Source organism: Fistularia commersonii, chromosome 8 (genome assembly GCF_037954325.1).
Source record: "Fistularia commersonii isolate RoL2024-O1a breed Wild chromosome 8, RoL_Fcom_v1.0, whole genome shotgun sequence".
NCBI classification, from domain to species: Eukaryota; Metazoa; Chordata; class Actinopteri; order Syngnathiformes; family Fistulariidae; genus Fistularia; species Fistularia commersonii.
In genome coordinates this window covers 4,063,792-4,185,107 of record NC_141291.1, presented here as the reverse complement: position 1 = coordinate 4,185,107, position 121,316 = coordinate 4,063,792, and the positions used below count along the sequence as shown (strand labels likewise).

The 121,316-nt window shown below is 46.7% G+C and overlaps 4 protein-coding genes and 2 long non-coding RNA genes across 8 annotated transcripts; 3 read left to right on the top strand and 3 right to left on the bottom strand.

Moving 5' to 3' along the window:
- Positions 1–8,339: 8,339 nt before the first annotated feature.
- On the bottom strand, positions 8,340–19,900 carry eif4eb (eukaryotic translation initiation factor 4eb). Of its 2 annotated transcripts, none has more exons than XM_086150551.1 (7): positions 19,847–19,900; positions 18,739–18,851; positions 12,326–12,421; positions 12,123–12,186; positions 10,406–10,519; positions 9,171–9,310; positions 8,340–9,081 (listed from the first exon to the last, which is right to left on the bottom strand). In XM_086150551.1, the coding sequence occupies exons 1-7, from the start codon at positions 19,862–19,864 to the stop codon at positions 8,967–8,969; spliced, it is 660 nt and encodes a 219-aa protein (XP_086006677.1). In that variant the 5' UTR covers positions 19,865–19,900; the 3' UTR covers positions 8,340–8,966. The 2 variants fall into 2 exon arrangements, with proteins under 2 accessions (XP_086006677.1, XP_086006676.1); XM_086150550.1 differs by lacking the exon at positions 19,847–19,900 and adding an exon at positions 19,052–19,200.
- A 63-nt stretch (positions 19,901–19,963) lies between these two features.
- metap1 (methionyl aminopeptidase 1) lies at positions 19,964–37,033 on the top strand. The gene is made up of 11 exons (XM_086150549.1): positions 19,964–20,120; positions 21,214–21,265; positions 21,476–21,585; positions 23,506–23,566; positions 27,145–27,236; positions 28,715–28,798; positions 29,259–29,397; positions 32,627–32,758; positions 33,802–33,945; positions 34,032–34,097; positions 34,831–37,033. Exons 1-11 carry the CDS (start codon positions 20,004–20,006, stop codon positions 34,995–34,997), a joined length of 1,164 nt encoding a protein of 387 aa, XP_086006675.1. The 5' UTR covers positions 19,964–20,003; the 3' UTR covers positions 34,998–37,033.
- Positions 37,034–40,807: 3,774 nt separating this feature from the next.
- Positions 40,808–47,020, bottom strand: LOC147231638 (alcohol dehydrogenase 1-like). Of its 2 annotated transcripts, none has more exons than XM_086150546.1 (9): positions 46,885–47,020; positions 45,297–45,398; positions 44,739–44,880; positions 44,515–44,602; positions 44,213–44,432; positions 42,564–42,824; positions 42,353–42,485; positions 41,122–41,260; positions 40,808–41,053 (listed from the first exon to the last, which is right to left on the bottom strand). In XM_086150546.1, the coding sequence occupies exons 1-9, from the start codon at positions 46,900–46,902 to the stop codon at positions 41,020–41,022; spliced, it is 1,137 nt and encodes a 378-aa protein (XP_086006672.1). In that variant the 5' UTR covers positions 46,903–47,020; the 3' UTR covers positions 40,808–41,019. The 2 variants fall into 2 exon arrangements, with proteins under 2 accessions (XP_086006672.1, XP_086006674.1); XM_086150548.1 differs by lacking the exon at positions 46,885–47,020 and adding an exon at positions 45,778–45,864.
- Positions 47,021–48,643: 1,623 nt separating this feature from the next.
- LOC147231637 (serine palmitoyltransferase 2-like) lies at positions 48,644–68,065 on the bottom strand. The gene is made up of 12 exons (XM_086150545.1): positions 67,646–68,065; positions 63,217–63,411; positions 62,056–62,210; positions 60,639–60,787; positions 58,721–58,845; positions 58,386–58,479; positions 57,234–57,339; positions 56,329–56,548; positions 55,604–55,730; positions 54,505–54,640; positions 53,931–54,060; positions 48,644–51,170 (listed from the first exon to the last, which is right to left on the bottom strand). Exons 1-12 carry the CDS (start codon positions 67,805–67,807, stop codon positions 51,051–51,053), a joined length of 1,719 nt encoding a protein of 572 aa, XP_086006671.1. The 5' UTR covers positions 67,808–68,065; the 3' UTR covers positions 48,644–51,050.
- A 51-nt stretch (positions 68,066–68,116) lies between these two features.
- Positions 68,117–73,597, top strand: LOC147231636 (uncharacterized). Its single transcript, XR_015106479.1, has 4 exons — positions 68,117–68,340; positions 71,836–71,899; positions 72,886–73,007; positions 73,114–73,597. It is a non-coding gene; the product is annotated as an uncharacterized LOC147231636 (long non-coding RNA).
- A 5,693-nt stretch (positions 73,598–79,290) lies between these two features.
- Positions 79,291–80,311, top strand: LOC147231635 (uncharacterized). The gene is made up of 3 exons (XR_015106446.1): positions 79,291–79,319; positions 79,618–79,736; positions 79,986–80,311. It is a non-coding gene; the product is annotated as an uncharacterized LOC147231635 (long non-coding RNA).
- Positions 80,312–121,316: the final 41,005 nt, after the last annotated feature.

Genomic DNA, 121,316 nt, shown 5'->3' with positions numbered 1-121,316 from the left:
TGTCTTGCTGTGGGGAGGACGGCAGGAATATCGATTCCTCTCTCTTCATTAGCATGTACCTGTGGGCCTGCCGTCTCCACGGGGTTCTGACTAGACAAGCCAACACTGTCTCCGGCCCTGTGGGGGGAGACTGGCTCACCCCATCCCCCCCCCACCCGCCACCGCCGCCGCCGCCGCCGCCCCAACACCCTCATCCACCCGACACTTCGAAGTGATAGGGGAAAAAAAAAAAAAAAAAAAGGACCAAAATAGAACCAGGCTCCGATTCTGGCGTCGATGTGAGCCAGGCTGAGAGCACCTGGAGCTCTTTGGGCTTTTTACTGCTGCAATTTATGCTACCCCCCCCCCCCCCCCCCCACACACACACACACACACACACTTTGAAGCATCAAATGAATCAAGTACAAGCGACATCATTGTACTCCTCTCAGGGTCTTGGCTGTAAAACTGCAGTATTTGTAGAAGTTGTAAGGCCTGTATTGAAAGATATTTATTGGACTCACCGCCGCTGACCGACGGCGGCGCAGCTTCAGACAGAACGCTGATCTTTTTCTCCTTGAAGGACTTCTCGGCTTCATCCAAGAGTCCTCCTCGCCCCCGGCTGGATGGCGACGGTTGAACGGGCTTCATCTGCTCGTCTACGGTTTTATCCGATCCCGTCTGGAACGACCGACGGGTTCGAAATCCTCCGGTCCTTCGAACGCGTCGCTCCTGTTGCAGGAACTGTAAATAAGCCGTCAATCGAAAAGACGTCACGTCGTTCATTCATTCATTATCTATCGCTTGCTCACGGGGTCACGGGTGGCCAATCACAGCAGACCCTAGAGCGGGAGGCGGGGTTTGACCCCGGACAGGTGAGCTGTCAATCACAGCTGTTATCCTTGTTTGTCTCAGCCCAGCCCGCACACATCCTGCCTATTTTTATTATTTTATTCATTCCTATTTATTTTGTCACTGTATTATATTATTGTTTAATTCTAGTTGTGTATTTTTCACGCTCGCTGTTCCTTGATGTGGATTTTTTTTTTTTTCTTCTGCTCTTCTATTTATATTCAAATTCTTTTTTTTTTTTGGACCAGATTATAATTCCTAATATCATAGATTACAGTGACATCGACACACCACACTGAGGTTTAGCACACTTTTCATCCACCCAAAATATCAAAGAACACACTCCAGGTGAACATTTAGCAGCCGCAAAGAACGCTTGACCCTTCTTTTTTTTCCTGTCTTTTTGACATTTTGCTGGCAGGAGGATTCGTCAAGAAGAAGAAGAAGAAGAAGAAGAAGAAGGAAAGGCCTTTCTGCTCACAACGCCGTTTCCTAACAAACTGTAATGAGCCGCCGGTTATTCTCTTCACGATGACACAAGTTCAGACTCTGGCCAAAATGTTGAATATTCTCCTGACTGATTGCCGATGCAGATGGGCCGGGCGGGGTTCTGGCGTGGGCGTAAATCCAAGCCAGGGGTATTTTGACATTTCAGATTGATAAACACAAAGTGTGGTTTCTCTGCGGTGTTTCCCCGCAGGCGTGTGGCATTTCTGTATTTCCTCGCCGGGGAGGTCAGGTGAGGCGACGACGGCAGCGGTAATTTGAGAGCGAAGGCTCTTCCGCCGATTCAGGGAGGGGGTGTCTATCATGGAGCACCATCACCGTTTAATTTATCCTGATGCAGAGATAAATCTACTTCGCTCCCGTTTGAGAGAACAGGGAAAAGCTGCACTACTGAAATAGGTAATCTTTGCCTGGAGACGGAGGGGGGGGGACCTGTGACCCCCCCCCTCCGTCCCCGTCACGACCAGCTGATGGATGCGGCGCCCCGGGGGGGTCTCGGGCATCTGGCCCCGATCATGTTGGCCGTAATCGCACTGAGGTTGTGCAGAGAGGTGGAAACGGCAAGGACGGGGGGTTGTGTGTGTGGGGTGGGGAGGCAAAACAATCACACTGCTGCAGTTTCACGATGCCAGAGGCGTTGCCATAGCGAGTGGAAGCGTTTGTACAGTGCTGACGTCACAGGCTTTTAGCATGAAGGAGGCACGCCTGAGCGGCTCCGCCCCGCCTCTGGCGATCCCCTGACCTCCAGCGGGGTCGGACGAGGCCGGAGACCGCGGTCGGGTGGTGTCGTGTCACTCCACCCAGGGATGGATGTGATCTTCTCAGCGGGGGAGGAGGGGGGGTGTTCAGCCGAGACCTTTGGAGAGGTTGCGGGTTTGAATCCTGCTATTTACAAGGTAAAGAGCTGCAGGAGTTTCTGCAGGGGATCCTCAAAGCTTGATGCCCTGCTGGGCCTCAGCTGCCGGCACTGCATGACACACCGTGTGTGTGTGTGTGTGAGTGAGTGCTACATCAGCAAGTGCGCCGACAGCTGTTGTTGCAGCATGTGGCGGCATTGCTAGCAGCCTTTAAATAACTGACCAATCTCAAATCCAGAAGCCGGTGAGCTGCAGGTGCAGCACAATGAGCTGTGTTCCACTAGAATATTAGCTTTATCACCCTTTGCAAGCTAGCATTGTTGCGCTAGCAGCTTATTGGTCTCCAAATAACTGACCAATCTCACATCCAGAAGCTGGCGAGCTGCAGGTGCAGCACAATGAGCTGCGTTCGACTAGCATAATAGCTTTATCTTCCTTTTTTTAGCTAGCTGTTGAGCATAAATATATAGCTGCAGTAGCAGTATAAGACCTAGCGGTGGCGGTGCTAGCAGCTTTTAAATAACTGACCAATCTCAAATCCAGTAGCCGGCAAGCTGCAGGTGTAACACGATGAGCTGCGTTCCATTAGCAGATTAGCTTTACCATGCTTCGCTTTGGCTAACCAGCAAGCATAAATATAAAGCTGTAGTTACATGTGCGGCCTAGTGACGGTGCGCTAGCGGCTTTTAGGTTTCTAAATAACTGACTAATCTCACATCCAGAAGCCGGTGAGCTGCAGGTGCAGCACAATGAGCTGTGCTCCACTAGCATAATAGCTTTATCATCCTTTTTTTTAGCTAGCTGTTGAGCATAAATATATAGCTGCAGTAACAGTATTCGACCTAGCGGTGGCGGTGCTAGCAGCTTTTAAATAACTGACCAATCTCACATCCAGAAGCCGGGCCAGCTGCAGTTGTAGCACAATGAGCTGCGTATCATTAGCATATTATCTTTACTTTTTGCTTTGGCTAGCCGGTCAGCATAAATATAATATAAGCATCCGGGGAGTGAAACTAAGCTGAGGTGATGATGAGGAGCTACAAACGGCAGAACTGGAGTCAGTGATGGAACTGGAATTATTCCGATAAGTGATCTTTCCAGAAGAAGTTAGAAGAGTTCGGGGTTTTTTTTTTTTTTTTTTGGCGACAAAAGCGAAATCCTGCAGGCAGGCAGGCAGGCAGGAGCGAGGCGAGGGGGGGGGGGAGAATCCCACATCCTTTGTTTAGCTGTCACTCCCTCCTGCAAACCTGCATCGCAGAGCCGACAATTAATTCATCTGTTCCCGATCCCGACACCCGCTTTGAAGGCGGTGTGATGAATTTCGGCATCGGCCCCGTGCAACTCGGGCGGAAATTGTACGTCGCGCAGGCCCCGCAGGGCCGAAAACGAGCGGGAGACAAAGACGGCACACTTAATCACACGTCCCCGGCCCCTTTACGCTGTCTTGCACTGATGCGGCTGTTTGTGTATCGCTGCCAGATAACGGCCGCCGGAGGGTGACGAGTGGCTCTGAGGTGGGCGGTGAAGAGTCGCCCTGTAAACACACACAGGCAAGGTTTAAATATTAGAGTCCTCAGAAATATCAGGTGTTTTTAAGAGGATTTCCGCATTTTATCGAGACTTTTACCGTTAAGAAGACGAGGTTGCGAGTTCTCCGCGACCATCAGAAGCTTCCGGGTTAAGCTCCGCCTCTCTTCCGGGTTAAGCTCCGCCTCTCAAACCAACATCAACTGGAATTGGCTGCGGGTTGCAAATTCATAAACGTGACGATTGCTAACGGATGTAGCTTAGCCATGCCGACGTCTCGGCGTGTTCTGTATAAATCGACATCAGAAAAAACTGTAAATCCATGAAAGATAAACAAAAAGTGAGCAAAAAATGACCTGATTGGCAACTGGAACTCTTCGCCACGCAAGCCTTCCCTGTCAGAATCGAACCGGGGACCTTCTCGCTGTCGGGCAGGAGCGAAGTCTATCATCCCCAGCCAGTTTTAGTAACACAATTGCGAGGCTGCGCTCTGCTTTGAAATGATGGTCGGGGATCCAGCGGCGTCCCCTGGAGCGGACATAGCGTTCCTCCGTTTGCTTTCGAGGTTTCACTTTCCCCCCGGCAGGTGTGACGGGTTCATGGTGACAGGCTGTCGATACCAACGCTGAGGTGTGAGGATTAATGTCATATCAACGGGAAGGCTGGTAGCATCCATCACGTTCACAACAAGGATCTCGGGGTCGCCCTCCTCCTCCTCCTCCAGAAGATTCTTCAGAGGGTCCCTGGATCTCAAAGGCGGACGAAGGTCAGGACTAACAACCGGGCGTGGGTCCGACCCTGTCGATAATGTGTTGAAGTCGGCACTGCGGAGCCAAGGCCGGTCTGACCCGCGGGGGTTTCTCCTCCAGGAGGGTTCTGTGGACGGGGGTGGGGAGAGAGATGGGGTCGATACCTCAGCTTCTGCTTCAAAATGCAAGACCCAGGGTTTCTTAAATTCTATTTTCTACGTACATATTCAAACCCCTCGCGCTTTAACCCCCCCCGGCGTGCTCCATCGGGGGGACGGAACGGGATAACTACCCGTCTGATTACCCTCCTTGTTCATTTAATCTGGGTTTACAAATCTAGCCATTGATCCTCGGTCCTCTGGGAGGAGGAATGAGGGCCAGAGTGGCCCGTGGGGAAATCGATTGGCCGGCTACTCAACGGCAAACTGACATTGCCTTAAGCTGCACAAACGGCTGTATCCTGTACCTTTAATGCATCCTAGTTTTAGCACAAACACACGATGGGTTGCAAGCTTTTCATAAAAAAAATCTCCTGTGTTTTCCACCCCGAGCCCCCAGGAACCCAGTGGCGGACGGAGGCGTTCCAGGCCACCGACTCCCGATGTGGAGACGAGAGCTCGAGTCCAGCGGTCGGACTCGCGGCTCCTTCAAATCGGGTGAATATCCACCCCGCTCAAGTATGAAGGCGCTATCACGTGTCAGACGGGGTTGTGCAAAACAGAAAGTATGGGCAGGACTCTCAGCTCCATCTGAGAAGGTTCCTGGTTCCATGTTCTCTGTCTTCTTCACACTGTTTAAAAGCAGCTTCACTGGAGACCCTTAATGTTTGTATATCGTCACCCTCTAAAAATAATCACCTAAGTCATTTTTTTCCCAAAAAGTTTTTTTTTTGCCTAAATCATCTCCTCATGATGCTGACCACCTCTGGCAAGAAACAGATTGTGCCATTCTACCCCTTTAGTAGAAATTGCCTGTCAAGAGTGTGTAAAATGGTTCAGTTTTTTGTGTTTCCTGAAAAATCTGACAAAATGACTTAGGCGATTATTTTAAGAGGGTTCGGATATGGCTTGTGATTGACAGCTGGCCAGGCAGGATTAAACCCCGCCTCCCGTCTCAGGCACAGCCTGCATCGTCTCCATCTGCGTCTCTGTGAGCGTTACAGATCGATGCAGATGATGAATAAATGAATGAATGATTGAAATGATTAATTACGCGTGGAACTCCAGCTCTGCAGACAGCTGGCTTCGTTGCGTGACGTCACAGAGTTGCGTTCCTGAACTCTGACCTTCTTTGCACTCCGATAGCATCGACGCTTTGACCTGTGAATGTGACAAACAGCCCTCTGGTGATAACACACACACACACACACAATCAACATATTCCACTTTATCCTTTATAAATTCTTCAGAGTTGTCCATGTCGCGTTGGGACTCACCAAGATAAACCCGAAGGTACCACATTTCCGTGGTAACGGGTCGTCCAAGACCTTTGACCCAGATTCCACTGGTGACACCGCAGCCCCGGCGGGAAGGTGGACCCGCTGCCGTGGAAACTGTTTGCAAAGTCATTACTGCCATCATTTCCCCACATGTTATTCAATTCCTGTCTTTTTTTTTTCAAAAAAATTCAAGATATGCCTATCTTTTTCATCCCCCCAGCAGGGTGTCTGGACCCGAAGCCCCCGCTGACCCCTCTGTGATGTCACATAGGGGAATCCGCTGAGTTCTGTGATGTATAAGGGGGGACTCGGGAGACCATCGATGTTTTCGAGCTTGTTTTGGTGAAAAGAAGCCACAACAGCTGGCGGTCGAGATTTACAGCGGCACCGCGGGGAACCTCTTAAATCCCTCCACGTCAGCAGTTTACGGCTTGCGGAGTGTGAATGTCTGAGGAGAAGCGGGAAATCTCAGACTTCCGTTCCGTGACGGTTGATTTACAGGCGTCCTGACTTGTTTATAACGTCGACGTTTATTGTGATTGGTGTTTTCTCTCCGCGGTAACGACACGGCGCTCCGTCTGAGCGAGTGGGCGTCGGGAAGTCCCGTGAGTCATCCCCGAGGCCGGCGCTGCCGGGTGACCCGTCGGGGGGCCAGGCACCGAAGGTTCACTGAACCGTCTCGCCGCAGAAAAGGGGCTGCGGTGAAGCTCTGAAAAACATCCAAACGATAACATTTTCAACGTTTCTGCAGGACTCACACATGGATTTCTATAAATCTATTTTTTAAATTTCCTTCTCAAGCTGTCCCGTGGCTTTCAGTGGCACATGACAGATGGCGACCAGAGGGTTCACTTAAATCACAAACTCCTGATGAATAAAACAAGCTGACAGATTCATTGGATTTTGTTTTTGCCAACAATTTCCACTCGCTCCTTTTGCTGACAGATCCCACGGCGCACGCTGGGCTCGGACCGTCCTTCACTTGCATCCACCTGGCTGAGGGAAATGCTAAGTCAGCGGCTGCAGGTGAATCCGAGGTTTTTTTTTTTGCGCGCGGCATCCGCTTTCGCAAATGGCAGGCGAGGGATAGCTGGGATGTCGGCGGCAGGGCTGCGGACGAATTGGTGGCTCAAGGAAAAGCTCCAGGAGTCCAGAGGCTCCTTGGAGCTCGCCGTCGGGTCTGGTATCGATCAAAAGAGGAGGGGTTGAGTAAATCCACACTGGATGTTGAATATTTCCCATTGATAGTGAGCCATTTTGGAGGTGAAAAGTAGCATCTAAGTAGCAACAAATCCCAAAGTTCAATGCAAAACTCCTTTTGGTCGGATGAGGAAACGTACTGGAGTGACAGTTGTGAGAGGAGAGTAAGATTCCCGGCGGGGGAACGGACCAACCGTCTGTTTCTGATGCTCGCCCTCCATCGTGACGTCCAAGGTCGAGAGACTGTATGTTCGAACAACCCCGGGCCATCGCTGTTCTCGCCCTGAGCAAAAACTGCTGCTGTTCAAAGCTTCGGCCCTGAAAACTGTGTGAAAATTGGCGAAAAATCCAGCGGGTTGGAAAAGCAGTCATTTCATGGTTTGGGGATTTGAAACAAGCGTTCTCCTGTAGCGGCAGAACCTACGACTCCTTAGAACATGGAGAACATTTGCTCAAAACTGCCAAAGCTGTAAGGTTGCCTCAGGGAATGCTAATTATCCGCTGCTGAGTAGGACAGCCTCACACACCACACACACACACACACACACACACACACACGCAAACTGGTTGGGTTCTCGGACAACATGGTTCTCACGTGCTTGCCAGGTACGTGCTCAAAAGGTGTTTAACGCAAGATCAGCTGACATTTAAAAGGTCGCCGTCTCAGTCCCCGCCCCCTGTCCGCCTCTACAAAAAGCCGCTGGAGCGGCGTCCGGTCGCTTGGTGCCGGAGGCGGGAAATCCTGCTGAGGACGCTCACGCCCGGCAGCTTAAAGAACCTTTGGTTCCGGAGCCTGCGATGACATTTGTCACATCGGAGTGACATTTTTAGGGCCCGTCCAGCGGCGGCGGGAAGCCGCGTTCCACCCAAGTAACCTTTCCTTTCCCGGTTCTTCTTACACTGACATTTGAAAGCATCAAGGATGACGGAGCGGCGAGCGCCATTCCGCCATGATCCATCCCAAAGAGGCCGCGGGCACCAGAAAGGACCGGGGGGCGTTTCAAGTATTCCATTTCTGAAGGAACATGGACCGTTTGGCAGAAACCAACTGGATGATCGATAAAATGTATATTTTAACGCGAGCGGAGTGAACCGGTTTCGGTGAGCAGTCATCGAAAGCGGATCGTCTCATCTCAAACGGGGGCGGCTGCAGAGAAGGAGTAAAAAAAAAAAAAAAGGAGCGAATATCGTACCACAAAACAAAACAAAGTGCCAGGAGGAAATCCCCGTTTGTCTGGTAATAATTGCAAAACCAATGTTTAATTATATTAACACTCAAATGAATGTGAGTCATGAAATACTTTTTTTTTTTCTTTTAAAAGGGGTTGATTACGTGCAACAGTTCAGGGCAAAACAGAAAAAAAAAAAAAGGAAAAAATAAAAGCATAAAACAAGATCTAAGAATCTATTAATATGCAGGCAAATTAAAATAATAAATTAAAAGGGCTGAACGTCAAAGGGTTACAGCAAAACCACTGGTGCTGTAGGAAATGAAGGATATATATGCATTTGTATTTGCAATTCAGGATTCCCTGCCATTTAAAAAAAAAAAAGAAAATCAACGACAAATTTTCTGTCTAAGAGCTTACAGCACTCTACATGTCAGCTGTTAATACCTCTCATGGCTCGAGTTTTGGAAGATGCTGATTCGTCCGTCGGTGGGCGCCATCCTGTGGTCCGAGCTCCCGGCAGGCTACGGTAACGTTTGGCGAGTCGTCTTGGATTGGATGTTTGCTGTTTGTTTGTTTGTTTGTTTGTTTGTTTTCAGATTGCAGTCCGCAGAGTCTTTGCCGCAAAAGTAAACATACACACCAACAACAAATAAGACAAGAAGATAAGAGGCACAGAAGGCATTTCTCAGACGACAAATTTGTTCTTGGTGGTCGATCCGCTTTTGGTAGCCGTGTCTGCGTGGGACTGGTAGCCAATGGTCATCTTCATGGGGAGGCCCAGACGCTCCTTGTAGACTCTCCTGTTGACAAACACAGGGGGACGATGAGCGGCGAGGAGGGCGGCATCGACGCCGACGGGTTCTTCGCCCGAGGGGAACGTCTGACTCACCCTATGTGAGTTACGGCGTCCCGGTTCTCATAGTCCGATGTCCAGACGGCGATTTTATCTCCTTTCGTGCGGATGTTGACCACGGCGCCGCAGACGTCGTCGCTGTAGTCGTCAAAGGCCTCGCCGACTAAACACAGGAGCTGCGGAGGCGACGGAGACGGACGACCGGCGTTACCGCTGCGTTTAGGCGAAGGATGTCAACATGTACCAGAGAAAATCTGAAATTAGGAAGGATGTGAAGAAGCCACTGCCCGCCAAAGACTAATCACTTCTTCCTGTCAAGTGAGCCAGATATAAACAACTTCCCCCAAAGCACAAGTGGGGTGTGCGGCTACTGTTGTGATATTATCACAATACTGCTGAGGCTGAGAGCCATGTCCAAAGACACAAAAAGGCGGGTTTCCGGTCTGAGTCGGACATACAAACAGACGCAGAAGTCTAGGAAGGTTCATCTAACTCCAAATGCCCTCTAGAGGCGTGGAGGTTAATCTGCCACTCGCCAGTTTAGAAGGCATAAACCCTTTTATAGAGTATAAAAAGGTGAATTAGAAGAATCGTCCAACACAGTGGCCACTTAATGGAAATCATAATGATGAGGAGACACTAAACGGCAAAAGATATAGGGCATCAATCTAATTTGACGAGCATCACGTTGCCAGCCATTAGCACGAATGGGCGGGATTAATAATTTGCAGCCGGCGAACACCGTGGCGTCCGCTGTTGGAGTTTACCCTGTTTACCCTGGAGTTTACCCTTGTTCTCACGCAGGGAATGTTAGGCAATACCAAGTTAATGCAAAGCCCTCACTGGGACGTATCAGCGGATAGTGTGTCTGTACACACCTTACAGGCAGTGTTCACTGATATGAACATTGTGGGAAAATGTGGGATTGTGCTTAAGTTGAGAAACAAGCAGAGAGACCCCTGACTTTCTACAGTTCAGTTCATTTTGTAATAAAGTTATGGCTCTTGAACAATTCCGCAGATTGTCATACCCGCCGTTATAATTATTTTCGGCACGAGTCCGACCGCAAGATTGAGTTACACTTCATCAGTGTTTGCTAGCAGCTCATCGCTCAACTTCGGGGAAGCTCAAGAAGCTCCAGCGCCGCCTAGGTGGGTAACTGCAGCCTGGACTTACAGTCTCCAGCCGCCTAGGTGGGTAACTGCAGCCTGGACTTACAGTCTCCAGCCGCCTAGGTGGGTAACTGCAGCCTGCGGCGTCCTTGGACTTACAGTCTCCAGCCAGAAGCGGTCCAGGTCTAATCTCCTCTGCTGCTTGGTGAGTGTGATCAGCCACCGGCCGCCGCGCTTGTTCCTCTCATCCTCCCACATGGGTTCGATGCCATCCTGCGCCGAAAAAACAAACAAGAAAAAAAACAACTTTTAGGGATGATCTTAATCTTGTCATCTTCGAGAAAAAATAATGACAGCTCTTAATCCAGCTGCTGTTGTTTAAATCATTTTGGGATGCTAGACGTGTACGGAGAGCTCCGCATCAGTTGCGGGGCCGGTTAAATCCCTTTAATCCGACTTTCTGTTTCTGTGCACATACTTGACATCCAACTTTTTCTTTCTTTCTTATTTTCTTGGATTTTTATTGTTGAGACTCTAAACGGGCAGGGGCGGAGGATCCACTTGTTCAGATAATCTGTAAAGTTGGCCCTGGGCGGAGAGGATCCAGCTAATGATTGGCACTAGAAAACAGCCTGACCTCAGACAGGGTGTAATTAGAGGCTGCTTGATGCCGCTCAAGTTGCTCAACTTCTTTCTGCGTGTCTCATTGTTGTTCATAACAGCTCATTATCGTGGCTCTTTTGCTGATGGGCTCTGAGTTAGTATGAAGATTTTAGGGGGAAAAAAAAACAACAAAAAAACCCGTCTCCAGTCCGAATTAGTCTGGAGCATTGATGCATCAATGATTCTGTGTGTTTTTGACTGATTGATTGAATTAATTTATAAAAATCTGGCGTTTTTTTCTGCCGCTTTGTTAGTTATATTCGAAATCCGAAAGAAGGTCAAGACAACGTCTTCATTTTATAAAACACCCTTTGTGTTTCACAGAGAATCAGCATGGCAGCTTCTCCCCCCCCCCCCCCCCCCCAAAAAAAAAACCCAAATGGTGAAAATGCTCCTGATTCAGTCCTCCGGTTTTCATCCAACATCAGGGAACGCACAATATTTATAACTGATCTGTCCCATCAGGATTCCGCAGAAACGCGCGCCGTATGCTTGAAGAATCGACCATGTGAAACCAAACACCAGCTAAGAAGCTAAAGACAAGAACAACAAATCTTGCAAAGTCAGATGCGCTTCTCTAACAGTTTATAGAAGATTAGCACTGGAACAACCGGTCGACCAAGAGCCAAACAACTCGTCGACTATTATAGCAGTGAACGGGTCGTGAGTGAAGTCCGTGTTTCACCGCAGCAAATTTCCGAGATGTCACTTTTCCCCAATCTTTGATGCTCTAACTGGGAACAGGAGGGGAAACAGCAGCGTGGAGGCAGCTGAAGACCGGCTAACGCCAAAGAAAGGCACTAAAGTTTGACAAAGAAATGTTTATTTTATCGCTAATTAAAACCTCTTGAGTATCAAGGGTATTAAGTATTAATCATTTGTTAAACAAACTTTGCTTGGCACTGTAGGTGTTGTGCACAAAATGCCTTTTTGTTTGAGGGAAAGAAAAACATTTATTAGTACCACTTGCAATAGTTGCTGAATAATTAAGTAAACATTTGTTTAACAGATTTTGTTATGAAAAGAATGATGACAAGAAAGTGTACTTTATTGCTGCAATAAATATGAATAAGAGTGATTGTTTTTTGTACACCTCCTACTCTGACCTGTCGACTAGTCGCAACAGTGGTCGACGCCTAGTCGGCGACTGAAATTGTGATTAGTTACAGCCCTAAAGAAGATGTGACTATGAAGATGAATGAATCAAACTTACCTTGAAAAGGGAGTAATCGCAGCCTGACATGAGATTGCTCGACAGCTGGATGTGATTGTAGAGGCTGAAATAAAATGATCAAAAAGTGGGTAAAAGTACACGGTGAGGGGGGAAGGGGGGGGGAGGGGGGTCATGATGCTTCTACAGGTACTGCAGTTACTGCAGGAAAATACACAGACTGTAACAGAGTCGCTGCTTCTTACGCCCAGAAATCTTCAACCGTGTCGAACTTGGAGATGAGCCGCAGGTTGGCCTGCCATGTTTTGCTCTTGTCGTTCTTGAAGAACCAGAGGGACCATCTGTTGGGGTTAAGCACACGCGGGGAATTTGCATGAGTGCAGTGAGGCCCCCAATTAAACACCGGGTAAACAAAAGTCAAGGACGGCCGCCGAGCTTTGGGCCGCGCCGACGCGTGCAGGTGCTGCCGACACGGACCGCTCACCAAATCACGCCCTCACTTCTGCCGTCCAATTAATTGTGATGGCGCGTCAAGACTTCTTTTATGCGGGATCCTCCCAGTGGCTCGGCAGCTACCTGACGCTCTTTCAAGTTCGAGAAAAAGAGCGTGACTTCGGGGGAGGTCGTTTAATGTGTCACTGGGTGTTGGGGGTGTATTCAAAGGAGCGCGCAGCCCTCCCAGGACACTGCTGTTCTTAATGACAGTCTGCAAGGAAAACACGGTAGCCCTGTGGCGCAGAGGCTCATGCTAACACACTGCAGCTGCCTTAAAAAAAAACAAAAAGCCATGACGTGAATCAGCACCCCGAGCAGGCTCTGACCGACCGACGAGCCCTGGGGACCTCCAGCAGAACTGCCCGTTTGTCTCCGAGGCCTCTCTCCATTATCACCTCGATATACGAAACAGCGCGGCGGGGCTAAAAAGCTCAAAGAAGTTACAATTTCGACAACCGTTTCTTTTGGTTATAATTGTTTCGACGGCAGCAACTGTGTTGTTGTTAATATAAGTGTTGGAAAAGGCCTTCTATGATATTAACATCCGTAAAATTGAAACATAAGTGGAATCCTCCTTGAACACCTGGAGCTGCTTTCTGGACTGAGAGTTGTTTTGTATTTTTGGCCATTTTTCTTTTTTTTTTTTTTTTCCCCAAATGATTGTTATTTGTTCTTTAATCAGCGCGCTGAACACAGCCATGCATTGTAGTCAGACAGCGGTCGACCCCTGTCACCGTTTCCCTTCAATAGGATTCCATTCATTTGTGCGGGGGATGCGTGGGTCGATGGGTTGCCGAGCCGCGTTGAGAGCTCAAACAAACGGCGCCAAGCTGAGGTCACTAATCTTTTTCTGTGACGTGGATGATGGATGCAATTGGCATTTATAGTTCCCCGTGTACCCATCTGGAGGCAGAGCTTGAATTCTAAACCGAAACCCCCCGACTCTGAAGGTCCAACCGCTTTCGCAACAGTTTTAATTAGTTACTGATGTTTCTGTGTAGTAAAGTTGTCCGTAAATGTCGGACTACACGGTTTCTCGGGGCTGGTGTCGGATCCCCAGCAGCCACCTGGTTAGATTCCTGCAATTTAGAGCAAAACCGTTTTTTGCAGGTGGGCCGGGAAAGCCGCTGTTTACATTTTGCAACTTCAGCCAGTTTAAAAAACAAGCGTCAAAATCCTTTTAGGGTTCACGGCTGATAGTGGTGCGCGGTGGAGGCGTGGGGAGCCGAGCTGCATTGTGCGCGCCGGCGCAGGTACGGTGACGTGAGAATGCAGAGAGGGAAGACAGCTGCTGCGTGAGGAGCTTATAAGGTAACCGGGCAGCTGATTTGCTGCGGGTGCCGAAATAAAAGGGGAGGAAGTTTTGATGATGTTTTGCTCGAGCTAATATGAGCCGAGCTAAGCCCGGCGAGTAGCCCGACGCGGGGACAGTCTAGATATGGTTTAAACTAGAAAAAAGCTGGGAAAAAAGCAGCAGGTTAACAGCAAAGCTGGACGGAGGTAGCGCTCTACTATAGTGATCCATATTTTACAAAGAAATACAAGCTAGAGTATGTAGATTATGCATGGGTTAGGCATCAAAACTGCATTAAATTGCAGCTACGTGAGCTCGCTGTTAGCTGACACAGTTCTCGGCTCAGTGCAGCGCAATCTGACATCACCTGCCACGCTTGTTTCTCTCACGAGAGAGACATTTAATTACTTTCCAGCATTACATTTCACCGACTAATTAACAGTGTGGCGTGAAATCAACACTTGGATCCGTTGCCATCTGCCAAGGTGCATGGTAACCATTTATGCAAAACGTCCAGAGGAGGTTAGCGCCGGAGTCCAAACACTGGGCTGGATGAACTCGGTTCCAAAGCATCATTATCTTTATTACAATGCCTTTTAAAATTCATTTTGTCAATGGTGCTAAAACGTGAGGTAGGCTTATATCAGCTGATTATACCAGCAAACTGTGTCTGACTCCACATCCCTCATCTCCGTATCCTTGACGGGCCTGTAATCTGCCGATGAACAAACTGGCGGGGAGCAAAGATCAGTGTCACGTTTGCTCTCAGCTCATGTATTAAATGTTTAGAGGCAGTGGGGCCCTTAGGTGCTGAGAGAAATCCATCTAAGCAATATAACCCAGTAAACGTATGCGGCCACACATGATCTTTTTGTAAAATACGGACTGATGCAGAAATAGTCTCCTTTAAAAAAACAAGTTCCCCATCAAAAATGTCAGCTATTCTCGCATAAACAGAAATGCTCTGCAAAAAAAAGAGCATTTTCGCTGGCGGGTTTTCCAGCAGAGGCGTCATCTCCAAGAAAGTTTGCCAGAAAATCAATTATATCACTATTACCGTCTGATGAATAACAGAAGAAAATAGATTAAATATTTATGGCCTGGGTGTGATCGTTGACCACCGCAGTGATTTCCTTCTAAACTGCACTTGAAGACTTGTTTTGATTCTGCTTTTAAGGCTTCTGAAAGACCACAGTGGAAGCAGCGACCACAGAGGGAGCTGATAATCCAACTCTCTGGATAGCACATGCCATAAAACATCACCGAAGAAAAAAAAGGCAGTGATAAAACTCTTTGTAGTTCATATATATTAATATATATTCATTTACATACTTTCCATCACTTTTTAAATGTTAAATCCTCGGCTAATCCCCACAGCAACTAAACACGACACATTCCCACACTTTTCACACACATTTTCAAAGACAATACTTTATAATGGCAACATAAAAACAACATTCTGAAGAATATGATGATGAACGGACGCAGTGCCTACAAATCATTAAGAGTAATGTCGGGTTAAAAGGAAATCCTTTGAAAAAATAGTCTGAAATTCTGCATCTCTGATGTAAAAGGACACCTGCATCTGGGGCCTCATTTATAAATGGCGCGTACACACACACAAGCGTGCATGAAGAGTGGGCATTTCCGTGCAAAGGACAGGATTCAACAACTAGTGATGAGTCCTACTGGTGTGTGGGAACGTGTGTAAAAGTACACAATTCCTTCCATGTGTGCGCACAAAACCTGGTGGTAGAACAATGGAACTGCAAATAGAAGGCACTGCCACGGGTGGTCAGTGATCTTAAAAAAACGCACACACGCCCCTCGTTCCCTCTAATGAATAAGACGTCTCATGACTAATTTATTAGACAATTTGAAAAGCTGGTGATACAAAAGACAGCTTTGACAGGACAACCCCAAAAGAACTTGAAAGCACTCGCCATGGCTTATATTGCACTACTGGGGTATTTGGAGAACCGTGTTTTGAAAAGAGCGTGCTGATCTGCTTAGCGAGAGCATGGAGTAGCTTTTAAGCAGGCTTCCTCAAAAATGGAATGCCTGATACATGCCAAGATTTACAACCCGCGCTGGAGTGAGAGACAAAACGTACCGAAGCCATCCCAAGTGCACCTCCGGCTCCGGTCCACCCTGGGATTTTTGGCCACCGAAACATTTCAGCGGGAGGCCAGAGACATATGCGGCATTTCTCAGCCAACAATAAGCAGAATTATACCGGCAGCGTTGGATGCAATCATTTCTCTGGCCGCCATTTACATCAAGTTCAATTTACACCCATTCAGCCAACGCCAACAAGCCAATATTAAACAAGGATTTCACACCACGGCTAGATTCCCAAACATAATTGGAGCCATAGATTGCACCCACGTCGCAATAAAAGCACCGTCGCACAATGAACGCAGCTACGTCAACACGAAAGGATTGAAGTCAATCAATGCGCAAATAATCTGCGAACCACTTATGTCTTTGTTAAACATTGCCCGGTGGCCTGGAAGAACACAAAACTCTTTCATTCTGCAGAACAGCTTTGCGGGTGTGGGCCTCCAAGCAGGAGTTGGAAGATGGCTGGCTGATTGGTGTGTGTTATAACAGTTCAAGTGTATTTTCCGGGCTTCGTATGGTTATTATAACATCTCTTTGGCGATCTGTGAGCCGTGACACGCCTTTGGCGATTACTTTTGTGTCACGCCACTTCTTTTTTTATTTCGGACACCGCTCGAACTTTTGATCCAACAGAATCAACTGCGGCCGCTACTTTCTCCCACATTGAATTCTTTATTTGTCACGTCTGCATTAAATCGCCCAAACAGTATTTGGCGGTTTGTTTCAACTTCCCCTTCGAAGACCTCAATCTCCGTGTCGGTGAAATTGCTCTTCTGCGCGCTCTTTCCCATGTTTTCAGAAAGGAAAAAAAAGTCGTTTCACGCCTTCTTAAAATATATGTTCAATTGGGGGCGTTTCTGAATGCCAATGAGGCTAAATATGCATGAGCATGGGTGCTTCAAACAGGTGGGATTTATCATCAGAGATCACTTACAAGTGTGTATTTGAGAAGTACAGATCGAAGTACAGATTTTTTGTACTTATACACTCTACATTTTTTGTTGTACGCAGGAATTAAGAGCATTTTCTACACACAGTTGATGAATGATGGCCCAATCATGTACAGAGAATTAACTCATTTTATTCGCACTTTAATTTGCACTGTGGAATGTTTCTCGGTGGACAGATTCCAGGGGGGACAGATTACACCAACGCAGTGTGATCACATGACGGGTGAGGCAGATGAGAGGACGTGGGCTGAAGGGAAATTAAAATATGAGGAACTTCCAGATGGAAGGATCAACAAAATTGCTGGTCTTTGCACTTTATGTGGGAAGGATTTCTTGCATCACAGGAGGACGTCGACCCTCCGCTAGTGCCTCGACACTTAACACGTTGGAGCTAGCACGCAGGTCGGTGATGTTCACTGTGCTTTGGAAGCGCGCACAGTTAAAAACTAAAACTAGTGTGCAGATTTTCGCCAGTCAACACTCGACCCCATGTTGGGGCTCAAATTCAGAAGTAGAATGTCCAAGTCCACGGCGGACAGATTGACCAATTCATAAGCAAGATGTGATCGCTGTGGACTGTAGACCACTCTCTTCTCTGTGTAAGAAGATAAGGATCAAATCAGCTGGTGAGCATTACGAACTGCCATCCGGAGAGATAATGTGAAACCAAACCCAGCAGCAGTATGAGGATGGGAGGGAAGTATCACAGGTCACGATGAAGAGACCCCGATGTGTTTCCTGCACTTGTCTATTGGTCTGTGGCCCAGACTGATGGTCAATAATAAAGTTTATTTTGAAGAGTTTGAAGTTTAAGCTCATGTAGTATAAGTTATTGCTCCAGCTTATACAGTGGAACCTTGACTTACGAGTGCATCAACTTGGGAATTTTTTGAGATATGAGCCACCGCTCAGTTGATTTTTTTTGCGAGCGGGACAAGCGTTTGACAACGACGTGCCCGCCGCTGTCCACGAAGTGCCATTTAAAAAAAAGTCGGACGCACTTCCTGCCACTGAGTAGCCTGGTGAAAGTTGTGGAAAACATGTGTGAGCTGTACGTGAAGAACTGTACAATATTCCTTGCATCATGCCACAATGGGAACATTTCAAAGAGAAGGGATTCAAAGAGATGGAGAAGTTGTAGTTGGTGAGATACTGTGGCCGAGAGCATCATGTGTGAGAAGGCACAACGCATTTACAGGAATTTGGTGCAGCAGACGGTGGGAACGTCAGCGGATGAAGCATCGGAGAAGTCATTCAACAACGATCGTAGATGTTTTTTTCATTTTAAAAAAGGACTGCCATTCACTGTCACAAAATTACATTTACTGCTGAATTATAGCGTAGCATGGAGGTTACATATAGCAGTACTTTGTAGCATTAAGTGTGTAGTGAGTAAGTTAAGCAATAGAGCACAAAAAGAAAATCTCCCCAAACCTCCTCCACCCCTGTCGGCATGTTTGTCTGATGTTCAAGGTAAATAAACTTAATATTTCTATATTCTATTTCTTTACATGATCTATTATTATGGTATTTTTTAAAACAATACCTCTTGTTTCTCTTATTTAAAAACATGTAACAAAAGCAGGGACCAGAACGGATGAATAGCATCTCAATTCATTTGAAGGGGGAAATTTCGTTTGATATATGAGCAATTTGAGTAGCGAGCTCGGTCATGGAACCGATTAAACTCGTAAGTCAAGGCATTACCGTGTTTGTTTGATGATTTTTAATCCCGTCCCTATTTACAGCACTTCCATCAGAGAGCTATCTATGCAGCTTTTCGGGGCATCCCGACCTGTTCTGCAACGGGTGCTTGATGTAGGCCTCGGGGTTCACAATCTCCTGGCCGGTCTCTCCGGCCTCTTCGGCTCCATCCTCATCCGGCAGGGATGGACTTGGGTTGGTTTCCTGAAGAACAGAGGGACCGATAAGTGAAGTACAAATACCGGTGATTCATAGCTTTCAGAACCTGGAATTGGAAAGTTGGAGAACTTTCCCAGCTTGTCAGTTGCTGAATTGCTTTTTTTAAAAAGTGTGCAAAACAACAACAAAAAGTTGTATAATATGTGCATTTCTAAGAAGGCCTGTTTAATGACAGTTCGAATTACCTTGAGTCTGTTCGCAGTTTGCAATTTTAATGAATTCAGATGGGACATCTGGTTCCCGGGTGACACCGCAAAACGGCACCGTTAACCGGGAGCTCTCGTGTTCGCCGCTGACACCGCACGACAGTTGCCCACGCACCGCCCCCGCACACTTTTGTAGGAATTCTTTATTTGTAATATAATAATGCGGGGAATACGTGTCATTTCCCACAGCTTGGGGTGTGTAAAAAGTTGTACTTTGTAGTCAAAAAATATATATAAAATTTGTTTTCGGTTGTTTTGAAATTAGCTTAAATTTGGCTAGCCCGGATCTCTCGGTTAGCTTCCAAAATAGCTAATGCTGCGTTATGGAAGCCGGCGGACAGCGGAGTTTACTAGTTGATAGATGCCGTTTTAGCTTTTCGGTGCACAATTCAAACCCCGTCGAAGCTTCCAACAGTCCTTTTCGGAGACCGGCAGTGCTCTTTGATATAACATATGGTCGCCGAAGGAAACGGCGAGTCGGTGTTTTGTCTCCGCGTTGGCTGAGCGGCGTGACGGTTAGCCACAACGTCAGCCTAAAAGTTGGGAGATATCCACACACAACCATTCTGCCTTTTACGTTACGCCCAGGTCGTGGCACAGCCGTCAACTTGAAAAATATCACTCAACTACGCGGGACGGCGTAACAACTATCTATTTTCGCCCCGGGGCTTATGTTAAGACGTGTAAATCGGACAGCGGCCATTCTGACGCCCTTTAATTAAACCCCGAAACCCCCCGCAAATGTTCCGATGTGTTTGGGGAGAAAGTGCTCACCGGTTCGGCGGTCGCCATCTTACAAATCTGTGTTTGGATAGTCTCTCGTGATTGGACGAGGGCGCGCCACGTGACCGCCCCGCCGCGGACATGCGCGGTGAGCCGCCGTTGGCTGGCCGCTTCGCGGCGACTCCACCCCCGGCTTGCACGCTAAGGCATGGCGAGCACCGAGGCAAGAAGGGAGTGTGAGACCGAGGGTTGCAGCAAGGACGCCAAACTCCAGTGTCCCACATGTATCAAGCTCGGCATTCAAGGCTCCTACTTCTGCTCGCAGGTACTGCTGTTTTTCTGGCCGATCTATTTGAACTGTCCCGCCGCAGCGGCGCACCGAGGGCCCCTGTCTTATCACGCGGATGCTAACTGTCATGCTAGGCAGACATGTGCAAAGGGCTTGGTAAACAGTTGATAACCCGTTTGCAAAAAGTTACCGAATGCTTTCATGACATGTCCCGACACAGAGACGAGAGAGGGCTGTTACTGCACTCCTGGGTTTTTTTACAGACCCTCCACTCTTTGACAGTCAGGCCTGCTGCCAATGCTTTAGCCTTAGCTTGCTAACTCATGGCTACTTAGCTGTTAATGCAAGATACAGAGTTCTGTGCAAGAAAGCTGTTCTCGGTTAACTTTTACCACAGGCAGGCTCCGCTTGATGTAAATAACACTGTTATTGAGGTATATTAACTTATACCGTGGACAGTTTTTAATTATAAGACTTCGATTGTTTGACATAAGTGAGAATTGCAGATGATATCATTTACTTATCCATTCAGCTGAAAAACGTAAAACCTTAAATGAAAATCTTGTTTTACAAGCAAGACACCCTATCCATGTATATAAAGATGTTAATAGCTTGCTTTATTTGCATGGTCAGTGGCAGATAACAGTGTTCTTACACTGTAACAATGTGTGGCACTTTGCTACGGTTGTAGTTTTTGGACGTGCAACCTGACTCACGTTCTTCGCCCAGATTTAAAAATGTCACACAACAGTGTGACGTGATCATGGTGTGTGTGTGTGTGTGTGTGTGTGTGTGTGTGTGTGTGTGTGTGTGTGTGTGTGTGTGTGTGAGAGAGAGAGAGAAAGAGACAGAAGATCCCCTGGTGGCCATACCTCGGACAGCTACAGTGAAGTTTACCATGTGGAACATAACTTCATTGAGCAGTTACAAATGAGATTTTCAGACTAAAATGAAATCTCTACCTTCAGAAATGCTTTGCACACGGTGCAGGTTAGAAACATGACCTGTGGATTCATTATTATAGCTCATTATGTGCTCCCCCTCTCCCCAAAAAAAGTCAGCGATTATGCACGTGGCCATTACTGTATTTGGGCAGCATTAAGTTCGACGCCTGTGTTTCTTTTTGCAGGAATGTTTCAAAGGGAGCTGGGCTTCTCACAAGTTGCTGCACAAGAAAGCGAGTAAGTTTCAAAGGCGCTATTCAGTCCTTTTCCAATGTTTACTCTGCAGGTAATTACCTCATCATGGTTTTTAGAAGCTGTCGTGTTTAATGTTAATAATACAGGAGAGAGCGACAGAAACAGGAGCCTTTTCTAGGGCGGCGAGCAGAGGATGATACCTTGACACTTTGGTGCCAGCTTTATTTATTTAATAAGTCTCTGCTTCTTTAGAGGAGGACAAGAACCAGAATGAATCTAAAAACTGCGTGGGGAACGACATCAACACAGACCCATGGCCAGGTTACCGCTACACGGGAAAACTTCACCCTCACTATCCCCTGGTAGGTGCTTCCGATGCTATCGGGCAAAAATCTCCCCTTTTAAAACAGGCATTTTTATGGAAACAAACGTGTGAATTTTAAGTGAAGTCGAGGGCTTTGCGTCTGCTTGTTCGCCTGGCTCTCAGATTCACAAGTTATATTGACATATGTAATGTCCTTAACAAGTGTTCAGATGCTAAAGCCAACATTGGGAATAGACCCAGCTGATATTACTGCTTAACACACACATGCTCAATAAATATTTGAGCCTGGGGTTCGTTCAGGATGATCAAGGATGAACTAACTTCATGTTGGACCATGAAAATAATGTGAGCGATATAAAATAAGAACAGGATAGGGGCTGGAGCTGACTGAATGATACAACTTTTGTGTAAAAACCCCGTTAGATTCATCTGGGGTGTGTCCTCCCTGACATTAAATCATCTCATTATATAAAAAAAAAAAAGAAATGCAAGTTGACAAACAACACAAAATCCCTTCTAGCTGGCGTATATTAAATAACCTTTACATGACATTTAATCACTAACACTCCTTTCCCACCTGCATGCCTGACTGTACAGAGCGACAGCAGCTGGCCTCGGTTTAAGCCGTTTTCCCAAATCATAAACCTCTAACAAACCAAGTCACCGAATTGAAGCGGTGCCACTAATGCAGCATCATAATTCCAGCATAAAGTGGCCGCAAAGAGTCCCGGCCGTCAACTGCAGACAGCTCTTGGCTGGAAAACTATTGCGACGGCCAGAAAGTCAAATCACGCTTGTACATATTCAGTCGAAAAGGGTCTGCACGCCACAAGAGTTTATCAGAAGCGAGGCACCGCTGCAAATGTTAAACGGGGAAAGCTTGCCTTATGACTGCTAATGCAGTTTATTAGAATTCTTTATCTCATTTTTCATAAAACATTCACAGTTATAGTTCACACAAGAGTAACGGATGAGCTCCTGCACATTGACGTGGATTTACCCTCCACACACAAATTTCGGGTTCGAGAAAGAAAGTACGTCCCTCTCTTTTTGAGTGATGCTAAGATACGGTGGATACAGTGCAGCTGCAGCAGGAAGTCCGCTTTCCTGCGTCCGGTCTGTCTTTCCCTCACCCTCAACATGCGACATGGACTTCATCTTCTTCCCCGGCGCATTTAAAGTGACAGGATGCAGGCGAGAAAGGCGCAGAGCGTAGCGCAGCTCGATCCGGGGCGGGGGCTGGTCTTCACATCAGGGGGGGGGAATCTGTGGCAGAAATAAAGCAGATTGTACTGTTTCTTCAGTGCCGTTCAATCGGTTCTGTATTCTGTCACCAAAATGATCAATAGCCTGTGCGGAGACCCCCGAAAGAAACTCTGCATACTTTAATATATTCATTAATTCATTCAATATCTATATCGCTCAGCCTGCAGCGTGGATTGCGCGGCTGCTGGAGCCTATCCAAGCTGTCATTGAGCGAGAGGCGGGTTTCACCCCAACTAATTGATCACGGGGTCACATATGGAAACCCTCTCATTCACACTTTTTGGCAACTTAAAGCAGAGGATCCGGGAGATCGCGCACACTCCACCCAGTGTGGGGCGCCAACCAGTCAGGCGGATGCGCTAACCGCTCCGCAACTGTGCGTGCATATACATATATATGTGTATATATAATAAAATCTGGCATCTGCATGCTAGCACGCTCTGATGATTTGACCTCGGCATCAGCGCTAGCTTGTAGGTGAACCGTGACTGCACATCCTAGCTGCTCGAATTAGCCCGCAACAACCTCACTGGCAGGTTTACAACTGAATCCACGCCGAATAGAAGTGATGGGTTTCCAGCTTTTACACACAGACAGTACAGACGCGGTCATTGAAAATGTAAATATCCGACAAGAAGCTTCCCTTGGCTTTTTTTTTTTGCCCTAACCTGTTGGCCTCCTCTGGACGCAGACTCCCATGAGGCCAGTTCCAGGAGACATCCAAAGACCCGACTACGCCGATCATCCCAGAGGTGAGCGCGTGTGTTTCTGCAGGGAATATATCCAGTCAATCAGACTGGTTGTCATTGCCCTGCTGTGACCGTTCTTTCGTTTAAAAATCACCTATGTGACCTCATTTTTAAAAAAAAAAAAAAAAAAAAAAAAAAAATCCCCCTGACATTGTGCTCAGAGGCTTTTTTTTTTTTTTTTCCCAATTAGTTTGTTGTCATTTACTGTTATCCCTGCAGGTCTATTTTTGGAGGGGAAAAAAACAAAAAGCAGACACGCATGATGGCTTTCACCGTCTCGGCACCGCGAGCAGTTTTTGTCTATCCCGGAGCGAAATACCTGAGCAGCTGCTGGGCAGATTGTCACGAAAGAGATTATGGACGTTAAAAGTTTCCCGGAGGATGGCTTCTTAATGCTTTCAGTGGCCCCTTAATCTGGGATTTGGTTAATTTAATTTTCCAGTCAAATCTCCTTATTTTCATTCAATTTAGGGGAGCAGAGTCCCGACTCTCGGGCTCGAACTCGAGCCCCACGAGGCGTCTGGTGCAGACAGAGGGTTTTTTATAAATACCCACCCTTGGCTTGTCATTGCCCGGCCGGCCGGCCCTTCCCGGTTTAAATCAGCAAAACCCCAAATAAAACATTCTCACGCTGCAGTCTGACAGGCCAAACTTCAGCGAAACCTCCGACGAGTCCAAATTCTCCCCTCGCGCTCATCCTGTCAGACAGAATGCGTGTGAGAGCTAAACCGCCCCGCCTTCGATTTCATTGATAAAAATACCGCCGTTAACCTGCCGGGAAAAAAAAAAGAAACGGTTGGAAAAACCAGGACACGCAGCAGTTTTACAGAATCACCCATTCATTCGGTAGATCCCTTTTTGTCCGAACATGATGGGCTCTGCGAAAAGAAAATAAGATCCGCAGGCTGATACAATAACACACACCTCATTTTGTATCCGCGGGCACACATATGTGCGTGTGTTTGCGTATATCTGGCAATAATCTTACCGCTAATGCTTTAACCATATGGTTAAAATCCTCCCGTCGCAATGTGGGTAATTTTGTCTCCGGTCTGTGGATCGCGGTCCAGATCCAATCCGCTGTTGGAAAATGTATGAAAACAAGTATTTGCTTATACAAATTCAACAAGACCCTTTTTTTTCTGCTTTTGAGGAATATAAAATCCCAGCGCACATTTGTTTAATTTCAAGCGTGTCGATAGAAACGGCAAGTAAAATGTAATACTTTTTTAATACAACCCCAGTCGGGGCCTTGGCGGGCCGACTCTCTTGATTTTTATGAACCTTTTTAAATCAAATAAGTCCTCGGCGGTACTCCGCTACACCAACAGTTGTGTGCGTTTCCGTCCTTTCCGTGTCAAAGGATTATTTCTTCGCCTGACAAAGCAGCGCTTCATGCTGTGGATTTCATTTCTGCCTTTGTGTTAATTATCAGTAACCCGGTATTGTAACCTGCTGCTTTTGTATATTTTTCCTTGGGCAAGTCGGTGAGCGCGCAGCCATGGCAACCTCTACATCCCCATTATCTGGCAGCATAGATCTACTCAGGTAGCCATGGTTACAGTGTCCTTTCATTCTCATGTGATGTCTTTTCAGGGACTGGGGGACTAATGTTACATACAGGCTGTTATTTCTAAATACTGCACGGAAGTCAAACTCCTGGCTCCCGTTTCTAAAAATACGAACGCAAACTGTTGCAAAACCGCCATGTGTAGCTTCACGCTGTGATGATATCATCGTCGTGCACGCTCTTGGATTTTTATCTTATCTGTTTCTCCCCCCCCGACCCCTTTTTTTCCTTTTTGAGCTGCTCTTTCAAAGCGTAAGTAAATGTAATTGATTACCGAAGTCACACTGTTGACACTCGGGGGTCAGAAGGAGGGCCGTGTTCGACTTCGGTCAAAAAAAAAAAAAAAAAGAAGAAGAACCCGTCTACCGTCTGTTGCCAGGCAACTGTTCATGTTCATCCGGCAACCGTCCTGTTGACTCGATAAATTATACAACGGCGGATCGCCGATGACTCGCGCGCCTCACGGTCAAATCATAAAGGGGTGCCGCGTTCAAACGCCCGGCAGTTAACGATAAAGACGCTCCGTCGACGGAATTTACGAGACGCGTGATTGAGTGCGAGGCGACGGAGCGCCGCCGCCGCCGGCACCGACGTCTACGATACAGGCCTCCTCGGCTCCTCTGAGTCACCGGTGTGTGTGTGTCGTCCTTCGGTCCGGAGCCGAAGCCGTAGACTAGCGCCGCCAGAGGCTGCCAGCTTCCTTAGCCGTTCTGGGACGTAGAACTGATTCGTGCTAACCTACAGCGGAAAAAAAGGGGAAAAAGAGCAAGGGTTTATAAAATAGCGACGTGCTAAACAATTCAAAGTAGGGAGGCTCCCGAGTTTGGCGTGAGAAGAATCCTCAAAGAAGCGTCTTAATGTTGATCTTTTAAATTTCACAGGCCGGATATGAATGAATGGGTTTTTACATCTCCCCTCCATGCATATTTAAGCGTCCAAAAATACGCTTCAATAACAGCGCGGCTTCTACCCAAGGTGGATTTTTCAGATCGCATTAAAATAATCGAAATTCCTCCGCCGATCCCTCGCAAGACACACCTCGGTATTTAAATATTTATCAATCAGAACGAAATGTGCGAGTCCAAAGTATCTCCTGCTTCACTGCATGCTTTCTCCGTTCTGGTAGAAATATTTTACTGAATGGTCTAGTCACGGGTGTGTGTGTGTGTGTATGTGTGTGTCTTGAAACACACTCGGGATGCAGTGAGAGCATGCAGGTCAAGAACGCGTGACCGGGGTGTTCTTGGCATACATAAGAGAAGCGTCTGATTAATACAGATTTTATTTCCACGATCATAAAGGAGGATTTAAACCTCTCTATTTTAAATTTTACATTTTCAAACCTTTCCCTGTGAATCGGACCAAAAACATCCGCGAGCCCGCAGATCGCAACCGTGCAACCGGCCTCTTAAAAATCAGATTTTCGCCGAGCGCAGACAAAACCTTCGCTGTCCGTCGGCATGAAAACGCCCTTTGGGTGTGTAAACGCAGCGCATCAATGATTCCAAGCGGCGAAGCGCCGGAACGAGGAGAAAAGAAACCCGTCGAGGTAGACTTAATTATTTAATGGCAAGAACGGCTCGGTGATAACAGCCAAACTGTTATGGGGAAGTAGTGGACGTGCGGAGCCCAGCTTACGCTGTACGCATGGCTTATGCTGCTTATAGACTCCGGCTCAATGAACAACGGCTTCAGCCGCCGTCGCGCTCTCGCTCCCGGCGCGTCCGTTCCGCTTTCAGGCGGCGCAACAGGTGGAGACGAGGAGCGAACCCGATGTAAAATCAATCCGTCACCCCCTTCCCCCTCCTTTTTTTTTTGAGCACAAAATCGTACCGAGACTCTCGTCCTCCTTATCGCAGACGGTCACTTTGGGAAAACGAAATCGATCTCGCGAACGCGTGCGGCAGGCGCGCCGCCGCCGTCGTCGATACTTCCCCCGAAACGAATACGCCGACGCGATGCTACGTTCGCCGTTTTGATCGCGAATAATTCCAGACACCTGTCACCGCAGGGATGTCTGAGTCGGAGCAGTTTCTGAAGGGGACGTCGCAGATCAAGATTCTCTCCCCCGACGACATCGAAGGCATGAAGGTGGTGTGCAAGGTAACCTGACGTTTTTACATTTTACCGGCGCGGTTTCCCGTTGCAGCCGGTTCATCGGGATCGATACGTCCATAAAGAGCTTTCCGTCAAAGCGCCGCGAATTAGATCAGCCTTCTCGAGATCCGGATTTGTTCGGGGTTTATGGAGGGGGGGCGATAATCGCATTCTTACCTGCAGTAAGTCCGTCGCGCACGCCCCCCCCTCGGGTTGTTGGTTTCTACGGCGCCCGGCTCAACGCGCGGTCGGGTCCTCGACCTGAAACGATCCCCGAAGGAAGCGGAGAAGCTCAGTTGTAAAAGATTAGCTCAGGATCTGGAGCGGCGGGCCTCACCCGCTCTGCTCCCCGTCGCTCAACCCCTGCCGACCGGCCGAACGCTAAGTCGAAAGTGAAGTTGGAAGCGAAACACGAGCGAGACGGAGATGAAAGCAAAAGACGGCGGGACCGAAACGATCCGAAGACGCGACGAGCCGAAAACGGTTAACGGTCGTCTTCGAAGAACGGCATTATCTTAAGCGCGATGCTCTGGGGCCTCGACAGAAAACAGCGTGCATTGAGCGCGCAGCTCGGTTCGACGCGATGAGGTCACGTTAGCAATGGCAATTAGCATAAATCAATTCCGCTGCTAATTGAGATTTAGGCTGTTAAATAACATGCATGAATTAAGGAGAGAGGACCTAAATCAATCCATCCGTTATTGTAATTCCAGCAGTTGCCACTGCTGGACTCAATAAGATAACACTATACACCTACTTAAATGCTACGGTCAATTCTATGTTGAGTTTTATTGATTTCCTATGCCTACACACACACACACACGCAATATGCAAGACATCTAAGCAGGTGGAATCTTTTTAAAGGATAATTTTAAGGTGATTTATGCTTTTTTTCCTTTTTCCCCCCTCACTTCCAAAAATGTTTTGACTTTTTTTAAAAAGCACTTCCTCGCGCTGAATCACTTTTGTTTGTATGCATAATATCTCGCTTTGAGAACGGAAAATGAGCTTTCCTTTTCAAAATCCCCGGAGTGTAACGTGCGTACCGGCTAATAGCACTTTTTTAAAATATTACACGTACTTTTTTTTTAAGATTTGAAGATTCAGGCCCTGTCCCATCGATGTTGAGCCGCTAAGAAGAAGAACGAAGCTCCTGGAATGCTAACGTTGGGACTCCCCATTAGTGATAACTCGCCTCGGGCAAAACGCGCAATATTATAACTGCGGTTAAAGCACAATAAGGGGTCGACTGTTCGAAACGCAGTCACGTTCACATACATTATTTCAGATATCTCTTGGCTGTTAAATTACTTTAAAACAAACAAACAAAAAAAAAAAAAAACAGTTCATTGACGTCAGGCCGGATCAAACAAAGACAACAAAGAAGTTGTACATTTTAAGCGTATAATCTGTTTATCTGTAAATGTTGAGCTTTTCCTCTTTTTATATTAGTCTTTTTTTTTTCTTATTTTCCGAACCTGCAGTTAGCACGAGAAGTCCTGGACATTGCAGCCGTGATGGTCAAACCCGGCGTAACGACAGAGGAAATCGACCACGCGGTTCATCTGGTAAGTACTCGCTCTGGAGGCTTCGTTTTTTTTGTTTTTGTTTTTTTTTTTAACGTTTCTTCTATGTAGAAGTACCAGGTTTTACTTCAAATAGAATATGCCCGTGAAATCAGTTGCATGCGCTCCCTCCAAAGTAATTCTCTTTCGGCGTTGTTTATCTCCTAGGTATTTATTAGTAGACACTACTGATAAATTATTAATGTCTCTCAAGTTGAATGATAAACATCAACACACACACATACAGAGATGCTCGCCGTGAATCCACCAGAGAGAAAACTCCACTGTCAGTCAATCGACCCGGCGTGTGTGTGTTTGTGTGTGTGTTTTGGCGTGGAAAACGCCACCTCGTCACATCGAGATCTCCTCATTAAATCCACACAAGAAGGCCCTCCTCGCGCGACACGTGTTGCGCCGCCGCCGTCTTAATCATCGCCGCCGAAATATTTCCTTTTCCGCTCAGGCTTGCACGGAGAGGAACTGCTACCCCTCACCTCTTAACTACTACAACTTCCCCAAATCCTGCTGCACGTCCGTCAACGAAGTCATCTGCCACGGCATCCCGGACCGAAGACCACTCCAGGAAGGAGACATCCTCAACGGTGAGCTCACGACGGACGACTTCCGCAGATCAACATGGGCACCGTAGGACGGACATAGAAGGGGTCAAGGGCCGCGCGATGTAACAACCAATAGGATTCAAAGGGCACGACAGAGCGACCAATCAAACTTTTAGTGTCTTTTTCCAACCTGCTCAGTAGCTGTTGGCTAGTCTTCACAGTGACGCGCCGCCCTTGAGGGGAAAACCGGCTGTGATTGGCAGCTCGATGGGATTCAATCGGATCTTTGCTAACTGGACTGGGCGACTGTTGCCAAGTCCAATCGTAAAGTCGGCGGTTTGATCCCCGGCTCCTCCCGAGCGTCCTTGGGCGAAACACCGAGCCCCAAGATGCTCCCTGGTTAGCCTAGCTAACCAGGCTAACCTGCTGAACTCCGGGATCATCGCCGGCCGCCTGTAGCCCCTCGGACTTCCTCGACCGCTGCTGGCCGAGCCAAGTCAGTCCTCAGCTCGTTGGCTCTTCCAGTCTCGCTGGCGCTCTTAGGAAACCTTTAAATTTCACCCCTGAATTAAAGACTCCATCGAACCCCTTTGCTCGTGATGAGAAGGCGTCTCCGGGGTCACCGCCGCGTTCCATTCAGCAGCTAGCGGCTTTCTCCGTCACACGAGACAGCTCCCGCTGAATCGTCTGAAATCTGTGCTACTCTATCAAGTTAAGTTCGAGCAGTTCCCGCCTGCGCTCCGTCGCTCCATCTTCAGCCCCCCGTGTTCATTATGGACTCCCTCCTCCTCCTATTATCCTTCTCTTCCACCTGTTGCTAATGCGGCTAACGCTAGCTTCCCCCTTTCATCGCGGCAGATCTGTCACCGTCCCGAATGACACCACGCGGCAATCCTGTTTTTTCACAAGTCCCCGACCTCAGACGGGCCTTGAGATTTCGGCGTCTTGCGAGATCCCAGATCTTTGGCGGTTTCAACCGCCGCCCTCAGAAGGAGCTCCGCGGTGCAGCGCGGCGGCTAATAATCCCAGCGACGCGCGCCCTTTTCTCTCTATCAGCATCTCCGGGTGTCGGGAAATTTTGCGAGCCGTATAGAAATAATGAACTCCATCTCGGTAACAAGGGAATTAAGGTGCCGGCTTTTAACGCCCCTCGCCCTCCGCCCCGTCTGGAAGACCGATGCCGCCCGTCTGCTCACGCGGCTCATTTTCCCCGGAATCATCACATCACTGCCTTTTAAAAGCTCCCCCACCATTAAAATTTGTCAAATGCGCAGGAGCCTCCTAATGCGAAACCGACCCATAAATGTTTTGTGGATACAGTTAGTGATGTCAGAGTACATATCCTTCCAGAATAAAAATCCCCCGCCTCCCGACGCGCCATTTTAAACTCATTACATTCCGGTTAAGGTGCCCGCCATCTCTCAAATGCAGAAAATTAAACCTTAAATTGTCCCTCTTTCACATCAACCGCACGAGATTGTGTTTCGTAAGCCGCTTTTAATTCCGTTGGCTCTCGCCGCGATCGGAACGTCTCATTTATCCAACTCGCCTCTCGCTAATATTCACTTTCCTTTCGGTTAATTGGTTCCACGCCGCCTCTTTTCATCCGAACTGCGAAAGAAAAAGTTTGCGTAGAACAGCTTCTTGACGCTTCGTAAACCCCTCGATCGGCTTCTGTAGGCGGTAAGGTGGCGTTTTGAGGCCCTATTTTTTTAGCCGTTTGAGGTGCCGGTGATTTGGGACCGATAAAGAATCCACCCGGTCTCATTTGATTCCCGATTGTAGCGTTTGAAGCCAATTCTTCACTTTGAAAACAAACTCCGGACGACCTCCAAATTCAGCCGTCCGCTCAACGGAAGCCCCCTAAATATTTACCGTAATTTCCGGACTCTCAATATAAGCCGCACCGGCTAGCAGATCGCTATCTCGGGCTTCCTCCTGCGCACTAAAACCGTCAAAGTCGTCTTCTTCGGTGTCGGAGTTGAACGGACTCGGAATTTCCCGATCATTTGATCGGTCCGATGTGACGAGGAGAAACGTTTTAGCGGCGTGAAGCTCGTTAGCGTCCCCCACCCAAAGTCCATATATTAGCCGCATCGTTGTTTACGTCACCATAACCTCAATCTGAATTGAGCCGGTTGTTTTTACAACCCTTTAAAACAGCCTGTGTGCGTGTTTCTTCCGATGCAAAGATGTTAAATAGAGGACGCTTGTAACTTCCAACCAAGATTTCACTTTCCATTTACCTTTTGATATTCTCTCTCTCCGAGCCGTTCTCGGAGCTCTTTTCCCGAGACCTCATCTCACTCCACTTTCCGATCCTCTCTTCGCCGGCTTCCCGTCGGATTTTACCATTTATTTTTAAACCCCGGCTCTTAATGTCTCCTCGGCATCGTACCGGAGCGACACGTCAGTGATGATTTTCGCGCGGGTCGGATCGGCTCCACTTGACAGTTTACGGTCAAACCGAGCGACGACAAGGTGAGATTTGAAGACTCACTCTCAGGCGGTGCAGTTCTTTGCACTCTTTCCAGTGAGAAGCTCCACGAGGCTCCGCGTTCCCCGGCGTTCCCCCTACAAATTCAAAAACAGTCAGCAGGTTAATCCAAGGATATAAATGGCCTTTTGGCCAGCGACCACTGGCGGCCCCCCCCCCCCCTTTAACCCGGCGTGCAGGATAAGTCGCGTAGCTTATGGTTGAATATCGCACGGAGTGCCGTGACGGTTTCGATCCACTTACCGGGCGATCCCGTTCACCCCCCCTCCCCGGGCCGCCGCTTTTCAAAACCCCCGCGTTTATCGTGGCGCTCCAGACCAGGCGAGTTCGGAACTGGGGTAGTGTCATATTAAAAAAGTTTTGGCGGGCGCTCCGTGATGAATAGCCGTTGCGGCATCCTCAAAAATGGTGTCAGCGGGAGTGTGTCCAATTTTAGCCCTTATGAATATTTCTGCTCCGGCAGCGTCCTCCATCCGACGCTCCCCTCAGAGCGTCTGATGGAGCACTTGGCAACAACTTATCTGTCGCCGCGTGGTCCCACATGACAAATTGTTTCATTAGCCTCTACCGGTGGGGCTCTGCTCGTCACATCCCCCCGTCGCGACATTTGTCCTTAAGTGGTTCGAGCTTCTGTTTACCTGTTAAGTCATTTCCAAGCGCGGCCTCTTTGAAAATTACATTTTGTTTATACAATCGCAAATAAGTCGTAAACAGTCGGTTCAACCTTGTCATCGATCACGTCGTCCTAATCCACCCCCTCCACTCTCGACGCAGTGGACATCACCGTCTACCACAACGGTTTCCACGGCGACCTGAATGAAACCTTCTATGTCGGCGACGTGGACGAAGGAGCCAAGAAGCTGGTTCAGACCACCTACGAATGCCTTATGCAAGCCATCGACTCAGGTAGGAGCGTCCGGTGGCCAGTTTTTAGGACGTTTTTTTTTTTTTTTTAAATCAGATTTTCGATATGAGCTGGATTTTCGATACGAGCTTTGAATTTTAGAATTTTGTCATCTCCGTTTTGGGCTAAAAGTGGAGACGACAGAAATGAGAGTGATTGGTGTGTTTTCTTTTTCAGCCCTAAAATGACTCAAGTGTCTCATAAAGCAGCGGTCCCCAACCCCCTGGCCGCGGACCGCTACCGGGCCGCACAAGAAATAATCCATTATTTCCGTTGGATTTATAATCCCAGTCTGAACAATCTTTATTTTGAAAAATCTTTCATTTAAAAAAAGACCCGAATCTCCCGCTTACACCTCGGTCACTTGGCGCCAAAAAAGTAACCCACAAGCTAGCAAAAATGATTTAAAAAAAAAACAGACGTCAGACGGAAAGTTTTTTTTTTCGAAGGGGAAAAGGTTTATTATTATAGTCGCAATATAAACAATCTAGGTGTTCCGCCGCCCCCCCCTTCCCCCGGTCTGCGGTAAAATTGTCAAATGTTGACTGGTCCGCGGCGTTAAAAGGGTCGAGGACCTCTGTCATAAAGCACTGTACACATTTTCTGGTTAAATGTAGGGTTTCCCTCAATTACAACCCTCACAAGGTTTCCCGTGAAGCATTTCCGTTGAAACGGTCATTTACGATGAACTCGGCGATCCCCCCCCAGAGCTCACCTCCGGCCTTTTTAACCAGCGCCGTCTCAGAACGCCCCGAGGGAAGGGTGATCTTTTTACCTGAGGGGAGGGAAAAAAAAAAAAATAAAGAGACAGGCGTCAAGGTTTCAGGAATATCTCGCGGTACGACTCCACCATGCATATTCAGCTTCTCTTTTTTTCACCGTGACCTTGACGTTATCGACGATTCCAGGAATCGCGCCTGTTAGGAATCATGACTTGCGAGGCGACAGATGGGAGATGAGTCGGGGTTGCGTCTCGCCCCGGAGCAACAGTCGGACGCGACAAGGACCTAAAGCGCCTCGCTTTTTGTGTTTTTATCCTTTTCAGTGAAGCCCGGCATCCGCTACAGAGAGCTGGGCAACATCATCCAGAAGCACGCCCAGGCCAACGGCTTCTCCGTGGTGCGCAGCTACTGCGGCCACGGCATCCACAGGCTGTTCCACACGGCCCCCAACGTGCCACATTATGCCAGTGAGTCGGCGGACGAGCCGGCCGGGACGCCGCCGCCGCGACTCCGGCGCGAACTAATGGGTTTCCGCTTCCGTTCGTTCCCGCAGAAAACAAAGCGGTCGGAGTGATGAAGCCCGGTCACGTGTTCACCATCGAGCCTATGATATGTGAAGGTGAGGCCGCAACATTTGAACTTTTGCTTTCAGAACAAGAGCATTCGGTCCACACCTGGATTCAAATGCTAGCTTATTATTTTCAAGCTTTTTTTGTTGAGTTTTATCCTTAGAAAAATCACACAGAAATGTCTAATTCCGATTTTTATTTTTCTTCCTATCACATGAATCACTCATAAGAGCTCTATCTTAGGGCAATTTTTTTTTTTTTTTTTTGGAAGGACCAGGTCCGTCTCCTAATTTCTTTTCTAGAGACTCAACGGTTCCCCCGCGAGCGAGCGCTTGGCAGCAGCGATAAAGAAAAGCTGCCTTTTACAGGAACAAACAGATTTTTTTTTTTTTCCATTTTTTTTTAGATCCGCTTTTTTAGGCCGCTGATTTAAACCGGGGTTAAAGGAAAATTACATCAACCGCAAGGGAAGTGGCTCTTGTCCAGGCTGGTCGTTCGGTTGACCCGAGGGATCCCGGAGACGCTTTTTTTTTTTTTTTCATCCAAAACGGTCCTCGTGCCTGAAGGGGAAAATAAACACGCATCTGTGTAAATACAGGACACTTCAAAACAGATTGCAAAATTGAATATTTTTTTTTTTATCTCTCGCTCTGGCCCCTTGAGGGGTAAATGTTGTGATGCTGCTTTAAATGACAATGTCCTGCATATATATGAGTCCCTTGAGGAGTGAAATGATAGTGTAAGCCAACAGAGGTGTGTGTGTGTGTGTGTCCAATCGCCCAGGTGGCTGGCAAGACGAGACGTGGCCCGACGGCTGGACGGCCGTCACCAGGGACGGGAAGCGCTCGGCCCAGTTCGAACACACACTGCTGGTGACGGAGACGGGCTGCGAGATCCTGACGCGGCGCCTGGAAGACAACGGTCGCGCCCACTTCCTGAGCCAAGTGTAGGCCGGAGCAGGAGGCGCCAAGGACTGGACTTTGCAGACACAGTGACACCCAGCACCTCTATGTTGCTCTCTCTCTCTCTCTCTCGCTCTCTTTTTCTTTCTCTAACACACACACACACACACACACACACACAGACACACGTCAGACAGGAGGCACCACCATTAGAGCTAAGCGTCACTGTGGCTCTCGTTCTTTTCTCAATTAAATGTTGGTTCCTCAAACTAAATGGAAGTACTTGAATGTGTCTTATATAAAATGTGGATTTTTTTTTTTTTTTTTTTTAGTGGACACTATATTCTCTGAAGGAAGTATTAAATGTATTTATGAAAAGAGTTTTAATTAGTTGCCGGGCTTGACGGCGGGCTTGTTCTCTGTTCTCGGGATCTTGTCACTGAGAGATTTTTACCGCCTAGGTAATGGGGTCGCGTGTGAAGGGGCGAAATCAGTCAGGCGGTTCCCCTTTGCTTCCGTTCCCACCGTCTCTGCTCGCCAAATGAGATTTCAGACGAGCTGACGGACAAGGTGGGAACAAGAGGCGAAGGCGGTTTCCGGCACGCGGTGGTCGACCAGACGCGCTCAGAACGTACACTGGAACAAGGGAAAAACACCCGGCTCGAGAAAACCCTTAACATTGGATCTCAGACAACGCAAGGCATCCGCCGAGTGGTTTTTGACATTTCTGTAAAGAAGATTTTTTTTTTTTTTTTTTTTTGCCCTTATACCGAGAGTGGGATTGGCTTGATTTAAAATTTGCACGCACAGAAGCTGCAGGCAGGAACGTGGGTAGCCTTGACATGAAATGAGGGCAAACAGCTAGCAAGGCTGCCTGAATATTACACTTGACAAAGATCCAAAGCTCCCTAATTAGCATTCATTTTTAATTCCCTTTCAAAAAAAAAAAAGAAAGGATGGGTTCGCAGCATTTTTGAGACTTCAACAAAGAAACAGTCCGGGACATAATTCCTGTGAAGCCGTGCCTGTAAATGGTGCAGACGGTGTGCTTTTAAATTGACTTTACTCCTGTTGTGCTGATTAAGCCGCCCGTGATCCGTTGATGTAACGCGGGTAACGACTGGTGTCTCCGAATTCAACTCGTGAAACGCGTGCCCGTGTCGTCGTGCGCATTGCGAGCTGGGACGAGGCACGGATGTAAAAATCCAGCTTCGCACTTGACAATGATCTACCTTTGCAATTACGCTACACACACACACACACACACAGATAGTGACGCCACTTTACTCTTCTTTTCTGCAAGCATAGTGGCTAAACTAAACAATAAGGTTGTTGAACTTGTTTATATAATTTCGATTATACTTGATACACATTTTGCCTCTTATTGCCGACTCATGCAGCCACAATCGTATGAAAGAATATATTAAACCATGGATCTTGATGTGCAAAAAAAAAAAAAAGAATAGAAAAACAACATTTGTGGCTATTTTGCAGACCGCATTGCTAAAGACGAGGTGACTTTTAGAATAGTCGTACGGGTGTGAAGGACAAATTGATGCCATGAATATCAATATTCTCAAAACACAATTACCGGAAATGAGCGGGGCGTCTGCGTCTTCCTGGTGGCTTTTGCATTCGGGCCTGTTCACTTTTAATCAGCACAGCTAGTAAATTAATTTTGACAAAAACACCGGTGAGGTTTTGGAGATGTTGGAAGTCCCGTTTTTATATTCAATTTTAAGTACTCATCTTGCCAGGTTAGCTGTATGACCTCTGCAATGCCAAGCTATGCTACCCGTCTCATAGCTAGCTCCACGTATAGCTGTTATCAATGTGCTAAAAGTAGCAGCAATTACCTGTTTCAGGAAGTGACTTGGGGTGCAAATAAACATTTTTTAGCCTTTCTTTGAGGAGCCCTCTAAGGTATGGGATGAAATAAAATGACGGGCACCCTTACCTTGATGTGGAATTCCTGTGAGCTGTTATCATTACTGCATTTCCAAGAGGACTCACTTGATTAGTTTTTTTTTTTTTCTGCCATCTTTGTATTTCTTCAAAAAGCAGTAATAAAAGACCCTTCTGTAGCACTGTGTCGACTGAATTTGTCCTCTGGCCAGTTTTAAGTATCTATTAATATAAGTCTCTTTTCTTTGAATCACTAGAAATTACTATTACAATTTCTCAAAGGCGGCTTAACTAAACAATATTCAAAAGATAAAGGTTTAGCGTGTCTGTGGGGGTTCTCAGTCATCCAGGTCATGGTGGATTCTTGTCAAAATCTTCTTTTCTTGGCAACTGGACTTGAATTTCTTCACTTGAAGACGTTTCCCCCTTCATCCGAGACGTTTCTTCAGTTCTAATGACCTGTTGGGAGTTTACGAATATGCAGAAGGTTAGCATCTTAGCATGTTTAGCCGCATGACTAAGCCGCAAACACAAAACAGCCAATGATATACATATACTCAGACTGAGAAAGTAGCACTATTCACAATTTAAACATTCACAAAGATAAAGTCCCCATCGTGTTATTGTATACATTTTTAATTTTTAAGAAGTATTACGTATTTTACGCACCAGTCAATACGGACAAGCTCACCTTTATGGGAAGCTGCTAGCTACGGCTAGCAGTTTCACATCTAGCTAGCAACAAAAAAAAAAAGGCAACACAAATTCACATTTAAACTTAACGTTAGTAGTAAAACCGTGTCAACCAAAATCTCAAATTAATCCCTCTTTGTTTTGAACTTAAAAATACTGTAGTTCAGCCTCTGTGCCAGTCCGAGAGGCAGGCAACTCATTATACTATAAAAATATGGCGGGACTAGTTACTGGCTGTTTTAATCAATATGTCCATTGTAGGTTAATATCTAAAACGATGCTTGAAAATAATGAATATATGAGCTAACTTGATAGTTTGCTAGGAGCAGGTATCCAAAGGTGAGTGAATCCTTTGCTTAGTCTACAATTGTTCTCAGATCATTTTTTTTTCATCTATTTATTTAAATTTAAAATCCTTATTTAATCAATCTCTTTATTAAATTTAAATAATATTTATTTTATTCAGCTCCAATCTATGAAAGAGTTCAATTTAGCTTGCACTGCTAGCTAATAGTTAGCGCTAAATGAAATATATGAAAGGCAGCAGCATATTGAGGTTCAGATTGTGATAAAAGTCTATGCGTTAGGTTTTTTTTTTTTGTTTTGACAGTGTTAAAAGGGTGACTCTTTTGGACTGATCCTGCAGGAATTTTAATTTGTGTTTCAATAAACTGTTCCGGTTCGCTACCATTTTGTCGTTTCCCTCTCAGACGCCAGCTTGTGCATACCTTCCTACCTCGAATGCTGAACGGCAGTCAGTATTTTACAAAAAAAAAAAAACATCTCCTGCGCCGTTAACATTCGAAGTTACGTTAAGGTTCAGTTTAGAAATAACTGCGCCGCTAACTATCCACGTAAAATACGAGCAATCCTCCTTCGTGTAAATATCGAGGGGCGACGGCCACAGGAACACGCGGTGGGGGGGAACATTTTACGAGGCGCTTTTCATTCACGAAAGCGAGGCCGAATTCGATCGGGCAAGCCTCCGCAGGCCTTCGGAGTCGCCCTCCCGACGTCCGCGGCCTTTGTAGACACACCAGCTCATTATTCACTCGGTCTAGATCAAAGAATATTTCTGAATAATATTGTTTTGGTTCATCTGCTTCTTCCCTCTCGTGGCGCTCCGTGAATATGTGTTCCTCGGGGGTAAATGCTGATCAAAGAGTTTCCTGACACGGCGCCGTCGGAATAAAAACCCCGCTTGAACGGGTGTGGAGGCGGCGGCGGCGGCGGGGGGGATTATTTATTGAGCGCGGCGGGGGCAAACGCGGGCGAGGGATCACGGTTGCCGAGCTCTTGCATCCAGAATCGGACCGGGCTCTAAATAATACACGGCACCGAAGTGGCCGCTCTTCTTTGAAGGGGGTTAATCCGTGCGTTTTTTTTTTTTTTTTTTTGCTCATTAGGCCCCAGCCTGGAAGGGACACGATGACGCCGACACCACACCAAACACACACACCGCGGGGACGCTAATGCATCTATTAATCAGCATTTAATAACCTCCCAGGAGGGCTCTTACCTCTTCTAATCCGCCACGTGGTCCAGCTCCGCCCCGAAGCGTTCCCAAGTTCTTCCCCGCGGTCTCCTCCTGGAGGAACATGCCTCGAGGAACTTCGATGACCGAACGTCTCACCCGTTTTCTAAGGGAAGAGTCCGACCAGCGTGCGGAGAAAACTTATTTCGGCCGCTTGTATCCGCGATTTTGTTCTTTTCGTGACAATGGGAACGTAGATCGACCGGTTCGCCTCACCGCGACAGATCGGTGCAGAGTCGGCATCGCTGCAGACGCCGCACCGATCCGCCTGTCCATCTCCGATTCCATCCTCTCCTCAATCGCCGCGGTCTCGGATTTGGAGGTTCCCATCCTCAACCCTCAACCCGGCCGCTTCACGCTCACGGACCGATGAACAGCGGAACCGCATCGTCTGCAAAAAGCAGGGATCCTCGTCAAACTTTAACCAGAATCGTAAAAATGATCCCGTACGCCGCATCCTGTGCTTCACACACAATTCCTGCTCAGCACTCTGAACCGTCACCTCAGTTCACCGGATTTAATTAGACATGTATTTTCCCTGTTGTGGTTGTTTGCTGCGGTGACGGACGGGCCGACGAGGATCCTCCGTGGACCGCGATGAGCGGCCGAAGGGAGATCTAGAAAATCGGAGACTGAGATGGTTTAGCATTTTTTCGCCTTGTGAGCTACTTTTCAACCTCCACTAAAAATGCTGAATATATATTTATTGATATATCTACTGAGTATACCTAACACAATGAATGTTTGTGGATCTTGCATAGCTGCATGAACCCTTATGGCACACTACAACAGAGTACTTTTTTGGTATATACCTTATTCTGATGGAGCATAGTTGAAGTTAGCTGTGAGAAAAATGACTGCTGTCCTGACAGCTGGGATTTTAGTTCCTTCACCTTTCTCCTTCTAAAATCACTTTTCTGAGGGAAGTCGGTGCTGTAGTTTTTATGAACGGTCTGAAACCGCATTTCCCTTTTTCGGTATAACAATGGCAGACCGGCAGATGAGGCGAACGCACTTTGAAAATAACATAGTAAAAAAAATCCACTTTCCATTCCGTATGGAAGTTTTAGTCTTTTTACTAAGTCCGGCTCCCCATTCATTTTTATACCCATAAGTTTAGAAGACATAAATTGGAGGCTAACTCGCTAGCTTGCTAGAACGTGCTGTTATGTGCGCATGCGCGGTGACGCTTGTGTCAGAAAAGGTCAGACTGGACAAACCGACTGTCGGTCAAGTGACAAATTTCATAAATCGCGATCGACGTATCGGGCACACCTGGTTTAGACATGTACGACAGAGGGATGGTGAAGAGTCAGGCAACAGGAAGAGCAGAGAGGAGATCTATAGATGGAGAGGAAGGTCTGATGGAGGAAAAGAAGATGTACTTTCCTTGTCAGGTGCTTTTTCCGTTGCTCGTTCCTCGCTCATTTTTATGTCATTTGTTGCAGACTCTGTTGTCCTATCTGGCTACTCGTGGGTGTTTTTCCACAAAACAATCCGATCATTTGCCCTTTCCTGCGGATTCATCAAGCAAAACAACGTTCCGCGACCGACTATTTCAGCGGCGGCGTTCGGCAAACACAGACAGCAAACATACAGACGTATAATTGGGCTCGGCTGTGTCAATTTGAACAAAAACAAATTTGTCTGACACGGCAAACACGACGTAATGGGACATTCGGGGGGCAGGAGAACAGAGCCGGACACCACAGAATACGCCATAAAGTTGGATGGCGCGGATCTCATTTATTTTTCCCATTAAAAAAACATGTGGAGCTCCCGCCCTTCTGTACTTGACATGCAAATGCCACATTAGCAGGGATCCTAGTTCATGCGTGTGTGTGTGTTAGATTGGCACGAGAATCAACCATTACTGCAAAGCATATTTGCTCATCTGTGTTCATTTATCCGGCGAGGCCGGAGGCGACGCGGCGCTTCTCACTGCGAGGGGAAATACAGGAGAGTCCGAATGCTGTGGAGCAAAAAAACAAAGCGAGATCATCCAGAGCTTCTTCTCGCCGGCGAATAATCAAAATGTACCTTTTTCCCTGCTCGAGCAGCGCGATAGCGTCGTTGATCCGGTCCAGCGGCATGGTGTGAGTGATGTACTCGTCCAGCTTCACCTTCTTGTCCATGTAGGCTTTGACCAACTCGCCGACGTCCTTCTTGCCCTTGTAGCCTTAGAGGCAAATCGAAGCCAGGCAACGAGAAGGAGGAGGATTATCTTCAGAGATACACGAGGAGCACAAGAGCTCCGGTGACCAGGGACATTTTCACATCTCTAATCCACCGCTATTTGGCAACCTTTCAGTTTGAGTTATGAGACCGAAGTGTAGATCGCAGATGCAGAGACGTTCCATGTGCAGGTCTGAATCAAGATTTCCGGGAAAAAATAATAAAAACCCTGGAGATACAATGAAGGAACGCAACGTGATTATCACATACTGTTCGTAGATACCTGTGCCGCGCACCTACACTAACGCAGTGGTTAAATCGATCTAGGACACAAAAACACTGGACACTAAAAATAAGAGATAGATTAAAAAAAAAAAAAAAAAAAGACATACACTCGGGAGCCATCATGAAGTGCACAAGCGGCCAATGGAAACAAAGCAGTCTTCCTCGCCGCGTGACAACGTACCCCTTCGCGTTGCTCGCCAACTGCTTCCCGGGCCAAATTTCTTTTCTCACGAATGGCGTACGTCAGGATGATGTAACCCTTGATAAATTTAAGGGAGACGGTAATCACAAAACGACGAAGGTCGAGGAAGTCGTAAACCGTCTGTAATTGTTATGCTAATTTAACGCCGCGCTCATGAGGGGAGGACGCTTTAAAACAAACTGCACTTCAGCCAGCGAAGCATTAGCTGTGCTGGTCGCGGATGACGGGGGGGGGGGGGGGGGGGGGGGGTCTGAGAGAGGCGGGGTTTAGCTGTCAATCACAGGTAGAGCCGTCCAATCAAATGCCCTCTAATTCCGAGACTTTCGAGCTGATGGAGAACCTGGATACTCCACACACAAAGAACCCAGTTGGGAGCAGGTTGGAATTAACGACCTCCTAATTGCCAACCAATACCGCTAACCATAAGGGTTCAAATCTAATTTCAGACGAATTACAACCCAGACAGGTGAGAAGGTCGGACACCCGGGTCTCGCAAGGCCGAAACCCGATTGGAACCGAGCAGGCACCAGGCCATCGTGAAATGGTCCCTGGTTTGGACCTGGATCCGGACGTCTAAGATGTGAAAATGTCCCTAGACCTCTTAGTCACCTCCGAACAAGCTGCCTTTCCAGGTGCGTCCTGCGATGAGGTCACCGGGTTTGACAAAAGTTTCCTCCAAGTCCGTCCAGCCCACGATCACGCTCACGCCCCAGAACTTCGCAGTTGACAACAAGGCGGTGTTCTGGAGGACCATCAACATCGCAGTCGGTCGTTGTTATTTGTTTAAAACCGTGCACGGATGATTAAAAACCCGCCTTACCATGAGCTTCACGTTCCCCACGCACTCCAGGGAGTAGTCCACCCCGCCGTTGGTCATCTCACACACCACCTCATCGACAGGCTTTTGGTGATCGTTGGGGTTCACGAAGTCGGTCGCCCCGAACTCCTCTGCCTTTTTGAATTTCCCCGGGTTGTTATCCACGGCAATGATACGCTTGGCTCCCGCGGCCTTGCAGCCCGCCACCGCGGCTAAACCCACGGCGCCCATGCCGAACACGGCGCACGAGGAGCCCGCCTCCACCTGGGCGGGAAGAACAACTTCGGTTTATCACTTGGAAACCGTAGAAATATATACAGGACTGTCTCAGAAAATCAGAATATCGTGATAAAGTTCTTTATCTTCTGTAATGCAATTGCAAAAACAAAAATGTCTGAAATATTGCAAGCCTTTTATTATTCTAATATTGCTGATTATAAGATAAGAACAACTTTATTAATCCCGAAGGAAATTGTTGTGCCAGAGTTACAGAAAATATAACAGTAATAAATAATAAAAAGAAAAATGAAACTATAAAGTGTCTTAGTAAACAAGTGGTAAAACTATAAGTGTCTTAGTAACAAGTGAGGTAAGGAGTGCACAATAGTATGATAAAAGGAAAAATTGTAGTGTAGCTGTTATGAAATGAAATATTGCACAGTTCTGGCTTACATCTTATGGCTTACATCTTAAGAAAACTCAAAAATCCTATCTCAAAATATTAGAATATCATGAAAAAGTAATTTTTGTTTATTTCATTGCATGACAGAAGATAAAGAACTTTATCACAACATTCAAATTTTTCTGAGACAATCCTGTATATAGAACATGGCGGCTTTTCAGGAAAAAAAAAACAAATCTTCAGTTATTTAAAGGACGCCACGAAGGAAGCTCGGCGGGGTTCTTCGGGCGAGTTGTTGGAAGCAGCTCCGGCAGCAAACACTCGGTCCCCGCGGGCCTTTGAATATTTCAGAAGAACAGATGACGGGCCTGCTGGAATACACACTCAGATATTTTACAGTCAAACTAGTCAACTTCCCTCATCGTGGACTGAGCCTGATATTCATCATTCATTCGTTCTTCACGCAGCCGTCCGACAGATGGGTTCGTGGTGGCGCTTCGGCCAACGCCAGCTGAGGGGCGGGACCGGTCAGCTGTCAATCATCGGGCCGTAGCTGTTTGAACATCCAACTGTTGACAATTTAAAGTCTTAAATGCGGCTCGAACCGCTAACTGTTTTGGGCCTGGAGAACCTGGAGAGAACCAACACCTGGAGGCTCGACGGAGCCAGAACCCAGGCGGGGGTGGACCTCTCCAGATGAAGAAGAGTCTCTGTGATCTATTTCTAAAGTGCCTAGCTTGCAGTATAATAACACAAATGCATTGAATTAAAAGAAAGCCAAGAAAGGGGGGACCGCTCTTAATTTCCAGTCACCATGACAACCAAGCCACGAAATTCCCCCCTATTCCTGAGAAAATACGGCGGTTTTCGCCGAAGTTCAATTATTATTACATCTTTACGAGGTCACCCGGGAAAGACCGGGCAATCGTCTAGTTCTTTGTGTGTTTATTGGGCCCTGAGGGATAATACTTTTGTTCTTTATTCAGATGTGATTATGGCGCCTGGAGATCCTTTCCCCGAAAGCACACACCTTGGCAGTTTTGATCGCCGCTCCGTATCCGGTGGAGAAGGCGCAGCCGATGACGAAGACCTTGTCCAGCGGCGCGGACGGATCGATCTTGGCCAGGCCTTCCCTGAGGACCACGGTGTACTCGGAGAAGGTGCTGATCCCCACGAACTGCAGCAACCTCTTCCCCTTGCAGAAGATCTTGGACGGGGGCGCAAGCTTGGAGTAGTGGGGGACCACTTTGCTGAACAAGACCGAAAACGGCTTCCTGTTGGTGTTGCTCTCATCTTATTGGCTAAGACTTAGGGAAGGGGCGTTGAGCTCACCCGGCATTGACACACTGGTTGGTCTTTGGGCTCTTGCAGAGGAAACACTCTTGGCACTGGGCACTGAACAGGGGGATCACCTTGTCTCCTGGGGAAAAACACCAATCATGACGCAACTCAAGGAACGTCCTTGCCAACTCCGAGCTACATCCTGGACACCGATTCACATGAAAACTGCTGCCGAGCTCACTTATCTTCTACAAAGACATCGAGATGATACCGACCTTCCTGAAACTCGGTCACCCCGGGGCCGACGCTCTCCACGATTCCGGCAGCCTCGTGGCCGAGGATAATCGGGAAGTGGTCCGGGTTGGTGTTCTCGTTGAGATAGAACAGGTCGGTACGGCAGAGGCCGGTTGCGACGATCTGTAACGACACCGAAACACGAATCCATCACTTCGGACGAGTTCATTCACTCGGTGAGAGGCGTGGATTAACTTGGAATAGTCAGCCGTCAGTCAAAGAGTCCAGATATTGAGACACCCGACCGTTGACCCTTTCATGGGCCTGCAGACTGTTTTTGGACTGTAGGAGGAAGAAGGAGAACCTGGAGAAGTCGGGCAGGAGGACATGGAGACGACAGAACGAGGGCACACAATCTACGCCGATCTCGAGTCTCACACATGGGTATTGGACTCAGGACTTCAGTATCTAGCTTCGGCTTAGCTTGGACCTGCGAAACAATGACTTAACCCTGCCTCATAGTATCCATCTTCACAGGTCAATGCTTGAGTTTAATTTACCCGGAGAACTGAGGGAAAAAAAAACATGTAGTCTCTCACCTTGACTCGGATCTGGTCGGTCCCTGGTGGCTCCACCTCAACCTCCTCGATCACCAGGGGCTTTTTGGGCTGCCAGGCGACCGCTGCCTTGCACTTGATGGTCTGGAGGAGGAGGAATGGAGTGAAACCCTCCTTCGGGGTGCAGCTGAGGAGGTACCCTTGACTCCTTCCCGAAAGTCCCTAATGGAGCCCCCGGCTACATATAATGGTGCTTGTTCTTCTATTAAACAAAGTACCATATTTTCTGGACTATAGAGCGCACCTGTAAATAAGCCGCATCTGCTCTGTTAAAAAAAAAAAAAAAAGTAAAAAAAAAAATATACAAGCCACTCCAGGCTATAAGCCGCAGATATCTACATTGAAAAGAAATGCGCTCCAGGACATTTTCAAGTTCAGGCCACCTGTTTTTATGTCCTCTGAAAACTTTTTTCAACTTTTGGCATTGCATGAGCTCTTCCTGCTGCCGCCTCCAACGTCTTACCATAGATTCATTGACGCTAAGCTTGCGTTTCCTTCCTGGATAGCAAGCTCGATGGCCTTCAACTTAAAACTTGCATCATACGAGCTTCTTCTTGTGGTTTCCATGATGAAGGGGCGAGGATTTGAAAATAAGTACCAGTTAGTAATTTGTCGTGCGTGTTCTATCTGCTTTTTATCTGCTCTTTCTGCTATTCTTCTTTGCATTGATTTATACGTCTTATCTTATTTTGGATTCTACTTCCGCCCCCTAGCGAAGGAAGAAAAATCCATAGAATAGCAGCACTTTTGTATACGCCGCATGGTTCAAAACCTAGGAAAAAAAGTAGCGGCTTATAGTCCAGAAAATACGGTACATAATCAACCAACCTTTGGTCAGGAGTCTTCCTGGGTTTCAGCCGGGCCTTTCGGTGCACTCGCATAGCACAGCTAGAGGAGTACAAACTCCCGTTTGGTGACACTCGAAGGGAAGATGCATTGCTGTGTCAGCTGCACTTTGACAGCGCAACCGAAAATTTACAATCAGAGGTCGGAGTCAATTTTTCCCCTGCAAACACACACTGCGGCTACGGGGAAGGGAATACTGCTATCACCATGTGTGTGTATGTATGAGCTTTGTCCAAGCCACGGTTGACTTTATGCTCCCTTATCAAACAACGCCAGGCAATTATACAACACTGCGGAGTACTCACATCCTCACGTTGATCTTCCAGACAACCCACGTGACTTTTGTAGTACAGACGACAAAGAATTCACATTGAAATGAAGGATTGTGAAGTACTCACTGCACCAATCGAATACTGCAGTACCACTGAGTACACATGCCATTCAATAATTAATGCTAGTGAGTAGCATTAGGGATGTACCGTTGCCCATAAGGACAAAGTACTCTTTGCAATTTTCTGTCAATTGCATCACATTTAGCCATTTGTCAAATCTGTGTTCAAATACAGCCTCTCTTGGTAAATATTGTAGCACTACATCCGGTTCCTGGACACTCCGCTTCACCTGACGGGGACCCCGGCTCCTCTGAGTGTGCGAGGCCAATAAACACAATCACGTGATGCAAAGCATGCAAACCAGACAATCGCTGAGACGTTGCAAACTTTACCTTCCCCGCTGTGGCCATTTGTCACCGAGGAGATGATTGAGGAGGAGTGGAAGGTTTAAGGGTGCGGAGCAGAACTTATAGCTGGAGTAGGAGGGTGGGCAGAGTCCCCTGGCCGAGGAGGCGGAGACAATGGTCCACTGGTCCGGCTGTAGTAAAGAAATTATTAAGTTTAATCTGCATGATTTGAATTGCACTGTTAATTTATCGTCTATTTGAATGACTAATCTAGCGGCCTGTTTGGCATGTTCATAGTCACGGCAGGAGTGTTGTCTTTTACCCGACTCTCACGCCACTCCCAAACGCCCTCCAGTCGTGAAGCTCGACGGCGTCAAGACTCCACGACCTTTGGAGCAGTTAACTCCAACTCCGATGGTTGAGTTGATGATTGAAGGGAATCAGTATCTAAGCGGTGTCACGCAGAAAACAAATGAATGACATTCAAATGTGACGCTTTTACTGCAATAAGTCTAGATGTCACAGGACAGACCTGGGAGTGAAAATATGGGTAATTACCAACATGTCTGTTGTCTTCTGTTCACACCTGCACCTGGATAGGATCTTTAATTATTACAGCAGTGCAACCATTTACTGTTCTCCTGCCTGGGTTCTCCAGAGGTTCTCCATCTTCCCCCTGTGGTCCAAAGACAGTCAGCAGATTCAACCAGGACTCTAAATCATGTGTCAAACTCAAGGCCGGCGGGCCAAATAAGAATGCCCGCCTTAAAAGGTCTTAGTATAAATAAGTTGAACACACGCATTGACCATAAACTACATTCATGCCGATCACATTACCCACGAAGTGACACCATCCAGTCATTAGATCGCAGAGAATCCATATCAATGCGAAGAATTGAGAAATACAAATGATTCCTAAATGTCCAGGAAGAGAAAAGTCGATCCAGATGGAAGGCTGTTTCAAGACAGATGGGAAGGCCAATACAAGTTTGTGCTTCAGAGAGAAAAAAATGGTATGTGTTTTGTGTTCTGGGGCAGCGTCGGTGTAGAAAAACAACAAATTGTCGAAGAATTAAAGGCCAAGCTACGACGGCAGCAGAACGTATTCATGAAAGCTGCATCCAAAAACACTGCAGCAGTGAGAGCTAGCTTTGTAACAGAGCAACTAGTAAACATAATTTTTTTTGACATCGATGCAAATGAATACCTAACATTTGGATTTGAATGAGTAATAAATTCAATTAACATTAAGGAGCGATTACATTTATTTGACATTACATTTGGTTACATTTATTCTGTTACCGTTTACCATTATGGTACCATGTGGCTTTAACACATTCTCGTTTTTTTTAATTACAGTTCTACTTTTTGTCTCTTTTTTTTCTTGCCTCTAAAGGACATTTGATTTTTCTTTGAGAATTTTTTTTTGGTCTGTAGAATTTTTTTTTTTACTTCCAATTTCCTCTTTAAAAGTTGCAAATTGAGCCATGGAAAACATATTTATTAATTTGCTACACCATGTATTTGATGATTAATGTCTGGCAGGCAGTAACTCAGGTTTCAATATGCACATTCGACAATTATTTCAACAATAAACAGAGCACTTGACTTGTACCAAATTTTTAATTTTTGGCTTACTGTGCACGAGTTTGACACAGCTGCTTTCGACTGTCCGCGAGTGAGACTCGTTGGACGTCTTGATCGTCAGCCGTGGTGATGGAAAGCGGACCCGTCCAGGTTAAGCCTCTCCCCCGTCACCTGGCAGCTCAAACACACCTTTTGGATGCAGTTTAATCACATTATCTTTTGTTTCAAATGTTTTATTCCATTACAATTCACAATAAAAGATACAAAATCAACTCCATAGTAAACTTCTGTAAAACCAAGCTTTTATCCAGGGATTCATTTTATTCTTATTTTCTTTGAAAGAAATGTTTGCGACTCCATTAACAAAAGGAAAAAAAAAAAAAAAGAAAAAAAAGGCATCTTTAAATAATGAGGAGCAAACCTGTGCATTCATGTACACAAACATTTTCCTGCATGGTTTGATGTTACCTTGGATATGTAAAACAGCCATTTCACAAAAAAAAAAAAAAAAAGATATAAATCACAAATTTATTATATGTACATGTTATTGTAACACACACGCACACACACACACACGCACACGCACACACACAACCAGGGTATTAATCTTAAAGATACTTTTCTTGATGTGGAGCTAATGAGTTACTTACATATCAGCCAGTGTAGTTACTATATAAGGCAACAGTCAGAACAACCTCCAGTGTGGAGATGCTGAAGTACCACCCTGGAAGCGAAGCATTTACAGGGAGCTGCTTGGGAGCGGCTGGCAGCGCCGTGGATTTTTAGCCACCCGCAGCAAAAGGTGCTTGTTTGCGCTCCGCCCTCACCCCAAGCAGCACCAGACTCCATTGAAAAAAGCAGCGGTTTTACCTCGGCGGCCGCGGCGTGACCAGGAAACCGGCTGCGGACCGGTTCGGGTTAAACCCGGGTGACAACGGTGAACTGGCAGAGGCGTTGGCGCTAGAGAGAGAGAGAGTGGGACACGCCGGGCGCCTGTTTTGTGGGGACACGATGCCTTTATGATGACTTGGATCTATTGGAAGTCGGTTAAAACACGTCTGCGCCCCTTCCATCCCAATTTAACACAAGGTTGTGCTGACTGCTGTCTAATATACTGAAACAGGAACACGGAAGAACTTCTGTGAACTTAAAGACTAAAGTTCCGGCTGCTGACCAGTTTCTTTGGGAAGTCAAGCGGCTCTGGCAGACGGCGCTCAGTTCCCTTGCGATTTTCCTCTGGAAAACGGCACGTCACGCTTCGGTCATTCATGGCGGGGCGCCTGAGCCTGAAGCCCTCCCTTTAACATCCCCAAAAACAGAGAGCCACCGCCGGATCGGTGGGGCTTCCGGTACGAAACGGGAGAGCGGAAAAAGAAATGTTGAAGGCACCTGGTAGCGCGCTGCCGCGGAAATACCGAAGCCCGACCGATATCGGCCTCTCGCGGTGGGACGTCATCGCGCCGGACGATGCAGGTCGCGGCTCCTGTTTCAAACACGACCGGGAGGAAACCCTGCATCTGCCTGACTGACTGCCACTCGGTTTGGAACGCTGAAGACGGATGGGTTGAACCATTAACGGATCGCAATCGGGCGACGTCCAAACGTCAAAGTGACGTAGATCTGTGAACATTTAAACGCGGGTTGAGATGAAAACGGACATCTGGGGTTGGTCGGTTTGGTACGGATCACTCGATGCGATTGGATGAAGGAAATTGGCTCTGCTGTCTTTTAGGCTGCGCAGAGTCCAGTAAAGCCAAAATAAAATCTTTCATAAAAGAAACAGCGATTGGGTGACTTAATACTTTTTACATTTTGCGGACAGTACTTTTAATCTGCATTTCAGCTGGCGTATCAGTTGTTACGAACCCTCGAATATCATTAACGGCTCCAAAAACCCATAACCAGTCAGGCTTGTGGGGGGGAGAAAAAAAAAAAAAAACCAACAACAACAAAAGATAAAAACGCAACTTCCTGTGATATCTTGTTAGTCGACGTGCTAGCAAAATGACAGCGAGGGGGGAGGAAAGGGGGAGTCGCCCCCTCCCACCTCCTCACTCAGTGAATTGGGGTTCGGGTCTCCTGTGCAAGAGGCAACGTCCAGTGCTTTCCGGTCTGTTTATGGCGTGAAATGTCGGCCGCCCAGAGGGTCTGGAGGGGGGCAGAAGTGAGCCGTGCTCTTCTGACCGTCGCACATGACGCTTGAGGAACGTGTCGGATGCAGGAAGGAAGGTGAAAAAGAAAAGTCTGGCCCGCCCAGCGTGCTCGGCCGTGAGATTCCACAATGCTGAAGCGCAACCCGTTATTTGACATATTTGGTGTGGTGAAGTCCCCGGACAAAATTAAGACGCAAAATGGTTAAAAAAAAAAATAAACATACACAGTAAAGAGCAGAGGTGCTGTTCATGTTCACGCAGTAAGGCAATGTAGAATTTAGATTTTAGTCTTTTTCCTTGGGTGGGGGTGAAACATGGCAAGCTAGCAACAAGGGTAGGGGGGGCACCTGTGGACATTTTGGTCCTTGTGGAAGAATTTCGATCCGACCCGTTCTGTGTTTTCTGCATGGGGGGGGCATGTGTGTGTGTGTGTGTGTGTGTGTGTGTGTGTGTGTGCGTGTGTGAGGGCCATCAGTCGTCAATGTCCTCGTACACGCTGTCGTCGAAGGGCCGAGCGAGAGGTGGTTGTAACCTGTGTCGGGAGTACTTGAGCTGGAGACGGTCCCCCACCTCGCTGATGACGCTCAGAGCCTGCGGAAACATGGGGAGGGACGGCACAACGTGTTTTAAGTGAATGTTATTGCTTGTGCAAAGAAAAAAAAAACAAAAAAAACCCACACCTGTCTCTTGACATTAACCAAGCTTGATCAGGAACCGAGGATCGTGCCACGAATCCTGCTGCTGTGCCAAACACATCTCATCTCTGGCCCTCCCACTGGCCGTGAGGCAAAGCTACAGATTTTTCTACATTCACCAGGGTGCAGCAGCTTTTGTTCACGCCACGGTTCGTGCTCTTCCCTTGGGGAACGGCGAACGTCAGGGGAGAAAAAAAAAAAAAGATTGACTCATCACGACAGCCCTTGCTTTGAGAACAGCACCATTATCGACACCTTCCTCCGAGAGACGACCTCCAGATGGGTTTGTCGGCGGTTTGCAAAAACACACCCGCGGACCGGACCCTTAGAGCCAGACCTCGGGAGCAGAGACGGAGCCCAATCATCTCCATTACCACTAGATTTCTTCTCATACACCCACTTTCCTGGAAAAAGCGGAGAGGGGGAAGAGCTCTCCAGATTCAGCGAACTCGCCGGACATACATGTATCAAGAAATGTGCGTGACCAGCCTTCGCTTAGGACACACACACACAAACACAGACACAGAGTTTGGCCAAAGCCTTACTAAACCTTGTGTTTTCTAACGCTCACACTGTGACCCTCTGCCGCTTGGCACCGCTCCCGGGACACGGACATTGTCTTCCTGTTCCAACAGCATTCCCGGTGGCCACACGTGACACTTTGACCTCGCTGACCCGGTAACGCTCTGCAGTGACACCTACTGGTTGACGGGGATACTGAAGTTAGCTTTGCTAAACAGAGTATTCCAATGACGTTGCCGGGCTACGAGCCAATATTGTCATACGTCTCCTTCTTCTCCCCTGTCTCCCTTCTCAGGGATTCATCTACAAGTTTGCCCCCTTTGCTGCTCCTTTTCCTCCTGCCTCTGATTATGTAATGCGTATAATAAATGTTTTTTTTTTCCAGCCCGAGTTATTGACCACTTGAGCTACTCATGTGAAAACAGAAACATAAAATTTGGTCTTAACACTTGAGTTATAAAATTAGTGTTTAAAAATGTCAGAATCTGAGCGGATAGATTTGGCTCTGTGGTCTTAAAACCGTGTTTTCTTTTTGACGTTAGCATGATGCTGCGCTGCCCCTCGAGCACGGTCATACGGTCAGAACCCAGTTGCTCGGTAGGGTTTGAGTCCACACGGGCCTCGACGTCTCAAAGTAAATTACTCTGGTTTGGCGATTCAATAAGTCCAGAAAAACAGGGATTACTGCGACAAGTGAAAAATACTAGATAAATACTAAATGTAACTGCAGCCAGAGGTTGTCAGACAAATTCACAAAGGAGAGAGACGACAGGTCAGTACGAACTGCTTCCAGATCAGAGCGCTCCCGTGGAGGCGGGTCGACATGACATCTGTTGCCACGGTGACGCATGGTACTGCGAACTGCGATCCAGCCGCGGCGGCGCATCTATCTCGGCCTCCTTGGCGCTCTACTGAAAATGAACTCCTTGACATCGCCCCTTTTTAACCGGCCGGAGGAAACCGTCTTCGCATCGACAACCCCGCGCCCTTGGCGAGACTTCTGAGCGTCAGCTCATTCGTCAGACGGCAAACAACTCAAGTTATTAACAAACTGTTTTGCCCCTCCATTTTTTACAATCCTGCTCGGTTAAATGGAGAGGTTGAGCCTCTGAGGGTGGTGTTTGTGGACACCTAAATGAGAGGGAAACTGCGAGAGCTCAGCGGCAGATAGGAGAGGCACATAAATCAACATGACACATCAAAGAGGCGGAGACAGAGGCAGGCCGACAAAGAGAGATTTCAACATTTTGACAGATAAAAGCATTAGAGCCCCACATTACTCCCACTCTCTGTCTTAGGCTTTACTTATTTATCTCTTTTTTTTTTTTCCAAGGGGGAAGAGAAGAAAACGAGAAGGCAGCGAGAGGCTAACCGAGCCTCGGGAAAGAGTTCGCCCCGCAGCGGGAGTCCATCGGCACGGGATCAGGGAAGAGTCCCGAGGCGGTGAAGAGGCGCAGGCTCCCCCTAGCGGTAGCAGGAGGCGGCAGGCGCTACCGGCTGGGGTCCCTGCCTGCCCCCCCCCACACCTGCAAAACTTCAATCCCGCTCCTCCAACCCTCGAGATGAACGTGAAGAAAGCAAAGGGTGTTCGTCAGCACCCCTTCCCCCCCGTGATTGTTTTCGTGAAAATGCTAATAATCACTGTAAAAAGAATAAGGACGCGAAAAACCTCCCGATGAAACCCCGAGCTGGGAGACTTTGTTGTGCAGCCTCCGCAGGAAGCAGCGGGGGAAGCGGAGGGTTCGTGGAAGACTGCGACGGAAAAACAACAGATTTAACAGCTGGGTTTCGAGGCGTCCCGCTGGGGGCGGAGGTGGGCCGGGGGGGCGCAAAGACGATGGCCGGGGCTGAAACAAACACCTTCCGGTGAGTGAGCACTTATGGCTGCTAATGATTGTTTTCTCGTTCTCCGTATGAATTTAGTGTAAGATCCCAGGAGGATCTGGCTCCCACTGGGCAAACTAGAGACAAAACACTTCCGACACCTCGCAACTTTTTCAAAGCATAGCTTTTTAAACCTGTTTGTGAAGTAAAGCCGGCATTTAATGATGCTCAGCCTGTTAGTCAAATGAACACGCTACGGCATACCGCGAATCTTCTTCTCGAAACAGACGAGGTTAAAATGACGACTCACCATGTCCAACATGTCCTTGGAGTGGGCGGCTGAGATGCAGAAGCGAGCGCGGGACTCGATGATGGGCGTAGCAGGGAAGCCCACCACCACCACCCCGATGTTCCTCTTCAGCATCTCCCTGCCAAACGCTCTGGATGGAGGCGGAGGGGTAAACAGCAGCAGTCAGAGGCAGTGACCCTGAGGCTAACGCTAGATATTAAAATCACATTTCTAAGGTTACTATCCTCCTCTGACAGCATTTAATGAGTGGTTATTTCATATTTATCGAAGTTTGATTTCTCTCAAAACTCTCAGGTATCCAGGGTGTGCTTGGGTGATAAATATCACTGTAGCCAACGGGCTGATTTTAATTCCTCAAACATTTCGGAGCTGCGGAGGAAGCCCCGGTCACCTTAAAAGTTTTGCACCCCGGGTCACCCTCTCTGCGGTGTGGGGAAAATCCAGCCATGTGAGAGGATGAGCAACTACATACCTGTGTTACGATTACTTACAACCCCTCCCCTGAAGTATGGCTGTCTTTTAAACAGACTCACAGGAAGGAGCGGCAACTGTTATTGTTGTGATAAAGACTCACCCGATCTTCGCCGGCATGTAGAGCATCATGGGGACCACGGGAGAGTCCTGGTTGCCGTAGATGATGAAGCCCATTTCTTGGAGCCTCTTGCGGAAATAGACGGTGTTCTGCGCCAGCTGCTGGACGCGGTCACAGCCTGACGGCAAACAATATCAGACCCATTATCACCATATCGTCCTGGAACGCGTGACTTCTTGCCTTTTTAAAGTCCCAGAGGAAACCGGTGAGGAGAACACTACAATTCTAAGCTGGCTTCGGGACGATACGGCAGGTCCCCTACTGGCAGAGCGGCTTGATTCGCTTTGCGGCCGGCGGCCTCTTTAAAAAGAAGACAATGACACCTGGTGGACAAGGTAGAGAAGTACAGCAGGGATGGAGAGCACCTAGAGTGAGGAAATGAAGCCTCCGTTTGGCAAGGAGAAGGAGGAATAATCAAAGTACTATGGATGGTACTTAGAAGCACATCACTTCAAACGCTAGTCTGTAAGAGGCTGGTTCATTTACTGAACTAATAGGTGTTTCTGGAGGGGTTAGCATGAACACAGCTACTGTTTCAACACACACGCACTATAGCCGCTGCTTTAGCGGTAATATTTATATTCAAGCAATTTTATTCTAAAAACATCCCCCGTATGCATGAAAACCTAATGTAGCTAGAATTCTCCAGGTGTGGTTGAGTGACAGGCTGACAGCAGCGGTGGTGCTGGGGGAGGGGCGCCAGCGCGACGTCAGCTGATTGCACCATCGGTGGCAGATTAAGTCAGTGAGTGTAGAAATGAACAGAGAGCGAGCACTCTGGAGGAGTCTGCCCCTCCCGTCCGTGGAGGGAGGTTTCATCAGACTGCTGTCGTCCATTCTGCACTCTTAACATTTACAAAAGGTCGACGACGACATTTTCAAATCGCAAAAGCTGCTCATTTTCTGCTTTTAGTAAGGACGTTTTTTTTTTTTTTTGTTCCACCATTTGCTAAGTTTTAGCACCAGATGCGGAGGCTTTTTACAACCCTCTGCGGTTGTTATGTAGCTTTGAAAACTGCTTCAACTTGAGGAGGGAAACAAGAATGTTTTTTTTTTGTTTTTTGGACTGATGAGGACTCACCCAGGGTTGTGCCGTCTTCTCCCATAATGCACTTCATAGAAGTGATGATTTGTTCCACCACAGGAGGAGACATGGAGGTGGCGTACACCGCACTGTGGGAGTGGGAGCGTAGGTACTCGATGAGCTCCTAAAGGCCCGGCAGATAAACAGGGAGTCGGGAGTTATCGAGTAAGAAGCAACTCTGAAGCACATCTCAGCCAATGCTGACATAGAGGTGGAGTAACCTGTCAATCACAGGGCCACATACAGAGATATCCAACCATTCGCCCTCGCGTTCGCTACGAACAAACTGACTGTTTTGCACTGTGAGAGGGCGACAGGAAATGTAAATCAAAATAGGATTGTTGATGAGATGAGATGGTGGCTTGATATTTGACAGACTGAAATAAATCACAGCCTTACTTAGACGATTAGCATACTTTGATCAATAACGGTTATTCCCATCAAATCCTCAAGTTACGTTGGATATACCGAATGTGTTTGTGTGTATAAGTTTTGGATTTCATGAGGCTGTCATGATGGATACTTTGCACGAAAACCTCCCCACCTACTCAATGCATAAACACATAAACCAAAAAAAGCAGCACAGTACATTAGTCAGTCGATCCTGAGTTACTATGACGACCGGAGCTGCTGCATCATCTCTATAAATCGAATTCCAGATATTTATGATCCGCTTCTATTCGAACGCTCCATCTGATGCACCGGAAGTCATGAGTCCGCACCTTATTTCCAGCGATGTATCCCCCCGCAGCTCCAAAGCTCTTGGTGAAGGTGCCCATCATGACGTCCACGTCACAGGGGTCCAGGCCAAAGTAGTCGACCACGCCTCGGCCCCTGGGCCCCAGGGCCCCTATGCTGTGGGCCTCGTCCAGGTAAAGGTAGGCCCGGTAGCGCTTCTTCAAGGCGATGACCTCAGGTAGGCGCACTATGCTGCCCTCCATGCTGCGAGGAGACACAGAAGAGGATCAGACCACGACTCCCTTTCATTTCCAGCCCTCTGCAGAGGTCTAAGGTCCCTCGGGTCCAGAGCAGGGCCGATCAGAACCGCATTTGCTGCAGGGAAGCGCTGCAGACTTGGATGGCTCGGACTTTCCACGCCCCGCAAGGAAGCGGTCACTCCTCCACAGAGTGGAGGAGGATGAGGAAGGTGAGGATCTTTGTAAGACAATTAAAACTGAGCCGTGCCGTGGGATCCCGTATCGTGTTTTTGCCCTTTGGACGGGAGCTCCGTCCAAACAGCAGAGTCAGAACCAAACGGAGCCCCTCGTTGCTTTTCCGTTTCGCTGACATCGCGCTGTCACGGTGGGCTCGGGGAGAGGAAGCCAATCAGGTTGTGACTGACGTTGGACTTTGGCCTGGATTTAAGGGAGTTGTTTACTCCAGTTCTAGAGAAAAAAAGGCACGGGCTCTGGTAACAGCCCACAGTCCGTAGGTTGAAGGGGTGTGTCCAGGTGAATCACAAGTACCCCTGAGTCACAACCAGTGAAAGAGCTCACCGAGCACTGAATCGTCTCCCTTTGCCAACAACCAACAGGATGAGGGGCGATGAATAAAATAAACAATAATACTCATGAAATAATAAACGGCCAGTGATTTACTTAAGAATTAGGGAAGCCGGTAAAACTACCTGTAAATGCCTTCCACCACGATGAGGATTTTCTTCCAGGGTCTATGCGTTCGGGGCTGGCCATGCACAATGGCTTCCCTCAGCAGCTTCTCAAGGCTCTGCATATCTGATGGGAGATAGACACAGCCAATGAATTCAAATTAAAACTCAGGCTACAAACATTGGGGGGTGGGCTGAACGCCCACCCGCTGACAGTTTGTAATTACGCTGAAACAGCTGCAATAATGCATGAGCCGGGTTTGACTCTCACTAGAGCCGCCGACGGCTTCAATACAGCAAAGACAAAAGTTAAGATAGCAGCTTCACTTTTGGATGTTGGAAAATCAAAACAAAATGTGCTTTCAGATGAACTACTTTGAACTTTTGAATAAAAATAAAGCAATGTGTGCGTTCAGACAAGCTTCTTTGAGCTTTTGAATAAACTGACAAGAAGAGCTGGGAGACTGACTGACAGAGGGAAGTGTTCAGTCGCAGTCTGTTAGCCGGGGCTAACGGCTGCATACTAAACCATAGCGCTGTTAGTGGCTAATTATGCAAAGATAGCTGAAGAAGCCGAGTGGAAAAACTTCTTTATTTTTTCTCTGCACAAAAGCAGACTCCGTCAAACAACGATGACAGAAAGAATGCTGGTCATGTGTGCAATTGATGTTCGCACAGACGACTGACGCATGTGAAATGGAGCTTGTTAGCATCAATGCTATGTCAGGCAACACAGAAACAAAGCCTCCGTCCATACTGATGTTGCTCAGGCTTAAAAACTAGAAAACTCTTGAAATGCCAGACAGACAGGATATTTGAGGACATCAGTATTTTATATGGTGAATACAGTGAGCGTTTGACTTACACATTATAATAGCATACAGACACACACATACGTGTACTCCCACATGCATCATTACATTTTATATATTCACGCATATCTACACACACAAACAGACTAATCCCTGCATCTGTTCTTTTACTGTTGGCTTTATCTAGGCGCACTTAAATAAACCATATCAATGTGTATACCCGGTAGACCAAGGCAGCACTTATAAATACCTGCTGTATGTATTAAATATTAAGATGTTACAACATATCCCTGTTGGTAGCTCTTCCCCAGTAGAGGGATCCCTGTTCTTCTTCTAACTCGGTGTGATGCAAAAGGCTTACTGTTGTGTTTGAAGACCCTGATGGTTGAGCCGGAGAGTCGGGCCCCCAGGACCAGGGAGGCGTGGTTCAGCTCGTCACTCAGAATCAGACAGCCCTGAGGGAAAAGCACCACAAAAAAAAAAAAAAAAAAAAAAAAAAAAAAAAACAAACAACAACCTTTGTTATATTTAAAAAAAACAACTACTTTTACTCAATGCTAATGGTCTGAACCATCCTAAGTAGATTCATTTCTGGAAAACTTTACAATTGGTTGGTGGTGGTTTCAGTGAGGAGACACCCCACTGTGATAAAGACCCCAATCAAGTGATCTGCGGCTGCTCGCCCCCAGGTGTTACCTTGCCCGTCAGTGCCGGTATGTTCATGGAGTTGGTGGCGAAGCCCATCCCGAACACCATGGCGGCCTCCACACCCAGAAACCTGGCGACCAGTTTCTCCAGCTCCTCGTGACTATCCAAATTACCTGATGGTCAAAGATAGATAAATAAATAATAATAAAAAAAATACACTTATACGAAATAGCTAAAACTGCATTAAATTCATTCTCTGTGATCCTTGAAGGCCACTGAAGAAATTACCGTAATACCTGTAATATATCATCACCGAGGACTTTGTACCCTAAAGTAGTTTTCCAGGAAGTTACTGGCGTTTTTGACAAATCTCATAGAATGTTTGGGGTCGTTCTGTTCCATTGTGCTTGGGCTAGTAATGCATCAAAACAAAGGACGAAACTTAAAGAAATTCTAAAACTGAAAAATTACTTGCAACATGGTCATTTATTTGAGGTTGACCCTCCCCAAATGATAAATGAGGTTCTGGTTTTCTCTCTTTCAGCTTTGTTTTTGCTCCTCCTCTTGGGGAAATATGGGTTTCACTCTGTGCGACCGGTCAGCACGCCTGATGTTCAAATACATCACCACGACAACAGCTGAGCGTGGACTCAAAAAGTGCGAGGCCCACAGGTGAAGCCTCATGGAAACCGAGAGCGAGGCTCGGCGAAGCAGATGGGCCGTCTGTTTTCCGTGCACATCGATGTGCAACACACGCTAATTAAATTGCTGTCATGAGTCTGTTCATAGCGATTCAGCATCCAAACAGCTTCGGTGCTCAAACATCATATATAAATCATGAGTTGGATCAGCGGTTGTTGTCTCCGGGCAGGATTTAATCACTTGCTGTCCTGTATTTCCACCTCAAACTGCTGCACTCCTCATCCTGGTGCGGGGGTGTTCCTTGCTATGCCAGCAACGTCACTGGTTCGACTCCATCTCCACGGATTGACTAAATGTTTCTTCTTGTTGATGCAGATTTGCTTTCCCTTGGTGGGATTATTGGCCTGGGGCTGGAGTGAAACATCCAGTTTCTGATTCACTCGTACCTCGAAATAAGTCTCTATTAGGAGCGTTTGCATTCATTTCATGGTCAAATCCAAACCGGCACAGCGCCTCGCCGCTGACCCCCAGCTGGTGTGTGTACTTTCTGTCGCCGTGATTTCGTCAGCAAAAAAACAAACAAAACACAGACTTGTCTACCGAGTATTTCTAATTTCGATATGGTCGGAAGGCTGGGGGGGTCTATTTTGAAAATAATTTTCAAAAGGTTCCATTGAGAGACAATTTAGATATTTTATTGCTGGGTGAATTGTCTACGTGGTGGTTTGCGCTTCTGCCTCACAGCCAGAAGGTCCCTGGTTCACTTCTGAGACGACACCACATAGCTTTCCTCCAGGTTGTGTTCCTACAATCCAAGATCATGCAGGAGCTTCATGGTAGAACCCTAAATTGGGCGAATGATGTGGGAATGAGTGAGTGATTGCTTGTAAGTCTCTGTATGTGATTGACTGGCGTCCTCTCCAATGACGGCTGGGATAGCCTCTGCTAGCCCTGTCACCCTGAGTGCGGCATGAACAGTATACATAATGAAGGAATGAATGAATTGTCTGCTTTGGGTACATTTCTTTCTGTCAGGTTCAGCTCTGCTTCCCCCATGTCACTCTGAATTGGGACTCAGGCTGTTCTGCCCTGTGTCTTTGTGAACGGGTGGTTAGAGGCTTAAATGATGGGATGGTTCTCAATAAGTCCCTTCACGGGCGTGAACCGACGTTCGTTGTGCGCTACAACAGAAGCCAAAGAAGAGAATACTTCAGGATATTACATTGCGCTCAAGACACTGGATGCTTTGTTCCCTTTGATCAATCCGTGATTAACTTCCGGTGTGTGTGTGTGTGTGTGTGGGCGCTCCGGTGTGTGTTTGTACCAATCTCCTGCCTGGTGCTCGCAACGCCGACGCCGTAATTCATGGTGACCTTGGCTGCCGCGTCGGCGCAGGTCCCCGCGTTCTCGGCAAAGCCCAGGTAATTATACGAGCCAAGGTTGATCACATCCTGCACGACCCGACCCGTGTACCTGCAAGGAGGGAAGGGGGAGAGGAGGTGATCACACACACGGTAACAGAACCCCGGGGTTACTGCAGAAATTAGCACTGACAAGCAAAGATAATTAAAATACGTGAAAATCCTATTTTTTGTGATGTCAGATGTACAGGGCTGTTTTTCTTGCCCTTATTTTCACCGCATTTATCTGAGCGCTCTCTAAAGGAGTATAGAAGCAGATCGGTGTTCCTTTATTCCCCTGACATTTGTTGTGCAATATCAGTGAAAAGTTGATGATTTAAATATAAAGAGCTGAGACTGGGGTACTGGTAAGAATACACCCAAGGGTCTATTTTACTGGGCGGGGCAAGAAGTCACAAAGAAACTACAATGGTTCTTTTTTTTTTTTTCCAAATTAAAACCCCATGCAAATGTATCGCCGTACAACAGCTCGCCATTAAGCTACGGTGCTCTTACAAGTTGGATGTAAATGAATGAACGTCTTAAGTACGCCATAATACGATAAACAAATCCGTATTATACGGATTTCCAATTTCAATTTTTCACGAGTATCAAACTACAAGTCACCCCCCTTTTTAAAAGAGGGGAAAAAAAACTCAACACATTTAACCTAGAGGCAGATGGACCCCATCATGCAGCAGAAGTCTGAACACCATCCAGGGAATAAACATTGAAGACATGTGACGAGTATCTGCTGTCTTTCCCTTTTACTCAGTAGGGGGGAGGTAAGGGCATGAACCGGTTTGGTGCAGGTTGTTTGTACAAGGAATATATGTGAATTCTAGAGAAATTGTTGGAGAAAACAAGACTTTTGAGCAGACGGACAACGGAGGACTGATAAGGTTGAGAAAGGAAAAGCAATTACATTTCAGGATTATTCCGAAACGCCAAATTCCGAAATCCCTCCGACCTCACTCCGCTCTGTTCAACCCATGTTTATCTAGACTTTTCTGGCATCCTGCAGGCGGTGGCAGGCTTAATGAGTTGATTCAGAACGTGTCTCTACAAAACCTCATGACTGAGCCATCTCTTGAGTTTCTGACACGGGGCGGAGTGACAGCCATGACGTGCCTCTCCAGGACTCATGGCCAGAAAGGTTTATTTTCTTACGGAGTTTCACAGCGACCTCGATCGTGACCATCAGCTCAGTTAAGAACATGAAGTCATCCCCTCGCCGTGCTCGGCTCAGAGGCAGCCCAACTTTTTGGAAAAGAGTGTTCGCTTAGCTTCCACTTAGCCTGCACTGGTTCCACCTCTATGGACAGAGTTTGGGGTCCTTACTCAAAAGTCCAGTTGTAGTCGTGGGAGGCTCGCTCCAGCAGGTCCATCTTGGCCCCGGGGACGCTACATATGGGCCGGTTCCAGTTGTCCCGGATCCGCATGTAGAGGTTCCTGTTGTAGAAGTTCTCAAAATCCTGGTAGAGGGGCACAAAGTCCTGGACGGGGAGAGGATCGACAATGTGAGGCAGGTTAGCGTGGGGGGCGGGGACGGGAAACATGACCTAGAAGAGGAAGGCGAGGGACTTTGGTGTTAATTGCCGGTGTTGAGTTGCACAAATGTAAAGTCACCCCCCTGAGAGAAGAACCACATACCGTTCATACCTCTGTTAGCAAGCAGGAACCCTATCAATAGAAATATCAACCCTTAACAGGTAAACACACCACGTAGGAAGCTGAATCATTTTCCTCCACAGGAACTAGTTCTTGAGGAATAACATTCTCTGGAAATCCTGAGGGTGATAGGAGAACTAGGCCGCTCGCTTCCTTTCCTCAACATAATCAAAACACTCTGGAACAATGGGTTTCCCTATCAAACGTTACGCAACGCTCTGGGAAACAATCGGACCGGTCAAGGCCGTGTTCGGCATGGGCTGAGAACTCCGACACGGGCGGCGTGTTGACATTCTCAGGTGTTCTTGTTGAACAGCTCGGGGGGGAAAGAGAGAGCCCGGAAGGGTACTTTGAAAGTATTTGAAGTATTGTGCTGTAGGTGTGTTTGATAAAGAAATACAAACACTTTCTGTGGAATGTATGAAGGAATGTCGGAGTGATAGCTTTACTAATCTGAGCCTTTTTTTTTTTTTTGGCAGACTTTCAGCACCTTTGAAAGCTTCCTCTCTGCCTTTTTTGGGAACCGGTCCGAGATACAATTCAAGAACTCGCTGTGGCGACCGCCACAGAAGAAGAAGGATGAAAACAACATACAGGTACACACAACTGGATGTGAACTGTATGCTAATTATGAGTATCTCAAGCTGCTGTTGTGCATCAAAGCAGCCACATCCCTTTTCTTTTTCCAGAAATCCCCCACAAACCAGCCTTTAACATGAACACAATGAAGGATTAGTTGTATTGATTCTCCTTAATCAAGTAAAACAACACAATTAACCCGTGAAATTCTATCAGACACACACATCCTCTAATCTTCACTTGGACTCTTACCTTTTGCTCCTCCTTTTCCCTGGCGATGTGGCACCTTTCGATCTTCCAATGGCGCAGGAGGTCGCGGAGGTAGCCGAATATGGTGAGGATACCGTAGCCCATGTAGGTGAGGACGGCCACCAGCATGGGGGTCTCCTCGAAGGACTCCAGAAAGGGCCGGCTGTACAGGCTTCCATGGTGAGACGCGTCCTGGGCCTGAGCAGGAGAACAAAAATCCTTTAGCAGCAGCCCATCTTCACAGTTCGAATCTAATGTGCATGATTTGGATGATGATGTTCAAGTTCTTGCACTTGGACACAGGCAGTTAAAGTGAGTTCTAGGGGCGGCTTCTGATTCATGGTTTTTCTCTGTACATCTCACATCATTTAATCTGGCAGGACTTCCAACCTCAATATTTAACTCTCTCAACAGATATGTGGCGAGAACGGGCAGAGAAAATGTCCATTACAAAAGTACAGACAAATGCTCAAAGTGAACCAGGAAAATTTAACAAAACAAAACAACAAAAAAAAAAAACAGTATTGCATCATCACAAACCACATGACCGTGGCTCATTACTGCTGACAGAATCTTTGTCTTTCAATTGAGTAACAGGAAATTTAAACACTCCTCTCGCAGTCTCAATCCAGCTGACCAAAGACTCAAACAATGCAAAATGGATCATTTATGCGCGGCATGTGCCAAATACAGGAAAGCACCACCTGACATTGTCTGACTGGTTAGTCCCCCTGATATTTTTCTGATTTCCACGGAGGTTAGGACATGCTAATCCATCACAAGTGGCCCGGCCTTGATATAATCATGTTAATAGAACAAGGAACTGAAGAACAGATCAGGAAGAGACATCTTGAATACATTGATTTCTTGTCAGCGAAACTTTGAAGTATTGCGCATCTTTTGCTAAACAGATTGTTTAATCCACTTCAGCAGCAGTATACCGTTGAACCGATGATGCTGCAGCAACGTTGGTTAGTGCTGTTCCTTGTCCCATTTGCAGGCCCTTGCTATAAACCTGTCCTGAACAGGAGTACCCACCCTCACTGCATTGAATGGGAGGGGCAACGGGCGGATCTGCACCCTGAAATGAAACCCACGGTGGACAGATTATTTGAAGGCTACCAGCCTAATATTCTAGAAATTTGAAAGTACTGAAACTGAAAGAGGAATTGGGCCATTCCTTGTGATCAATGATGTCAATATTAACTTCATTTACTGTACGGTGACTTGGATCGGTCAGGACCCACGGTCATCGGTAGAATCACGGGATCAGATTTATCAGCTCTCTGCTCAACTGAAAACCCACTCAGCTGCCGCCTGCTGTAAAAGTCAGCTCGCGCTTTGCTAACTCACTTCACAGGGAGGAAGATGAGGAGGCTAGCAAACCCTTCTCGTCTCAGGTCAGCCTGCGCTAACTACACAGGAAATAAAAACACAGCGAGAGAAGCCAGAGGGGGAAGCGTGGACCGCGAGATAAGGCAGGGATCCGAATCTGTGCAAATCTGACCCGAGACAGCAATCCTGCGACCATAAGCCTGGTTTATACCTCATCTTTCAAAGAGATATTGTCATCCTGAATAAAAGAAAAAGGCAAAAACCCGTAACGTAACAGAAATATGCCATTCTAAAATGTTACACAACCCCCTACCCCCATCCCATCACGCAGCATGTCTGTCTCTCACGGCTATTAGGCACCACATGTGACTGGTCATGCCTTTCTCTCAAATACCTTACAGAGCAGGAACGCTGACATTGGCGTGAACCACAATCAGCTGAGGTTCACTCACCAGGCCTTGAGTTTCTGCACCTACTGAACAAGTCCGCTTAAAACAACCAGGAAAAAAAAAAAAAAAGCAAACTGCAAAACCCTGCAGTGGAGTGTGATCACGAGCACAACCAATCAGCCCTCCCAACCCCCTCTTTACTTTCATTCACGGTTTCGAGTCAGAAGGAGACTTGACCATTTGTGACAACAAACCCGACTGACCCAGATGCCGGGGAAAGTTGACAAAAATATCACATACTTTGACAAAACTACAGGAAAAAAAAGACCCACTGGGTGGGAAAGAATGCAAATATACCATGAACTTGTAAGAAGAGTTTCAGCCTCCTGGCCCACTCTGGATTTGTTTGTTGTGTTGACTCTCTAATGAAGACATTTCACTTGTTAAACATGAGTTTACATGCATCCTTATCACACAGCAACACAAACAAAATGTAATATGAACCTGGGAGGTTCTTATACTTCTTTTCTAAGAATTCTTGATCAGTACCATCAAATGCAAACTTTTCCCAAAATATATGGGGCAAGGCAGGAGAAAAATATCCAAATGTTTGTTTTGGTTTTGGGTGTGTTTGCCTGAATGTTTAAATAACAAATTTGCTGTATTTTTCGTTTTAGTCCAGATAGGGACCAGTCGACTTTGGAAATGTCCAGCCTGCCTCAGACTGCAGTTACGCTATAGCCTCGTCACTTATTAACTTATTTCAAGGGGTAGTTTAACATCTGAAAACCGGACGTATGGGAAAGTTGTGACATTGAAGTTCATAATTTGGAGACTAATGCCATGTAGAAATGCAGAGCTTGAGAAGAGCTGGATAAGTGCTGTAATGGCTGCTCACCACAAAAGTGTTAGAACCACACCATGATCTGTTTCTCCACACGGTGAGTTGGCATCACCCAGTGAAGCTGACCAGCAGCGTGGTGGACAAGCTACTGCCCATCAGAACTCCAAAGTGCTCAGATGAATGAGGGGGCACCAAAAGTCTGTGTAGATTAGCATCTACTTCTTACATGGCACAAACAACAGAGCTGCCATGGCAAATGTCAACCATCTTGTAACTCCTGAGTGGAGGGCAGACGGGTTTTGGAGCAATGTCGCCGTCAATGTCATGATGACCTCACAGTAAGAAGTCTGAGCTATCCAACAGAGTACCGTGGAAACAAATGTCAAGGGAAAAAATGGTGCTTAAGTAAATGAAGCTCAGTGCAAACACCACAGCGCCATTTGCTTCTGCTCCCCCGTTTCCACTGTTTTTCATTGTTTACCGTCTGAAAACTGCCTGGGGGGACGGCTAGCTCTCACTAACCAGTCAGAGCTTACCAAATGTCTTCTAAACCAATCACCTCTCAGTCACTATGTTTGAAATCTGTGTCTATGCAGGTGACCTTTGCTTCACCCAATCTCAAGATCCAAAACACGGTATCCGAAGTGGACTCGGTACCTGCTAATGCAACAGATGCACTAGTTGCTCTTGTCTCGGGACAATTCAAGAATACAACGCGTTTCTTTGAATACAAACAATTATATCTCGGCAGGACTCAGACTTTATGTCAACACCGTCTTTCATTTAGGCTACTCCCTTCAGGGGTCGCCACCGCGAATCAACCCACTCCATCTTATTCCTTTGCTCTGTATCCTTGTCTCTCACACCAACAAACTTCACGCCGTCTTTCACTACATTCATAAATGTTCTCTTTGGTCTTCCTCTAGGGCAGTTCCAATCCCGGCATCCTTCGAACAATATGTTCACTATCCCTCCTCTGTAAATGCCCGAACAATGTCATTCAGGCTTCTCTGACCGTATCTCCAAACATCTAACACGTGGTCTCCCTCTGATCGCCTCATCCCCGATCGTCAAAACACTCTTTTATTGCATGATGGAATTCAACACCTACATCCCCTGAACTTCAGTGGAAGTTGTGGATATTTTAGGTTTAAAATCCAGTCTTTTTTTTTTTTTTTTTTTTTAATTTTTGACCTCTTGTCTTTTCAATGAGTGTGAATCTTTTCCCAGGTGGTTGTCAGCGTCTGATCGCACTGTTAGGGGGAAAAAGATGTAATTTTGGACAGCAAGAAGGGATTTTGTTGTAGAAAACTTCATTAGGCCTCCAGGGAGCGGCAGCTCGGTGCTCACTAGCGCCCCCTATCGGCGAGTTTCGGCCGAACAGGTGCAGCGTCCCCAGGTAATGTTAGCGAAACGCGGCGGGGTCTTCTTAAGAAATACAGAATGTTCTAGACTTTATAAGCTAGGTACTCGAAAAAACACACATACACGAAACAAAACGACACGACACACGGCGAGATACGTACCGCCGTGGATTCGGACGAACATGACACGGAGAAATACACACATATAAACATTAAAACTAGTTTTTTTTTGGGGGGGGAAGAATGAAGCGGAGTTCGGGCGGTTAGCCGGGGCGGTGCGACGGCGAACTGAGCCTGGCGATTTGTAGTTCCTATTTCTCGGTTGTGCTATGTTTTTGTAGTCCTGTGTTTCTGTTTACTGGCGATATTCGAGTGACACCGTCGCCTGGGTGTTTCCGGGACCACACGACGGGCGGACGTCCCACCGCCATCACCTCCCCCAACAGCGGCAGCGTCACCAACCCTCCGCCGCCTCTACCCGTCCCATCCCGCGGCCTCACCTTCTCCTCCGGCTCCTCGGCATGGCGGCGCCGGCCGGACTGCTGCTGCTCCCGACAGCGGCGAAGGCTCTTCAGCGAGCCGTTGCGGTCCGCCCTCAGCCCGTTCTTGGCGCGCTGACACGCTTTCCCGTTGGCCGGCTTGGTCGCGGGGCTCTCAGTCATCGCTGGCCGACGATTGCGGGGCCGCCGACTGGAACTTTCATGTAAGTTGAGGGGGACGGAGGCTGCCTGCGGTGCAAGGCGGTAACAGGACGTTCGCAGCCGGACTACAAAACTCCCTCTCAACGGTCTCTGTCTCTCTCTCCCTCTGCTCACCCAGGCGCTATCTCCCCCCCCCTCGCTCACACACACTCACACACACTCCCTCACACACACGGAACAAACAGCAGCGCGACAAATAGGTCCGAACACTCACGGCGGAACCAGAAAATCCAGTCGCCGAATACCGGAAATCGACGCCCATGCAATACGGAGGGGCGTGGCCGTAATATGACACAACCAGCGAGGGGGCGTGGCTTATGTCAGAGCGACGCCCCGCCCCCGCGGCCCGCAGCGCGTGCCGCAAGTGACAGGCGAGGTTGTAAAACGTCACCGTTGGAACGCGGAAGCTGTGATGCGCCGCCCTCCGCGTCCCATCGCGTCCCTCCGCGGTCCACCGAGGCCCGACCGCTACCGAAAACAAACAAACAAAAGAAGTGAGTCGAATTAAATTGTGTTTAACTGAAAATAAATCAATATCAAGAGATGATCATTTCAAGAGACAATTAACCGCAATTAAATGAGAGTTAATGAACCGATGTTACTGATTTCCCTCGCTAGTATTAGCAAAAATAGAGCGTCTGATTACCCGCCCCTGGTAGCATTAGCATAAATAGAGCGTTTTACTTAACATAATATAAACAACTTACATACCCACTTCAAAATTATGAATGTCATCTACCCTATCTACATTTAAGGGATTGTTGAGAGTACGCTTTAATTTTTAAGATAATATTTGTACATTTTGTGAAGACAACATTGAAACCACTGACCATATATTTTTCTCATGTGAAAAAGTACAGGGCTTTTGGGTTAAAACTCAAAAATGGGCTAAAGACAAATTTCCATCGTCACCAGTTTCCTTCTCAAGAGATGACATAACATTTGGTTTACTTTTAAGCAAAAAAAGAGATAAACTATGTGTCAATGTTATTTCAGGCCTGGCAAAGTTCTTCATTCACAAAAACAGAATTCAAAAATGTTCCCCGAATTTGACATTCTTTATAAACGATTTTGAATTATATAAAAAAATCCTTAAAACTTATGAAAAAATCCAAAAACCAAAAAATATACAGTTTGATGTCTGAGATTCCTTGTGAACCACCAAGTTAAATACATGTTATATTCCCCTTGCAAGTTTTTCTTTTCCCTTTCTTTTTAATTTTATTTTTCTATATTTATTTAATTATTTTCTTTTACTGTCCTTTTCTTCTAGCATTATACTTTTTTCTGATTACATACTGAATGAATGTCCTTATGTCCTTTGCGTCCTCTTCCCCGGTTGTTTCATTGACATTCAGTTCGACCTTGTCATGTTTATTTGTACATATGTATTTTTGTTTGTACTATTTATGTTAAAAAAAAAAAACCTTTGTAGCAAAGAAAAAAAAAATAAACAACTTACATATTGACGCAAAGAAACCATTGTACATTGGTGTTAATCCTTATCTACACAGTTAAAATATATGTATAATGAATGCAGTGCAGACATCCCAACCTTCAAAAACTCATTTCAGGGAGATGTCTTGCAGCGCGCACCCCCTCACACACACACATGCACACTTTACAACAATAACATTTTATCAACTCATTTCTTATAAATAGAACAGATACAACATACAACAAGAACTATGAGTATTTCTAAACATTTTAAACATGTCCTTTCTATCATTTAATCCTTAAATCTGCATAGAACACCTGCCTAAATGTGGGCCTATTTATTTTCCTGTGACTTTTGCAGGGTCTCGTATTTAGATGCTGCCTGCTTTGCAGACATGAGCAGTTTCCCTGTCACTTCAAGTCCATAGCGCTCAGTGTCAATGAATTTGTTGATTTTACAGGACTTTGATTTTATCAGGTTGCAAACAGTACACCGTGCCACACTGTTGTTGTTTTTCACCCTTAGGAGACAGGGATATACTTTCGAGTTTTATGTTTTCTTTTTTTGGAGCTCTCTCCCTCTGCCATCTGGCTGGCTGCACTGACTGAACTGATGACTTCGGTCCCTGGGTGCCTGAAGTGTCTTTCCCTACAGCTGCCAGCAGGGAGCGCCCTGAGCTGTGGTAACACGGGGAACGGGCTAAACCCCAGCAGCTGAAGGTGTCAGGGGTGTGAGGGTTCATCTCCACACACAGGAAACCAGCGTCGACCGAAATATTCGTTCATTAGACTATCCCAGCTGTCGTTGGGCGAGACCAGCCTAGACTAGACCTGGGCATTTTACGGCCGTGGGCGACATCTGGCCCGCCAAACCATTTTTTTTGAATACTTTAACAAGTATTTTCAACCAATATTGAATTTAGAAACTCCTTATTTTTTCCTTTTGTTTATACGAAATAATGTTGGTAAATTTATATGATCATTAATGATTTTAAAGTTGGAATAAAATGCCAAAAAAATTTAAATGTTATTATTGCAATTTTCAATTTGTTCAATTTACATGATACCTAGTTGGCCTGCCAGCCAAAATAATTGCCCACCCCTGCCTGAGACCGTTCGCTAGTTGATCACATATAGAGGCAAACAACCAATCAATCTCTCTGTGGAGGTTCTTAGTCACCCAGGTCACAGTGAATTTCTTGTCGAAACCTTCTTGTCGTGGCAAGTGGACTTGAATTTCTTCACTTTAAGATGTTTCACGAGAGGCTACTTCAGTTCTGGAACTGAAGAAGCCAAGCCGCGATTAGAAGATTTTGATAAGGATTCAATATTTCATTCACACATCTGGGCAGTTTTCCCAGTCAACCCCCTGCATGTTTTTGGACTGTGGGAGGAAAGTGGAGAACCTGAAGGAAACCTACGAACACACGACGAGAACATGCAAACTCCACACAGAAAGGTACCCAGTAGGAATCTAACCAGGATCCTTCTTGCTCTGATGCTGGAGCACTAACCACTGCACCCAAATATGTAAAATGTATATTATACTTCTAAGTTTAATTGGGGTGAGGGCACTTATCACTTCACCTCCCGGCCAGAAGGTCCCTGGATGAATCCCGACCGGTGGCCTTTAAGTGAGGATTTTTCATGTGCTCCCCATGCCTGCGTAGGTTTCCCTGTGGGTTCTCCGGTTACCTCCCGCCGTCCAAAAGCATGCAGAAGGTTAATTGGAGAGCCTAAATTACCCAGATGTGTGAATGATAGAGTGACTAGTTAATTCTTGCCTCTCGCTCAATGACAGCGGAGATGGGCTCCAGCCCCCTGGTGACCCTGAGTGCTGGATAAGTGGTTTAGATAATGAATGAATAATTTAATTAGTTTAATAGCAAAAAAAAAATACCCTCAGCCAAGGTAATATCCATTATTGTCAGTGTCTATACTTTGACCCTGGACGTTTTGCTGCAGTGCCTTTTAGCTCACAGTGTCAAAAGACTGGTCCTGTTACACAGGCAGCCTGGGATGTCAGCTCAAAAACACCCAAAACGTTTGTTAGCGATGGTGTAGCCGTCTACGCTTTCTATATGATTGTACTGTTAATGTAGTGGAAAAAAACCCCATCAGTCTATATGACTCATCATCTCCCTATCTGCAACTGAAATGCTAACCGGTGGTAACACATGGGTCAGAGAGGCTCACGCTTCTTATTTGATACGACCGACTGTGGATGCTGCTGTATTGAATACGGGCGCGAAGCACTCAACATTGTTGCCAGAATGGGAACCTAACCATATTAATGCCACATGTCAAGAGAATGACAGCAATTAATGGCTAGGCTAATGCTAGTATATGTTAACAGATGTAAACACACTGGGGAAATAAGCCAATATTGGAAGTAAATGGTACTAATAGACCTCAAAAAAAATAAATGGCAGCTTGACATTTAGTGGATGCTAGGATCTTGATATTTAGTTCTTGGCTTGGCAAACAACACACTGAAACTTGAGCATTTTCTCAGAAAACGTGTTACAACGCAGATGTTTCTTCTTTTACAGGCTCTCCCAGCTTAGTCTGCGGGGGAGGATAAGAAACTATTCCCACTAACATCCGCCTGTCCAGGTAAAACCTTGAACATAAACTCTTTAAGTGATATTTCATAAGGTCATGAACCCCTCCTCCCCTAGAAAAAAGAACCTTAAAGTATTCTGCAGTGGATTATTTTCAAGGGTGGAAGTACAAATAGTCCTGCGGAGTAGCTCTTGTTCATGGGGCACCATCGATTGTTTACATATTTATGGGCCGAGAAGTAAATGTGAGTTATCACCCTGTGGTCCTCCATCAGCCACCACACCGTATCTTTAGAGGAATTGAACAAAATGTCTTTCTGTGGGGTGAAACAGGACTTAATCTTTCTTCCCTCAGCATGCTCAAGAGAGGGTGTTAAATAAAGGTCAGCAAAGTATTTCAGATGAAAATCACGATTGTTCTGTCAACCTCTTACCGTTTTACATAACATATTATCACCCAGTCATTGGCGTTTCTTTTCTTTTAAAAAAAAAAAAAAAAAGAGAATTCATAGATCGAAAGGGCTGTTGCTAGTGCATGTAAGGAGCTTTTATTTGTGGGGCTAAGTGATCTTCAGAGGTGGTTTTTTTCTTCAGTTAAATGGAAAATCCTATTATTCATGCAACCGATATATTTCTTTTTTTAAGACTGATGCCATGCAACGTTCCAATGGAGGTTCGGAAATTCATGAAAACAATTAAACTCGATCCCTTCGTCACCGGGAGGCTGTCCGTCGAGGTCAAAAAGCTTACGCCCTCGGTTTACCCGTGAAAACAACGACAAATGTGAAAACATAAAAAATCTTGAATATTTCGAGTTTTAACAGTCATTACTAAAGCACAACAGATGTTACACCAGGAACAGGCCCCCAGTCTGACCAGACGCTCATCTTTGTTGCCATCTGCTGGTCAGATTAGGTATGATGTTCCTGATCTTAATCTGGGCTCGTTTTTAACTCAATTTCTTGGAAATACGAGAGAAATCCACAGAGAATATTCATTTCACCTCTTCATTTTCTGTTTATTTATCTTTCTTCGCAGAAAACCACATGTCTCATGACCGTTTGATAAGGTAGGATTGATTACATTAATCCCGGGGGAGTAAAGTCAGCTGACTGAGCCAAAGACCAAGATACCAAGGTGGATTTATCAGTCTAGAGAAGGTCTGAAATCATCTTCTGTCAGGTCCAAAGTGTCACGCAGCACAGCAGACCCCCGCAGTGAGTTTTCAATATAGTCAGACTTTTGTCATTTCTTGTGTTTTCACAGCTGAACGTGTAAGCGTGGAGTGAAGCCCAAGCAGGAGGCCGGGTTCGCATGTACAGACGGGGGAAATATCCTTTGTCGTCTCGGAAAATCTGATCCGACTGCCGAGCGGGAGTGGGAGTGAGGCGACACAGAGTCAGTCAGAAGCTCACTCTCCTCCGGCTCGCTCTCAACCCCACACTGATCCTCACGTGTCCAATTAACTTCACTGCGCCGTTATTGAAAAGTAAAAGAACATAACAAAAGAAAGCGGAGCCGAGCATCTCTGCTGATCGAACGCGCCGCAGTTCTTCAAACTGTGCCTGTTGTCAAATTAAAACCTCCCACCAGGAGTGGAAGAGAAGAAGGCGTCGATGCTCTCAGAGGACCGTGTGGTGGAGATACTTCCTTAAAGTGTGAAAGATAAATATATTCTATATAGCATAATGAATATTCCAACAAACAACAGCTATCCTCTTCTTTGACTTTCGGCAACTCCCTTCAGGGGTTTCCACAGCGAATCAACCTCCTCCATCTCTGTACATTCTCTGCAAATTCTTCTCTCACACCCTCTAATTTCATGTCCTCTGTCACTAAATCCATAAATCTTCTCTTTGGTTTTCCTCTAGACCTCCTGTCTGGCAGTTCCAACCCCAGCATCCTTCTCTCCTCCGTACATGACCGATCTATCTCAGTCTGGCTTCTCTGACCTTCTCTCCAAAACATCTAATATGTACCGTTCCTTCAATGGACTCTTTCCTGATCCTATTCATCCTTGTCACACTCAAAGAGAACCTCAACATCTCTGCGACCTCCAGCTCTACTTCCTGTCTTTTCCTCAGTGCCGCTGTCTCTAAACCACACGACATCGCTTGTATCATCACTGTCTTGTACGCCTTTCTTTTTATTCCGACTGATGTTATCACACACCACCCCTGACACTTTTCTCAAGCCGTTCCATCCTGCTTGATTGTGTTCAATTCTTTTCCACCCTCAATATTGCTCTGGACCTTTGACCCTACCTATGTAGAATCCTCCACTTTCTTTATCTTCAGTCCTTGTAGCCCCACCACTCCGCTTGGGTCCCTCTTATTCACGCACATATATTCTGTCTTGATGCGACTAACCTTCATTCCTCTCCTTTACAGAGCATACCGCCATCTCTCGAGATTTTCCTTACCTGCTTCCTGCTATCGCTACAGATCACAATGTCATCTATAGGCATCATGGTCCATGGAGATTCCTGTCTAACATCATCTGTCAGTCTGTTCATTACCACTTCAAACAAGAAGCGGCTCAGAGCTGACCCCTGATGTAGTCCCATCTCCCCTTTGAACTTCTCTGTCAAGGGAGAGGTGGGACTGCGACACATCTCATCTCCGTCTCACTGCTGGCATACATGTCTTGCACCCGTCTGACATACTTCTGTCACTCCAGACTTCCTCAAACAGTACCATAGCTCCTCTCTCGGCACCCTGTCTCATGCTTTCTCTTGGTCAAAATGGCACACTCCAGCTCCCTCTGACCTTCACTGTACTTCTCTACCAGCATTCTCAAAGCGAATACTGCGTCTGTTGTACCCACCAATCAATGGCTATCGATTGGAGTCGAATGTGTCCCCAACGTTATAGGCCCAATCAACAAGCCTGTTCCGTGTACTCTCTCTCCAACTCTGCCATTTCCTGTTTCCGCAATGAGAAACCTGAATATTTTACATCTAAAGTCTAGTTCTCAACCAGGATAAGCAGACGGGCGTCTTTTTGTTCCCCTCGGTCGCCCTTCATCTCTTTTTTTTTTCCCTCCCCCCTCCGGTAATGGATCTAAAGCCATAGAACAGCGGAGGAGGGCGAGGAGGTCAAGGAGTCGTTCTGTACCGGAACAAACTGTGCACCCCCACTTCTTCCCCTCTGGCAGGTCGGCAGTTCCCCGCCGCTCCGTGAAACAAACTCCGAATTGCTTTGAGGATTTACTCCGAGAAATGCATCGCTTGAGAAAACAAGATGTGGTTAGAAAGCAAAACAAAGAACAAAAAAAAAAAAAAACCCAACAACGAACTGTTTCGTGGTGATGGTTTGCAGAGAAGGTGGATGTAGGGACCCGCTGTGGTCTCTCAAGGAGATGAACCGACCCAGTGGTTGAAACCAACGCCGACCCAAGGTTCTCCGCAAACTCCGTTGGATAAAACCCTCACTGGGTTCTCTTCCTCACCCGAGAACCGGATGACAAAAATGTATCATCGGCTTCTACTGTTGTGGATAAAAAGAATCAATACGACAAATTAACAGACACATGCACGCACCGACGCCACCGCAGGCCCTGGCGTATCCACGTCTTGTCCGCCCATGTTCTCTGCTCCCCCCCCCCGAGTTGTTCAGCGTCGTCCGGATCGATCCAGAGGCGGAAGGCGGACACCTGCCAGAGGTGCCCTCTGATACTACCAGCTGGATATCTGCCCGCCAAAAACCTGAAACACCCGGAGCCAAGACCTCTGATCCCTTCCAAAAGCGCGGTATTGATTGAAAGACAACAAGAGAACGTACACCTGCAGGTAAGACATCCTTGCCTGTCTGTGCCGTCGTATGAAGAAATCAACCAACGCGGGAGAAAAATCGATGGGCCGACTCGAAGTTGTTTTCCGGAGTGTGAAGCCAAAAAGGCAGACTCGCCCCCCAGGTTTCGGTTGAACGCAGGCGGGATATTTCCCTCCGTAATGAGAGCAGATCGAAGGTTCGATATCAATGCATTTTAAAAACAAAAGAACCTAAATTCCCGCACAAACCCGGACCTGTTGGCAGTGTCTTTTGGTCTTCAGACGAAGGGTACGGTATCTTTATCCGCCACTAGATGGGAGGCATGTATCACCGATCAGCTGAGCGGCACGGAGGCTGAAATCAAACTGCTCCATCATGGGGGTGGGGTTTTAGGTAGGGGTGAGGTGGACACACTTAAATCTCATTATTAAATCTCTAAGCAGCTCCTCGAACAGCAGGCGGTATGAAAGTCCTGTTTTTTTTTTTTTTCCAAAAGCGCTCGAGGTGGTGGTCGATAGAGAAACCTTGATTTGTGACGTTCCGTCTCTCACCGACTTAATGAAATCTGGCTGTTAATCAAATCGCACAACTTTCATCCGGTCAAATACTTAACAGTGGCAAAAAGAACAACTTTATTGCGGGTAAATTCTGAGAAATGAAACCCCCTGCCCTTCCTCAAAGACTCATTTGGATGGAGCAGCAATGTTTTAAATCAATTCTCTCATCGCCGATGTTTTATTTCCAGGTAATTTTATTTCCTTATTCGAACATCCAAAGTGTAGGGGAAAGGCACAAACCTCAACCCGCCAATCACAGGAAATTAAGATTATAGTTGTTTGCAGGAAAACGCCGAGTCAAGGTCAGGTAAGGTTACTTTGAGGTGAGTCAGCAATAAAAACAAGGAGGCGGGGCTTAACCAGCTGTCAGTCAGAGACATCCCACCCGAGTTCTATTCATTTTCTTTTTATTTTGACTTCAGATTTAAAAAAAAATCACCTTTTCGAATAACCCGTATAATCTGTCAAATGTCGTTATATTATAGTTAATAAAAATGATTTATAACTTACTTTATTGATTATAGGAAAAGCGTTTAAACGCGCCGTGCTCCTGCAGCACAGCGATGTGCTCCGCTAATATAAAAAAGATAAATTCAGAATGAAGTCAAAGCGAAGGAATAATATTGATTCGGTTATTTAATGTTTGACAGACTTTTTCCTTCACTCGCTCGACATCCTCCACTTTTCTTCTCCTACTCGGCCGGCCTTCACTTGTTACCAATGACGCAGCACAGTACAAACAATCAATCACTTTCACCGCTGTTTTTTTCTCCCTCTGTTTTAAACCCCTGATCCTTTGCAGGGGTTGCGGCCGCCTGGCAGCGCCACCTGGCTGTCAAGGATTCAGGACTTTGTGCCGTTACGCGGAGCGCGACGAAATTTCGATAGCAACTCTCGGGTTCGGTGACATCAAAAACAGACAAAAACAATGTTAAAAAGCCAGACACAAAAGCAATAAAAGCAATACAACCATAGCAGCATCTCTGGGCTAGAGAAATAAGACCAAAAATGTAAGAAAATACAAAAAAAAAAAATGTATATATATATATATATATATATATATATATAAATAACAACTGGAAGATTGAATAGAGAAATATGTAGAAAGTAAAAATAATAAAGGAGTAAAAAGTGGGAAAAAAAAGGGGGTTATTGTACTGCATTGTATGTGAGGTTCAAGTGGTCAGGTTTGTGCCGAATTTAGCAATGACCGCTCCGGGGTAAAAACTGTTTTTCAATCTGTTTGTTTTTGCCTTAATCGTCCTAAAGGATCTTTTTGATGGCAACCGTTGGAGTCGGCGGTGGCCGGGCTGGGATGGTCTGTCGGGTGTTGGCGGGTTTAGCATGGCGGGAAGGATGATTTCCCCTGAGAACGTGAAAACGTGCTCCTGCCCTCGGACCTTAACTTAACTCTGCCATACTGTGGGACCGCCGCTAATTACAACCGCTAATTAACTTTAGGCAAGTCCAGCGGCAGCTTCTGTTTGCATCCCCCCCCCAACCCCAAAGAGACAACCATTGAATTTCAATACCACGAAGGGGTCGAGATGCGGCTCCGTTGGCTTTTCTACCTCAAGGCCTGTCTCTTTTGGCCCCTCAGGACCGTCAATGAATTCGATCCCGACGGTCTTTTACTTATTTATAAGACGGCGTTCATTCCTCATACGCTTGATCTCTCTGAGACGGCGGAGGCTGGAGGGGAGGGCGGGGGCGGGGGGATCCTTCACAGATGCACCGGAAACCCGGTTTCACGCTCACACTCCTACAGAGAGGATTAATCTCCGAGACCGCCGGTTCCGGAAGTCCCTGGACATCTTAGAGGCTCCTGTCAAAAGACGGGCTGCCAGCAACTCCCAATCAGAGCTGTGTCTTTTTCAACACCTCCCTGTCCAGGCGTGGAGGGAGTTGTCGCTCTTCTCTTGAGCGAGTAATGCAGGAAACGTGAGATAGCAAGGGAGACAAATGTGTGCGACTGGAGGTGGAAGGGCGTCCTCGGATTTGCACTGAGACCTCCCCCCCAAAACCCATCCCAACTCCAACTCCCTAAAACTTATGCACCCCTTTTCATATTTTTTTTTTTTAGATAAAACTATCCGGTCTCCAGGTTTTACATCGACTTGATCTTGTCAGGGCTGAAGGTACAATCCGTAACTGCCGGAGAACAAAACGAGAAGCCGACTCTCACCGGCTCACCGACCATCGGCTCACCTTTCCTGACAACGTCTTCGGACCGTTTCTGTCAATTCACCCTCAGAGAGTGAAGGGCTGTTACGGATGACGGCTGGTTACGACTTCGTCCACCGAGGGGATCGATGGTTATCAGACAACCTTATAAAAATGATGAAATAACCCCCTCCGCACCTTTGTGTCTCTGTAAGCAGGCGCCGGAGGAAGACCCCCACACACACACACACACACACACACACTCGACGCAGAACCGCCCGGCCGGAAACTCGACAAACGAGAAGGAATCGTCCGACGTCTGAGAGGTCGTCCGGTGGCGATTCGTTAGACGTTCTTTTCTCCGCTCATGTAGGATCCGCGTCGTTTGTTTGGTCGGCCGTCGGCGGGCGGCATCACGCCGTCAGTCCGCCAAGGGAACTCATCTGAGCTCCGAGCGCCGCCGCTCAAACAAAGCAACTTCTTCAAACGGGCTTTTGAAAATCAGCGTTGGCTCTAATTGGGTCGGCGGAGAACCGCAGACAGCGCGAGATCACCGGGACGCCCGGGCGGCGGCGTCGCCCCGGGTGTCCCTGCACCCGCTGAGAACCTCCACGGGCTCTTCAACCTTCTACCTGAGCTGATTTACCGAGTGCGCTCGTTGCGCGGTGACCTCACCCAAACCCAAACAGCGACGCCGCTCACTGACATGAAGTTGAAAGTACTCCATTCATCTGATTCTCACAGATAGTTTCAAATATTCATACATCTGACGTGCTTAATGAGCAGGCTGCTGTACAAAGACCCGTCCATATAATACTCAGAAGTACTTTCATCCTGAACTTCGAGCCGAAAATCGTAAACCAGCCCCGCCTTGATGCCGGAGGAAATGTCTCTGCAGGAGAATCTGTGTCAGACGTCTGGAGACGCCCAGCAGAGACGGATCCCGGTCCTGACGGGTGACGCCGGCGTTGAACCCGTGGTCAGTAGGGCGCCGGCGCCGCTCACATTCTGCCACGGTCATATTTAAGATTTCCCCGCCGGGATTTGCCTCCTTTGTCCGGGAGCGCCGGAGCGGAGCAGGTTCTCTGCACGCCGCCGCTCACAGCAGCACCTGTTGAACTCAATAGCAACTATGCTAATGCTAAGTCACACTCAATCCATCTGTTCCGGTCTCACGGTGTGCCCGGTTCTTTCTTTCCCAACCCTTGACCCTGCTTCCCCTCCCTTGTCCTTCCCTCCTTCCCTCCTTCCCTCCTTCCCTCCTTCCCTCCTCTCAGACGGACTTTGATGGTGATGCCTCACGTCCTCTTTGAAAGCTGCCTTTTTCGTGACGCGCTTTCATTTCCCCCGGAGGAGACACCTGGACCCCCGCCTGAACAGCAGGGAAAACATCCAGGTCCGTATGTTCAGGAGAAGCACGCAACGCTTATTATAAAGATATAGAAATAAATAAATCAAACGATAATTAACCCTAAGTGAATCAAAGCTCACAGTATGACAGCTTTTAGAGTTTAATGCTCATATATCAAACTCAAGGCCTGCAGGCCAAATGTGGGCCATCAGAACGTCTTACAAGGTCTGTTTGACTTAAAATAAATAAGTCAAATATGTACATTTACCTTAAACTACCCACAATTTCCCACAGTTCATGCCAATCTCGCAACGTGACGGCATCCCGCCGTTAGATCGCAGTGTATCCACATCAATGCGGTTTTCAACAAGTGGAATTGAGAAGTATAAATGATCACGAAACGTCCAGGAAGAGAAAAGTCGATGCAGATGGAAGGCTGTTTCAAGAAAGGTGGGAAGGTGAATACTTGTTTATGCTTCAAGGACAAAAAAAAAAGGGTATGTGGTTTTTGTTATGAGGCAATGTCGTTTGTCAAAGAGTACAATCCACGTCGGCATTTTGACAGCAAACACGGAGCTAAATACGCCAAAGTTATAAAGTTCCAGAAAAACAACAAATCGTCCGAGAATTAAAAGCTAAGCTACGGCGGCAGCTAAACGTGCTCACGAAAGCTGCCTCCAAAAACACAGCAGCAGTGAAAATTAGCTTTGTAAAGGAGCAAATATAACTTTTTGGATTTGAATGAGTAATAAATTCAGTTATTTAGCATTAAGGAGTAGTTACATTTATTTTACATGACATTACATTGAGTCAAGTGGCCCTTTGAGGGCAACCGTTATGCTGACGTGGCCCTCGGTGAAAATGAGTTTTACACCCCTGCTTTAAGGATATGTTTTTCTTTCCCATCCCTCACAAGGAGGAGGCTGCCACTCTGAAGGGTCACACATCGTGTTTGTGCACGTGCTTATCTCGTGCGCGACGCAAAGGCAGCGTCTGAGTGTTCTAGACCGGGGGTGCTTAATACATAGATCGCGATCCACCAGTCGATCGCAAAGGTAATACTGGTAGATCACATGACATTAAAAAAAACTGGACGTCAGCCTGTCATCCATCCCGTCACGTGAACGGCGCAAAGTACAGCAAAACTAACAAGCTAGCTAGCTAGTTATCTCCAATTTTAAGCCCTTGTTTTTTTCTCCTAAACTCAAGAAAGGGTATAAAATGAGTGGAGGAGCCGAACCAAGAAAGAAGACAAAAACTTATCGCTTTCATACGGAATCGGACGAGGACTTTTTTTTTCCACGATGACATTTTCGAAGTGCGTTCGCCTCATCTGCCGGTCTAACATCGCAATGCCGCAGAAGGGTAATGCAGAGCGGCATTTTCGGACTGGAAAATACGACACGGACTCCCGAAAAGGAGAGCTGAGAAAGAGAAAGGTAAAGGAACTAAAATCCCAGTTGTCCGGACAAAAGCGAAAGCCGCGACCGAAGCCTCGTTCCAGGCGAGTCACGTCATCGTTAATAAGGCCGGTAATAAGAAATTGGGTAATAACAAAAAATGCACATATTTATTTTGTGTTGTGCAAAATTGGCTCATGCGGTTATGCAATGTACATCAACATACATTTTACAAATAAAGAATGTTTTGCATTTTTGTTGTTTGTAAGTAGGTCGAATGCTGAAAAAGTGTGAGAACCCCTGCTCTAGACAGACCATCGGTTGGCGTTTGGAGGCAAAGCACCAGATTTTTGTAGGAGCGGGAGGTGAGTATAGGGCCAAAAGTCCCTGAGTGTGTGTGTGTGTGTGTGTGTGTGTGCATTTGCATGCATGCATGTGTTCACGATGTGTGTGTGTGTTCACGGCGCCAGTAATGAATAAGGCATTCTGACTTCGCACGCAGACGCCGTATATCTAATATTAGATTCTACATCACTGCCGCCATAATGGATGGCACAGCGGTGCAGCGGTTAGCGCTTCCACGACACAACAAGAAGATCCCTGATTGGACACCAACAGGGAGGCCTTTCTGTACGGACTCACCAGCTTTTACCCCGGTATCTGCGTGGGTTTCTTCCAAGCTCCTCCTTCGGTCCAAACACAAGTAGGGGGGTTCGAGACACTAAATCACGGAGATTTGTAAATTAAGCCATTGGGTGTATGTGTTTATAATATAGATAGACATATGACCTAATTTGATGTCAAGGACCAGTAAAATCATCACGTAATTACCTAGAAGTAACTAAAAGTCCAAATTTTCCCTTTGCTTTAGTGTAAAGGAGAACAGGTAAATTATAAAATATTTATATGTAATAAGATAAGATAAACTTTCTCGATCTCCATAGGGGACATTCTTTTGTACTCGCAGCGTAACAGTTATAGTGTCAATAACTATGACTATAAATATAAATAGAGAGACCATTAGAAGATAGGAAAATACATATATATATACACAGTCGAGAGAAAAACAACAACAACCACATCAAGGATTAGAATGGACAACAATGTGCAGAAAAAAACCGCGAGGATGAAAATAGACAACCAAAATGACAACAAGGATAGGAACCGAAACAGAATGACAATAGCAATGTCAAAAATAAGCAGGATTGGAATGATGTGAGACCAACAAGGATAAAATAGACAACAGAGTTCGGGCATGACACCAGGGAGCGAGGCTGTGGGAGCGCAGACGCACCTCTGGCCGGTCACGATTGTGTACAGTCCGATGGCCGTGGATACAAAAAGGAGCGTTATGAACTGTTCCCTCAAAAAATACATGACGAACGACAACGCCGTGCCTCGGTTCTGTCTTCTCAGTTCTCCTTGCATTTTGTTGTATTTTTCACCACGGTGAGTCTTCCAAAACTTTCTGCATCCACACTCAGAAGTACATTTTTAACAATAAGACAAAATGCTATTCACCGAAACCGGAAGCTTTATTGATGCCACTTGGTGTAGGAGTCATATAGTGCTCTGCCATGATGCTAACACTGACTAAAACATTGCACCCCTAGGAACTGCATTTTTATTTGATAAAAGTAGTTCATGATTTTTATGTATTTTTTCAAATTGTAGATTTATTCCAAGGGCTGGATTGGACCCCCCGGCGGGCCGGCACTGGCCCACGGGCCGTACGTTTGACATCCCTTGTCAATATGACTGTCTAGTGAGAGCATATTTGTCTCAGTGTGTCGTGTGGATGAGAACGTGAAAGGTTGTTTGTCTTTATTGGACATGTGAATGAAAGGATGAATGCTTGTATGTCTGTTTGACACATGGAGTGAATGATTGTATCTCACTACATGACTTGCAAATGCCTACTGAGGTGTATGGTTGTATATCTATCTAGTACCTAGTACCTTGAGAAGTGCTATTAATAATGAAAGTGAATGAACACTTTTTTGCAACCACAGCATGCTCATAGCTCAGACTCGGAATCAGAAAAAAAACTGTATTTCTCCCCAAGGGGCAATTGGAGGGCACATGGGGTAGCAGCATCAAATTGTGAACATCAAAGAATATAATAAAAAATAAATAAAGAATGAATGAATAAATAAATAAATAAATAAATAAATGAATAGTAAAATGTAAATATGTATTAATTGCAAAATTAATCAATTAATTATGTAATAACAATAATTATAATAAATAAATAAAATAATTATAATAATTATATAATTATTTTCAATCATTCAAATTAATTGTAATATACTATACTAATAAAATATATATATGATTATATAATTAATACATTATATAAATGTAAAATATGAATAAATACAATAAAATTATATCTATATACAGATGGTCTTCACTTAAGAATGCACTTGTGAACAAAACGTTTTTGATAATATTAAAATATGCGCTGAATGCACTGGCAGCGGAGTTATGAGTGAGTTTAACTCGCTGAACTATAACTCACTAACTATGTATTGTATTGTATTTTAGCGCTTACCCGCGCTCATAATTGGCCTATATTCATGAAAATATAAACAGTGAAGGGAAAAAAAAGGTAAAATAGCGCGGTAAAAATGGCCGATATGTATGCAAAAACTGTTTCCTCGGACTCTCGTCATGACAGACCCCTTGTAACCTAACTCCGTTGTTAAGTCAGGACCACCTGCATATGTATTGATATAAGTATAAATAAACTGTACAGAAGTGTGCAAATCGTGAGTCCCAGCGACTGTTCAACCACTATTTCCTCCTAATCCCCCTCAATCGCGTCGATGTGAGGCCTTATCGGCGCCTCCTTGCGAAGAGGAGGATCTTGGTCCTCCTCCTCTCCGGTTTCGGGGCCGCGAGCGCTTCGCCGCTGCGGAGTTTAATCGGATTCCTTTCCAGGACCGTATCGCAGTCAGGGGGTTTCCCCTCGCGGCGGCCGGCGGCAGGTCCGGCCTGCGCCGAGACCACGTTCAGGATGTTTGCAAGCCGAAGACAAGCCGTCCGCCTCCCCCGTGTGGGTAAATATAAATCCAACCAAACACGTAGAGGCGGCCTTGACGCCGGTGGTAACCACACCCCGTCCGGAGGATTACCGCCGGTTAAATATTTAAGGGATGTAAAACTCAGGTGGTGCCAACAGCTCAATAAAACGTATCCGCTCGACATCCGGGAGATTAAACTTTCATGGCCGCGAGCGTCCTCGTGGTCCTCGGCGGTCCTTCGCGCGCATCTGTTTGTGAATCACACCCCGCGTCCGCCCCCCACCGCCCTCTCCGCCCGCCATTAAACTTTCATGGCCGCCCGATTCGAGCTGTTTCTTCTTCTCCGCTGAGCGAGCGCGGCGTCGCAGGTGTGTATGAGCGGCGTTCAAGTGCGAAAAGGAAGAGCGCGCTCTGCCGGTGTGTGATCCCTTTGTTATCGGCATGCCGCTCATACTTGTGTGTTTGTGTATCCCGGCGCGTGCGCTATGAATATTTGATGCGCTGCTCAGTATGCATGTGGCTGAGCGACGGGTTCAGGCAGCGAGAGAGGGGTGAAGTGAAAAGAGGATGAAGGGAGATTTAAATCATCCGGCAACAACGTCGTTGCCGTGACCGTAATGCAGCTTAGCAACCGAAGGGGGGAAGGGTTCGGCGAAAAAGGAACGGGACGCGCAAGAGGCCGACGATCGCGGAAGCGGCGCTTTCGCTAGCCATTAAGCCGCGTCGGCACAATCGTATTGTCTTTCGGCTCAGCGGGAAGGCGGCGTTTGAATAAATGATGACTCAGCATGATCTGCTCGCGGACTCGTCGGAGACGCTAACCGACCGCCCCGGCTTTTTAAAGCACGTCGCTCATTTATTTATGGAACGGCGGGCTTGTCCAATTAAATATGGAGGGTGGGCGGCGATCGCTCTGCCAATCCACAACACCGGGTGATGTCATCCACCTGGTTGGGTGGGAACCAATAGGTAATCAGACTCACGTGGAGTTAAGGACACACACACACTCAGCCCGGTGGGGAAATTATGACGTTCACAGATGTCGTCGTGGTGACGGCGAAATGTGGTTCTGGGCGTTGGCAGTTTTTTCGTTGATTTAAGAAGTAACTGGACTCCATCAATCAGACCGGCCTTCAAGCCAGGAGATCAGACAAATGTTCTCCTTCCTGGTTCTCTCCATCTTTCTCCTACTTTCTCCATGTTCTCTTGCTTTATTTGCTACATCTTCTCCCGCTTGGGTTCTCTCTGTGTGGAGCTTCCATGTTCGTGATCTCCTGCCTGGAATCCATCCATGTTCTCCTTCCTGGTTTCTCCATGTTCTTCTTCCTGCATCCTCTCCAGGTTGTCCCTCTTCTTCAAGTGCGAAACCGTATTTAACACACATATAAGGCGCACCTGATTATAAGGCGCGGGTTTTATATACAATCCACGCCCACGCTTCCCCCTTTAACGTTCTCGTGGTGTCCTCTACTACGTCCGCCTTACAACAACAACACACACACACAAGCAGTCATCAGGCCCATTCAAGACTCTAAATTGTCCATCAGCGTGAATGAGAAGGCTAATATTTACGGTTAGCAGCGGTTAGTGCTCGTGCCTCCCCTGACGGGGCCTTTCTGTGGAGTTTGCATGTTCTCCCCGTGTCTGCGTAGGTTTTCCCTACCACTAAAAAACATATTCAAGCATGTACAGGATGAATGGGAGTGTGTTAGTGAGCGCAACTGTGGGACAACGGATGCAAATTAGCAAATTAGCTCATGGCTACAATCCGGAGTGTTGTGTTTACCGAATTTTTCGGACTATACGTCGCTCCGGATTATACGTCGCATCAGCCAAAAATGCATAATAAAGAACGAAAAAAAACATACATAAGTCGCACTGGAGTATAAGTCGCATTTCGAGGGGGGGGATTTATTTAATAAAATACAACAAGAACAGACATGTCATTTAAAATTTTAATGACGAACAATTTAAAATAAAAATAGAATAGAGGCAACAACAGGCTGAACGATATGCTTACAATTCATCACACAACTGAGAAAGTGCGTGGTATGTTAATATAACATACTTACAGTTATTCCGATAACTCTAGCATAAATAACATTATAAGAAGTTTACCAAAACCATCCGTGTCACTCCAAATACCCGCTAACTAAAATCCCATGAAATCTTCATCCTCGGTGTCACTTCTCATCAACTCCGCTAACTCTGGAGGTAGAAGATGAGGCGCTTCCTCTTCTACGTCACTCACTTCAGACTCATCGTCACTTCCAGTTCCAACTATTCCAGCCTTTCTGAATCCTGCCAGAATGGTTTCGGTCGTCACCGAAGCCCATGCTTTTTCCATCCGTTCAATAACATCCACCAAAGTTGCACGCCGCATTCGTTCCTTTAGCTGTGGCCACCTAGCTTTTAGCCCGCGATTGGCTTTTTTTGTTGTCTTCATTTCAGTTAGAGTTACCTCCGCTTTTCGCCAGTCTCTTACAAGCTTCTCGCTAACTCCAAACTTTCTCTCTGCAGCTCGATTACTGTTTTCGGCTGCATATTTTACTACTTGCAGCTTGTAATCAGCAGAGTACGATTTCCTTTTCGGTGCCATTTTTGTTAAGTTCTTCGCTAATGTTGAAATTATTATCACAGGCCTATAGCACCCTCTTGCTGTCAAATGTGAAAATAACATGTGAAATTATAAACCGGTACCGGTAATAATGTGTTAAAAATTTCACACATAAGTCGCTCCAGAGTATAAGTCGCACCCCCCACCAAACTATGAAAAAAAACGCGACTTATAGTCCGGAAAATAGGGTACATTCGTGCCTCATGTGTGTTCATTCACATGCACTGTCCCAAGCAAATAAATAAAAGAAACATTTGGATGTTTCAGATGATTGACAGCTGACCCGTCCAGGTAAAGCCCCGCCCCTCGACCGGAGGCCATCTTGGACCCCCCCCCCCCCCCCGTCTCCGTCCGCTGTGTGTGCAGGATGAGCCCGGTAGATAATGAATGAGCCAATTGATTCCTCCCGGGGAGGCTCTGCGCCGGCCCGGACTCTTCCCCTCTCAGACTTCGGGATCGATGGCGGCGGGACGGGAGGCCCCGAACACGGCTCGCCGCCTTTGCCGCCCATTTATCTCCCCCCCGCTCGCCCGGCGCCTTATTCCACACCTGCCAGCGCCGCGCTGTGATTACAGCGAGCGGGGCTCCGGACCCCGGAGCCGTCGGAGAAGCTTAATTTAATTCAATGATTTTTCTCCCTTTCCTCTCTCCTCCGCCCGAAATCAATGTGGCAGGAACCTGGAAACCTGCTGTCTGAGGACCGCGGCCATGATTGTCGAGCATCAGCGGCAAGAGTCAACAGCAGCTAACAACCTCCCACCACACACACACACACACACACACACACACACAGCCAACCTTGTCGATATAGGCAAAGAAAATGGACATTTAATTGTATAGCAATCAAGTCTGAGAGCTTAATGGGACTTTTATAGCCTTCTATCGCTGAGCTGCCCGCTCCCTCCATTCATGCCTCCTTCCTATTCGCCCCGGCTGCTATACTTTCTTTTTTTTTTTTCGTCGTCCAGCACTTAAGGAACGAGAGCTCTCTCCCTTCCACCCTCCCTCCCTCCCACTCCACCCCCTTCGCCTTTTTATTCATTTCTTTTTCTCGAGTCTGCTTATCCGCCAACCCATTTTTTTTTTTTTTTTTTTTTTACGCCGAAGTAGAATGAAGGTCAGCGGCGGGTGGCGAGCACAGCGCTTTTGATCGCCGCCGCTCGCGATGCCAATGAGGCCGAGGCGGGGGGGCGGGGATGCGTCCGGGGGGGGGGGGATCCCAGCCTCCAAACGGGCAGACGTATAAAGGGTTTGCGTGTTTGTTGTGGGATTAATCGACTAACTTCAGCTTTCATTAATGAGGTGTGATTTTGGATCCATCTGAAGAGTCGCAGCAACGAAACGTGGCCGCAGATCCATTCAGAGGCGTCAAACGTTCAGGGTTTGGTGAACTACTTTACCTACCGTGTTTAACACACATATAAGGCGCACCTGATTATAAGGCGCACCTGATTTTAAGGCGCGGGTTTTATATACAATCGACGCCCACACTTCCCCCTTTAACGTTCTCTTGGTGTCCTCTACTACGTCCGCCTTACAACAACAACACACACACAAGCATACAAGTCTGCGTTTTTAAAAATAGAGCGGGAGCTAAACTGAGTTTGGTATTTTTTACCGGTAATCATGATCAATCGAACCCATCGAAGTGCTCATCCTCTGTTTCTGATTTGAACAGCTGCGCTAAATCTCCGTCAAACATGCCAGGTTCACTTTCTTCACTGTCGGAGTCACTTTTCTCGGAAATGACGCCGGCTTTTGTGAAAGCTGGAACAAAAGTGCCATTAGACACGTTAGCCCGAGCATCTACAATCCATTCGCAAATTGTGGCGTAACACGCCCGGCGCTGCCTTCCACTCTTTGTGAAACTGTGGTCTCCAAGAAGACTTTTCGTACCCCGTTGTGCGTCTCGCTACCGTGCCGGTCCCCCTCTTCTCCACAGTGCGACTCACCGGGAAGTCGAAAGTGAGCGTGTTAGCGATGTGTCTAGGCTGGATGTGTTTGTCAGCGATGTTTTCAGGGTTGTTAAAACAACGATGTTCTGCATAACGCACGTACCCGTTCTTTTAAATAGAATCAACGCCCACGTTTCCCCCTTTAACGTTCTCATGGCGTTCTCTACTACGCACACAGGGCGCTGCACTATAGGGCGCGCCGCACATTTTGAAGAAAATCTAAGACTTTTATGTGCGCCTTATAGTCGTGAAAATACGGTACCTGTTTTTGGAGGAAGATGGAGAACCTGGAGAGCCACAAAGACGGAGCCCAGGAGGGAGACGATGGAGGCCCTCACAGAGAGGACATTTTTGTTTTTACTAAAACGCCACTTTTCATGACATCCCAAGAATTGTGGAACAGAAGTGTCTCTGGTGGAGGTGGTTCCGGGACTCCAGGACTATCGGGGGACAAGTGAGAAGCTCCTGCCGCCCCCAGAAGTCTCTTTACCCGAATTATGAGATAAGAGAAAAAGATTTCTCAACTCTTTGTCGAAGAGCCGATACCCCTAATAACTGGTCAACTGTGCACACACGTTAAATTCCAAGCCCCTGACGTGATTCTATTTGACCTTCGACCCCCGCGGCTACACCCAGACACAAAACCGCACCTGTCGCCAAGGCAACGCTGCACCCCTCAACTCTGAACATCCCTAACGGCGAGAACAGCTTCACACTGGAAGAGGATTTTTTTTTTTTTGGAGACTTTCTCGGCGTGTGTACACACACACACACACACACACATTTGTGTTTTGAGACTTTCAAAGAGGCGAAATTAAAAGCTGGAAACTTTCATCCGGCGGGCATGTCGCCCCCCCCCCCCCATCCCGTGTCACCGTGGCAACCGCAATAACAGACTCTCCATCCTTTCCTCCATCTCTCTGCTTTCTCAGATTAAGTCTGACTGAAACGTAATTCCCCTGCAATTCCAATCCGCCGCCCTCGTTCCACGCCGGCCAATCCCCGCCTCCGCTGTTTATTAGCGTCCACCTGAGCGGCCGTCGCTCCGAGGGCGCGCACGTGTGCACATTTGGCGAGGAATTGAACGAGCCGCCGCAAAGATCCGGGCGAAGAAACGGCACCCGTGATTTCATTGGCCGGTAAATAGTCCGACACTCTTAATTGAAGCGTGTTGAATCCAGGCTGCGAACAGATTGGAGATTGTGCACGTCGCTTGAGCACGGAACGTTCACGCACGCGTTTGTGTGCGAGCCCATCCGTGCACGAGGTCATATCTTGGTTGCGTCTTCGGCCCCTTCCTGGTTTGGCCGCTGCAGACGACCGAGGGGGCGGGGCTTAACCCGGACGGGGGCGGCTGTCAATCACACGGAAAATACAGAGAGATCCAGCCATTCAACCTCTCAGTGAACACAAAGATTATTTTAGGATTGTGGGAGGAAGTCCGGGGACACGAGGCAGGAGAACGTAGGCAGGAGAACCCTTGCAGACAAACATGGAAAGAGAGCATTGATAGAACCCATTCTGAGTGGAGTCAGATGAACATCATGCGTTGCTCTCCGCCTCGGCCGGCGCGGATCAGGGTAAAAACCAGGTGCGGCCGCAGGTGGACGGATCCGAGGGCTATAATGCTTCGCAGCTTGATACCAGATTGTTAAAAGCCGGCGAGTGCGGATGCACGGCGGAGATGCGGGAGGCGGCCCTCTCCTCTGCACACAGCCGTCAGCAGATATTACCAGTCCATTAAATGGCCATTAGGATTCTGTCATCTCTGCCGTTACGACGTTTGGGCGGCGGAGCCGGTCTCGCCAGGACGGGCATTACCATCGATTAAAGCTCTGCTGAGTCCGGGCTTCTCGCAGGAGCGTTGCCTTCGCCGCGTGAGGCTTTACCCCCACGGCCAGAACACGGGGGGGGGGGGGGGGGGGGGATGTTCCTTTAACAGCACAGGTACTGTCGTTTCTAAACTGCAGCTGCAAGAGACATTCATTCATTCATTCATTCAAATATTCATTAGCTACACTGCTAACCCTACACTCAGGGTTGGGCCACAAATTCACCCTCTCATTCAAACGTCTTATAGAGAGATGCAACATTCACTCATTCATGTCATATAGACACAACCATTCACCCTCTCATTCGCATATCATTTGGAGACATGTAAACATTCACTCATTCGTATGTCATGTGACCATTCACTCATTCATATGTCATATAGAGACACAACCGTTTACTCATTTATGTCACATGCAACCCTTCACTCATTCATTTCATATAGAGACAACCATTCAATCTCTCCTTTACATAACATTTGGAGACAATTAACCATTCATTCATTCATTTGTTGTCCAACATTCACTCATTCATGTCATATAGAGACACAACCATTCACTCATTCATGCCAGAGACATACAACCATTCGCTCGTTCATGTCATAAAGACACAACCATTCACCCTCTCATTCGCATATCATTTGGAGACATGTAACCATTCACTCATTCATAGGTCATGCAAGCATTCACGCATTCATATCATATAGAGACATGCAACATTCACTCTTTCATATGTCATATAGAGACACAACCATTCACCCATTTATGTCACATGCAAATAGTCACTCATTCATATATAGAGACATACAACCATTCACTCATTCATGTCATATAGACCCAACCATTCATTTGGAGACATGTAACCATTCACTCATTCATATGTCAGAGACACGCGACCATTCACTCATTCATAGGTCATGCAAGCATTCACTCATTCATATCATATAGAGACATGCTGCCATTCACTCATTCATACGTCATAGAGACACAACCATTCACCCGCTCATTCACATAGCACATGGAGACATGTAACCATTCACTCATCCATATGTTAGATACACAACCATTCACCCTCTCATTGACACGACTGAATAATTCAGGGTCTCCAACGAAGTCCCTGTGTGTTTTTGGAACCCAAACCAGGGACCTTCTTGCCGTGAGGGGTTGCAGCGCAAACCACCGGGTCATCGCACAGCCCTTGAAATCCTCAAACATGATGAATTATTAAACGTCGGGACTTTTAATTCCCGTCTCAAGTCGAGGCTGCGGGTGTGTGTGTGTGTGTGTGGACGTTCGAGAACCTTCGCAGAACGCGAGGAACCGCCGTCCGAACGCCAGGGGATCCCGGCGAGGGAACAGCGTTTGAATCACAAGCCAGTCAAAGCGCTGCCCGTCTGAAAAACATGTGAGGATGATGTTCCCCGGGGGTAAGGGGTTGTTTGCATGAGAAACACACACACAAACACACACACACACACACACACACACACACACACACACACAGAGCTCCCCATTTTTCATTACCCCCCCCCTCCCGCTCTTCATGTCAGAGTGGATCCGTTTTCTTATCGCCCCCATCTTCCCATAAAGCGTCGTCTCCTTTTATATCCGGCCAGTTGATTTTTATTTACGGCCTCGCCGATCCTGTCGGTGAGCGTGCGTGCGTGCGTACGTGCGTGCGTACGTGCGTGCGTACGTGCATGTGTGGAATAGAACCACGGTAACAACAGGCCTCCGGGAAAATAAAAATTAACTTGGATTTGACGCTGGCAAAAATCTTTTTTTCGACTGTTTGCAGGGAGCGCCACCTTTTACATCAGCCGCCCCTCCCGTCCTCCTCCCGCAACCCCTTCCGTCCTGCCGTTGATGTGACATTTCCGTAATTACCTGGTACAGCATGTTTCCCGGCCCGCTCCTTTATCCGACAGAGTGACAAATGTGTGCGCGTCGCGCGTTGTGTGTTGGCGTGACATTGACGCAAGGACGTGGCAGGTACACGACTCCTCGCCGGCTCTCTTCTGGGTTTCTGCTGAGACGCTTGTTTCCCCGTGACCAAACGGGAGGTTAAAAAGGCGTTTGGCGGCGGCGGCGGCGCTTCGAGGAACCTTCCCCCTCCCCACCTCTAGGACCGTACGCGAAAGTGATGGAAAATACACGCTCGCATCGAGAAACCACACGGAGGTTTAAAATGAGACTCTCTGTGAATCTGATGATCTGCTGAGATGGCGAGATATATGTGTGTGTGTGTGTGTGTGTGTGTGTGCGTGACACTTGCTAAAAATTCCATATCAGCCGTTGCACACAAATATATGCGGCAATCCAATACTGTTCAGCGGATTCCAGAAATGGGATCCGTCTACTTCCCGGATGGCTCATTTATATCAGATGAGTACATTTTTCTCCATGTCCTTTAGTGCGGCCCTGGGGCTACAGATGTAAGCGGTGCTATTCTGCTGCCGGCAATAAAGAGCACCCTTAGGGACGCGCCTCGGTGGAACTATACCCCTCCCTCCACGCCGCCGCCACCACTGCAAACCAAGCAGAACCGTACCTCTGTCGCCCAATCAACCCATTCAGCCCAGTGAATAAGTCGACCTTTGCGGGCTCGCGGCTCATGTAGTGCTATAATTACTCCGCGGCACTGACTTGTGTTAGCTTTAGCTTTAGCAGACACTCATGTCGCGCTCTGCAGGCTAAGGCTTTGAGGTTATTGTCATATCCTTACATACTTTTGTTGATTCTTCCCGCCCGTTTTGTATCGTCTTTCGTCGCTACGCGGACGATCTGCTGCTTTTCGTCGAAGTCAAATTTTATTGTCAATTCCGTTCACACATGCCGAGCATTGAAATAGCGTAACTCCAAGGCCCGCGATGCAAAAGGATGGAAAATTTATCACAGAGAACAACGAACGACGAGTTATGCTGAGGTAGAAATGGTTGATTTTTAAAGTGACAGGAGTGCTAAGGTGCGGTTGCATAGTATGAAAGTGCAGTTCCATCTAAGTGACTGAGTAAGTGGGTCCATAAAAGAGTTCTTATGGCAGGTACTCGATGACTCAATATGTGTGTGGAATGCATGTGTGTGTGTGTGGGGAGTCTCAGAGTCCATATCATGTGGGTGTTGGGGGGGTGAAGGGATAGAGGGGGCAGATCAGGGAGGGAGTTAAGCTTCCTGACATGCTGGTAGATGAAGCTGTCTTTTAGTGTGCCGGTCCAGGCCTGGAGACTCCGCATTCTCCTTCCTGATGGCAGAGGAACGAAGAAGCTTGTGAGACGGGTGCAGAGGATCACCTACGAGACGGAGGGCCTCGCAGGTGTTGTAGATATCCTGCAGAAGTTGAGTCGTTGGTGTGCTTTCCTGGACCGGCGATGCAGCGTTCGTGGTCCAGAAGAGGTCCTCTGACACATGCGCACCCAGGAACTTAGTGCTGCTCAACTTCTCCACCAGGGAACTGTTGATGGTTAGAGGGTTATGCTGGGTGTGCTCTCTCTAGAGGTCCACAACAATCTCCTTTGTCTTCTTCACTGGGTTCCCGCCTGGCTGCTGTTGAGAGCTGGTCGGCAAACTTCGGCCAAGACGGAAACAGTCACTGGACCTGCAAGGCTGCGTCACTCGGGCGGCAATCTTACTCTGTTCTCGCTGTGTTCTTTGACGGGACGCTTTCTTTTGAACCCCAAAATAAAGAAGTCACCAGCGTTCGCTTCTTCAATCTTGAAAACTTTGCAAAGATCAGACTTGTCACTAAAGGACGCAGAGATCGGGTGAAATCTTGACCGGATTACCGGAACGCCCTTTTACTCGGGTTGCCAAACAAGAGGGTCCAAGAAGGCGGCACCTTTTCCGACCGGACTCCGCCGCCGGCCTCGCTCCGCTGGCTTCCCGTTGGGCCGAGAGCACATTATCACATGCTCCTCCTCACCGATAAAATAGTCATGGAATCTTATCTGTCCCACCTGGTGAAGTCATACATGTACTGCGCTTGCAGGACTCTGGTCCTTTTTGTCCCAAAGGTCTTGGAAATGACTCTTGGCAAGAGGTCCTTGTCTTTTGGTGCGTGGTACATGGTGGACCAGTCTGCCTCCTGACACCGGCCAGGCCAGTTCAGTTGGTTCTTTATAGCAAAGCTGAAGACCCACCAGTCTGCAAGGTTTCCTTCGGGTCCAAAAAATGCTCCAAAAACGTGGAGAATGCTCACCGGAAGCTTCTAACCCATTTGAGTCCTTCTCATCAGGATAGGCGTATCTTTGTTCGTTCGCATCCTACTCCCACTTGCACCCTTCTCACTTGTACACTTTGAATGGAAGACGTTCAAAAACTATATTTATTATTATCAAATTAGCGTTTCCTTGGCGACTTCACAGAGCCTTTATATCTCTGTCTTGTTTGATCGGATTAAGCATACCGAGTTAAGAATGGACCAAAACACCGTGGGAAACAACCCTTTCGTTCCCGCTGTTTTGCCGCGGTCGTCCCTTTAAAATTTGTGTCCCTGATAGATGATGTCTTTGTCGATGCGGCGGAGCAAAGCGAACCCGGCGCCGGGCCGCTGCCTCCGAAGAACCCCGAGCCACGTCGGCGATCGTGCCGCGCGGCCGTTCGCTACTTGGCGAATTGTGTTAATGGAAAAACAAACTAGATTTTACAGACGGCTGAGTCGCGGCGGCGCTCTCTCCATCCTTCAGACTGATCCTATTGGCAGCTCGTGGTTAAAAGCCCATGGTTTGACAATAAAGGATAGCTTAAACCCGCTAATCGCACGCACCGCTGGAAACAAATAAAAGGAGAAGAGATGAGTCGGAAGGCGTTTAAGCTCCCGCTCTTTCCCCGGCCGTGCGAGAGAGACGTGGACGCTGCGGGCCGGCAGATATGAAGACGTATGAGGTTCCCCTCCCGGGACTTCATGTGGCTTTTTGCATCGCGACGTGGACGATAAATCATCTCTGGTTGGAGTGCAGAGTTCGCCGTGGCGAGGGCGGGGAGCGGCGGGGGGTTTGGAGAACCGATGCGGAGTCGCCCGCGGAGCGGAGGTTAGCGGGGAAAAGACGTGAAGACCCATGTGACTTTGCGCGGCGCCCCGCTAAAGACCCGCGCGATTAGAAAATAATGAAAAAACTAACATTTTTCCCTTCTACCGAACTATCTCTGCCGGTTAATCAGGCCCCGATCCGACGCCCCCAAACTATAAATCACCGTCGGGTATTTGCGTTGCTTCTTGACCGTGACCGCGGCAAGCAGAGGAGCGAACGGAGAGCGGCGTGAAGAGCGGCGTGAAGAGCGGCGTGGAGAGCGGCGTGATTAATCGACTCCCTTTTCCCAAGTCGGACCGCCGTCTCTCTCGCTCGACTTTATTTATCTGTTTATTTATTTTCCTTCTCCGAGGTTCACGGGGGTCCTTCGGGGTTCCCTTTCAGCGAGCCGGCATGCTGGCTCCCGAAAATTGTCCCATCTTTGTACATTTCCGCCGCCATTATATCCTATTAGCATTTGAGCAGAAGCGCACTTTACTTTATTATTGCGGGGAGATCAAAAGAAGAAAAACCAATTCTGTTTCCACTTTTGCTTCAGAACACTTCAAACTGCCATCGGAGATGTAAAGGAGAACCTTTACAGGGAAAACATCAGGCAAGGATCGGAGCTGGAGAGGATTTTTTTGCGATTCGGGATTGGAATTTCTCTGCAATCTATGCAAAAAAACACAAAATGATGGTACTTATTAGCGGTTAGCGCTTCTGCTAATAGCTAGAAAGGTGGTATAGGATGAATAAATCAAGATGAGATCAGCTATGTTTAAACGTATATGATATATACATACATATATATATATCAGCTTATATATATATATATATATAGTATAAACAGTAAAAAAAAAGGGGCGGGGAAAATAAAAAAATACAAATAAAACTATAAAGTGTCAAAGTCAAGGCTATAAAGTGTTTTAAGGTCTTAGGTACAAAGATTTTGAGATAACTGATATATATATATCTATATATAAACAAACATTTTTCACTTCTACCGAACTATATATATGTAAATATATATATATATATATATATATATCAGTTATCTCAAAATCTTTGTACCTAAGACGTTAAAACACTTTATAGCCTTGACTTTGACACTTTATAGTTTTATTTGTATTTCTTACTCTCCCCCCCCTTTTTTTTTACTGTTTATACAATTTCGTACTATTATTTATTATTGTTACGTTTTACTTGAAACTCTGGCACAACAATTTCCTTTGGGATAAATAAAGTTGTTCTTATTCTTATTCTTATTTTATTTTCAGATTTGTTGATTCGGCTGGTGTTGAATTCCTTCCCGATGATGTAAAAAAGTATATGCCGATAACATGTTGCAATGGTTGTGCGTTTCTATTCGTGGCCCTGTGATTGACAGCCGCTAAGCCCCGCCTCTCCTGCCAGGATTGCCCCCCCCGACATATTTATTTCATTTATTTTCCCATTTTTTTCGCCGCCCTCTCTCCAACCAAACCCCACGAATATGAAACCAAAAGCGGCTTCAGACTCCATGATTGATATCCAGTAAATATCCACGTCCCCATAATTAAGACATGACTAATCTCTGAATTAAGAAAACAAAACCCTGCGTCTGACTGATTAAGAAATGTCGTGGCGCCCGGCGGCCCCGTGATTGATGATATTCATTATATGACGGTCGTTACCAGCGACGTAGAAGAATAAACTTCATTATGTCATGAGTGCTGCTGCGATAAACCTGGGAGCAGACGGGCGCCGTGGAAACCGCAGCTGGCGTGAATCCGTTGATGAAAACGGAAGAAAAGTCGGTGTTTACGACGGTTCACCGAGAACCTCCGACTAGATGTTCGGAGATCCCGGAGGAGAGGGAGGGCAGCCAATCAGAGCTGTGAGTGGGCCGGGAGGCGGGGTTTAACTCGGACGCGTCACCCGTCAATCATCCAACGGGAAACTCCAGAGCGTTCGGTGAACCTGAGGAAGAACATGGAGAGGAAGATGGATTCTGTGCACGGAGCAGTGACGTGCTGTCAGGTGAGGCACGGGAGGCCGGGGCCTCACCTGTCATCATGGAAAGAAAAAAATGCAAAATGAAAAAATAAATTTAATGGTTGTATTTATTCAGTGATTTATACTATAAAGTTATTTTCCGCTTAACTTCCCCATCTTTAGTTTTTTTTTCGAAATCGCTGAAAAAAAAATCACATTTATCATTCAAATATGACACGGCAACCAGCGCAGCCCACTATGGATGTATGTCAATTCTTCATATTTGAACTGTAAATGTGATTTTTTTAAGCGATTTTGAAAAAAAAAACACTAAAAATGGTGGAGCTATGTGGAAAATAACTTTATAGTACAAATCACTGAATAAATATAACCATTTAATTTATTTTTTCATTTTGTATTTTTCTTTCCATGATGACAGGTGAGGCCCAGCCTCCCCTGCCTCCTCTTAAGACCTTTTCTCAATCTGCCTTTTCCGTTAAAGCCATCAAAGAATGAAATGGGCTTCCAGACAATCTAAAGAGCACGACTGATTTTTACACCTTTACACGGGCCGTCAAAAATTGGATTCTGGAGCTCCAAACATGTTCACACTAACAATACCAGACGGGTATTTTGCCATCAGATGTTACCCTTCTGGGTAGCATCTGATGACCAAACTAATAATGTCACAACATTACATCACATTATACATTGCACTTTCAACTTGCAAAATACTTATTTTATTGCCTGTTTATATATTGTATACTTATTTTATTGTCTATTTGTATATTTTTACATTTGTATTGTCTTCCCAGGACTACAGATGGAAATTAGCTTTGAGCTACAATCTGGTACAAACATCTCTGCCTCTGTGCTTATTGTAATTGTACACTGTCCTTATAAACCAATAAATGAAATGAAATTAAATAAGTAAAGGTAAGATATGATAAGGTTTTTATTTTAAATGTGCTTTTTTTTTCTACGCTACAGTTTGTATATGTAAAGAATGCTAATATGATATTTTAAACAAAACACGTTAACTGTTGCCAATAAAATGTTAAATAAGCGACTCTGTAGGGTTCATATTGACGGCTGGAATGCAAAACCTCCTATCTGAAAAAAACACTCTTTTCAGGAAATGAAAAAAAGGTTTCATTTGATTATAGTATGGTCTTTGTTAAAGACATTCAAGAATATTCTATTGTTTACGACTATATTTCTATGTTATAATTTAAAAATACATAGCATGTATTTTCACCACTGACAATGCAGATAAGTGTTTTTTTTCCTCATTTTTCCTGCTTCATTGTGAAAATTGGAGTTTTGTCATGTGACATTTATATATAAAAAAAAAGGGCAGGATTATTTTGCAAATAAACTGAAAATATGGAGCCGTCCCATTTCTCACTATTCAATGCAAAAACCCCAAATCGAGAAATTTGCAGATCGGAGGTTTTTGCATCCCGGCCATCGATATGTTTGTAAATCTGCCATGAACCTCACCTTTCAAGGAGGAGACCAGGAGAACATGGAGAGAACCAGGAAGGAGAACATAGACTCTTCACAGAGAAAAGCCGTCAGATCAACTGATTCGAACCTTGGACCTTCTGGCCGATGCAGTTGGAAGGTTGTCCCCTGGAGATCTCCGAGAAGACTGAATCCCCACCTCCTCCTCCTTCTTCTCCACCCCCGCATCTTCGTCATCTTGTCTGGCCCATATGGAGTCCATAGCGGAGAGCCAGGTGGGGGGGCGGGATGGGAAGAAGATGAGAAGTTTAAAAGGGCGACCAGAGGGAAATTAAAGCTTGAATCACTCAGAGGAGTGTGTGTGTGTGTGTGTGTGTGTGTGTGTGTGTGTGTGTGTGTGTGTGTGTGTGTGTGTGAAGCATGTTCAGGTTGCGATAAATGAAGAACCGATGGAGGAGGATGAGGAAGAGGAGTGATGGTTGAAAGCTGCATTCTGATTGGTCCAGGACACAGGTGCATCCATGTTTACGCTTTTTTTTTTTAGTTTTTTTCTGAAATATAAAACCGGAAAACATCCCGACAGACGTGAAACACGTAGCGACAGCTCGCCAAGGCTTAAGATGCCGACATCTCAAAGCCCAGGAACGCCGTTTCGCGTCTTCTCTAGCTGTGATTGACAGCTGCCCTGTCCAGGTAAAGCCCCGCCTCTTTCTCCGATGACATCATCAATTCACTGCTGGAAAACGACTCCGTTAGCGCCATCTTCGATCCAAACTGGACGTCCCGGAACATTACGGGACAAAAAAAACAGCCGTTTCATCTCGAGGGATGCGACTTTTAAAAAGTCTCGCTCCTCCGAAATGGAGTTTCGACCGGCTAAGAAAGTTTTTTGCAAATGTGACCTTTGCTGGTTTTTACATTTGCTGGGGAAAGTGGATCGATAGGAATAATAACGCGCAACATTCGAACCGTTCGGATGAACAAGGTGAAATAGAAAAGCGTGGAATCGACCGTCGCCCCGGACGACGGAGGGCTGTGCCAGCAAGTTACATCCATTAGCCGAAAGTTAATTGGTTATTGTTTTCCGTTGTGACCTCACCGACGGTCGACACCGTGATTATCCCGAATTAGCTGTTAGCTTGTTTCACCAAGCTGGTGCACTGTTTGTTGATGCTAACGCACAACAACCAGAGGCTCCCACAGGTCCCGATGATGCTAGTCGCACAGACTGGAAGCTAACCAATGCTAACATTAGCTGCTATCGGCTGAAAGTTCTGTCCTGCTCAAATTGTGTTTCCATAAGAACCAAACTCAAAAATAAACCACCGATGAAGAAGAAGACGACGTGGACAACACGGAGGGTTGACAACATCAGATGGATGCTATCTTTTTCCAGTTAGCTGTTTGCTAACTTTGTGCTTATTTGGGCCAAAATGTTGGTGTTTCTCTGCAAGTCCTGGAAATCCCTCTAAGTCGTAGCAGGCCAGAGGAGCTCATACCTCCACGTCGCTCCAAAACGGCGGTCTGCAAGAAGTATCTGGTAATGGACGAGTTCCACCAATCATCAAGCCGCTGTGAGTTCCTATGGAACTGTAAAAAGCTAAGATGGTTCCCGCTATCTGGTTCCTCTGCCGTCCAAATGCACAGAGAAACAGTCTAATCCCTGAAAAGCTCCTAGGAATGGCAAAAGTTTGGGAAAATGTGCAGCTAAAAGATGATTTTATCAGCTAGTCATGGCTAAAAACATGAAATCATGCTAACATGCCATAAACACAAATAGCAGATGCTAATAAACTCACGAATCCTGATTTAGCGCCGCTTTTTTTAAATTTTATTTTATTTTTTCAGCCTCGGTTTTTATTACATCCTCCAGCAGCCGGAGACAGCTCGCCGAGAGCGCGCTCAGGATTTCCTCCAGGCTAAAAAAAAAAAAACAGCGCCGCCTTGTTTTGGTTTTCTCGGCACGTCGTCGCGGGTAATTGCGCCGTAACCCGAAAAAAAAACAAAACAAAACAAACAAAAGATCTGCTCTCCGGCGTTTAAGGCTGAAGTGAAAATAAATGTGCCGTAATTATATATTTATTTATTTCATTGAAATGAATCAAGTGGAAATTCACAAGCGCGCACACACACACGTGCACTAATAGAACCCGCAGGAATCTATTAGACCCCGGCACACAAGGGGAACTCGGGCTAAACTATCTGCATCTAAAGTGGACGAGGGCCTTTTAGCCGGGAACCTTGGCGTGAGTGCACGTTTGTGCACGACCTCCACGGCCGCCAAGCTCTGCAGGAAGCAGAGCCGGGGGAGAGCCATGATAATATTTATATAAAAACATATATATGCTATACGTGCAATAGCTCCATTGCTCTCTGTGCAATATGTTTACAACAACCTCTAGTTATACTTGTAAATACACATCTATATACATTATTTTATATATCTTAACATACTTTTAATTGATTTATTTATTTTGCTCACTACTGTTATTTTTATTTCATTTTTATTATTCTCTATTTTATTCTTTATTTTTATATGGAGTTCTTTTTTCTTTTTTTTTTTTCCCCACTCGACTCTGTAGCACAGGGGTGTCGAACTCATTTCTGTAGGTAAAATGATAGCATACTCAGCGATAAATAACCAAAATATCATGTCTTCCCTCTGTTTCGGTGTAAAGTACAAGGACATGAGGAAAATCTTGGAATTTAATGAACAATCCTTTTATTAAATATTTCATGAAACACCTCCTATTTCCTTAGACGAACATGTTATTTACTTTTATCATTCACACGGATGCATTGCAACGGATCCCACTGATCGTACAAAGACACAAAACTTAAACATTGGTAATTGCTATTGAAAAATATAGCAATGCATTTTACTTATAAAGAAAGGTATTTTTAAACCATTTACACTTGTGCATAAGAAATCTTAATTGAATCCCTGCCTACATCTTACAAATTAAAGAGAATGCTATTAAATGTGTAAGGAAGAAAGTAGTAACCTGTCCTGTAAATGTGTAAACTTCATACATGTAAACATGCAAACACATACAATACATACTGAAAATGTATGAAGTTGCATGAACAGTTGAATTCCACCATACTCGTTTGTAGTGAAGCTGCTGACCCAACATTAAATTGCACATTTTTGCTAAAAATTAGATGACTTTTACCGCTGCTTCACTGATTTCTGGGCTATGGGTGAAAGTGGACGCTGTTTCCTCAGACCCGCCAGTGATTGGTTGATCTTATCTTTTCTCTGTTGTCTTTGCAAGCTGTCATATTTTTCGATGAGTCTCGTAGTGGCCCCGAATATTATATTCCTTAAATACAGAAACTTGTTGCAAACACACCAAGCACAAAGGTTTCCCGTGCGTCTCCGTAAATAAATAGGACGTAGTCCATTTTTCTTTGGAAATTCTACACTCTTTATCTACTTTTCTCTGTTTTGATAACAACATTTTGGCTGATGAGGGAGTAGCGGGGAGGTGGAGAACAGCGTAGAAACGACGTGGTAACAATCAGCAGACGGCGTACCGATAACGTCTGCTGATTGGTCCGTCTCAGTGATGCGGCTTGTCGTCTACTCGGACCAAAATAGTGCGGAAAATTCTTGAATTGCATATAATAAAATAAAATTAATTGAACCTGATCGAAGCTCTGTGCGGGCCAGTTGCGGCCCGCGGGCCGTATGTTTGACACTCCTGCTGTAGCAGGAGCTGCTTTCAGCGAAAAGCAATTTTTCAATAAAGGATCAATAAAGTATTCTGGTTCTGATTCTGATACAAGAGAACTTCGGCTTACGAATTTACACACTATGTTCTTCTGAATCTTTTTGATGGGTTTATACGCGAAAAAAATACAGAAAGAAATGAAAGATAAACTTAATTCTTGCTGCGAGTCTGGTGTTCACTCTCTTCTTGCCAGCACTTTTACTTGTTTTTGTCGCTAAATATGCATTAATAAGCTAAAGATAAAGCTAAATAAGATAAGATAAGATAAGATAAGATAAGATAAGATAAGATAAGATAAGATAAGATAAGATAAGATAAGAAAGTACTTGATCTCCAAAGGGTAAATTCGTTGTCACAAAAGTGCAGTAATAACCATTTCAATAAATATGAATATAAAATAGAGGAGACATAAATATGAATCTAAATATACAATAGAAGAGACTTATAAATATATAATAGAAGAGACATAAATGTGAATATAAATATAAAATAGAAGAGACTTATAAATATGAATTTGAATAACAACAGAAGAGACTTATAAATATAAATATAAAACAAATGAGACTTATAAATATAAAAAAGAAATGACACAAATATGAATATAGAATAGAAGAGACTTATAAATATGAATATAAATATAAAATAGAAGAGACTTATAAATATGAATTTGAATATCAATAGAAGAGACTTATAATAGATGAGACTTATAAATATAAAAAAGAACAGACATAAATATGAATATAAATATTAATTAGAACAGACATAAATATAAATATGACATAGAAGAGACTTATAAATAGCAATATAAATATAAAATAGAACAGGAATAAATATGAATATGAATATGAAATAGAAGAGACTTATAAATAAGAATATAAATACAAATAGAAGATACATGAATATGAATATAAATATAAAATAGAACAGGAATAAATATGAAAATAAATATAAAATAGAAGAGACTTATAAATATCAATATAAATATAAAATAGAAGAGACTTATAAATATCAATACAAATATAAAAGTATAAATAGAATTAAAAATTAATAATTATAGAATGATTAATTATTAATAGAAGAAACAAGCGATAACAAAAACAGCAAGGATAAAGACAGAATGGAAAAAAAAATCGCAAGAGAAAAATTGGATGTGCGACTGATGAACGATGTTAACCAACTCCAACACGATGTAAACAAAGCCTCACTGCGTTCGTGCAGCCGATTCAAAATTGAATGGAAATCATAGATTCTACCGTCTATTACGAGCATCAGAAAGCCTTTCTGATGCTTCACCCAGGAAGGATTCTTGCATTCACTTCTTTCACTTAATTGAAGAGCATTTTTAAAGCACTGCCGCAAACTCCAAAAGTCCAACCCTCCAGGAAGGATTATTAAAAAAACACACTTCATGTATTTTGATGCAGCTTATTGATCCGCTCCTGCCTTGTATTTTAACAGCAGAACGCGTGTGTGTTTATAATGAGAAGCTTTTATTTTGACATGTTGTGACGGACGGCTCGACCTGGACGATTGAGATCCTCCCATCAGAAGCTACCGCACACACACACACACACACACACACACACACACACAGAGTTTCCATTATCTCTCCCTAGCACCTGTAAGATGGCCCACCCACTGTTTGGGCTCGCCGCGGACTTCAACAGCATCCCAGCGGCCCATGGCGTTTTCAGATAGACCCCCGCCAAACACAGCGGAGAACACTTGAAATGACCCCCAACCCGCGCACACACACTCGCCTTCCCCCGAGGCATCTCCACGGACCAGATTTTATTGATATATCGGTTCTTTGAGGTTCTTGATACCGAGGGTGCTTCACTTAAAAGTACAAAAAGAGTAAAAATACATGTCTAGGGGGTGTATTTCTCATCTCTACAGACGGCGGGACCTGCCGAGTGAATCCTCAGCTCGCGTCTGAAATGAGAAGACTGACCGAAGAACCTATTTTTTTTTTTTTTTTGACAATTCAATATCTATCCACAGAGTCACCTTATCTATTGTTGCCATGCCGACACACAGAAGGTGTTTATTCCTGTGTGAAGTGGCGTCTTAAAATAATTGACCTTTTTTTTTTTTTTGCTTGAATCAACTCCTTTCTGAAAAAACAGAAAAATATTATTTAAATATGATTTAAATTTAAATATTATTTATTGAAGCAGGGCGGCGATATGATGTAGACGTCAAGAAAAAAACTACAAAAGGCAAGGGAATTTTTTTAAGAGATTTTTTTTTTTGTTTCCTGCAAGCTCCCGTAGGTCCACGTTATGGCGAGAACGTCATCACTAAATCCCAGCACGTCTGTGAGAAACGCTGATTTTCACCAAAGAGCTGCTGTCCAGTCTCGCATCTCAACGCGGTTCCTTTTCTCAGACATTCCCACTAGTTTGGGGTTCCTCAGGAAGTTGGAGAAGAGACAAATCTAAGGCCTCTATTTTCTCCTGGATGGGTTCTCCAGGTTCTCCATCCTTAAAATTGTCCTTCAGAAAGGTTGAATGGCTGGATGTCTGTGTATGATTGACAGCTGAGGCGTCCAGGCTAAGCCCCGCCCCTCACCCCTACGGTCAGCGCTGATTGGTTGCGGCTTCACCTGTCGGCGGGGTCGTTACTAAAATGGTCTCCGCTACCCGGAAGTAACGGGATAACCGTGGAAATCCCACGCCGAGCCGCCTCACGGGACACGGCCAGCGTGTTTCGGTTCACGCGTGGAATCATACACACACGCAAACGCACACCGGAAAGAGAGAAGCACCGGAGCGCGGATGAAGATCGCCGGTGATGCTTTCACGGACATCATGTAAGTTTGGTACTTTTTCCAACTTTGGCGCTCGATTTGCCGCGGTGGAGAAGTTTAACGTAAATAAGAAACCGCGGTTCGATGTTGATGTGTTTTGTCGACCTCTGCGCCGAAAAATGTGCTAAATAATCAGACTGCGAATGTCTTGCGTGATTCGTGAATTTTTTCGATGAGCTACGACGTTTGGGACGGTGCGTTCCCGGGCTAAAACACAAATATCCGCTACAGGCCCGGAGACCTTGAACGCATCCAAAAACACGAGCCGAGATTGTTTTAAATTCTAATTAAAACTCAGATTTTAATACATTTAAACAGCATTTCCCGTTATCTCATAATTTTATCCCCTTTTTAAAATGTCATTTAAAGTGAAGGGAACTAAAACAACAGGAGCTCGTTCGTGGAATAATAACCATGGACTATCAGGTGGGTCGAAGTGTTTATATGCTTTACTAGCCGCTAGCTTCCTCCTAATAACTCCATATTCAGCCCAAAATGTCGCTGTCCTGTGCAAACCCTGGAAGGCCCTCTACGTTGAAGAGCTTGGACGTACGAAAACATCTGACCGGTGACTGCGATCGTTCTTTAAAAACCACAACGGTCTGCAAGAAGTATCCGATAACGTGGGAGTTCCACCCACTGTGAGTTACTATGGAAGTGTAGAAAGCTAAGATGGTTGGAGGAGCTGAGGTCCACGCTCGCTGTCCAGATGCACGATCAAACCGACTAGCTCCTGGAGAGGTTCACCTGCACTGTCAGAGATGCCACGTGACTCCACCTCTTCGCATCCTCCATCCGTCCTCCTGTTTTTTCCGAACGAGCCAATCGGATTGCGTCCTTTCGACCTCCCTGAGGCCTCGTCAATGGCAAGACCTGTCCCCGCATGCATCTGTGTGTGTGTGTGTGTGTGTGTGCGTGGAGTGTAATATCCGATAAGCGGTCTTATTGAGATGGTCCCACGACTCCCCTCTCCTATTTCCCCTGCTCACGTGCGCAGGAGGAAATTACCTATTAGTCATCGAACACCTCTGAAAATGCGCCCCCGACGCTTTTATTGCCTCTGGAAGAGGTAGAAAAAAAAGTGGCGTTCTGCTGGGACGTCTGTCCGGGGCCCGACGTCGCGGCGTCGCTGAGGAGGCGGCTCGACGGGGGTTCGGACTGAAAGCTCGGCGCCACTTGACAGCGGCTTATTAGGAGCTCTGCGTCGGTTGTTCGTCAGCACCTTCCTCCCCCGTCTGTCGGGCGCCGGCTGACAGTCGAATAATTCCCGTGTTTCATTTGTTTTCCTTTTTCATCCCTGAACGTGTCAGCGCAGCCTACGGCGGCCGTGACCTATTTAAGAGACGTGGAGGTGGAGCGCCGTGATGCCACCTCCTCCTCCTCCTCCTCCTCATCTTCTCCTTCTTCTTCTTCTGCGACAATCCGTCTTTGAGCCCTGAGCCACAACAAAATCCACGGCGCAGAGTGAAAGGTTGGGTTCACAAAGGCTCCCCTGGTTGCCGTAGCGCCAAGGCATCTTCTGAGCACTTGAACGACGTCCTCGTCCTCGTCATGGATTATAAAAGTTCGCCAAAAGTGATCGTCTGGGAACGCGGGACCGCTGACGCGATGCTAGCTTAGTTTCAGATTTTCACCAGGGGGCGAAAGGACGTCTCCGCCGCCATCGATGGTGTCTATTTTTCCTGAAACAACGTGATTATAGACTCAAACATGACATTTTTGTAGGGGTTTGCGGCTACATTCGCGGTAAAATAAAAATAGATGATCATAGCGGGGACAAAATTATACTCAGTGAATGCAATGTACCAAAGGAACCGTTTTTAAAAGTTTTGGATTAAATTTAAATATCATGTTTTAGTGTTTTTTTGGGGGGCAGGGGAGGAAAAACAAACAAGAAATAATCTGTTTTTTTTTTTTTTTGTAAAGCCCCTGAAGAAAATCCCAAAGCCTGCAGGGCAAAACGACAGCACCCCTGCTGGGTGTGCACATATGTGTGTGTATGTGTGTGTGCGCGTGCACGTCACGCTCGCATCGGTACTAATTCGAGTGGATGTTCATCCAGGAGTTGGGCCGGGATCAGACAGCTGACAGACAGGAAATGGAGCTAATACTGGTAGCGTAGCGTAGCTTCAGGCGCCGGGTGTCAACTCCGGTTTGCCCGTCTGCTCTTCCTCTCTCTCGCTCAACATCCCACATTTCACTCTGTCTCTCCTTGCGTCGGCCGCTCAGCCTCTTCCTCGTCTCCCGGGACGTTCAGAGGGCCCAGGCCCGGCGGCGATGGAGGCTCCGGCCAGAGGAGTCAATCTGGGTTCGGAAGAAATAAGGAATCCCGTTTTCCTGAAAGCGAGTCGCCACCTTTTCCTGCCTGGGTTCTTCTCCAGGTTCTCCATCCTGGGTTGGGTAGTTTTATCAAACACTCTTTATCTGGTTTAAACTGGTCAATCATGGGGTTAGCTGTCAATCACGTGACCTAATTTGGACACACCCAGCCTCTTGTTCCCAAATTACGGACAGCTGATTTCTGGAGTATAGGGCGCGCCTGAGTATAAGCTGCGCCGGCTAAAAATGACTAAATAATTACATGTGTACATATATAGGCTGCACTGGTCTATAATCTGCAGGTGTCCATGTTGTAACATGAGATATTTACACAGAAACATTTTTTTATGCATGCCGGTAACGTCTGCAAATGCATACTGGAAATGTTTTTTTTTTTTTTTTTTTGCGAACAGTGTTTGGAACACGGCTGATGAAAAAGATTAATAATTGATACTCGGAGTTCTGCTCGCATCCTGTTTATTTTTGTCATTGTTATTGTCACTCTGTTTCTATTCTTACCCTTGTTGTTGCGGTTTTGGTTGTCTATTCTCACAGTCGCTGTTTTTTTTTTTCCCCATTCGGTTGTCGATTCTCATCCTTGTTGTTGTTCACTCTGCTGTCTATTTATTTGTGGATGTCTTTTGCTATCCTTTAATTGTCTCTTTTTATTCATATTGATACTCCTATTTAGTGATACTGTCATTGTTGAGCTGCTATGGGGATCAATAAGTATCTTATCTTAACGCAAGGTAAAGTCCATTTATCCATCAATTTTCTGATCGCTATCTTTGTCTTCATCTTGCGCACTTAAACCGTTAAAGTCATCTTCTTCGGTGTCGGAATTGAACGGCCTCAGAATTTCATTGTCATTTCATCGCTCCGATGTGACGAGGATAAATGTTTCGGCGGCGTGAAGCTCGTTAGCCCAAAAAGATCCATAAATTAACCGTGTCTTTTAAGCATGTGGAAAAATTACAGTAGCCTTCAAGAAACCTGCTTTTGGACTGAAGACGGAGAACCTGGAGACCCAACGACCCAGTCTTATTGCGAGATATTCAGAACAAATGTTTGCTAATGCTTTAAATGTAAACTCCCCAGCGCTAGCTGCTAGCGGTAGCCGCAGATAGCTCCACAGTCATACTCAGCAGTGCCAAAGAGACTGGAAAAGTGTGTGTGTGTGTGTGCGTCCTGCAGAGAGGAGACAAGTGAAAAAGTGTGTGTTGGAGGGAGAACATCTCCACCGCTCAGGTTTTCTCTTACTGTCAGAACCTCCGACTCCGAACATCACAGTTTTGGCGGGGAACGAAGCAGTGGGCTCAGTTTGCCTCCCTTCGCCCCCCTCCGTGAAACAGAATATAATATACAGCAGCAAAGAGATCAATCACTCATACGTTCCCACGGAGACGCTGCAGCTCGGCGCTGCGTGCGCATGTGTGTGTGAGTGTGTGTGCGTGTGTGTGTGTGTGTGTGTGAGAGGCCTGCAGGTGGGTGCCGCTCAGCAGCAGGTGAGACACACAACGCTGTTATTTTAGATTCCTCTTCTGGAACATTCCCCGGTTCTTTCCGACCAGAACCAGAAGGACCCGGTTGCCGCGGCGCCCGGTTACCATGGCGCCCGTCCATGCCAGAGGCCAAAAGCTCATCAATATAGGTTCAGTGGGATTTGTGATAGCCCCCCTGCAGGATAAGCAGGTAGATAATGAATGAATGAATGAGTGAATAATACCTCCATCTCCTCCACTGATGTCCACCTACAGTAGCTTGAAGGTTCTGATGCTTCCTTCAAGGAAACTGGCGTGTTTCCAGAGAAGGAGACGGCGTCTCTATAAATATCTTCTGGATGTAGTTCGATTCAGTGGATCAATATCATACATGCATTCACCCCTTGTAGCTCCATTAGTCTGTAGCTCCAGGAGCCACTCGGAGCTCCAGGCCCAATGTAAGGGGCTTCTTGCAGCTCCAGAAGCAGTCCTGGAGTACCTTGGACCTCCTTGGCCGCTGCATGCTCCAGAGTTCTTGGGGCTCCAAGGCCCCCCTTGAAGATTCAGCAGCCTCAAGCTCCAGGAGCCCCTCAGCGCTCCAGACCCATTGCATGCTCCAAAGTTCTTTGGGGTCCAGAAGCTGGTAGATCCAGACCCCTTGGAGCTCCAGGCCCACTGCACACTCGTGACCCTTTGGAGCTCCCAGGTCCTCAGACTGCTTGAAGATCCGCTCCGCTTGGAGCTCCAGGCCCATTGTATGCTCCAGACCCCTTGGAGCTCTAGACATCCTGTAGCGCCAGGGACCCATTGGAGCTTCAGGAGCCCCTCGAAGCTCCAGGCCCAATGCATGCTCCAGGGCTCCTGGGGCTTCGAGGGTCTCCTCCTAGCTTCAGAAGCAGTCCTAGAGCCCCTTGGACCTCCTGGCCCACTGCATGCTCCAGAGGTCTTGGGGTTCATAGGGCCCCTTGCAGATCCAGAAGCCTCAAGCTCCAGGAGCACCTCAGAGCTCCAGACCCATTGCATGCTCCAGAATTCTTGGAGCTCTGGAAGCAGGTAGCTCCAGACCCCTTGGAGAACCCAGCTCCTCAGAGCTCCAGAGATCCTTTAGCTCCAGGTGCCCATCGGAGCTCCGGGACCATCGCATGCCCCAGAGCCCTTAGACCTCCAAGGTGCCCCTTGGAGCCCAAGGAGACCCTTGTAGCTCCAGGCCCACAAGATTCTCCAAACTTCTTGCAGCTCCGGACCCCAATGAACCCCTCGTTCCTCTGAGCCCCAGAAGCTTGTAGCCCAGGGCTCTTCCTGCCGGAGCAGCAGCTGAATGAGAAGACCCACGGCTGAGATGATCCGCGAAGAACGAGAGCAAAAGATAGGAGATCATCTAAAGTAGCAGTTGCGATACTCTGCGTACTACCTGTATCCCTCGGACACCAAGCTTAGCTTTGGTTGTTGTTCTCCTCTGGACCTGAATAATTCACAACCATCTGGAGAAGGTCTCCTCCACAATGAAACTCCGTCCAGAACTTTGAAAAACCAGCGCTCAGACCTAAACGTCACTGAAAACTTCTCGTTTGGGTGTCATGTGACCCCCCTCCCAATTCACATTAAAATAACAATGGGGGGCTCGCCATGACCACGCAGTCTGGAGTATAAATAATTACTCAGATGTTTAATAGGTGGAGGCCACTTCCTGGATCTACTCAAGATTGTGTTACGGTGGAAAACAAAGAGCAGCAGACAAATCGTCCTGGGAGGGAGGATGAATTATTCAGGTGATTGTGTTACACACACACACACACACACACACACTCACATAGGGTTCCGCTTCTTATCAATACTGCAGGGCTGCATTCATTTATCAATTTTCTACACTCTGTCCCGCTCTCGAGGGCCAATCCCAGCTCAGCCTGGGCTGGGAGGCGGGGCTTAAACTGGACAATCAGCTGTCAATCACAGGGACGCATACAGAATAAAAACAAACCATTCAAACTGTCACTCACACACCACGGCTAAGATAATGCTAATATTGCAAGCTAAATCCACCGCCATTGTTCCGGGCCGCAGAGCGGACGGGCAGGGACAAGCCGGTTGGAGGCCGGTTCTTTGATTGGCCGATCAAAATCCCCCCCCGACTCCATTACACTCGCAGGTCGCCGCGGTAACGGGGATGGGGGCGCTCGCCAACCCGAAACCTTCATCCTGTTCATCAGGCTCTATTTTCCGTGTCTTGATTACTTCAATGACAGTTTTTCCGTCTAGACATCTGAGGGTGGTGTGAGGCATGCAAATCACCTGCATGCCCCCCATCCCCGCACACACACACACACACACACATGTGTGAACACACGGCACACACACTCTGAGTGTTTGTGATCCATTATTAAAATGCAGGAGAGGCAGGCGGAGGCGCCGTCCCGGTGACCTTCAACTAACTGGATCTTGTTATCAGATGAAAAAGGGGCGGAGCATCACCTCAGGTGTGATGCTGGGGGGAGGAGGAGCTGCCGCCTGATTGGCCGGCGGCGGGTGATCGTCGAACCTGCGGCTAACCACGCCGTTTATCCATTTTATGGTTTTGTTTGAGCTCTCGTGGCCATTTTACTTTGGCGTAGCGTAGCTTAGTGCTCCGCTAATCCCTCCACCTTCTCTTCAGATTATATTTCTTTCCAAGAAATGCAACTGAAAATGCACGTTTTGCATTCTGAAACATGTTTCTTATTTTCCTAAAACAAAATAAGGAAAATATCCAGGTTTAAAAAAAAAAAAGGCAATGCGGCTAATGATATTTGGAAAGGAGGGGAAAAATAGCGCAGCAACACGAACCATATCAGTTTTCTAACCCTAATGCTTCCGTGGCCAGTTCACCTGTGAAAACAGTTCTGGAGTCCTCATGTTCCCGCCTCGTCTGCCTGGGTTCTCCGTGTTCTGGAAGGTTCTCCGTGTTCTGGAAGGTTCTCCGTGTTCTGGAAGGTTCTCCTGTCTGGGTTCTCCATCTTCCTGCAACTTTCCAAAAACAATCAGCGAGTTGAGTCGAGACTCTCAATCGTCCGAGATGTTTCCGCCTGCCGTCGGTACAGAAGTGAAGTTTTGCTAACAAGCGGTGCCACCTGAAAAAAAGTCAGCGCACGTGGAGTTAGCACGTGCGCTCGCATCCATTTCTATCAGTGGAATGCCGTGTCTAATTCCCGGTGAGAGATTAGTTGTGGGCTCACCGGGGGATTCAGCGGCAGAGCCACTCGCTGTGGTCGTAATTCCTGGCGCGAACAAAGGCCTCTGTCGCCATGGTTGCCTCGCACGTCGCGGTAAATCTAGCCGGGGAAGCTGCCGTGCGCGTGGGGGGGGGCGTGCATGTACGTGCGGCGTATTTTCGGGCTCTTTGACGAGTAATTAATTCAGATCAGCCGAGGACTCAGCAGAGGGACTGGATCGCAGCACTATATATGACTCTGTGTGTGTGTGTGTGTGTGTGTGTGTGGGCTTTTATATGCATGAATATCCCTCAGAGGAAAACCTATAATAACCACAAAGCATTAAAAGATGAACAATCACCAGGAAATGATTTAAAAACTCTTAAAATGTCCTCAATGAATCAGCTGGTTTATCGTGACTTTACTGGTTCCAGTCATTAAACCAGTATAGTGAAATATTGTATGAGTTTATTGATGTTTATTCATATATATTTGTGAATGACGTTCACAGTGTTTGGCGAGTGTTGATAGATCCTTTTTCAGCCCTTTTCCGAGTTCCTAATTCGAAGTGATGATTATTCTCACCATATAAATAAGAAGTCTTTGATTTGTCGTTTTCTGGTACTGCATTTGTTTTGCAACGTGTTTTTGAACATGTTGCGCTCGGCAGTCCTTCACTCCTTCCCGATTCATCTTTTTTTTACCGCAGACCCTGCACCCTGGCTGAGGTAGTGACCATCGCCGTGACGATAGAGACAGTTGTTAAGGGGTTGGAGGCGGAAAATGTGGAAAAATGGCAACTTACAATGACGTCAGCCCCAGGTCGGCAAAACTCAGGGGGGGGGGGAAGTAGGGAGGGAGGGTCTGGCGGTCTGAGCATGCTCAGATGGGGCCTGTTCCCCATCTGGCTCCCTCTAGAGGTCACTAGAAGGTCATGAAGGTCAGAACACGACATAATGACCGGTGAGACACGGAAAGAGCGAATAAGCTAACATAGCAATCAGTCGCATCGATGCGGTGCCTCTAGCTGTTTGTTCACTCTGGCACACACACACACACACACACACACACACACGCATGCACACACACGATGGGGGAACGGATGTGTGTGTAACCCATGTGTACCTGTGTCCCATGAACATGACTAGTGCAAATCGATATATAAATAATGATTTAAAGAAAGCAAGTAGCATAAAGTCAGTAGTGATGCACAGGAAGGCTGAGCGTGCAGTACTTCATGCAGTACACAGTACTTCATGCAGTACACAGTACTGCATGCAGTACACAGTACTTTGTGCAGTACGCAGTACTTCATGCCAGTGCCGTGCGGTGAGATACCCCTACCATGAGGCAGGAGAACTCTGTGCCTCACTTAGAAGCTTTTTGCATCGTTCTGCACAAGAAACAAGTAACACACAGAAAGTTGTCAGTTGTTCACAAAAAGAACGATGCAGTATATATAGCAAAAGTGTTTAAACATTTTAATAGCAACACAAAGAGACAGCAATGCGGTCTTAGTGCAGAGCATGGCAGCAGTCAGCCATCACTGTGAAATCTACGTCGAGGCTCAACAGTTCGCTGCCTCACCGCACAAACAGTAAATGTAAAAATCCAGCGATTTTTGAAGAAAAAAAAAACAACTGGTGAAGTATATTGGAAAAATACCTTTCTTGGTGCAAATCACTAATAAATATAACCAATTTCATTCTTTTCTCATTTTACATTTTTTTTCTGTCCAACATTGGCAAGTGAGGCACAGCCTCTCCTGCCTCCCCTGACTGCACCTCACTGCTTCATGCAGTACACAGTACACTGTGCAGCTTGCAGTACTTCATGCAGTATCCAGTACTTCATGCAGTATGCATGCAGTCCACAGTGTAGCTGCAGGTCTTGGAATTGCCGTTCACACATTGTAACTCTACAGCGAGTGGGCGTCCGGACCCGTCTCCTTCTTGCAGCTGTGAATTGCCGTATCCGCAGCCTTTTTTTTTTCCAACAGTGTGTTTAATCCCCCGTTTAAGCCAATCGGCCGCGCGTTGGATTTTTCCGCCCTCCGGAGCGTTTCCCTCAGAGGGGCCCGGCAGCAGAGCATGTTACGGGTAGGAGCCTGGGAATGGCGGCCAGCAGGGGAACGCCACACACTGCCGGCGTGAAGAGTTGACGCCTGGATGGCACCTTCTTCTTCTTCTTCTTCCTCTTTCTTCTGGGGTTGTTTTTGAAAACCCACCCTGTGGTTTGGAGATGGTGTTGCAGACCCCCCAGTGATTTCTGCGTGCATTTTAAAATCCGATGTTTCTATAATTTTAAGCTTAGCAGCCAAATGTACCTCCAGTCCACCCAGGCGATGAAACACCGAGGTCAGAGGGCGGGAGTGGCTATTTCCTTACACATCTCCGTGTTCTCCTACCTGGGTTCTCCATGTTCTCCTGGTTCACTGAAGTCAGCGTGAGTGCGGGTGTGAATGTTTGGACGTCTCTACATGATTGACAGCTGATCCATCCAGGTTAAACCCCCCCTTTCACCAGCGCCGGCTAGGATTGGCTCCTCCCACTCATAGAACAGGTGGAAGAGACGGTGCGGTCTTGCAGTTCTGTTAACGTGCACGGACGAATGAGTCACTGCGGACCCTTAACCTCCCCTACACACACACACACACACACACACACACACACGCTGAATATAAATCCATCAGCCTCCATTCGCTGTCCGTCCCGTTCATTGCAAAGAAAACATCCCCGCCGGGATGCTTCGGTACGAGCGCCGTACGCCCTCCTTCTCCCGCTCCCCCGGGAGGGGGCGGAGCTTTTCCACGCCGACCTTGGCTCGAGCCGCGGACGTCGGCTGGATACTTCCTCCTTCGTGGGAGACATCAGCTCCTCTTCATTGCTAGAAATCCAGCCTCCTCCTCCTCCTCCCTCTTCATTTTAGAAAAATGTCAAAGACCCTTCTTCCATTATGAAACCCCGGCGGCCCCCGATGAGCCCTCTCTCACCCTCATTCCGCATTCCTGGAAGAATAATCTCTGCTGTATTTTTAAACCCGACCACGGCCTCCATTTTTTTTTTTCCCCTCGCCCATCATCAGTCTTCGCGTTTTTTTTTTTTTCTTTTCAGGAGGAGTTTAATTGAAGCGCCTCTCGAGGATCATTTCCCCGATTTCCTTTTAATTTCTTTCCAAAGAAAATGGACGGTCCGGGTCTAATGGTCGTCCCGAGACCGATCGCGGCTTGTTGCCCCGGCGATATTTTTCCGAGGTCACGTCTTCCTCCAGCCTCGCAAAATGGCCGCCTGCGTTTCTTCGTGGCTAGAAAACCAACGGCGACAATAAAAAAAATGCAGGAATTTAGATCTGCATCTCGTGTGTGTGCGCCCGTGCACGTCGGATGAACGCGGGTGGCGATCAGTTGCACGCCGTTCGTGATCGGCGACCTCGGCACGCGGCTCAGTGCGATGATCAAAAGAGTAAACATGTTGCGAGTTAGCCGCGGCTAGCCTGCTAGCCTTTGACCTTTGACCTCATTTTCTCTGTTCCGCTTTCAGCTTCGCCGCTAACAAGCTCCCCGCCGCGTTGACCCGTTTTCCTCAAGCGTCGGTGGGCCTTTCGGCCCCGGGGCCGGAGCGCCGACCCCCCGCCGGGCCGCTACGTTCGCCGTAATTACGCAACTTTCCCATTTCCCTGGATCTGCCGCTCCCTCCACGCCTTTTCATTCCATTAATCTTCCACGTTACGTCGCTTTGATTCCCGCCAGCTCCTCCTCCGCTCACCTTATCTTTCCTTCCATGCCCTACGCTCTGTATCTTCCATGCATTGATGTATCCTCCCCCCTCCTCCATTCAGGAGAAAATATTTTAATTAATCCCGAGTCTTTGCAGATTCCACCACCTCGGATGCATTTTTGGCCTCTGGAATTTGCTTTTCGGCCGCTCGCTCGCTCGCTCGCCCGCCCGCTCACCTTGTCTCCAGGGTGTGAAAATGGCCGCCGGCTCTGCAATCCGGTTGCTGTAATTACAGCTGCGGGAACGTCCCGCCCCGATGACCCCGTTTTTTTTTTTTTGTTTTACCGATGATGGACGGCGTGCTGGATCGGACCTAATGTTGCACTCCCGCCGCCGGTTCCCCTTCCATTACGGGGGGGGTCGACGGAAACGTGCACGGAGCGGCGCCGCACGCTCATCACCGCATCCGGCAGCAAAAACACGGGCTGACATTTCAATTTAAGCCTGGCGTCTTTGTCTTATCGCGGTATTTGCATAACAGATCAGCCGCCGCCGTACGAGGCGGCGCAAATCAAGGGGAAAACAGCGGCGAGATTAAACGCAGGGCGTGCACATCGACGTGCACAGGGGTAGATTGTATCTGCCACTCACCGTGCACCGTTTGCCACGTGTGCTCACCGTTTGTTTGCAGGTGTTTCCAAAGTCGGAGAAACTTCTTTGCAACCTGGGCTAGTCTATTTGCTGGATTGTACTGTTGCGTGTGTGTTGTGTGTGTGTGTGTGTGTGTGTGTGTGTGTGTGTGTGTGTGTGTGTGTGTGTGTGTGTGTGTGTGTGTGTGTGTGTGTGTTCGCATGTCAGGGCTGGAAAAATCAGTTCCCCGCACCAATCAGCCGCTGTTGTTCCGGCCAAGACGTCAAACCGGCATCCCGCCATTCAGAATCAGGCGACCAATCACGGCCGGCAGTCGGACCGCACGGCGCCATCAGAACTTTTCAGAATGACAAATCACGTGCGCACATTTATACAGAAGAAATAGAATATATCAATAATCCTTGTCGCATTATCGTCATGGCGACTGGACTTGAAGATGGAGACGAGGGGTGAATGTGTGATTGAACCTCGCGACCTTGATTGCAGGATAAGCGTTACAAATAATAATGATAAATAATAATAAATAATTATAATAAATAAAATACAATCAACTCTTTTGTCACAGCAGCGTCAAAGTTATAGTCCCAATAAATATAAGCAGACAATTAGAAAATGGCAAAAGACATCCACAATAAATAGACAGCAGAGAGATCAACAGAATGGGGGAAAAAAAAAGACAGTAAGGGTGAAAATAGAATATAAATAAACAGAAATAAGTAGTATGCGAGTGGGCTTTGTCTTCTCTGACCTTATCTCCAAAACATCTAACATGTGGTGACCCTCTAATGGACTCAGTGCTGATCCTACCCGTCCTGGTCGCTCCCAAAGAGAACCTCAACATCTTCATCTCTGCCTCCTGTCTTTTGGTCATTGTCACTGTTTCTAGAGCAGTGGTTCTTCACCTTGTTGGAGGTCCTGAAACCCACCAGGTTCATATGCGCATTCACTTCTTTGTTGTAAGAATAAAATGACGGGGGTCTTGTTTAGCTGGTGCACGAAATGAACCGTGCATCAACATCACTGTGTTCAATGAACAAAACCAGCAAAACGTGATTTCGCACAAAAACATAATAATGAATACTTACTGCAAATTAGTGCGACTTCTGTTGCCTTTGAGAGACCAGTTCAGGAATGTGCAGCTTCATTTATGTAGCGTGATCACCTGCAGCCAGTTTGTCATCAGGTATTATAGAAGAGCATACAGCATCTCTGGTCTCACCGCTGACTTGTACACCTTTCCTTTCATTCTGGCTGATAGTCTTCTATCTCTTCGTACCCCTGACACTTTTCTCCACCCGTTCCAACCTGCTTGAACCTGTTTCTTCTCCACGCTCCCCGTTGCTCTGGACCGTTGACCCCGAGTACTTGAAATCCTCCAACTTCTTGCTCCTCACTCCCTGTAGCCTTACCGTTCAAACAGGGTTCTTCTTATTCGCACAAATATACTCTGTCTTGCTGCGACTAACCTTCATTCCTCTCCTTTCCAGACCATACCTCCACCTCTTTTGAATTTCCTCAACCTGTCCTCTGCTCTCAAAATCAACAAAATCAATCATTACATCCGTGTTCTCAGAAGGGCTAGCGTGCTAACATTCACAAACACTAAGAAGTTGTCTAGCAGTATGCTAAAGATATGATATTGATCAACTTTATGCAAAAGTGCTTATTATTAATGTTGTATCAGAGTTCAACGAACACTCCTCAGTAAACTGTCCGTCTGAGAGCAGCTTACTTTTTCTGGCGATTCTGTGGGATACGGCGTAAGTTGCCTCGAAAGCTTCATTTCACGGTATGCAAAGTTTTATGAAAATACCCTCTTTTTCACAGTATAAGGAATCGGCCGTGCGTCCAATAATCAGGTGCGCCTTATGTATCGATTCTTGTTGTGCTTACTGACCTCCAACCAATTTTATGTGGTACACTGCGCTCAAACAACTGTCAAAAGGTTTTCAGTGCGACTTTGGTAGCGCATTCTGTAGCGCTGGAATACAATGTTGTTCCAACCTCACGCTAACTTTGGGTGTCCGGTGTCATCGGCAACCATAAACCAATCAGAGAACAGTTTGCCGTACGCTTACCTCCGCCACTCTTTGTAATACTGTGCTTCGACAGAATATTGCAGAGGACCCCCCAAAATGGCACCTGTTAAGAGACATGCTTAGCGGAATTCAAACTCATGGCTATCAGTTACATTAAGTGCGGCAGTGGACGAAGCAAGCAGATGAACTGTGCTAAGCAAAGACGACCGAACAGAGCTTCTGAGGGAACAAAGTGAGATGAATGAGTAGAATCAAGTTCAACTAAACTGACTGCTTTGTTTGGCATTATATGCCGTATATTCTATCATGCACCTTCTAATGCGTTGCACCTTACGTATGAAAATAGACCCGTTCATTGATAGTGGGCCTTATAATGCAGTGCGCCTTATAGTCCGCAAAATACGGTACCCTTGTTGGTTTTGCGGTTTTGCTACCAAAATATCTGACGACCATCAGCAGTCAAGTATTTGAAATTTTTCTTCGTGTTTGGTTTGGTTTGGTGTTTTGACGATTCAAATTTTAATCCTTATTCACAGCTTTTCCTTTGGCTTCTGTAAGTAAATACTACGGCAACCTTTTTGTTGGCGTGAGCTGACATTTTGAGGGGTTAACTGGCTAGCATCACTCGTCTGAGATTGCCGTGTGTGTCCTACAAAAAAAAACCAAAAAACGGCACTGTTTTCTAAATTAAAGCAACACACTCGTTTAACATGAGTGGAATAAATGTTTTTTTTCGTTCATGTTCTGATTGGCCACAAGCGCCCGAAAGGGCCAGATCTGATCAGTGCGTATCTAAATGCATAGGCGACACCAAAGTGGGAATTTCACTGTACCGGGAAACACGTTTCTACACTGCGCATGTGACAATTAACGCTTTAAATCCTGCATTGCGTACAGATTTAGTTGTTTTCCCCCCTGGAAGCCCCATCAAGCTGTGTTTCCCCCTTAAGCACCACTGAAGAAGAACTCAAACTTATTTAATCCCCCCCGGGATTGCCATATTGCGGGGGAGCATTGGATTCAGAATACCGCGTGTCCTTGACATTCAGCGCCGCCGCTGCAGCGCGCAAAGACGGGCCCGGAAAATGTTTGACCTTTCACGGCGACGCTCGGGTTAAAACTACAGTCATAGAGGAGCTTAGGGGGTCGACGCCGCCGTTGCCGCCTTGGCAACTTCCTGTTGTCCTGGGTGTCTGATTGGCTTACGACTGCTGCGGCTGTTTTTTTTTCCCCAAGCTGGAGGAGGCCTTGGTGCCAGCAGGGTCCGGTCTGATGCTGCAGGATAAAGCTTGGGGTTCTCCTCCGTTATTTAACTCCTTTACATTTCCTTTTTATCAATTTTATTCATTTAATTTATTTAATTTATAATTGATTTTTAGACCTAAGATGACGAAGATGAATACTCCTTCAAGGGTTCAATAAAACACAAACCGTACATGAAATGCTTTTGCAGTGGTTTCTGACGGAGGAGCTAATTTAGCTAGCGCTAACAGAGCTTGCTAGCGTTGGATGGACTTCCTGCATCTCATAGTTCGCAGCGTTCTGAGTGCCATCGTAGCAAAGCAATGTCCACAACGGAGGTGAGGAGGACATGCTACCTCTCTTTACGCGAACCAAGAGAAAGGCATGAAAAGGCTAGCAGCCATGCTAGCATGTAGCGTCTCTTGCGGGCTGTTTAGAAAGATGACTTGTTCGGTTCTTGTCTCGAGAGCCACGCTCAGCGATGACAGCCTTCGGCCAATCGGAGGCCAGCAGTCTTTTGGTACCCCTCACCAGAGCAGGTACCAAAGACGTACTAGCTACCAAGAAGTACCAGGTACTGTCCGTGATGGGTACACGGGGAGAACCCGCGGCTAGCTGGAGCAGTGGTGTGGAAAAGCGTCCCCAGTGTCCTGCACTGTTGTTGGGGATCTCCTGGAGTAGTCGCAGCATACTGCTGCCACTAGGGGACGATAACATCGAAACAAGAAGCCTCCATTTGCATGGGGGGATGCGGAATCTATTCAACTTCGTCATACTTTTTAAGTGGTCGCCCAATGATGGGTAACTTTCAGCCCTACCACAACCCACATTAGCAGACTAGTGGACTACTAGATTAGATGAATCAATGAATCAATCAACCAACCAACCAAGGGGTCAGGAAAGGTCTGCAAAGTGACAAGAGGACAAACGGTGCAACAGGTACTCAAGAGTTCAGCCATTCTCCATGTTAGCAAGACGCCGCTAAATACCTTGTTCCTTTTGTACTCAAAGTAGCGCTGAGAAGGTACTGCTCAGTACCAGGTACTTCTGTGTCCCATCATGTGGGACCAGTGCAAGGTCTTCAGTGGTGACCGAAGACCCGTTCTCATAGATGATGGTCCACTTGTCGTCTTGCATTAGGAAATACATGGGTTATGCGTTAATTA

Bases quoted from the DNA above. Each gene is read 5' to 3' on its own strand.
- eif4eb (XM_086150550.1), bottom strand. From the start codon at position 19,099: ATGTCCCATCTGAATTCATTAAAATTGCAAACTGCGAACAGACTCAAG. The intron at 9,311-10,405 runs GTAAGTCCAAGG...TCGCCTCCGCAG, and splicing joins ACCGCTTCTGGCTGGAGACT to CTCCTGTGTTTAGTCGGCGA. The intron at 9,082-9,170 runs GTGAGTCAGACG...GTTTGTCAACAG, and splicing joins GACGCCGTAACTCACATAGG to GAGAGTCTACAAGGAGCGTC.
- metap1 (XM_086150549.1), top strand. From the start codon at position 20,004: ATGGCGAGCACCGAGGCAAGAAGGGAGTGTGAGACCGAGGGTTGCAGC. The intron at 21,586-23,505 runs GTAGGTGCTTCC...CTCTGGACGCAG, and splicing joins TTCACCCTCACTATCCCCTG to ACTCCCATGAGGCCAGTTCC. The intron at 23,567-27,144 runs GTGAGCGCGTGT...CTGTCACCGCAG, and splicing joins CTACGCCGATCATCCCAGAG to GGATGTCTGAGTCGGAGCAG.
- LOC147231638 (XM_086150546.1), bottom strand. The intron at 44,433-44,514 runs GTGAGCTCAACG...GGTCTTGTTCAG, and splicing joins AACCAGTGTGTCAATGCCGG to CAAAGTGGTCCCCCACTACT. The intron at 41,261-42,352 runs GTGACTAAGAGG...TTTGCCTCTAAG, and splicing joins GAAAGGCAGCTTGTTCGGAG to GCTACAAGGGCAAGAAGGAC.
- LOC147231637 (XM_086150545.1), bottom strand. From the start codon at position 67,807: ATGACTGAGAGCCCCGCGACCAAGCCGGCCAACGGGAAAGCGTGTCAG. The intron at 56,549-57,233 runs GTAGTTTTACCG...GTCTCCTCGCAG, and splicing joins GTGGTGGAAGGCATTTACAG to CATGGAGGGCAGCATAGTGC. The intron at 51,171-53,930 runs GTGAGTCGTCAT...ATGTTTCCGCAG, and splicing joins CCAAGGACATGTTGGACATG to GCTCTGAGCGTCATCAGCGA.